General features: G+C 44.4%; 2 protein-coding genes across 4 annotated transcripts in view; one reads left to right on the top strand and one right to left on the bottom strand.

Moving 5' to 3' along the window:
* Positions 1-10,319, top strand: part of AFTPH (aftiphilin) — a 47,471-nt gene extending 37,152 nt beyond the window's left edge. For both annotated transcript variants that reach the window (XM_074923491.1, XM_074923401.1), the window contains 2 exons: positions 3,125-3,248; positions 9,099-10,319. In XM_074923491.1, coding sequence (XP_074779592.1) covers positions 3,125-3,248; positions 9,099-9,243 — 269 coding nt within the window. In that variant the 3' untranslated portion in view covers positions 9,244-10,319. The remainder of the gene's footprint in view (positions 1-3,124; positions 3,249-9,098) is intronic.
* A 19,170-nt stretch (positions 10,320-29,489) lies between these two features.
* SERTAD2 (SERTA domain containing 2) lies at positions 29,490-113,671 on the bottom strand. 2 transcript variants are annotated; one of them, XM_074923195.1, is made up of 2 exons: positions 113,227-113,671; positions 29,490-35,075 (listed from the first exon to the last, which is right to left on the bottom strand). In XM_074923195.1, the coding sequence occupies exon 2, from the start codon at positions 35,069-35,071 to the stop codon at positions 34,127-34,129; it is 945 nt and encodes a 314-aa protein (XP_074779296.1). In that variant the 5' UTR covers positions 35,072-35,075; positions 113,227-113,671; the 3' UTR covers positions 29,490-34,126. The 2 variants fall into 2 exon arrangements, with proteins under 2 accessions (XP_074779296.1, XP_074779380.1); XM_074923279.1 differs by lacking the exon at positions 113,227-113,671 and adding an exon at positions 52,018-52,295.
* Between the last annotated feature and the right edge of the window lie 30,508 nt (positions 113,672-144,179).

The following is a 144,179-nucleotide window of genomic DNA, read 5'->3' as shown; positions in this document are numbered from 1 at the left end:
GGCAAATGCTCTTTCAGTACAATGCCTGAAGCCATGATAATCACTCTCTTCATAGGACGGGTTTTTTTCCTCTTAGGGATTTTAATTTAAAAAAAACAATTTTTAAGGGGCTTGGAGTTTTCCTGCATTTTAAATAAGTGCTTATAATTATTATTGTCTTTTTTGTTTTTAAAAACCTGCTTTTTTAGTTTTGCAATCTGATCATTGAAGGCCATTTTACAGTATTGCATTCCAAAAGCCTTTTTATTCCCCCCTTGAGAGATGTCATTATAAGATGAAAGATAGCATGTTTGTTGCAAAAGTGATAGGTAGCAAATTCAAGATGCTTGAGTCTTGCAGATTCTTTTGTAAGTGTGTGCAAGTCTATGGACATAAAAGTTGTCAGTACCCAGTACATGTACTGCTTGTACAGTCGGGTACAATGTTGTGTCCTGATGGTGTGCGCATTTGAAGTGATTGCTGGAGGGATACCCTGTTAGCCTTTTCCTGCATATTTGTTGCTGTTCCATCAAGTTACAGGTATTACCACCTTCCCTGGTATGCCATGTAGTGCCTATTTCTGAGGTTTTTTTGGTTTTGGCTTTTCTTTCCTCCTGACTTGTTTCTGGGAAAGTCATTTGTTTCTTGGCTTGCAGCTCGTGTGTTTGTGTGTGTGTTTAAGAGCTTTGTGTGGGGTTTGGTTGGCTAACCTTCCTTCAATATCTCATTAAGGTTTTGCAGTGCTTTCCTGAAATATTCTCTCATCATTTAAGTAAAATGGAGAATATGCAACTCTTAAAAAGAAATAAAATAATTGAAAGACAAATTGTTAGGTCTTCTGGCTTAAAGAAGAAACTTTTATCCGTAGTAGAAGTTTGTTCTTTTTCTGAAGACCTTAATTTTACTTACTGTAGATCTGCGCTGTATTCTTTTCAGTTGGATTTCATCAGTAGCCATAATAACTTTTTTATAAAAATTTGCATTCTGCATCACAAACAGGGAGTCACTCATTTCTAGGATGTTCCCACAGATGTGGTGTGTTGTTTTATTTTTCCTGTTAATAGTTTAACATAAATGTTACTGAGTAAGAGGTGACTAAGAACAGTAAATTGAGCAGTGACATCACACTACAATGAAAATTAATTCAGGACCATAAATGTGAATACTGAAATGATGTAACTTACAAGGTTGCATTTAACATTTGTTGCAGAGTTGCATGTCAAAGGACTCCTCGTTTCAATTAGTTTTACAATTTGTACCTTAATGGGATTTCGCAGGCTTCTGAGAGTCAAAGTGTATTTCTTCAAGTCTTCGTCTCCCTGACTGAAAGTCGATATTTTATGGAATAGTTGAGCTTTTTCCTATTTCCAAGTTCTGTAAACATCTGACAATACTTATTCTTGGTATACTGGTCTCAGGACAGTACATATTTTGATGTTTTACACAAAACTGGATGAAATTAACTTTGAGAATCCAGACTTTTAAAAAAGTGCATTGAAAGGAGAGTTGATTAATTTCTAATCAAATCATTAAATGGAGCAAATCTTCTTCCCGCTCCCTTCCCCCCCACCTCCTGCAGCTTAACCAGATGATTTTCTTAATTTTACTTTTTGGTTGGCTTAGTTTCCTGACAATGAAAGAGTATTTAACTTGTGCACAAATGACAAATCATCAAGACACTGGTTGAGAAGAGGTCGTGCAAAACAGGCATGAGGATTATTAATCTCATCTGTTTGCGCATGTAGTACTGCAGTTACTGAGTAGAAGAGGCAACAGACACAGGCATTTTTTTTTAAATTTAGTAATCTTTCGGTATTTCAGGAGTACTTCTAAAAGTATCTTGATTCAGGCAAGTAAACTGGGTAAAATAATCAGCACGTAAGTTTATAAATGCTGGTTTTACTAGGTAGCTACGTGGGACCATCGTGTCTGAGTATTTGCAACATTTGTTCTGCAGTAGTATGAAACCTGTATGAAATTTGTTGTCCAAACCAACTGGCACTAGTGTTACACTTGTTTATAACACAGGTGTCTATAAAACACAATACTTCTGTAAAAAAAAAGTATACTGTTTTTGAAAAATATTTATAATTGTGGATGGTGCATATGCACGCTCCATTTAAACCCATGAAGCATAAAATAGCTGCAATTATAACTAGAGGAATATCACTAACTGAAAATGCTTCTGAGCAACAAAATGTGTTGTAACAGTCTTACATGTTGATTTATTTTGATAATTCTAATTCCTAGAGACTTTTTAAAAGAAAACTTACTTAATATCTGAAAGTTCTGGAGCTGCTTCCTACTGAGATGTGACGCATTGATATTAAACAGGTAGAATTTCACCCATACGTGTGTATTTTTTTGGGTGCAGGTTTCCGTTGTTTGCATTGTTTTCAGAATGACCCATGCTGATAAAATTTGAAATCCATTCGCAACGTATGTGATGTGATGTCAAAATTCAGCATCTGACTTAAGATGAAAATCTTAAAATCTGGAACTACAGAATCAAGGCTGAAGCACCCAGATATGTGATGCTTTATAAATATCTGGAAGATGAAAAGGGAGCATAGACTAAAAGTTTTGGTAGCATTATCCATATTAATAGTATGTAACTTTTTTTAATGCTATTCCACTTGTATGTATCATAAAAGCTGCTTTTCCTCACTTAAATTTTTACACAACCTCTTGTGACAAGCAAGATACTAAATGCACTCTAATGCATGCCAGTGTTGTGTGTACTCTCTTGTTAAAGAGTTGGTCCCCGTTAACATGCAGCATTCTTTTAATACAAACAGTTGAGTTGAAGTAATTGAAACAATCCATTTTAACACAGCTGACATTTTACAGGTGTTTTACTCTAAAACGTAAATCAAATTTGTTTACTCTGACTGAGACCTTGTATGCCAGACTTGATCCAATATGCGTGTGTTTTGTAGTACAACTGTAAAAACTCCTGAAAAAGGGTGGGGAGAGAGGACAGTGTTTCAGAAATGCAGCCATGTTCTGTCATGTTCTTTTCATGTATCTTGAAATTATAAATGTTTCAGATGTTTACAGAAAACAGTCTCTAGCAAGTTGGTCAGTGGCTAATTATGGCTATACTTGCCTCCAACCATCACTGATTATCATTTTATACTATAAGGTGTGGATCCTGAGTTGTTTGAATTGACAACCTCAAAACTGGAAACTTCCAATGCAAGCAACAGAGTGACTGATGCATTTGCAAGACTCATGTCCACAGTGGAGAAGGCAAGCGCATCCACGAGGTAAATACTTTTTGGTGTATTTTTTTCTTCCTTTCCTAAGGGTGGCACGAAGGTGTGAGGAGTGAATGTATGTGCTATTTTAGGTCAGAAGTTATTGAATGATCAAAAGGCATAAATTTAATAATTAAATATAAATATGAAATTCATACTACTGTAGTTCATATTTCAAGTTACCATAGAACTCTAAAGTAAGATGGGAAAAGTTAATGAAGTGAAAGGAAAAGATCACCAGGACGTAAGTTGAGAAGCTAGAGCCAAAAACTGGACTCTCAGGAAGCGGCTTTCTGAAGAACAGAGCTGGTTCCTAAGAATGGAAGGGTAAACTGAACTATGCAGTTCAGCGACCTAGGACTTTGACAGAAGGCTCTCAGTCCTCTGTGTAATTCATAGGTACAGAATGTTCCACAAGTAAAATGTTAAAACTGACTAATAATTATGACAATATTTGTCCCTCTCCATATATTTCTAGCACCTGTCAAAATTTCAGTGATCGAACATCAGATTAATTTTGCTGTCGCAAGTTAAGGAATGAGCATGTAGTTGGTATAGGATGTCCTTTCTGCTTCATGGATCTCATGTGAAGTTCTTCTGTACCTTTCTTCATAGGTAGAATCTAGATAAAGGCTTTAGGTTTCAAATGTCTTCCCTGAAGTCTGGCCTGTTGAAAGGATACAGAATAGTCTCTCCATTTATAAGCTTCTATTCTTTGGGTTTATTTTTTGAATGTGTATCTTAGCAGTAGGATCCTGGACTATCTTAGCCCGTAATTAATATCTGCGGCCATTAAAAGAAATGCTGAGTGATTCTCACCAAATAAAATATTTCTGTTGTTGAAGAAGTACCATGCCTCAGCATTCAACAAAATACTAGTTGCGTTGCAACTAATAGGTAGTAACATAACCTCACTCATAAGTGAGCTTTAGGGTTTATTCAGCACTCTAAAACTAGATGTGTTTCCACACAGCATAGCACTTAGAGAGGAGGCATGGTTGAAGAGTTGTGTCAAATGTAATGATTTATAATGGTAGGAGATAGCTGGCTTTCTTAAAATGACTAAAACTATAATTTTCGAGAGCTCTTTTAAAACATGTTCTTTCATTGAGAAAACTATCTCGCTAGCTTTCCTGCAGTGAAAATGTTCGAAGCGAACACTGAATAAAGATCAACAAACCATGAAATTTCAAGGGAGAGCCGGTAGAGGGAACTCCACACTTCAGTGCTGATTTTTGTGTCTTGACTTTTGGATTGCCTATTTTTCCATCCATGGAGTGCATATACACTTTCTGAAGATACCCTAGTGGGAAAGTTTGACTTTCACTAATTAGAAAACATAGTTACAGTTGAAATATTTTTGTAACATGTTCTGAGTCTTATTTAAGTAACCACAAATTCATAGCAGGACATACAAACTCCAAATGTATCTTTATTAATTATTTTACCTCTACTCATAGACTTGTACCTGCTTGCTTGCTTTAAGAAGTCTGAGCTTAGTTTTTCTTTATAAAGGAACAGGGAAGTCAGCTTTCCTTAAAGGAATGCAGATCTTCATTTTTTGGTTTGTTGTTTTTTGATATGCCGGATTTGTTTTTTTTCCAGTGCTTCCATGGTGCATTTGGAAGTTCTTACTTGCACTGTTAAAGCTCTTTATCTAGGTGTCAGAATTCTTACCCCATTCTGGAGAGCATTGCTTATGATAGGAAGAGGTTCTAGATTGTGCTATAGCAGTATATCAGGCTATAGGGAGAGGCTGGGGACCTCAAACTTGGCAGTTAAGTTCAGACACACATGAGGTGTAGCTGTTTGATTTAAAGCAGCTGGTTTTAGTGTTCAATACATTTTTGTATGTTTGTGTCAGCTCTCAATTTTAATAATGTCAAGTGGTTTTTTGATTTTGATTTCACGCTCTCCAGAAGAAAAGCAGTCTGTGTTTGTTTTTAAGCTAGAAACCCTCAGAGAAATAAGAAGGTCTTATCTCAGCAGTATGCCAAACATTGCATTATGTTAGCTTTTTATAATTTTTTTTTTTTTTTTTTTTTTTTTTATTCTTTCTTAATGAACTGGAGACTTTAAAATTGGAATGGTTGGGTACAGCCAGCTCAACAAGGATGACATTCATGCAGCAATCTGGAAATAAGGACTATTAGCCATTCATGATAACTGATCAGTGGAAGATGTGACCAGTGGCTTAACATCACTTTGATGGCTACCTCAGTTGTGCTGAGGCTATCCCATATCTGTAACTTGTCTGAACTCAGGATCTTGGGGGTAAAGTTTAGAGTGAAAATACCATTGTTCAGCTGTAGGAAGCCATGTGAAGAGTTGTCATTGTCTGAAACAGCCCAGTCTTCTGCTTGCAAATCCATCTCTCAAAGCTGGTAAGTCAGTTTCTCAGAAGGGAAGTGTTGGGAGAGGAGGGGAAGCTTCCCCCTCTGATTGAGCATGAAATCTTGATGGCAGCAGTAAGTGTTGAAGGTCAGGGATCCAGTACAGCATTCCACAAAAACTCTGCAGCCTTGCCCGGTTCCATAGAATTGACAGAGATCAAAAGTTTATCCACTGTCTTTTTGAAGGAAAGCAGAGCACTGATACCTTTGCAAGAAATGTCTGAAAGCCTCATTTAAACTGGAAATACTCCTTGGGGGCAGTGTTGGATGGAGCAGGCTGACTCTTAATTACAGAGCAATTTTTAAAGTGTGTTTCTCTAATCAGCTCATTGCTATTAGAGCCTGGCATTGCTGGTGCTATCCGCAAAACCCTTTTCAAACCTGAGAGATGACTGAAGTCTTGAAAGACTGCAGGAGGGGGTTGGAATGCAAAACACAATGTGAGTGACACATTGGCAAAGCATTCCCTATTTCTTGCTAACTTTTCTTCCAACAACTTTCCTGCTCATCAGTTTGTCTTATATCTTGCAGCTTAATGTTAACATGCCTTTGAAAGGGAAACTTTATGCCAACAGGTAGAGGGACTGGCACAATTGCTTGGATGAGGGCATCCCTTCTTGTCCTTTCTCTCGGGAGGAAATGTAACCTAGTGTAAGAGAAGAGATGGATGGGGCAAAGTGTTCTGTGGAGGGTGGGTTTAAAGCCTGAATGACTTGGAGACCTTGTTTTGAGCCAGTGCTGGGTCCTTTCATGGTTTAGTAATCAAAATTTCTTTCCAAAGCAGGCAGAAGTAGTACAGCTGCCATGGACAATCCATTTACTTGAATGTCCATTCTTTATGCCATGGTACCCAGAAATTAAGAGTGCATGAGCAGGAGAAGCTCCGCAACACCCCACCCCACCCCCCAGACCAGGCTTTAGCAAAAGAAGCTCTTGACATTGGGAGCATCTTCAGCAAAAGTGGTGACTGAAATTAATGTACCCGACATAGTTATATCTCTTGCCTCTATAAAAAGACACAGCAGTATTAGTTTGGCAAGTTTTAAGGGTAAAAACCAATCTGCTACTTTGTCTTTTAAATTTAGAGAGTTAGTGAGTAATTCTTTATGGTTCCCGTGGTGATTATTTGCTACCAAAGGTGTTCACTGTTACCCAGAAAAGGGTAGTTGCAGTGTCCAGTTTTATTGTCTTCCAGAGGAACCTGGTGCTCTCCATCAAGGAATGGGAGACTTTGGGCTATCTCGTCCCTCTCTGCACTGAGATGATAAAAACAGGTTCTGAGCCTCATTACCCAGGGATTGTATCCATAGCTGTAACTTGTTCATAGTTAGGTAATGTTTTCTGTGTTAGTGTGTTAGTTTGTCCTTCTTTATAGATACTTTTTATAGACACATTAAGTAGATGAATTATGGCAAAGGGCCTCCAGCAAGGAGAAGAGCATTCAGTAATCAGGTGAGATTCACATCTGACTGCTCACTGGTGCGCATGTTTTGTAGTGGTATTGCAGAGACCAGCTAGTACAGTGAGAGAAATAGCATCATCCTGTGATAAAGTTCCTGCATATGACCACCAAATAAAAGCCATGCTGCCTCTGGGACACAGCAGTGCCATTTCTTGGCATGCCACAATTGAGCAGAGGAGCAAGAGGCATATAAATAGCAAGGAGCTCCATCTCCGTGCCTGGTTAACAATTACAGGAACTCCTTTTAGTGCAGATCTCTGAGTCAGCCCTCTTCCTTTGGCTTCCTCTGTCAAACACTCCTTTGTTAGCTGCAAGTCCTCGATCACCAGGAGTTTGTACCTTTAAGAGGCTTGTGGTAAGTGATTACTGATAGTGGCACCAGATACTGATAACACAGTGGTGGCTGAGAACCACATTTCAACAGCTCAAGAGATAGTCCTTCGAGTGCAAACAGAGCTGACTGAAGTTGTTAAAGAAGGAGCCACATATTGGCTCTCTGCTTCTTCCTTCAGTAAATCCAGCACACAGCTTTGTTTATCCTCCAGAATTTGGTAATCTGCCTAGTCAGTGGCTCATGAAATTCCACTGCAGCAGAGAAAAGAAAATATTGCTATTCTAGTGAAGGAAAGTCAGATTTAGTATCTAGGCTGCCTCATCTAGAGGTCTTTCATCAAGTGGAGATTTCAAGTAGCAAACAGAAGTGATAGTTCAGTGTCAGCACAATGATCAGTGATGTCAAGGATGAGTTTGACTCCAGCTCTTTTTATCTTCTCCTCCTAGCTAAAAAATTCTGAGACTGCTGCTGAAGCAAACACCTAGCCCCTTGCTTTTCCCTGATCTCTGATCAGCTCAGGAAACAATCTTGATGGGTTCTGACAGAAGAAAATAAAGTACATGCTGCTTCATGATCGGAGTGGTCATTGCCCTCTTATGGGCTCAGTTTAAAGATATTAGAAAGGAAATTTCTGAAGTGTTCTAGGGAAAGGCAGTTTATTTGGTTCAAGCCAAGTCTGAGCTTTTTGCCCCAGAGATGGGAGAGCTTATTTACCTAGAATTTCTAATGTCGTTACAGGGTGTAGCAGATGCCTTTTTGGAGCTGGAATAACGTTTGATGGAAAACTGAACATCTCTAGTAATAGGCAGCGTTCTTCAAAAATAAGCCAGGTGTCTGTAAAGTGTGGATGTTTGGGCAGGGGAGGGGTGTCTTCTGTAGGGTCTGAGCCAGGCTTCATTTCACTTAGGAAATGTGAACTTTTTACATAATAGTGAGAACCAAGCGATGTGGGATTCAGACCTCTTTATTCATTTGTGCTCAGTAATTCTTGTGAATAATGCAAAAGGCAAAGTAGACACCAAGTGATTCCAAAAGTGCTGTGTGTATTGTTACGGCTACACATACTACTGCACTTCAAAGCAAGTAGCTACAAGTTGTGAGCCACCTTTTGCTGCTGCTGAGCCCTGGAGGGAAAAAAGGGTTTGTGGATCACGATGTAGAGCAGTATGATGTATAATCTGAGAACAGCTGTGTTGGAAACGCACCATAAGTACCTTTCTATTTTAAAAGTATTAAGTAGTAAGTTAGGAACTTCTTAATGTCCTTTCAAGATTTTTCCACTTTATTTTGAAAGATTGTATTGGATTTAGGTAGTTAAGAACTAATGTTTCTACTGTCTTATCCCTAGAATATGAGCATGGTTGTTTCTTCAAGTGAGTCTGGAACCTGACAGAAAAAAAGAAAAATACATAAAAATTAGCATCTGAATAGGAAATCTTCTTCTTTCCTTATTGCAACAATATACAGGAACATTTTGCTGACTTTCTATGTTAACATTTTGTTAGTAGGCAGGTAGGTATTATAACGTTAGACTACCTTCAAGTAGCTTACAGAAGTGCCTGTCAGTGGGAGACAAACTGACAGAACATTGCTTCAATCAGTGGTTCTTTCAGTGATCCCAGGGATATCAGATAGTGGATTAATGCACTTTGTTCTTTTCTTCTCAACAGGAAGCCTAAAAAGGAAGAACATCTTAGTGAAGAGGCTGCCAAGGTGATTTCTAGCCTTCCTGACTTAACTTTCATGCATGCCAAGGTGTTGATGTTCCCAGCCACATTAACACCTTCAACAAGCTGCCAAGAAAAGGTAGACTAAAGTGATGTGAATTGGACGTTTTCTACTGATTTTTTTTTTTTTCTTCCCTCTGTGGGTCGTGAAAAGCAATCTTGCTTTAATTTAAAAAAAAAAATCAAGTTCAGATGATTTGTTGGTAAGCAGCACTAGAAAGGTATACATAGTAATGTATATTTATTTACATACTGGAGTCCTAAATTTATATTAGAGAAAAATGTAAATAATTGGGGGTAAATCTTTTTGAAGATCTATTCTTTTTGTTGTGCTGGGGTGTATACATTTATGTCTTTGTGAAATACACTGGTGGTGTCCTTCTTACAAAACGTTAAAAAGTTTAAAAAAAAAAGTCCTAGAAACACATAATGAAAACTTCAGTCTTCACAATCTGTGAAGTCCCCCTTAAAGTTTTTCAGATTGCATTGAGCATCTTTCCTGCATATAGTAAGATACTTACTGCTGGGAAAAAAAAAAAAAAAAAAAGGTTACATTGTCCCTTTGTGGGTTTTCAGTTGTTGTTTCTTTAAACCCCAATAATTTCTTTTGTGTTTTAACAAGCTTAAGATGTGTTTTTTCCTTTTCTTCTCCCCCATCCCCTCCCCCTGTTTGATTGGTTGGCTGATCAATTTTTATGTTCTTAAACTTCAGTAGTATGGCTCTGTCACTATATAGCCTTTTGAAAGGTATGCTGTCAGTAACTTCCTGTTCCAGTTATGGATCACTGTCTAAATACTTGATTTTTTTGGGGTCATTAGAAGGTTATCTGCTTTTAATCAGTTTGATTTGGAAAAGAAGGACCAAAACTATATGAATGTCTTACAATGAAATTTACCTGTTTAAAAATTTTTATGTTCTGTTGTACCACTATTCCTGTTTGATTTTGCACAGTGTAAAATGACATAATCATAGATTGCTATGGTTTTAGGCTGTACATACAGTAAAAAACTATGGGTTGTAAATGTCTGGGGAAATTCCTATGGAAAAAAGAGAGCTATGTAGAAGAACCTCTAAAAAGGTCAATGTGCATGCCCAAGGTCTTTTGAGATTTAAGTGTGTAAATTTCCTTTTAGCTTACACAAAATAAAATAATTTAAAAGATACATATGTATGTAGTCTGCTGGTTTTTTATACAGAATGTATAGATGATTCACATTTATGTTGATGGTAAAATCAATGCAGTGCATTAACATTAGAACCTTCTAATTTGTGTTGCGCAGTCCCACAAAACACACCTGTCAGGGGCCTGCAGAAGGAGAAGCAGATTTTTCTTTAATTGTCCTGTCTCTGTGAACATGTTGTGGTGTAGTCTTTTATTTCTATCTCAAAGTTGCCTTCCAGTGTGTAGGATAACGTGGCTCAAGACATGTTGGTATTTTGGGTTAGAGACTTCTTCAAAGTAATTGGCAGTACTCAGCTGTAAGGAACATTAAGTTATGGTGAGGTGAGAAGGACAACTGTTTTTACCTATTCCTTAGCTAGAAATAAAAATGTAGCATTCACTTCAGTTTCTTAACATGTTAGCTTACGCTGTAGCTCTTTCAGCAACACCTCTTTAGAGGGTACCAGTGGACTGTCTGCAGGTAAAGCATGATCTGGGTGCTAATATTTCTTGAGAGTGATTTACATGGGCATAGACTCTCCCATGTCTAACCTTTACTATGTGCACAGCTCTTTTTTATCACTGGTTCTGAGAAATCTTCAATGCATTTTCTTACCCTTTCGCTGAATTCTTTATTGTCTGACAGCACTTGGGTCAGAAAAGTTAAAGTTGGATGTTATTATCTGGTAAGCTGAAATGTTGTCCTTTCAAAAGGAAGATTTTTCCTTCTTGAAATGTCCTGAAGAGATGGAGCATTGGAGTTCCACCTTTGTGAACACAGGAGTTTCAGTGAGTGGTGGCTACTCAGAATTGAGAGAGCAGCTCCTATGGCTGTGATAAAGTTAATTTGTAAAGTCTAAATTGGCTCCTTTGCACTCTAATTAGTACTGCAGCGTACAGTTCTGTGGTATCGAACTGCACCCCATCATAGCTGAAAAGGTTTATGCGAAAGCCATCTGCTTTACCTTGTAGCCCCCAAAACACTTCCATGTTCTGTTTCTGCAGATTGTCATCGCAGACTTCACTGTTACATGTCAAAATTAGCTTTGCTAATCTCACAGGTTTAGCACAGTATTCTTTAGTTCATCTTATGTTATCATTCGGTTCTGGTGTTGGGCTGCTGTAGGTTAAAATCTGTCCTTTTGTTTCCATAACTGTGGTATGTCCCTTGGAGCCAGAGTAGTGGTATAGCTGCAACAGAGAGCTATAGCTATTGTTTCAAGGAGAGTATGTTTAGGAGCTGACTCATGATCCTTGTCTGGCAGCAAGCGGACTGAAGTATTAAGGAGAGGTGGGGGTGGAAGTGCCAGCTGCAAGTTGATCTTTAGTCTCCTCACAATTGCCTCTAGAGGCAGCTGCCCATTTGTCTTCCAGTCCCGAAGTGCAGTACTTGGTGGCCCGCTGTCAATGAGGGAGGGGGAAGAAATGGCAGGGGGAAAAAGAGATTTCTATTGTGACTGATGTACCAATCTGAAACTTTGTGAAACCTGGTGCTGCCTAGTGTGTTTATGGGGTTTTTATGTTCTTGCCACCCCACCCCCACCCCCACCCCCCCCAAAAAAAAAATTATTGCATCCCACAGACCTTCGCACTGCTGAAAGACATAAATCTTCTATCTAAATTCAACCTTTTGAGGTGCATGTTGCTTACCTTAAAACGTAGCATTGCTTTTTGTCTGCTGGCTTCATCCCCCTTCTTTCTTGTCGATTGTGGGATGGACAGACAGTCTTCTCTACCTCTCTCCTCCTGTCTTGTACAGGCAGCTTTCTTCTTATGCAGAAAGTTTTGTCTAGCGGATCTGTCTGTGTCAGGATTGTCCTTCCATGCTGTTCCCATTGACATGGCGTGCTTTATCTAGTTTAATCTTGCCAGTAGGTTTATGGGCAGGATGGTGATTGATACTTACCGCACATACGTGTTGCTGTGCATTGTCATCAGACATGTCAGCGTGTAGTGCGTTCACTCAAAGTAGTGTCATTTAATAGCAAGGTGTTTATGTGCCCATCCAACAGAAGCAGCAGAGGACACTCGGTTCAGATGCGATTGCCTGAGTTGGAACGTGGCCATGAAGCAAAGTCCAAAACTCCTGCTGTGAAGCGAGCTGCAGGCCACTGAGTGACTGTGAAGAAGAGCTGGACTCTGCTTGTCTTATCCAAAAGACTGCACTCTGATGCTCAGTGGTTCAGCACTGACTTACCAGGAGCATTACCACCTGCTGCAGGTGTTAGCAGTCCTGTACTTCCTACAGCACTGGAAACGTTAAGACCTTCTCAGAATATCATTAGCTTGACAGACTCATTTTGAGATGCCAAAAAAATAAAGCTTACAAATAATGTATGTAGATGCCCTCAAATGCAATTAGTGTGTACTGAAGTTAACCCTTCATCCCCTTGGATAGTTGTACAGAATTTTACCTGGTAAGGAAATCGGCATGTGGAAAGTTATTGTTGGACTTCAGGACTACTGCACTTGGGCTGAGTATCTAATAGTCTTTATAGGATGCAAGGGACTCTTAGCTCAGAGCACATATGATGGATCAGCCTTGGCCCAACCACTTACATCTAGGTGCAACTCTTCTGTGCCAGTTCTGCACCTCTGTATAATTGTCTTTTAAATTTCAGAGAAGTTTGAAGACACAGGATAGTTGCAAAATACACTTGAATATAATTTGTAAAAGCATATGAAATCTAATAATTGTGTAGCACCTGCTAGGAATGTCTGCTACAAATGCAGAGGAGTTTTTCATAATCTGACCTCTGTGGAAGAGCACAGCCCCTAAAGGCAGCAAGCAGCCTGGTCTGCTCCCTTAGGTGAACCTGAAACGTGAAAGGAGATGGGGAGAAGCAACACATTGAAATTCAGAGGGCTAAAAACAAGGTGAGCAGGAGCTTAGGAGAAGCTCTGAGCAGAGGAAGAAAGAAGGTGAAGCAGGACTCGGAGTGTAGGCAGCTGGGATAACTATAGGAAGAGCAGGTGGTGGAGAAAGTGGCATACAAGTGTGAGGAGCGGGGGCATTTGGAGAGAAGAGAAAGCCTGGGATGGATTATAGGCACACACACTGTGCCCACTGGCTGCTCTTCTCCAAAATCTGGAACTGCGCCTCAGAGACCCAAGGCTCTGTGTTACTATACTGCAGAGAAAATGTGTCAAACCCGTCGGGTGAGTGTAAGTTGCGTGCGTTGCAACAGCCCGCTATTGCTATCAATTATTTTTGGTAGAGAGCTGGACTGCAGACATAAGGAGTTTCAATGCAGCTGCTGATGCCTGTTTTAGCATTGATACAAGTCCAGATGTTAGAAGACCTTTTTGAAAAATTATCTTTAAATAAGGAGGTACGTTATAAATCCAGACTGTAGCTATAAAATCAAATCCTCAAAAGCTAAGCTTGGCTGCTGTGATTTGGAGCTGCAGCTTCAGTCCTGTCATGCATCTGCAATGTGACAGTCGTTACTTACGTATCATCCTGTCTTCACCCAATCCTTGCCTCATGCCCTGCACAGATTTATTCTCTGAATCAGCAGAGTGCAGTGAAACTCTTTTCTGCAGGGCCCCTGCTTCATAGAGCTTAAGAGGAAGGATGGCCTTGTCGAAACTACAGAGAAGACACAGTGGAGTGTGATGCTCTCCTGGACTGAAGCAGCTGGCCATGCCAGCTTTTTTTGCAGATCACTTGTGCGTTTCTGTCATTTGGCACCCAGCATGAGTTGCCTGATTGGGATATGCAGAAATGCTAATTTCTCTGGAAGGTAGCTTAAGCAGTTAGGAGCTTTTCTAGTTTGATACACAACCGGGGCTCTGTGACACTGGGGATCAGGTGCATGTGCTAAGCGCCCAAAACTGCCAGGGTTCTTGTTTTCATCTTGTCAACCTGTTCTTTAAACCTGTAATATATGTTGTTATCCCCGTGTTACAGCAGGGTTGCAAAGATCAACTCTTTGAAACACCATGCTCCTTTGTAGTTTGTCAGCTGTACCTGAGAAGGACTCAGCTGATACCGGTACCACACACATCTCAAAGGCATAGGGCGGTGCTCACTGTCTTACATCTGGGTTTGCTGTGTGGTCACCGAAGAAAAGTATGTTCCTAGTTTAGGGGCTCTGAATCTTCCCCTGCAGATCCACTGATTTTGCCAGGACTGTACTCACCTAACATACAGGGCCTATATCTGCAGAAGTTCCTAATACTATGCTCCATACAGGAGTTGGATTGTGTGCCTTAAATAAGGCTTGGGGCTACTTGTAGAATGTGAAGGGGCAAAAAAATACTTCTCATTGAACTAAAAGACACTGTGGTCCTGTGGAAAACAAAATAACAAGACTCTTAACTAAAGACTAATTCAAAGGAAGTGTCAAATTAAGGTGGTATAGATATTTTTTTAATATTTGCCTAGGCAGACTTAATGATCCTTCTGACATGGTTTTCCACATCCTTAATGATCGTTTTGGCATAGTTTTGAGTGTTTAGAATGTGTACCCATGTGTGCAATAAACTGAACCAAGGCATTAAAATGAAGCTGACCCTCTCGGGCTCTATGCCCTAAGGTTCTCTGCTGGGCTTCCACCTGTGTCCTCGCCGTTTGTGCGACCAAGGTGGCATTTGCTGCTGACCTGCTATGCCTGTGCCACTGCTGGCAGTTCAGCCATTGTGACTGATCCTCACTCGTTAGGGCTGAACAGTCGAGGGGTTTATTAGTACACATGCATGTGCAGTCCTATGCTGCAAGCATTTGCATGGCTAGTGCCAGGTCCAGCAAGCAAATCCCATCAGAATAGAATATAAGTAGGTTTCCTACTGGGATTGTTATTGTGTGAGCCTTGCCTCCCATATTTAACACAATAAAGTTATTAAATGGACTGGGAGGGAAAGCAGAGGGGCAGTTGCAGCTCAGTTTAGCAGCCCTGTCTGTGTCTTTGTCTCTGCTTTTCCAGTGAATTGTGTCTCAATTGTTTTTAAATCTTCAAAGCGATAAATCACTTGGTGTTTGTTTCCCTCAGACACCGAAGAACTACTGAGGGCAGCTTACTGTAGCCAGGTGTGGTTTTCAAGACAGCCTTAATCTTATAAATGGCGGGAAGTGTTGATTTGCCTGAGCTGGTCTTTAGAAGCCATTACACAAGGAGAGAAAAGCAAGTTCTTTGGATCAAACCTTAATCTGCTGACTGGCCTCCAGGTGCTCAGGGGAATGCCTTGTAGGAAAAGGAGTTGTCCAGCATAACCTCAGGTAGTTGTGGCCTTGCGCCATGATACAGAGAGCGCTGCAAACCTTGCTGCGATACAAACCCTAAAGCTCACTGTGGCGTTCAGCTCCGTCCTGATGAGCCACGCCATGTCAGAGCTGGCCTGGCTTTGCAGAGGGGTAAGCCTTTTGGACTCCTGTGTTGTATCTTGGGGACAACAAGCACTCCCATCCCACCCCAACCACTTTTGGTGGCATTGTTACAGAACCTTGTGCCTCTTTGGGGAATTTCTCTGTAGCAGAGTCCAGCTCTAGTAGTAAAAGAAACAAAATGGCTTCTCCAGTGCTAGTCCCGTTGATATTTCTAATTGTTAACTGAAGCCTGATCACATAAATATCCAAAAGAACATGCCAGTCAGGATCTGCTATATTGCTTGGGATGGCAACAAACCTTGGCCACAGTGACATGGGGAAAGGGAGGGCAGTCCTGCTGCTTCTGCCACACAGCTTTATTCCAGTGTGCTTTTCCAAAGCCAGTGGACAGCTATATGGTCAGAGGAGCAGGCTGGTGTGTGGCAGGATGTGCAGAAGACACACGTGTGGTCATGGCAGAACTGGCTCTGTCTAGTGTCTATTCTCGTGTCCCCTTGGGCTGTCACTTGAGTCTGCAGAGCTGTGATACTGACTGAATTGTAATTTTTGCTGTGGTTGGAGCTGTTTTTTCTTAAGTTGGGGAAAAGAAGGGTGTGAGGAGACTGCCTGGAAAGAACAGGTGAACTCTGGCAGCTGTGTGCAGATACTCCACAAGTAGTTGGACTGCTGATTTTCTTACTCCATGCTCACCAGCCCAAGGAGTTTACAGAAGTCAAGGCAACAAGTTTTGCTGGATCTCTTCCCAAGGACCTTCAGCTCCTCACAGCAGCCTTGGAGAAGAGTCTGGGAGCAGCTTCCACAGTAGTTCACAGCAGAGTGGGAAGTATCTGACAGGCTCTTTCAAAAATGCAAAGGCTGGCTCAGGGTCCACAAGATCTGTTCTAATCACATTTTGGCTTTTAAACTACAGGGAGCCTTAGCACAAATACAAAAGTGTGGCTGTTTTGGAAACAGATCAAAAGCAGACATGAAGGGTCCCAAACACACCTTCAAACCCTCTCTTTCTTTTCCCTCCCTAGCTCCATATCTCATCAAATGTTTTGTCCCAGTCTCAGCAACTCGGACCTGAAACCTGTTTGCACGTGAATTCTACTACCAAAAAGGGTTTTTTTTCATGGCTCTGTTATTTTACTGAGTATAGAGACTGTGTTTTCATTAGGAGCATGAAAGCCTTTTGTCACTTAGTTAAGGCTGAAGCGAGTTAAGAATCAACATGCAGCTGGCAATGGGTGTTTTGCAGCTGTTAGGACTATTGCAGGTTACTCCACTTTGTCTTGGACTGAACTGCATCCCTCTTGACAATGGCAAAATGAGCAGTTGTATGACTGCTTTGTGCTCTTAAGGGTACAATTTTCCCTCCTCCTCCATTTTGAAGGGGTGCCCTCTCCCTTTCTCTCCATCCTTGTCCACCTAGATAAAGTCTGTTCCGGCAGCTTTCCTCCTCCTTTGACCAGGGAGGAAGCAGGGTGGAAAGGGAGGAACAAACAGCTGTCCTTTAGGTTTCAGATCAATGCAGCTCCTTAGCAGGCTTGGCAGTGTGAGCTCAGTCATTAGGAAAGCTGCTCTTTCATTCAGGAGGTGGCCTGAGCCAATTCTCCCCCAGTCCAGGACTAAAGAGGTAGGGAGTTTGGTCCTTTCCAGCTTGTAGGACCATTGCAGTTGGCACAGGCTCCTATTCCCAGAGTTTCATTCATGCAGTACACTAGAGGACTGTTTTGGCACTTCGGAGGTTAGCCTGTCTCAGAAAACCAGTGAAATACTGTGCTAGGCCTGCTTGAATTCTCTCCTCTTCATGAAAGCCACCTTCCCCTGAGATTGGGAGTGGGTGTAGGAAGGGGATCAGGATTTTCTAATTGAGTCCTGTTCAGGTTAAACCTCTGAGCTGAGCAGGTTTTAAGAAAATGAGGTGGATGGGGTCAGCCCTTCAAGAGCTGTTAGTACCATAGTTCCCCTGATGGGCACAGGCAGTGCAGCAGAGGGCCCTGAATATAAGGGGTATGAATACCTGAAGCTCCGAGTGATTTCTGCAGGACTTGCAGACCTTACCTCAGTCCTGATAAGAAAGATGGTGTTTGTCTTCACCTTCCACATGTATGCTGCTCCCCTTGCAGTTTTTCCTGTAAGCTGCATGTGGATCATGGCTCTGCTAAGCTGATGTGTTGCATGTTGGGTTGTATTGTGTCATTTATACGTGTTCGAAAATATACTGAACCCCCAGGGAAAAACAGACCAGAGCTGGACTGATGCACATTTAGACTAGACCCAGACTAGCACTGGTGAGGTGTGGCACTGCCCAGGCCAGCCTAATGGCACCACAGCATGAGGGTAGATAGTTCAGGACTTGCTGTCAACCTGTTTCTGAGCGTTCTGATCTCTGAAGTGTGATTTGATCTCGGGGATGTGAGTGGGGAGGATAGCAGCTGAAACCTCATTAGCGAATAATAGACCTTGTGTGCAGAAATCTGCCTCACTGACATCTTGATCTTACTCCGCCACTTCTGATCAGTGGGGTTGAAAATTCATTCTTGCTTTGCAAGTGTGAACAAAATGTCACTGCCCTGGTTTACAAGTGACAGTGGAAAGAGCTATGCAATGCAGTGGCAAGGGGGATTTTAACATGTTTACAGGAGGAATTTTACAGATTTCCTGGTGTTGCTGCTGAGAAGATAATTTTTTGAGGGATACAGAAAATGCTGTTTACAACTATGGGATATGAAAGATAAATATGCATGTAATAAGGCAGCAGGTCTCAGGTGATCTGTTGTTTTCTCCATGAATTGGAGAGTTTTAATACCCTTCTGCCACCTGGCATACTGCTAAGTGGTCCCTAAATCAGTAATGGTCCTCAAATCTGGGAGCTTGCAGGGTGATGACATCACTACTGGCAACAGATGAAAAATGAAGTAATGCAGTGGTATGCTACGCTGCCCCAATTTAAAGATTTCTGCCTTCAAAAGAATAGCCCTACTCTCTGAATTGTAAAGAAACCTGTCAGGATGCTGTTGTGCTGCAGGCAGAGGGACATATTTGCAGTGTGTTCCAACAGCATGAGGCAGGTGAGGAACTCTAGACCATACCTAGCCGTGGGGCTGCATCCCCTTATATACGGGCATGTGATTTTTCTGGCCTTGCAAGCCTCCTGGTTCTCTACACTTGGGAAAGTTACACTGCTGGAAGATGGGTATCGGTAGCACCATTAGCTCCAGGTAGGCTTGTAAGTGATGGTGGAAGTGCAGGGTTGGAAGTGAAGGTGGGCTCTGCAGATGTTGCGATTACCAGGGTGGTTCTGATGGCAAGCAACTCCTGTGAGCAGCTCTCCAGCAGTTTTTATAAAAGAAAGGAAAATGGACAAAAAAAAGACAAGTCAGGGGGAAAGCCTGTTTTTTCCTCTGTAAGGGCTGAGTTGGTTCTGCAGTGACAGCAGTGTGACAGGCAGAATACAGTAGAGATGCACTAAGGGTCTCTCAAGCCTGCTTCCCTGCAGCGAGCTTGGTGCTTACTTCCTTGGCGCAGAAGCATTAGAGTAAAACTAAAGCATTGGGAGGCGGGGGAAGACTTTGATTTATGTACTAGTAGGGTCTGTTCAATCTTTGGTTGCCTTGTTCTCTTATTTTCTGTCTGCGTTGCTTATTTTTGTCTCCCTGGGTACTTCTCCCAAGACTTTTTAGCTCATTTGTGTTTAATCTTCCCGATTTGTCTACAGCCTCGGTTGCTCTAATCTCTGCAGGTCATTCTGCAGTTTGCATGTTTGTTACTCTTTGGCTGTTTGCTGCGATCAGCACATTTGATCATGGTTGAATTTACATCAAAGAAACACCTGACAAAGAAGAAGGCCTGATAATAGGCTCTAGTTTCTTCTCAGCAACCCAAACGGGTAGAGGCAGACGAGGGAACGCTGGCAGGATCACAAGGGAGTTCATGCTCTACTTGCAACGCAGCGTGCTTTTCTCTCTTGCTTGACAAAGCACTACAAACCCCGCTGCTCCTGTAGGTTCCTCCAGAACAGAGTTGCCACTGGAAAAGAGGAAAACAAGGCTTAGGCCTTGCTCTTCTCCTGCAAAACAAACCTGCAGAACGTTTCCCCGTGGGAAATTCTAATTAACTAGAGAGGGGGAGGAAAAGTCTCTCTTACAGCTGCCGTTGTAGCTGCAGAAGTGCAGCTCACAAATTACAGGTGCCCTTTCCCTGCAAGGAGAGTTGGCCCAAATGCCAGGAGATGCTACAGTCACAGTGTGATTGTTTCCTGATTTTTCAGAGTTGGTCGAAAAGGAGGCTGATAAACTCAAGACCGGCTTCTCTAGCAGAACACTTGAACTTCAGTCTCTAAATAGGGATTTTGCATTTACTTTTGTTTGTATAATTTTTGCTTCTCAGACTGCTTTCCCTGTCCAGAGTTTGCTCCTTGGAGCTGATTTTATATCATGATCATACATAGTTAGATATGGTTATACACACACACAGAGTGATAGATACATAGAGATAGATGTATGTGACATTTGGTGCAGTTGGGATTATTCTGCTCTTTAGGCTGGTGCTGGGGTCCAGAGGCGTCTCATGAGCACACTGCTTGGGGTTTTGCAGCAGATGGGAGATGCTCATCTTCAGTGTTTGGGGTGCTTACAGAACCCTTTGTCCTCTGCTGAAAGGAAAACCAGTGGCACCACATCATGTCTCCTCTGGGCTTCACCTGGCAGCGTTCAACAGGTGGTACTCCCAAGAGTATTCTCCAAGAAATAAGTGAGTGTCCAGGCTCTGATCGATCCTGGGACGCTGCATGTGCTCGCCCTGGGCTAGAGACCTCTGATGAGGGGCAAGCTCAGCTTCCAAAGGCTGTGTGGGGAGATTGAGAGCAAGAGGATGTCTTTCTTCCTTCCACACCACGTGCAGCAGCACCTTTAGGATAGGAGGTGTGAAACCAGGAGTAAATGCGAGCCTATCTGTCCAAAGGGACCCAAGTGTGTGTGCTGTGAGCTCCTGCTGCCTGGCTCTCCTCCTGGGACATGGCCAAGGACTTGCAGAGGTCCTGGTGGGCAGGAACTCCAGCTCTCTGTACCCTTCTGCACAGAACTAAGCTTGCTTATTCTTTCATTTAACTCAGGCTAGCAAGCCACTGTGTAAAACCTGGGTGTTTTGGGTGGTGCTGCAAACTGGAGAGGGAAGGGATGAGATCCTGTCATCTTTGGCTGAAGGACAGAAGTGGTAGCTGGAGCTATCTGTGCCAGAGCTCCCTGGGCTTCCACTCTGAGTGCACAGGGTTAAAAGCAACATCCCCCTCTGAGGGATTTCCAGCTCCTTTCATTCAGAGCAGGGTTGAAGATGGCTGTTTCCTCCCTGGTGTAAGTGGTATTTCCTGGGAGAGCTGAGGATGGCCAAGCAGGACTGCCCTTCACACCTCACCTGCTGGAAACACCATTGCTGAATGGACCAGGGGTAATGTTTTGGGGTTAAAGGTGCTATTAAAAAAAAAAAAAAAAAAAAAAATCAAACCTGCCAGTAGTGTTATGTAGGGACTCCAGTATTCAAATGAACTCATGATACATGGCAGTATTGGCTCATTAAGTACTGCTTTGGAGTTTGCCCTTGGGAAGGCTGTGATTTCATAGCGTAGCTGTGATTTGAGATACTCCCAACTTCTGCTCTGTGGGTTTTGGTTTTTTTTTTTTTTTTGTCCAAGGATTTCTCTGGGTTCAAAGCTGCTTTCAGTCATGAGCTGTAAAAACAATTTCCAGCAAACTGTCACTGCCCATCCTTCTGTGTTTATGAAACAGGGAAACCACTTTTATTCTGTTTTCTGCTGTTTTAAAACCAAGCTTGGGTGTGACATTTGGAATATCTGTTTGTTGCTTTCTGCCGCTTCAGCCGAGGAGTGTGGTGGCATGTCTGGAAGCTGTGAATTACAAAGGCAAACTGTGCTAAAGCCTGGCTTAATTTAAAAATACAGCAGTTAGAAAAACACATCACCTTGCTCCCACTTCTTCCCTGGCACGTGAAATAATCATGTTCTGAAAGAAAACATGGATAAATCTGGAGAAATCCCATCTATTTCTCTGGGCCCACTTGTAGGGCACTGTTCCTGTCCCAGCTGGCCACCTTGTGTCCCCCAAGGCATCAGAGCCATCGAGCAGCCATTAAACTCAAGTATTAAACTCCAGCAAAAGGCAAAACAGGAGGGGGGTGAGGCCATCCCACTTTTTTTCTGGATGCTGTTTTTACCTCTGTATTCCAAGGGTTTAACTCCTGGCTGCTCTGGGTCTTACGTTTGCCTGCTATGTAGGTAGGTGCAACTACAGAGCACAAATAAGCAGAGTCTTCAAGTGAAATAAATGGGGAAATGAAATGAGAGTTTCACTGTGGTGTGGCATTAAATCCTTGAATTGCATTAGTCTGAGTGGAAAGTCTGACTTAGCTGCATCCTGAGATTAAAAATAACACCGCCTTTATGAGAGCAGCTAGAATGCCCGCTAATTGTTGGTTTACAGGAGAAAAACAGAAACACGCTGAAAAATTGACTCACAATAGCAGTTGCTGTATCCTAATCTCCTGGTTCCTTTCTTGCCTTGCTAATAAGAAGTAAGACTAATTTGATTTTTACAACGTCCCAAATCTGTGGCTATACGATTCAGACTTAATAAGATTCTCCTGCTGAGCCAAGAAAACCGTATTGGTTTTTAGCTTACTTTCTTTTTCTGAGTTTCAGTTTCAGGACATTTGTGCAGGGGCTGAGACTTTTTTTTTTTTTTTAAAGCCTGTATTTCATCAAGATTACTAATGTCTCTGTTTAAGTTGTTATAGGTGTAAATTGGTTGTGCTGGAGCCGGGTAAAAACTTGAGCAAAAAAAAGGCAATCTTTGGCAAAACAAAAACATTTTATGAGTTATTTTGATTTGCCAGACTTTTTTTTTTTTTTTTTCTGGAGAGAAAAAAACCACACTATTTTGTTTCAGCATTTTCCAAACTAAAGGCTTTGAGATTATTCTCTTTGAAGAAACTTTTCATTTTGAATGATCTTTGGTGCTAACTTTTGTAAAGGGCTGAAGAGTCAGAGCGAAACATTTGTTTCAGTCGACCCCAAATGAATTTTCTTTTTTAAACTTTTTTCAGGATTGCCAGCGAACCGAAAAATCAGTTATTCACCCAGCTTTTATATAACATATACTGATAGAAACTTCAGAGCACCCCAGTGACTGTTTATGTAGTGCAGCTGCTGCTAAGCCCTCCATTTATATGTGGGTAAATTATTATGCTTCTCAGGGTTGCGTGAGATAGTAAACCATCAGTAAGCGCCTGGTTTTTCTCCCTTGGGTTAACAAGGAGGCAATGTTTTACAAAATATGTTTCTAACTTTATTCTCGTTGCATGGCAGGTATTAACTTTGCTGGCCAGTGTACAGCTGCAGGACCTGTTTTATGCAAAAAGCACACATTAACCCCTTCTGTGTTAGGAGAAGGTGTCGCCTGAGGGGCTGTTTTAAAGCAACAGAGTTGAGCACAGCTTTGGGGATAAGCTGTACTTTGGAAAAAATCAAGAAAAGTCCCTAATTTCGGGGTTAACCACAGTCAAAAACTGCCTTTAAAATATGCTTTTCCTATGGTTACTCAGAGTGATACATTATCTATAACATAAAGTTATTTATTTAGAACTGTTTGTTTTAACCCTTTTTGGCAGGTGCGTTTTCCCTGTATAAAGAGTTATCTGCAGGTGACACAGGGCATTCTGGAACAACAGCGCCACATTGCCTGTTTTCCTTAAGATGATGGGAAAAAGTTTAGATTAATTCCTGTAGAACAGATACTGTAACCAAAATTATTGGTCCTGCTTGCCTGGTACGGACTGCAAGTCTGCTGGAGAGAAAGGAGTCACATTAAATAGGTTTGTTCCTGCTGTTCTTCTTAAATCTTCATTTAAGCTTAAATCTTGATGCCTCTGGTGTAGGCCATTTAGAACAGCACGAGAAAATGGGCTTGGTGTGTTAAGTGCTTCTGAGGTTGCAGTTTGTCCCACCGAGAGCTTCCCAGACAGCCAGGGTGTGTTTCAGCACTCAGCCATAACACATAAAGTCGGGTTTGCCTGTGCGCAGGTGCGAGGCAGGTTGCAGCCTCTGTGCCTGCTCTGAACCTGAGGAGCAGGGCCTGGAAAGCACTGGCTAGGCTGGGATTAGCTGGAGAGGGGTATTCTTTATTTTTAAATTATTGGGGTTTTATCCTCACCTCTGGAGAGCACCGACCCTGGCTCAGGTCAAGCCATGAAATGAAGTTAGTTGGAGCCAAGTGGATTCACTTCCCACCCCAGGAGCAGCCCCTGAACTGTGGAAAGGTCAGTTTTACTCCCATCCCTGCCGAGGACACATCAGTTCAAGCAAGTCCCGTGCCCTTGGGGCCCTTCTCCTTCCCCAGTCTCATTCACTTCATCCCCTGCACCTCCACTATCCAGGGGGAAGAGTTTTCTAGGCTCCTGTTTGATCTCGAGGTGCCAGCCCCTGCCTGGGGGGAGCCCGTGCCAGGAGGAAGGTCGAGGCAGGAGCACGGGCTGTGGGAGGGGAGGCAGGAATAAGTTACTGGCAGGAGGGAGCAAGCTGGGACTCGCTGCCTTTCCGAGCTCATCCCCAGGGCCACATCAGAGAGCCATCCCTCCTGCCCAGCACGTTTCTCTCCCTTTCTCCCCCACTCCTTTGCCTGGGATTGCACAGTCCTGGGGTGTCTTTGCTTTCGGGTGTGGGACTTCAAACTGGTTGAACCGATTCATAGCAGATGATTCACTGGATGCGTTTTGGCCCTCGCTTTGTTCCCCCAGCGTCTGTCAGCAGCCTGCAATTTTGTCAGACGTGCTAGCTGTTGCTCTGTATCGCTGCTGTCCCGGGAGCTGCCGTCCTGCAATGGGGATGTACAAATCATAATCATACTTCTTTCTGCAAGTAATTCTGGGTGTCCTGGTGATCCCTGACCCATTAAGTCAAGGCTTTTCAATCACCCAATTTAAGTGGCAGAGGTGATTAGGTGTGGGTTGTTGTTTTTTTTTGGGGGGGAGGGGGGTGGTTATTGTATTAGGATTATTCACTTAGATTGGACAAATGTAACCATCCAGAATTCACTTTATAGTAATAAGCAGTGAGACTGACGAGGCCACGCAGTGTCAGGGGAGTAATCTGTAGCACTGGAGGGATGGAGGTGGTGTTTTGAATTCTGCTTAGAGCTACTCCTGCTCTCTGTAATTGAGACTGTTGCCAACTGGCGGGGATGATCATCTAAACAAAGGGTGGCCTTCCTGCCACCATCGCTTCTGCCAGAGCCATCGCCTGCATCAGAGATGTGAAAAAGAGCAAACTGTGAGCTCAGCTCTTCCCCAGCTCCCCTACCCTACTACTTCCTTGAACCCTTTTCCTTTGCAAAGGAGGAGCAACCTGGCTCCCCAAGCAGCAAAAGCCAGTTTTCCTTCCCCAGCTAAGGCAGCTGTGAGTCAGTGTGCTCGTGAGGTTCATCAGCGGGAAGAACTGGTCTGAGGAACCATGACTGTGACACCGTTGGAGCGCAGCCAGCTCAGCTCTGCGCTGATGGTGTGCCCTGGGCTTTGCTTTCTCCCTGTTTGACAGCGTCAGAGGGCAGGAGACAGAGCAGCTGCTGCTTGTGGAGGCCCCTCAGATCCACAGGTAACCCCCAAAGACTTTTGACATCCTGGAGTTGGGCTGCTCCTGTCCTGACTGCCAAGCCCCTCCTTGAACAAAAGCTCCACAGCTGAGATCAAGTCTTGCTGCTGGAGCTGGATTATCTCTGGGCTGCATTGGCCCACCCCTGTGTGGTTTTTGGGTATGGCTGCTGCTTCCATTTGTACATGTTTCCTCCCAGGAGATGTGATCTGGGGCCAGACCCTGCTCTTGCTTTCATCCAGTGAAAGCTGAGGTCTGTCAGCTGAGCTCACCAGACCTTCCTCAAACCCTGGTGTAGCCTAAAGCTGTGTCCTCACAGCCCTTTTCTGAGGTCCCTGCCTGTAGCCTGGAGGGAAGATGTCCTGGTGCACCTGCACCAAGTGGTCTGCTGCTTTAAAAATGGAGTTACATACAGGACAGATATTCTCCAAATGGAGAATAGGTACTCCTCAGCCCTGAAACTAGAGCATTACCTTGTCTGTGTTTTCTGGCTGGGGGCAGCCATCAGTGGCTGAAGTGACCCTCAGTCCCATTCAGGGCGGCAGAAGCAGTTTCTTTTAAGTTTGCTGGAGGTGAGAGGTGTGAAAGCAGAGGGCTGTGCTTAAAAATGGCTGTCTTGAAATCGATAGCCCCTTGCACTCATGTTCTGAGCCGGCTGCCTGGCCTCACTTGAAAATGCTGCTGTCTACTCAAACAGTCAGGACTCAAAGTCCCCCTCATCCAGGGCTCCCGGATTCATGGTCCTTAATGCTGAAGTTCCCCTCTGGATTTTTCCTGGTGGGGTCTCCTGCTTTTTCCCCCCCCTCCCTTAATTTAAGGTTATGTTAGGCAGATCTGCTTCACCAAACTCTCCCACCAAACCAGAGCAGGCAGGGGAAGAGATGCAGACCACTTAGAGTGTCAATGCTGAAGGATTTAGGAGGAAACCTTTGATTAAAGTAAGGTGCCACCTTGGCTGCAATGATGTTGACCCCTGGCAGGCCTGATGCAGGAAAAAGGCAGGGGCAGGTGATGACATTAGAGAGTAGGGAAGGGAGTTTTGTCCTTCCATGCCTCCCACCCCAGTGTGGCCCCCCATGGCAGTCAAGAGCAAGCCAGCAATACAGTAAACTCTGTTCGGAGAAGCCCGAATAATCCCTTCCCTGTGTAAGCTGTAAGGCAGGGAAAGCAAGACTGATGTTACCCTGCACAAGTTTTGTCTTCTAGCAAACTTCCAGGATTTCGTGGCTGCCTTTTTTTTTTTTTTTTTTTTTCCCTCCCCCCTCTCTAATAAATGCAGAGCTTGGCACAAGCACAAAATCCATGTCATCCCCACTTGTACCAGGAAGGGAGACATAAAGGCAGCAAGTAATGAAGGCTGTAGGCCAAACTGCACAAGGGAGAGAAAGCAAGGGGAGTAACAGGGGGAGGGGGAGGAAACCCAGTGAATAAGGGGAAAAGGAGAGGAAATAGTCCAGGGAGAGTAGTGTGAGGTGGATAAGGCAGGGCCAGAAGAATGGAAGGAAATCCTTGCAGAAATGGACAGTTTGAAGCCTGTTCCTTCTGCACCCCGTGATGTGCCTTCCTCTGGTAGATACTCTAGACCTGGAGATGTTTGGGGAGGAATCAGCTGGCTTTTGGGGACATGTGGGTTGGAAAAGGGAGAGGGAAGGAGGCCCAGAAAGAAACCTCCCTGCCCCTGCCCCCAAAGCACTTGGCTTACCTGGAATGTCAGTCCCAGAGGATGAGTTTTGGAAGCTGGTAGGTGTGCCCAGCCCAGTGCCAGGCACAGAGCTCCCACGGCCTTACAGCTCCTTCCCCCTCCCTGGCCATCTCGTTATTTGGAGAAGCCGGGGTGAGAGGAAAAACCCATGATCTTGCTGGCCTACTGCCAGTTGCTAAGGCAGTTTCTTCAAAAGGGAGAGGAGCTGTGGAAGGAGGGAGCTGTCTGGAGGGGAGGCAGATGATGCATGCAGGGACCGGGCGGAGCAAGGGGCCTGCAACCACCAACGATGGAGGCCAGTGGGACCGTGGGTTCAGTGGGGAGCGGAGGCAAAGGAGCCCAGAGGAAGGGGGTGAAGTGGAAAGGGGCAGGGGTGGGGAGATGACCAGGGAGAAACAGCTCTGTGCACGGCTCCACTCTGGAGCCAGCATCCCCAAGGACCTGTCTCAGCTGTGGTTCAGAGCAGCTCTATGAAGCGTTGCCTGTGGCTGGAGTTTTTTTTTTTTCCCCAAAGGCTTTTCCCCCCACTGTGGTTTCTCTGAGTACAAGATGCTCGTGGTCCAGGGAAGCCGGTTTTGCTGCGCAGGCAGGGCTGGGAGTGGGGCTTGCTCCTGTTGCCAACAAGGGGAGGAACATGCATCCCTCCAGGCCTGGGTTGGACGTGTGCAGGGAGTGTTATCCCTCCTGAGCAAGGGCACCAGGAGCACGGTGGGACAAGAGTGCCTCTTCTTGTCCCCTCTGTGCCTCAGTGCTGCATTTGGGCATGTGTCTGCCCGCATGGCATCTACCTGAGCGAGGTTTGTGAAAGCTGGTGACTGCCTGGCTGCAACACCCTGATGTCCCAATTATTTGGGCCCAGAGGGGAGCTTGGTGGCTGTTGTCAGCTGTGGAGCCGCTGCACAGGCTCATGGTGATACTGAGCAGCAGCAGAGCTGTCCTGAGGGCACCCTGGATTTCTGGCACCCCAAGAAACAAGGTAAGCACCTTAGTCCTCTGGTAGGGTGTCAGTGTGAGGTACCACAGACCCAAACCTCATCCACTGCAGGTCTGTGCCTGCGCTGAACCGCAAACCTGCTGCCCACCACACAGGTGAGCTCAGAGAAGGGACTGGTTGTGGAGAAACACGCAGCAGCTGCCGGGGAGCCCTCCAGTCGGGGCACACGCTAGAGGGAGATGCAGCTCACCGGCTCCCCACACAGGTACCCCATTTTAAAAGCCCAGAGTGATGGTTTGCCCATGCTGAGCTGGAAAGCTCAAAGGTTGGAGCGGGTGGGAAACCACTTACTTAAGAAAGGGGTAAGTAGGGCTCTGCACATAGCCTGGGCTGGATGTGTCTCACTACCAACACACAAATGAGAAAGTAAGCTCTTAAAAAGTAGGTGGCAGCAAAACCAGAGCGGCTTCAGGAGCGCAAGAGCAGCATCTCCACATGTCCTGCATCAAGTCGATGCACTGACAACTGGAAACATCTGACCAGGACCAGCAACCTGCTGGTGCAGTGGACGGGAGCGGAGCCCCTGAGCAAAGTGTTCACACCGTCATCTCGGGTGCGTTTCACCCCTTTGAGCATGGCACTTGCTGAACAGACAGAAATTCAATCCCTGGGCTGGCTTTAATTCTTCCACTTCTCCTTTCTCTGTGTTTCCCGTGTCCCCGCAGCCATTTGTCCCCGAGTGGCAGCTGGTGCGCAGAGCCCCACGCTGCCGCTGCTGGCGGCCGCTCCGGTAACACGAGCCGCCTCACCACAGCTGAGATGCTACGTGCGGCATGTTGGGACGGGGAAAACTCGCTGCTTTTCTGTCTGGTTTTTGGTTTGCTGTAAATCCAAAATGGAGCAGTCGTGTTTCTGTGGGTGTAGGAGGCCGGGCAAAGCGGAAAGGGGGTGTGTGTGTGTGTGAGACTCATTTGCTGTGCACTGCAGCCGGGCTCAATCCAAATGCCACTCGGGGCTGTGCTCGGGGCTTTATTGCCACAAACAGGCTTGAGCCGAAGGCAGGGGTGAGATCTCCCTCCTGGCTGGCCCTGAAAGCAAACACCAGTCACCTGAGGGGGGGTGGTGAGGGCACTGATAAATGAAGCAGTGGATTAAGTTATCAGATATTTCCTGCTGGGATTTAATGCCCTAAAGGACAGTGCATTATATGTATTAAAACTGGCCAGATTCCGCTCTCGAGTAGCCCAGCGGTGCAGCCGCAAGCTGCACGCCCCACGGGGCCCAGCTCAGAGCTGCTGGCACTTGTAGTCCAAAAGCAGCCACAGAAGGACACTGTCACCCAGGGTACCTCTCTGTGTCGGGGATGAAAGCCTCGTGCCAGGAACGGGCCTTGCACAAGGTGTCACTTCTCTTGTTCCGCAGGGTAGCGCAGGGCGAGACTGGGCTGTCCCTCCCTCATCCCCCACTGCCTCCCACAGCCCTTGCATGCTGCTGAGCCGTGGGGTCTGTCCCCCCCTTTAGCATCGTCTTTTGTGGAGGGAGAGAACGAAGCCAGAACTTATTTTAATTGTTTATTGTATAATATAAAACTACAAAAGTAAGACTGCTCATTTCCATGTACATTTGTCCAATTGTTTTTTTGATTACAGCCCATACCTACATGTGAATACAGTAATCTGGTTTCAGATGTATATGTCTGTAATATTGCATAGAAAAGGCACAGCTCTAAGGTCTGTGGGAGGGGAAGGGGAAATACAGCCTTTTTTCTTTTTTTTTGTCTTTTTTTTTTTGACAATAACAAGCCCTGTTCAAACAACCATGCACTGAACATGTCACACTATTTACACCTTTTCCAGAATCTTGGCCTTTAGAGGCAGTAGTATGGATTATGCTCAGAACTAGATAGGACTCAAAGTTGGGATTTTATCTGCAATTTGTGTTTTTAAAGAGGTTCCAGAACTTGCATTAGGCTTATTTTCAGAAAAAGTGCTTAAAGAATTAATTTCTTTTAAAATGTTCAGTCTTGCTAATTAATAGAAGCACTGAAAGCAACTTGCACAGAAGCAGGATACTGAAACCTGATGGGGGAAGAAAAAAACCCAACAAAACAATAAAACCCCAAAACAAACCCTGTAACAAGAACAAAAAGTTCACAATATGCTGGAGTGAATTAAACCGTTTGTCAGACAGGATCCATTACAATTTACTCAATTTAACAGTGATAAAAGTATACACTCTGGATTCAAAACACTGGTTTTAAACAATCCAGGCTATTACCACACAGCATTGAGGGAAAACCAAATCACAACCTTTCACAAGGTCCAAATTTATTCTTAGTGATCGCTTATGACAGTGGCTTTACTGTCTTGCTGTTCTAGCTGGCTGCAAGGAAGGTGCCAGATTGATGCATTTATGACGCCATTCGACGCCATTCTTGTGAAGAGGGAAGTTCCCCTTCCTCTGCATGCAGGGCTGTGGGGTGCTGTCAGGCTCGAGGGGACCCGTGGTGTCCAAGGAGCAGCTGGTCAGACACACAGAGCAACGCGGGTGGTTTGAACTCGAGCAAGCAAACCCTCTGCCGCACATGTGACGCGCAGTTGTCACTTCTCGCCCGGTCTTACCTTCTGGTGAGGAGGTGGTGTCAGCTCTGGCACCACTTCTGGGGCTGGAGGGAACATCCTGCAACCTCCTTCAGCCCCAGGGAATCCAGCTGGGCTTCCTGCATGTGTTAAAAAACCCACATTTTTTTTCAAACATATACCAGGCCAGCACGATGGAGACGATAGTATTTGCTCCTGTCTCCTGTTGCAGATTCCAGCAGAGTGCCGAGGGAGGCCCATCTCAAGAAGCTGATGGGGTAGGAGCCTGACTAGGACTAAGTTTGAACATAAACTTGTCCCTCATCCATACCTTTTTTTTTGCATATTTCAAACAACCAGACCCATATTAGAAAGGGGGGGGGGGGGGGGAAGTCATGTGAACCATGCATATCCTGACTGGAACTCAATTCATTTTGTCTAAATCTGGCTCCCATACCCTTTTTCATACAGATTTACATTCCTACAAGAGAATACATTCCTACCATACATTCTGTACATGTTACAATCCAGATGTTGTTAGCTTCACAATAAAATAAATATATTTACAGAAGGAAAAAAAAGAATAAATAATTTATGAAAAACAAACAAAAAAATCACTTCAAATCCAAAGCTCTTTTATTCTGCTCCCATCTTGTCACTTCATTGCACATTAATGTCAATCTCCAACCCTGGTGTAGGTCTCAGAGCCATTCCACGTGTGGCTGCTGTTAGGGCCACGCCATGGCCAGGAGAAAGCCGCAGCAGAGCCCTTTCTTTCCCGCCGCAGCCTGCTGCGGTGACAGAGCAGCACCAGCCTTGCCAACCTTTTGCCTAGTCCCATAAATCAGGTACATTTATGTCCTATGGGATTCCCATAAGGACTCTGCCACAGGACATGCGCTTCAGCACCAAGGGTACACAGACATTGTCTTCCGAGGGGTGCTCAGAGCTCATCGCTTCGGCTGTGGATACAAAAACTTCGACTAACCCCACTTAACAGCACATCTCTCAAAAAAATGGCATCGATGTGAACTTTTGCCTAGCATATGGTATTTGTTTAAATGTGTAAGTAATCCCCCCAAAATGGGCAGCTCCAGCATACTGTTTTTAACCGTGGTTAGGCAAGTGCTTACCACGTTACTGTGTGAAACTGTTGCGTTACCCCCTGCCTCCAGGTTTGTGCAGACAGGCACACAACCCTTGTGTGGCTAACGTTTTCCCAGTTACTCCAGTTACAAGAGGTGCAGAATCCAGCAGGGCTGTTGGTTCTCCTACAAGGGCCAGTTGCTGCCGTGTTTGAGACAGAGCCATCCCCCCCTCCTTCCCCACCCCCTCACTTCCGATGGTCCCTAAAGCTACACTTGGTCAATGGTTTTCTGTATGAAGCAATAAAGTTTTGGTTTTGTTTTTTTTTTCTTGTTTTTTGGGTTTTTTTAGTCTGTGTAAGGAGACAACAGCAAATCCATCAGCATCCCATTGCTTCACTGAGTTCAGCCTGGAAAAAAGAAGAAAGCAATCCCCCCCCACTTCAGCCAGTCTCCTGCCTCCTCCCCCCGCCCCATGTCTCACCCTGGCAGATGAAGTAGGAGCCAGAAGCATGTTTTTGTAATTGTACACAACGCATTTCATTTTGATTAGGAGTTCCTTCATTGAAAAATGTATTTGCTTCTATACTGTGTCTGTGTGCATATCTATGTTACCTCTCTCTATCTATATACTAATAAATATACATGGCCTGTTTTAAAGTGCCAATTTATAAAAAGCTGCCTCCTTAAAAGGCAGACAAGACCCAATTTCATCCATGACAAGAAGGGAGCAGAATTGACTGAATATTGCCAAATGACATAAAACATAATTTAAAATTTCTTAAATAAATATAAAAGTTATTCCTAAAGAAGCCATAGGCATGTCAACAATATAGGTTGTAACCGGCGCTCAACAGCTAAAGTACCATTGAAAAAACTAAAATGCCATAGCAACTTCAGCAATAGGCATGATACATTGCAAACTTTTTTTTTTTTTTAAATTAAATGTACACCACAATGAACTTAAAAAATGCTATTGGTGCCGTAATGAGAATATTTCTCAGGTGTTAGAGGGAACGGGACCATGCATAGAAAGCTGTGTCTGTATATTCATTGTAAAACGGGTCTATAAAGTGTAAAGCAGGTAACACAGTTGATACAAGAAACCAACCCTATATGCGATGCCAAGTGATGTAACATGACTGGCTCCAGTTTCAACAGCAATGGATATTAAAGCAAGTCCATCCAGTGCAGGTAAGAGATGAGCTTCACTGCAGTAATACTGAAGTTGCCTTTTTCAGCACTTAGCACAGTGAGGTGGGGAGAGGGAAGAGAAATAAATGCTCCAAGAAAGGGCAAGTGGAGGCTGTCAGCGCCAGTCTTCTGCCCGCTCTGCCCATATGCACGTCGGTCAGGAAGATTGCCGTGAGAGGTCAGCTCTCAGTGGGTGACGGGCACGTTCCCCCTCCAAACCATTCCCTGGAGCTCTGGGTGAGGAAGTGCTGATCTGCCGCTGTCTTAAGGCGCTCCGCGTCCCGCGAGGACGCCCGCCGTGGCAGGGGGCCGCGGGTGGGCCTGGGGGCACTGGCCCGGTGCCGGGGGGGAGGCTGAAGCCACGGTGCCGCCCGGGACATCTTCGGGTGAAGTTCCACAACTGTTTCCTGCCAACTGCTTCACATACATGTTGGAAAAGGACATGGCTCTAAGTTTCAGGAATCACAGTAGTGCGCAGTGGGTACAGCAGGGAGCAAACACTTGTGAAACTCCTACAGAAGCAGCTTCCAGCCCTTTCTTAAAGCACTTTTTTGTTTGCATTCAGGGAAACCGACTGCAGGCTTATTTGATCCAATTTTCTCTTTGCACCATACACATATAAAACATTACAACTCTGTATAAAAGTACAAGTGGTTCTTGTACATCTGAATTATGCAGGAACTATGTGAGCAAATCCTATCAAAATAGCTATTTTTTTGTGTGTATAAACAGCATTTGTTTTTAGAAAAAACAATATCATAAACTGCAGAATCTGTACAAAAATATAAAATAAATTTGGGCAGCAGTTTCTAAACAGCCACGTAAATGCAACACTTAAAGAGGAGCAGGTTAATGCCTCCAAAAGGCTGAATTGCTAAGTCAACCTATACAGGGCTAAAATGGTATTGAGATTATCTAAATAATAAAATTTTTTACCTCTGGCAATAAAACTTATAGAAAAAATAGACAAATATGCACATGCAATTTACAGCTTTCCCCAACATAATCCTTGTGCTTAGCTTTTACAGGTTTTTTTTCTTGTTTTTTTTTCTTTTTTTGTAATAACATAACATTGTCTACAATACATATTCTTTCCTATACCAGGATATTCGGTCTTCCTTGAGGAACCACTTTAAAAAAAATACATTAGAAGTGGTCATACATGGATGAAGGCACTCCAACTCTGCTTGAAGCAAAAACTAGTGTGATCCTTTTCTTTTCAAAAAAGGCAAGCAAGGACGCATGCACAGTGCTGTGAATCAGGGGTGGAAGGGACTATGGAAATACTACCAAGTGTATATACTGGTACTTAAAAAAAAAAAAAAAATTGCTATATTTCTATATTTTAAGACCCAACAAGCACCTCCATGATGTGATCCAGTTCTGTGAGGTCCATTTTGAAAGGCTGATTTGGAGTTACTGGTTGACTGCTGTATGGAGCGAGAGTTTTTAGGAGCTCATCTGCTGAGACAGGAGCCATTTTTGAGGCGGCCCCCGTGGCAGATGTGCAGGGGTCAAAATCATACATGGACGTATCAATGTCAGCGAACAGAATATCATCCAGGGTCAAGTCTGTGAGGAAACCTGTAGAAGTTGTTATCTCAAAGTTGCCAGGTAGTGAGTCCATGAGTTTGGATTCAGCCGTTCTGCTCTCCGGGAGGCCCTCGGGCTTTTGAACGCTGGACTCGCTAGGGTGGTCTTTAGAGTCATCGGCTGCTGTTTCGGCTGCTACTGCCTCTGCGGAGGTAGGTGCTGGACAAAGCTCCTCGATTTCATCCAAGGCTGAGGAGAAGCTGTCCTTTACTGGTTGGAGAGCAGGAGGTGGTGGTTTTGTCGGACCATCGTGCTGGACAGTCGGGGAAGTGCAAAAAGTGTCGTCCTCGAGCAAAGAGGCTGGGGTGAGGCAAGACTCCAGGGGCGTAGTGCTTACGAAGTCAGTAGGGAGAAGGGGCTGGGAGGCGAGATGGCTGAACGCCGGCTGGGCCTCGCGGAAGTTGTCACTGAGAGGGTCGGCGGGCTGCGAAGCGGTCACGAACACGGGCCTCAAGCTGCCTTCTTGTTTGAGTTCTTCCTGGATTCGCCTCAACATGTTGTTAATTAAAACTGTCTTTTGCAAGCTGGGCTCGGTTAATGGCCTGTGGTTATAAAGTTTCATAAGGGAAATGTTGAAGATAGTCTGACGCTGTAAGGTGTAAGACACCTTAGAGGGACCGTCAGTAGGAGACACCACTTTGCCTTCCAACCCATCTTCATGCTCATCAAACTTCCGCTTTCCTCCTTTCCCCAACATATATCTGAAAGGAAAGAAAAGAGACTGATAAAGTCAGCAAAGCTCAAAGCCTGTTCTTCCCACCTGAATCGCTACCCCAGTCCCCCCCTGCACATGCGGTGTGGACCCAGTGGCCGCCCTGTCCCCTTCTTACTTACCCCTAACAGTCAGAAGTGGGAATCTGTCCACATAACTCACTCTTGGCAGCGTGACGAGGAAGCAGAAGCTGCCTTAACACAGTGCTCTGGTCCATGTTTAAGCACAGCTACGCTGGTAAATTCCAAGCAGGAATTCAACCAGCATCTATAAAACTCAAGCCCTTATGCGCTTGGCAACAAATTTCACTCTTTGCATAACGTTAGGCCTATGGTCCCCAAATATCTGTACATAGGTGCACAAGCTACAGGTACTGTACTGAACATTCCCTTAGATCCCCTGACTGATGCAAGTATTATGCCTGGGAATACAAACGTAGTACACCAAGGTTCTTACAGTAAATGTTCCTTTTTATGCAAAAAGCCATTCACGGGGGGAAGGGGAGGGAAGTTCAAGTGGTTGTATACTGAAGAAACCTTCTCAGTGATGCTGGGAGATGCAACCCTTTAGCACACCAGAATATATGCATATCTGACCTCATGGGTTTATTTAACTGGTCGCCTAAGGACTAAATTACTAGAGCAGGGACTACAGTTATTACACTCAGAAGCAGATAAATTACAGATGAATAAGGAGATCCGTGAGGTCTGTAAGTCTAATCTCCAAGACCATTCTCTGCATTACGCTCTGCTGCTGCAGCCAGGGCCTTCGATCCTGACAGTGCCTGGGTCCCAGGCTGAGGACAGGGGCATCTACCTCAGCAAGCTTCAGAGGAGTTTGGTGTCTCCTGAAGCATTGAGCATCCCCCTCCAGGAGCCAGGGCCCCAGGAGCACCCCCAGTCCCGCACTCCAAATCCACGTGGGAGCACGGGCCCCACCTGCCCCTTGCACTGGGTGGGGGGTGCTGCATCCCCAACCTGCACATGAAGCAAGAGCAGCTCTGACAGAGGGCTGGGGGAGGCTGTGCTCTCATCCGGGAAGCATTTCACACAGCAAGATTTGAAATCCTTTCCTAGGCCTCTGCCTGGCTAAGGCAGGCAACGCCAGCAGCCTCTGCTTCCTCCGGTAAGACTTTGAGGAGCTTGCTAGCCACATACAGAATAGCTTTTGCACCAGAGCAAAGATGCAGCATCACTCCAGATGTACCATTTGTCTTCAATTCCCCCCCATCAAAGCGTGTTTCTCACTCAGGACTGTATCTATGTCAGGTTTCACTTGAGAACAAAAGAATGCTGTAGGGCCTTCTAAAGAACAAAAATCAGCATAAATGCATGTAGTTTTCTCCTGGTCAGATGGCAGATTTTGAAGGAAGAAACAAAGGGAATTTTACCAAACTTGCCCTGCATTGTAAATCACTTCTGAGCTAAGAGTAAGTAGGGCAGTTCAATCCCCAGTGCCGTTTCTTCCAGGATGTTTCAGAGTGCCTGGAAATGCTTCTCTACACAGCACAGTCACAGCCTCATTTTGTCACCATTATTTCTGCAACATGAAGATCCCCTCAAAAGCAGAGAAATGAAATAATCGCTGTGCTGTGACAGAAGCACGACCTGATGCCATGCATCTGAACGGGGAAGGCGTTAGGGCCAGAAACCCTCTGCTCCACACCACCACCCATCTTTGTTGAGTAGCCAGGGCTTGGTTTGCTGGAATACCCACGATTACTTGGGTGAAACAGCACAGTTGCTATGACAGGCACTGCTTTCAATGCTTGAAAATAGGGTCCCTCTGACTCTCTCCTCCACTACCTGCCCAAACTCAGTTTCCCAGACAAACTGTTTTATCACCACTAAATCAAAATTAGAAGGAGGTGAGGCTGTTACCACACTTCACTTGCCTGTCCCATGGGCTGCATCAAACCAGCCGAGGAAAAGTCCTGCAGAGACTGGGGTAGAATCACAGGCACTGCAGAGCAGCACCTTGCACTTAGCCTGCTTCCACCTCTTAGGGCAAACGTTTGGTTTTCCTCTCACCTTCCCAGGTCAAGTGGTGAGGTGCTGGAGCACTAACACAGCTGCCCTTTTAATAGGATCACAGACAGCCCCCTGTTCATTCCTGCATCCCGCCCGCCATTTAACAAAACACTAATAAAACGGCATGTAGATTTCTGCCCTGTATTTTTAAAACAAAAAAGTGGAAGATGCTTTCTAGCCCCAGCTACCCAGAGAGAAGCTGCAATAGGCATACAGATTTTTAACCCCATGCCTGACTCCCCTCATACAAGCTTTATTACAAAGCTATCGTCTAGGAGACAAAACCTGCCTGCCTTATTTGAGTACAATTCCCAGTTTCCCTAACAGGATCCGTGCAGGTCTAATAGCAATTTGATCATCATACACCAGTTCTGCAGACAGACAAGGTAGCTAGAGGACTTGCAAACATCCCCAAGAATGGCTGACAAACATTGGAAAGCAAAGAGCCCTTGCAAAGTGGGAGAGGGGACAAAAGTAGTGAGGGTTTTAATGCAAAAAATAGCTCAGAAAGCATTTGCTGGGTGTTAAATCCAAAATCAGATTGGGTGAAGTGAGCCTCTTCTAGTTAAAAATAAGTCCAAAATCCAGATCATTTTCTAGCATATTATGCAATTAAAAAAAGAAAGGTGGGGGGGAGGGAGCAAGCTGAGCAGAGCTGAGGAACGGGTAGGCTGCCATCCAAGCTCCTTGGCCAGCTACCAGCGATCCCCGCGCCTGGAATCTCGGGTGAACAAAGCCTCTGAAATTTAGCACTACTGCCTAAGCCTGGTTTTTCTCTGCTCCCTAGTGTCACTTCCATGGACTACTCCAGAGATGTGCACGTGGGTTTGGGGAGCGAGGGGGGGCTTTGCTGTTCAAATGTTCACAAGGGACACACTTCCTTCAACTTCAGACAGATAGAGCAAGAAAGGGAGGGCTGGGCTAGCAAGAATTGAAACCCCTGCCCAAGTCCAGCACATTTTCAAAGCAGAAATGGGTTAGGAGGAGAGTGAGCAGCCTTCTGTCCCTTCCTACTCTCTCCTCCACCTGAAAAAAGACAGACTGTCCTAAAGACATACCAACGCTCCTTCCACAATGCTCTGTTTAACGGAGAAATTTTTAAATGGCTTGGGGACTATGAGAGTTTTGAAGTTTGTCAGGCTCTGCCAGGAATGTGTAAAAATACTCACTGTACAAAGCAAACCTTTTTCCCCATGATAAAGAAAACAGACCAATCGTGTGGCCACATTCCGTCCCCTGCACTCAATTATTATTGTCAGGGGATGTTGACAAGCATTTCAAATGAACCCATTTGAGCCCACTTGCATCCATGATTGAGGTGCTGGTAGTTAAGACATATTTTAAGCTGATCAGAAAGAGCTATGGGCTCGTCATTAGTAAACACAACATTAACCTCTACATCATTTTCCAGGAAGCTTAGAAATGATTCAAGGTTTCCTGTATGTAGGACTGTCAGTCTCTCACATATCACTCGATCTTCATGTAGCTTGGTTCACAGTTTGTCCTTTTAAAAGATAAAAGCCAGTTTCACCTACTGGCTTTTCAGCACAGCTTTCAGTTTCCTTTTCCCCAGAAATGCTCTCTGAAGTGGGTTTAACCATTAATGCAGCAAAGCAGGATGCCAGGCCAAGCAAGGCAGGGTTTATTCCCCCAAACAGGGGGCTCAGGTGAGCACTGCCAGACTCTCAACTTTCTAAGTTTTATTTTATTCCCTTCTCCTCTGGCATGCAAACAGGAATTGTAAAAACCTTTTCCTTCAGTTTCCATAATCATTTTATTCATTCTAAGTGAAGCAAGGAGACATAGGTATCTTTTTAGGCCAGCGGATAAGAGTTGGTCAAAACAGACACACTTCCAGGCTTGCAAGCTGTTCTCTGGATCTCCATAAAGGAATTCTGTAGTTTCTGACCACCAGAGCTTAAGACTACGTCGCCTGTTTGTTCTTTACAGTTCAAACCATCTCTTCCCTCCTTCAACCAACACTTTCATGCCTACATTAGAGATCAACGTTGTACGTCGTATGATACTGAACAACATTAGGAAAAAAGCAAGCTGTACAGTGCCAACATTTGATCTGTTTCAGTTCTGTTCATCTCAGAAACTTAGGGTCACATCCATGGAGGGTCTTTTATGCATCTATTTTGTCTGGGCAAAAATCCCAGCCAGATGTATTTCTGCTGCATCTCCACCCATCTGCCAGCAAATGTCACTTTGGGGCCAAGCGTTAAAGAGTTGAGATGGCATGTCGCTTTCTTGTTGTTTTAATAAAGAATGTTGCAGGGTTTTGGTATGCAAGTTAATTTTCAGTGCTACTTAGGTATGTGGAACCAGAAAGCTGAAGAAAAGCAATGGAAAAACTGCATTTATCCCAGGGTTGGGGCAGGGGGAGTTGCTTGGAGATCTTCCCCAATATTATCCACCAGTTGGCCCCAGGTCTGGAAGACCCAGACCCAAAAGCTGAACCATTGTTACCAAAAAAGATTCTACTTGCTTTTTTGCCCATTTAGGGTGATTGCACGCGCCTCAGAGCCAGAGAAACCCTAGCATTGTTTGGGAATTGGCTTTTCTTAATTGAAAAACAAAAGTAATATATATTTTTTTTCATTTGCATGTCGTTTAGCTTCCTTTTATTGGCTCTGCATGCTCTTCAGACAGAGCTGGAAAAAATGCAGTTGGGGCTCAGCAGAAGAGATAATCAGTCTGGAACGGGTGGTTCTCTGGAGTCAACCATCATCGATTAAACACAAAAAAACTTGTGCAATGACTGACTGTGTCTCTGAGCCCACTTAGTGACAAATCCTTTGCTCTCCAGAGGACAGAGGTAAGCACACATCATGAGGGAAGTATTGTATTTATCAATTGTACTTAGGATGTTCCTTTGTCACTGCTGGACTATTTCTGAAGTCTTTAATAATTGGAATTTTGTCACAGGGAAGCACTAAATATGTAAAAACAGAGGGGAAAAGTGATTTGATTATCTCACCAATAATAAAAATAGCCTTTAATATTAATTCTCAAAGGTTTTTATCAGTTTAGTTTAAAATGTCTCTCAAGACTGAGCGCTTTTCTTGGAAATCAATTCCACAACTCACTAGTCCCTCCCTGCTCATCAAGGAAGATAGGAAGGAAAAAAAGAAAGAGGAACCAAACACCAAGAGGGACAGCGGAAAAGGATTTTTAAGTAGTCACATTTCCACTCCTATCAGTCGGTCTAGAGGATGAACAGCTTAATACAGCAAGGTTCACTTTTAGAACAAACACCACGTTGCTCAGAAAGGTAGAATCATCAAACCCCAGAGTTCACAGGCAGGCATTCATCTCCACACAGCTGAATCCCAAAAGACAGACATGAACAGCAGGGGCTCATGCAAAAAATGGAGCTTGAAGTAGGACCAGTTACTTTCTGAAATCTTGAGTAATGAAAACCACAGGAGAGAGAAAGAAAAAAAAGGTAACTTGGGGGAATTAAAACACTACTTAACAGACACATGCACTCAAAAAAAGCCACACAAAAGTCCCCCAAACCCCAAAGAGAGTACCTAATTTGCACATTTCATTCCCAAAACAAAGTTTCCCAAAGCTCAGGTGTAAATGAACCTCACCAGGGTTTCTTGGAGACTCTATCCAGTAAATTACGCAAGCACTTTCTGTGTCACTTCTGGCACATGAAATATTATTTTCCTCTCCTCCATCCCTCAGTACTCATCCTTGAGGGCTGCACTGGCTGCATCCTAGCCCAACGGTAGTGAATGAGTGTTTTGTTACTGACTTCAGCAGGATCAGGATTTGGCATACATAGCTGCAGGACCAAAATAAAAAGGCCTTTTGTGCCAACTGGGTTCAACTGGCAAGATGAGAACTAGATCCAGTAAGCTAGCCAATGCAGGCTGGGCTGCCATGAGGCATTTCAGTGTCGCCAGATCCAGCCTGAGGGACCACCTGAACTTGTGACCAGTGCCCACTACTTCAAAACATCTGTCCTCTATAGCTAAGGAGGCAAACATGTAAATCTCTCTCTCCCCATCCCTGTTTACACATCCCCAAGGTCATGTCAGAGAGACCAAGAGTGGCCAGTCTCAGAAATTTCCCTCAGGGCAGGACCATGGGCTCACCCACCACAGAACGATGCTCTGTGGCCTGCAGGATACTGGCAAAGCAGAGCAAACCTTCCCCAGCAGCTGGGAGACGGCCTTGCCTCCAAGAGCACAGGCATCCTCCTCCTATTCAGAGCTGGAAAGGAGGAGAAGCAGCGGAGGGGAATGCCAACATAAATCTGGCACCCTCTCCCAGCCTCGCTAAACACAAGGAAGAGAGCTGAACAGCCCAGGTGTCGAGCTTTAGCTCCAGGACTGAAGTGAATAAGCAACGTGGACTTTCGGAGGCGACAGCCACAGTGTGATCAAAATCACCCCTCCTTTAAGATTTCATCTGTTGACACCAGGGTCTTTAAATCCTGGCACGGCAGCATCCCTGGGAGCTAGTACAGCGTGTACCACACAGTAACACACAGCTACGTTCAATATGCTGCAGCTGGCTTGCAATTTATACACTGACTGGTGGTGTGGGTTTTTCTTTTTTTTTTTTTTTTTAGGGTTGCTTCTCAGGATCTGATGCAGACTTTACTTGTTCAAGTGTAATGTGTCCATGTTGCCTGGCTAGAGAGGACTCCTGACAACTGCTGCCTGGTATGAATTGGGTCTCCTGTCACACGAGTTAGAGAACAAAACCCCCAACCCTAGACAAGAGGTACAGGGAACAGAGCTGTGCTGGAGTTTGTCCTCTCCAAACAGAGTGCTCAGACATTCTCCATTTATAAGGTTTGTTTACCCTGATACTTACATTTTACATTAATTCTGTCTGCACTTTTTTTTTTTTTAAACTGAGTGAAGTTTAATAAGCACTTACAAAACTCTGCTTTAGAGCTATTATCAAAAAATTGGCCTCCTGGGTAGCTCTGTGCTTCCAGAGAGCACAGGGAATTGTTTTTGTTTGCAAGCCTTCACTACAAGGCTGTTGGTGCCAGCAGTAACTGTAAGTGGCAGGTATTTCTCACATATATTTTATAGAGACCTAACCCTTCCCATCTCCTGTGGTGGACAAGTAACCTCAGCTCTTCCAGAAGAAGCAGAGAGGCAAGCAAAGCTGCTCAGCACCCTAGTCCTGCATTTAGCAAGAAAGGCAGCTTCCCTCTCCCTACAGTATTGCAGCCTTAGCCCTCTGCTTTAGGCACCCATGAGTGAAGACTAGGGGAGAGCAGTTAGCAAGCTAAGAGTGACAGGGGTCTTTTCTAATCTCAAATTAAAGTCGAAATAAAATGGGAAATCGTAATGGGTGACTTTCAGAGACTAATCTAAGGAGGAATTAGTTAGGGACTGTGCAAGCAAACCTCCCTGCAAACATGAGACAAGACATCAGAGGGAAGCTCAGACTCTCATTTGAGGATCATCTGAAGTCATGCAGCTCTCGTGGGGGTTGACTTTGGTACTCAGAGCCTGGAGTCCCCAGGTCCCTGAAGGAATGTCCATGTTAATCAGAAAGTAAGGTGAAGCCTTCCCTAGCAAATAAGCAACGCAATTATAAAGCCAGTCAATAGTGTAACACCAGCCAACGTGTTCCAGCGATATTTTGAAACTGTAATCTGATCCTACTGTTTCCATCCTCGTGCCTTGCCTGCTCTCCCTTGTTGCATACTGTACTATTTGAGGCCCAGAGGGCAAAGCAAGCTCTTGCTGTTTGTTAATGATCAGAAACTGCATTTTGAGCGAGAGCTCTACATGCGCCGCCCACGCGACTTTCTTGGTAGTTTCTTAAACTTGCAGCCCATCGAAGCCCTGCTAGAAGGCTCTCTGAAAAACAAAAGCAAGCAAAACAACCAAAACCACGACTACAAACTTCACTTCTGCCTTCATTTTCCAGCTCCACGCTAAAAAAAAAGGCAAAGCCTCAGTCTAAGGCAATCTCCAACTCTGTAGTGTTTTAAGTCTTGCAGGAAGCATATGCCTCTATTAAATTGGAAACAGTTTCTAATGCTGTCAGTTTGCTAAATGTAACATGTTCCCCTGGAAGAAGTGGAGCAGTTTTAATGTTTTTGACTAACTGCACACACCAAACAGAGTATGTCTGATAAAGCTGGAATGGACTCCAATAAATATAGCTTAGAATAAATTACTGCCTCATTAAGTAATTGTTTGGAAAAAGGAGAGCTGGTTTTCTAGATTATAGTCATGTTATTACCGGTGTTTATAATGTACGGAATTCTATCAGGGTAGCAGAACGTAATGCAAGTTTAAATCAGATGAGCACTTGTTAGCTCATTAAACCATTAAAGACTACCCTGGCAGAATTAGAAGGTGAACAAGACTGCACAGGTTCTGTGCGTGGAAAGCTAGCTAGGCATATTTCAAACCAGCTGCGAGGCTGAAGTCAAGAGCAAAAGCTGTGAGTAGCTCTGGCAACTTCTTTTCAGTACAAAGCAAAAGCAGGGATATAGCTTTGTTACAATAGCAGGGCTAGAAAACATTTATTCAAAGTAGGTTTTATTCATGTACAGGAAGGCAGTTGTCTTTACTAAAAAAAGGAACAGGTTTGGATTGCCCAGCAGAAGTAATTTCTATCTCAAAGGTCTCACACAGCCAAAATGTCAATTCTCACAGGTTCTGCTTCAGACAGGACTTCCCATCAGCATCCTTACAACAGTGCCCAGCAGATGCAAACAAGACCCCAGCCTGCCTTTTGTGGTCTTGTCCTTAACTGGCAGTTTTGAGAAACAAGCTTTCTACAACTGCTAACGCCTTCCTCAGCCCTGCGAAGCCTTGGTGAAGACGTGGCCCTGCTGACCACCAACCCCAGCTATACCTGCTTTGAGCCAGATGGAGGATTCCCCCCTTCCCACGATTGGGAGCTGTTTTGTTAGGGTTAGTCATTGGGAGGAGAGAGGTTTTCAGGCAAGCTGCCCTCGCCTTGGGTCATACCTCCATGCCAAATCCTCTTTACATCCTTCCCAGATGGCTGCACGCACTGTCCACTCACAACAGCACCCGTGCTGCCGCACAGGAGCCTCCTCACTGGGGAGCAGCTTGGCTCAGACTCTGTGATTCAAAGAGCCACCCAAAAGATCCAGGCCAGGGTTATTCTGATATTCGGATCTCCACGTGGCAGCATTAAGGAAGCAGCCAGGCCTGCCAAGAACGAATCAAATTATACTGTGCTGTGTACACACGGGCTGAGCAACTCTGCTGCCAGTATCAAAAGCTCAAGGACTAGGAGCTGCGTTACACACCTGGGCATCAGTAGTAGGAAATCAGAGCTGCAGTAAATAAAACCAGACACAGCACTAGGCCAGATCCTCTGACTTTACTACGTGATTAGCTGATTATTCAGCAGACTCTGCTTGTTGTCACCCAAAAAATATGTGAGGGCTTCTACACACAAGCCTCGACACGATCAACCAAGAAGCTCCCCCTGCTCCACATTATGGTTTTGGGTTTTTTTTCCACAAGTCCAGCACTCTGGGCTTCCTTGCACAGGCGATGCCAGTCCTGCAAGCAGGACCAGAGCACGATGAAACCTCCCCGCCAGTGGGAAAGGAGCCACACCAGAGCCGGTGGGCTCAGCTCTGTGCTGGGAGAACCAGAGCCATAATCTCTTCAAGTAGTGAAGCAGCAGCAATTAAGACGGCTGTGTACCGCTTCAGGGCCCAATTCAGCCCAGGGCTGACTGCCTTCCATTTCTTCCCATTGCAGAGCCGGCAGGCATCAGCACAGTGAAAGCACTGGCTAAAAAGAAGCATCTTACTTGTAAATTAAATTCAAAACAATCTGAAAGAGGGAGCACGGCCACCAGAAAGTGACACAGGCTAGCAAACACTCCCTTTTCACTGCTAAAATTACACGCCTGTAACGACAAGATGCTACTGGTCAGACTGTAAGGGGGAATGATGAAATAGCAAGACTGGTTATACATCCCTCCTCCCCTGCAACGTCGTTCCAAACAATAGATTACAGCAACATTGTGTTATATTGTAGAAGATGTCTCTATTGGCACACACATATCACGGTCTAGCTGATATTTTTAGCATATGTAGGGATTGAGTATTGCAGACCCGTCTTCACTGGATGTGTATAATTCCCACAAAGGTTAATGAGAATTGTGTGTGCATCCAAGAGAGACGAGACCCCTCTGTATATAATGAGAGAGTTTTTCTTGTGTATGTATAATTATTTGAATTGAATCCTTGCTTCCAAGCTTATTGTAGCATCTTTTCCCTAAAGATACTTCGTTTATCCCCCTTGTCGTAGACCCTTAATAAACACACAGGGGGGAAAAATACCCATGCTACTGTGGAAAGAACTGAATGGTTTGCCAAGAAGTAGGTTATTGCTCTGAAAACAGTGTTGAATAAATTATCACAGTGAAACTGAAAAGCAGCGAATGGCAGAGGGGAAGAAGAGGAGAGGAAAAAAAAAACCTCTGAAGAAATGTATACTGCAAAATGCAACATATATCCCACCAATGACAAGTCATTTTAGTTTCTGGCCTGCAGATTTTATTTGTTAACTAATTTCTCACTACTGAGAGTTAAAAGAGGAGAAAAGAAAGGTGTTTCCCTGACATTTTTTAAAGCAGCTAAAGGGCATATGAGACATTTTCAACATTTCTGCTTTAATTAACATAGCCCTGCAAACAAGTATATTCTGTGAAAAAGCACCCACTCACCCCCGAGTTTCTCTTCAAGAGGTTGAAAAGCTGTTGGACATTTCTCCACTACCAGTGAAAACAAACAAACAAAAAGAGGTAGTTAAAGTTTGACATTAAAGTTTGCTAAGATGGTGTTAAGTGATGTTAGACAAGATGATAACTGTTGGCCTTTCAGTCCAGTGTACTAAAGCTCTTGTGTTTGTTGAAATACAGCATGTGTTTCCCATCCTACGAAGGAGCCTTTTGAAAACTGATAAAGGGAACTCTGGCCAGCCTTGAACTATTCTCAACCTGCAACAGCTATGAGTTAGAGATGAAAGAGATCCCCTTTTTTGAGGCACCTGCTTGATTTCACAATAAAAACTACTGCACCAAATTGATATCCTTTAAAACAGTCACCATGGGATCCACGTAACTTTTATGTGTAGTAATTTAAACATTCTCAAATAAATCATTTAAATGTATATGGGACACCCTCTTAATAGCATATTTTAACAACGTGTATTAAATCTGTGTTTCAAAGTAGGCTTAGTACAGGTCAATTAACATAGAACAAACAAACTTAACCACAAACTAAGTCTTTGGAAATTGGGAGTGGAACATACATAAGGAGATCAGGAAACTGAAACTAAATGTCCTAAACTTCATTTCATATGCAGTCAGGCACAACCCATTCACCTCACCCAAGATTGTATTACACTGATTTTTTTCCCCCACAATTAAAAAAAACCCTCATCACAGCACATATGTATCATGCATGTTCCTCTGCCAGCAAGCGGAAGCACAGCAGCAACAGGAAGCTTCACACTGTATATTACACACACAGAAAATATTCTCCCTCCTATTCATTCCCAAGTTATTTGTGGAATACTTTAGTTAGGAGAAAAAGGGGGAAGGGCTATTTAGAAGAGCCGATTTTGACAAACAGATGGAGTAGGAGTGTAAGGGAGACCGTGAGCTATATCACAGGAGGCTAACCTAAGCAGGTTATTGTACCCCTGGGACAGCCAGCACAGACAAACCCTGGTCAAAATCCCTCTGACCACAGCACAGACATAAAATGTAAGTCACTCCTCCTACACAGGGACAGGCAAAGGCACAAGAACCAACCAGCTACAAATCATGCTATGCCAAAAATACATAAGGAGTGGCTTCTTTCTCACATGAACAACACACAACGCGCACACAGAGTGGTAAGAAAGCAAAATGCTACTACTGTTTAAAAAAACACTGTGGTTTGCGCATGAACGCCAGTCTCCTATCTTGATGAAATACGTATTTTAAAAACATGCAAATGATATACATGCACATGTATGTGTATCTATAAATGCTTCTTCCAGGGGTGAAAGAGTGCCTGTAAAAACACATGAAAAGTAAAGAGTTTGTGGAGGCACTGGATGATGATGTATTTCTGAATTAGGTTTTAAAACTTCATTTTGCAGCTACCTGAAGTTAAGACAAAGCTGCCTTTAGGCATCTCAAACTAGTCAGACCTGCTGTAGCAGTTGCACAGTCTGCTTCAAATATGCCCTCCACGCTCCTTTCAACCTCCACCCCAATGTATATCCGCATAGTTTACCTCCAATCATGGGTGGTTCTTTCTATAGCGCAGTTCACTCAACCTTGCTGCCTGCCTGGCACGACAGAGGTTTTTAAAGACTACAGGCTACTATAAGAAACTCTAAGAAAACAGCTGATAATTGTCACATTTCCATTAAAGGTGAGTGTGGCTCAAATAGCACAAGGGTTTCCCAGGGGGATGAAAAATCTGGGATCAAGGAAACAGTTTTATTTGTTGCACATCATCCAAGCAAGTTTTAGGGCGAGTTTAGATCTTTTCACCAACCCAGGGTTCCTTTGAAAACGGAACTTCTTTCTCCTGCTACTTCCACATACTGCCTAGTTTTAAAAATAATATTAAAAGAAAACAAAACGCATTTTCACTTTTCTCTTTGTATTCTACTATATTAAGAAAACCATTTTTTATTCTAACTTCACTGGAAGCAGAAACTGTCAGATGAAATTCAATACATCTTACTTGTGTGAAAGCAAACTAAACAGGCTTTGGCTCCTAATAATTACACAGACTGAGACTCACTTTATTCAATGCCACTTAAAACTCAATTCTGGAGCGATATTAATGAGAAATTCCTCTCTGAGTCCACTGCTCCTCAAAATACTGACCATATTACATAGGTTGGGAACTTCAGGCGTTATATGGCAACACCTATGGTTTTATGTATCAACCAAAGCAGAGTACTGAGCCAGGCCCCTTATTTGGAAGAGTAACGGCTTGAACTAGCCTAATACAGGACTCTGAGCATGGTTTTAATATCATTGCAGCAGCCTGAACTCTGATGTGGTGGTGGCTGCTGTCTCACTTGAGCTAGCTGAACCTCCACCCTCAAAGAAGGGACAAGTGAAAACCAGAAATTCGCTGTCTGGTCACCTGACAGCTTCTTTGGTCCTTTCAAGCTGTCTTGCTCTTCATCACGACTTAAAGCCATTTTTAAAGACCAATAAGGCTGTACTGCCAGTTGCTCAATGCCCCTGGAGACTGCCCCAGCTCTCCCTTGAAAATGCCCCCCAGACCAGCTCTTCCCCAGCCTGGAATTCCCCTTTGCACAGGAGGAATCTCCCAGCTGCAGGTCTACCGGTGTGTCTTCACAGCTCCTCCCGGCCACTTTGAAATGACACGAGCATCTGACAGTCATCGGGAGCCTTCAGTGAAGCAAATGTCAGTGTGTAGTTTCTATTCTGCACGATGACACACTGTTTGATACCTGTACAGCCATGACTCGGAGGGTAGGGACCCTGCTGTGATTGGTCCTGTACAGCTGCAGGATATACAGGCCTATTTCTTCAACAAAACCTCTGCTGTCTCCCAGCCACGTTTGCCTTGGACTTTGTTTTTGCTCTACTTCAGTGCACCCAATGGCAAAGTTAGCACTGCATTTACAGGGCTTTCTTTCCCCACTTGTGTTGAACAGTCAGTATTGTTATCTTATTTTCTGTTATAGTGTTTGCATTGGTAATGCTGAACAAACCTGAAGCCTCCACTAACAGCAAACACAAAAATTGACTCTGTTTATAAAAGAATTAAAGAACAAACACATGTTGAGGGTCTCTCTCCATTTACAGAAAAAGGCACTTCTTCATGACAGCACAGTTTCTCTGACTGATGGAAGTTTAGAAATAAAACAAGGGCAGAAAACATGCAGTTATGTTATATACCCCTGAAGAAAATGATCAGTGTTCTCAGATTGGCAAATTCCACTTTCTACAAACTATTAATTAGCAAAAGATTCATCTACACTAAAGATCTGTGCTTACTGCCAACATGCTTACATTTAAGCTGGACCTTGCTCTCTCCTTTGGAACACTCCTGATCTTTGGACTTGGTAACTGAAAGCTGCTGCCTTTTCTGGCACTGATTGGTGTGTGTGTGCATGTTAAGGAACCATTGCAACTGGAGCTGTCTCCTCATGAGCCGGTTACACATATAAAGCTAAGTTAAAAGAAGGTGTCTCTTGCTACCCAGCCCTTATAAAAAGCAGATCACCAGAAGACTACTTACACTTTCAAAGTACTGCATCCTCCTTGCTTGACAGATTACACTTTAACATGTTGCATAAAAACACAAATAGTCACAAGTATTTTGGATCACTTGTCTAGTGTTAGCACTGCTGGAGATGAACTGTGCTAGGAGTGGTTTATATCAGCATAAAAAAAAGTCAGAGTTCCTAAAAAAAAAAAATTTTCACTATGAATTATTTATTGGAAAAATAAAAGCAGCCTGTGCAATTGATGGCAAAATTCTTCAAACTAGATATTGCATAAGATCTGCTGTACTTCATGGAAGCTAAAAAAAAAAAGAATACAAAATCTGAGGTTTTCTTTGATATTAGGACATTATCTCAAACTCCTTGATGCCTCTCAGGCAGACAATTTGATTGCTTGGATTATTTATATTATTATTTCCACCAAAACACTGAGAAACTGTCACTATTTCATCTTTCACATTAAAAAGAACAGGTGTATAAAGGAACACAATTACTATTCTTAATAAATCAGCACCTACAGACGTTTTTAATGCTCTTTAAGACTGCTTCATCTACAGATAAAACCTGAAGTACCTTCGGCTAGCAAGTTTCTTTTTGTTTGTTTTTAATCAGCTTCAGGGAAAAAGAAATCAGCTTGACACAAAAATCAAAGTGGTGTTTTAATATGCACAAAGTCTAGTTTCGTTTGTTAGCAGTCCAATCCAGTTCCTGCAGAAAAGGAGTAGGTGGGTCTTGCTACCAACTTAAACGGATGTAGAATCCGTCACAAAAGGAAGAAGATCTACAGCTGTTACGTTAGATGCTGCAATACTTGCCTGGACAATGGAAGTATTCCCTAGGACACGCTCCCAGATACCTGTCTGGTAGCACAACTGCTAATCCTCCTCCTATCTCTACCACCACCACTAGCTCATTATGTTAAATCAGATTCCAAAGATACCATCCTACTATGTAAAAATGTATGCATTTTAACTTCAAGCAGAAAGGGCTACTTTCAATTTACCCTGCTTGATCCACTGCTTAATGTCTACAACAATGTAAGTACAAGCAAGAGCAACTTTTAAGAAAACATAATTTATTGCTACAATCCGTTTTACCACGTGAAAACTTTCCGTGCACTTAGATGGAAACTGAGGTGCCTCTGTCAATTTTGTACCCTGTGAGAAGCCTGTAAGAAAGACCTTCATTTGTGCAGGTGAATTCCCCCCCAAAAAATAAGAATAAGAAGGTAGGAAGTGTCTTTTCAACTCCCACGAACAGAAACTGTTTACTCCATTAGAGAGACAAGCATAAAACTGATGTTAGGGGGCGGCCAAGCCCTCTACCACCATTGTTTGAGCAATAGCATATTCTACGGTGGCCAAATCCAGCACCTACTGACGGCAGCGAGAGCCACCCTGCTGACTTCACCGGGCACCAGCTGAAAAAGCTCGGGCTTTCCTGATCCCGAGAGCTTTGGACTTGTCTGAACACAGACCGCCACACGCAACAGCTCTGGTGTGCTGTGCTGAAGTTTGGGTAAAGGGGCTGACAGCCCCCCCCCAGATCGATATGAAATGGGCAGATTCGCTTGATTTTACACCGGCAGCTGACCCGGAGCTGTAAATCAGCCAGTCAGGGTCCCTAGGGGACAGCACACAAACCCTTCCATAGATTTGCAACAGAAGCGGCCCTGGATTTTCCAGCTGTGCTTCACAAAACGCAAGAAATGACAGCAGGTAACTGCACTCCTATTTTCACGCTTCATGAGCACTTCTCTTCCTAGATCCTGACACACCGACTTGGGTAAAGCAGCAAACGCTCTAAATGAAAGCCGCATGGCATAAAAAAGAATTTTTTTCAAGCGTCGTTGTCCGTCCGCACCCCCCCCCCCCCCGAGGGAAATCCCCATAAACATTTTTTTCGCCATCGCTTCCAAAAGATAACCCACCCTGCTCAGAGAATGCGCCCCCCCAAACGCCTGTTCCTCCGTGCTGGCGGTGCTCCCACGGAAGACCCAAGTGCACTATTGCTCAGGGTAAAGCCACGATAATCCCCCGCCCGGCTGCCGCCCTAACACCCACCCCTGGAAAGGTCCAGCCAGCGGGGCCAAGCGGGTCCTGCCCAGCCATATGTCAGCTTTGCTCGAGCGGAGTCCAAGTCTCCCCCAGGCCCTTTCAGCTCTCCTGGCGCTACGACACGCACTTTTGGGGGTATCCTCAAGTCCCCGCTCTTGCTGGGAAAAGGGAGCGAGGCTGTAGCTTCCCGGCTCAAGGGGCTTCCCGGCGCACACCTTAACTCACCGGGGTAAAGCCGGTTTCTCCAAGTCGGATGGAGCGCGGTTCTTGAGAACACAACCGCCCGCACTATAAAAAGTCTATTCCGACTGCACGCACGCACCTGCTTCGGCCCGGGATCCCCGTGCATGGGGGGGGGCGGGGGGGGGGTTGTATTTTAAGGGTAATCTCCCTCCTCTGCTCATCTCAACACGATCCGCCCCGGAGGAGAGGGGGAGGACACCCGCCCCGAGATCCCTCTGCCCGGGCACAAATTTCAAGGTAGAGATAAAACAAGCCGCGATGACTCGCAAAGCCGGGGGTGGGGTGTCGCGGCCCCCCCGCTCCCCCCGAGCCGCACGCCGCTGCCCCCCAGCCCCACTCACCACATGCAGCTCCACCTGAGAACTAACGCATGGAGCGGGAGGGGGGGGGAGGTCGCAAACTCTCGCCCTAGAGCAGCTCCATATGTCGCTCCCTCGCCGCGCCGCTCCGGGGAGGGGCCGGTGGGATGCGGAGGAGGAGGAGGAAGAGGAGGAGGAGGCAGGCGCAGGCGGCGTGAGGATTTAAGCCTTCGCTCTGCCCCAGCGGCTGCGATCACGCAGCATTATACAATGGAGGAGGAGGAGGAGAGGGAGGAGGCACCAGCCCCGGCTCCCAGCACTTGCCGCCAGCACTGACGACAGGGGCGGCTCCGGCGAGCTCCTCGCCCTCCGGCCCCGCGTCAAAGCTCCGCCTCGGCCCCGGCCTTCCTCTCCCCCCCTCCCCGTGGCTGCTGCTGCTCCTCCTCCTCTCTCTCTCCCCCCCCGCCCTTTCCCCAGCTCCGCGGCCGCCGGCGCGGCTGCCCACGCGTGCCTCTGCCCCGGGCGGGCGGCGCGACCCCCGCAGCGCGGCCGCCGCCGCCACCGGTGCTTCCCTGGGGAGCTCCGGGCCTCGGGCCGGGACAAAGGCGGGTGCCAACGCGCCCCGACCGCAAATATGCCAAGTATCCCTGCTATCCGGCGGCGAGGAGCCGGCCGGGGGACGGAGCTCGGCTGCCCCGGTCAGCCCCGCTGCTCCCCCGCATCGGGGCTGTCCCCCCAGGCCGCCCCGGCCAGCCCCCCGTCCCCGGAGCTCACCTGGGAGCCGAGGGAGGCGGCAGCCCCCCTCCCTGGGATCCTCGCTGCTAATTTGGGCTGTGCAGATCCCACCGAAGCACAAAAATGAGGCCAAACGGAGACGTTCGAGAGCACGAAGACTTGGGGGAAGCGGGGGGGATGGGGGGGAGCTCGGCACCAGGCGCTATCTGGAAAGACGACGATTATTTTAAGTTACCTCAATGACTGTGTTTCGAAAGGAACTGTAATCCCAGCCGGCGCTGTAAAAGGCGATTCAAACACCTAGTTTTGGCTGCAGCCCCAGCCGCATCTCGGATCATTCCGGCCTTTCATGTTCCACTCAACCGGTTGTACTTTGGGACAATAAAGCTTTAAGACCTAACATAAAGGCGATTATTAGTCATTAATATCATGACTCGTTTACGTATTATGCTCAAAATGGTCTGTAATGATTTGTGATCAATCAAGCTGATGGTCTTGTTAAAAATTAAGTTCCATTTTCAGCTAGAAAACCAAAAACTAAAAGAAGTATACTTTAAGAGGGAAGATCTCTTTAACCTGGAAATTGTATCTGTATAAAATCCACAAAGGATAAAACCCACACAATTAAAATAGTGAATCTGCCAAAACAGAAGGAAATTAAGTGATGATTTTATGGATTCTTGACATTATAAATGAAAAGACCCCATCTAACTGAGGTTTAAACACTAAGACTGGTATTTCAGATAATACTCTGCTGAAGTCACTAAAATGGGAGGAAAGGGCATCAGATCTGAAAACTGCCGTTTGACTTCACCAGTTCTGGAGGCCTCAGCACACCTCTCCCCTTCCACCCCTGCTATCAGCCATTCCTTTGAGGAGACCCAAGCTCTCTCATCCTCTCTCTGCGGTACAAAGGTAGACCTGAATCAGATCTGCAAAGCAGTTCGTGAACCGTTTACTGAATTTTGACAAGTGACTTGCAAATTGCTCAGGAGCTGGCAAAAATGAAACCCAGAATTGCCCCTGGCTGAATACTTTCCAGCAGTAAGGCGCTGAAATTTGGGGAATCCTTCTACTTGGGGAAACAAGTCTCTTCTTGAAATTACAAGAGTTAGAACAAAAAAAAAAAATCAGTAAGTAAAAGGAAAAGATTGGTTTTCTTAAGGGCCTCAGTGGTACCTCGTCAGTGAGCTTCAGCCTACTCAAAAGCCAGCCAGAATATTTTTTAATACTTGTACATTTTCGATTTTTTGGGGGTTTTTTAACATGCCAGATCCACTGAATTTCAGGGCCACATTCTGCCCTCCTTTACACCAGATTTGTAACACAGCATGATCTGGCCTTGCGTAATTGTGCTGTGGATGCACGCAGCCGAGCAGTGCCTGCCTTCTGGAGCTCAAAGTCCGCAGCAGGTTCACAGTCCCTGCACCTTGGGTGTGTGCACGCTATCATCGGCACCATAGGCATAACCACAAACATTTGCTAAATAAGCAGCTGGGCTCCGGTCCGATATCCACAGCCCCGATCTTGCCATGTTATACTCGGCAGTAAAAGGCCTGAGTCTGTATCATTCGAGTTCTAAATGCGTCTGACTTCGTTAGGTTACTCCAATTTTACACTAGCATAAGAAGAAACTCACCGCCCCTTCTGTTTCCTACTGTAACTCCCCTGGGCCTTTCTTGGCAGGAGTTTAGAGTCACACTAACTCAGACCGTTGCTCCAAACACAAGTAGTACAACCTGCATCCATACTCAGAAGCACTCTCAACCGAGCAGAGGTCAGGATACAAATCGATACGAGTAGAGTTGCTTCCTACGCTTTGTGCACAGCAGAGGTTCCACTGTGGCGGGATGAGGTTAGACTACACAAGGCGAATAATCCTACCACCGACTGCTCCTCACATTGCCTCACGCCTGATTTAACGAGACCTTTCTGGCCAAGAAACTCCCCTCTGCAGCTCCAGAGCAATCTGACCAGAAGGTGTCTGCAAGACTCAAATGCAGTTTTCCTGAACATGTTAGTAAGCGTGGAGAAACAGCCTGCAACTGAGCCACAAAATGCTGTACAAGGAAGTGTATCTCGGCCAGAGGCTTCCAGAGCCTGCAGGAGCAGAGGGAAAAGTCTGCATGTCTACAAGGAGGAGCCACCCAAAACGCATCCCATTTTGGATCGGTGCACACAAGAGCTTCCCAAGGAGCAGCAGCAGAGGTCTAATTGTGCAGTCGTAGTTTTCCAACAGGCCCCTGAACTGCTCACACATGAAGACAACACGCTAACAGAGAAGGAACTAAACTACGTTTTTCTACAGTGGTACTGACCTGACGTGGGCCCCAGGCATAAGCACAGCCCTGACTGAGCAAGGGTGGTCAAAGCTTGCCTGACTGCGGCCAGGTCTCCTGTTGATCATTCAAAAATCCTCCTCTGTGTTAGAGATAAATAAATGAACAAACAGAAATCAAAGATTGGGAAGACTGGGAAGGGGGAAACAGACACCAGACTTCACAGCACAATTTATTAGAAATACTACAGACTGCCAGGTAATCTCTGCCTATCAACACGTGCTAATTAGGAAAGAGCAGCAATGTTTGGTGTGCTGGAACATCAGCATCCCTCAGGTTTTTCAAAAAAAGAGGCACTGAACTGCTTCCTATGTTTCTAATTGCATCTTTGGCCTTTTTCTTTGTAATTGCAGTACACATTAATACTGTGAGATTTCCTCAGCTAACTGTACAACACGTTTTCATTTTCTCCCTGGATGTTTTTGCTTCCATGCGTGCAGGAGCTGGTGGGCAAATACCCAACACTGCCCCCAAAGCAGACAAAATTTTGCAAATAAAGACCCAGTCAGGACCAGTAACTTGGGAAAGGCTAAACAAAGGGCCTGCCTGTGGCCCAGGATGCTCATTCCACTAGAGCAGCGCTCCCCACCGAGCCACGCAAGTCTCATGGGTAAGAAACAAGCACGCTACAAGCACAGGCATGATTAAACATCATGAAGACCTCATACCGTCTCCATTCAAGCTAGCCCAGGCAGGAGTCAGCACTGACCTACTGGAGGTGGGCCCTTCTCATGCAAGGCTCAGGCAAAACCAAAAGCAAGACCCTCAAACCCAAAAAAACTGGGGTGCTGCATTACTGCAGTCTGCACCTGTACATTAACAGGGAGGGAGCTGCACCTGTGAGCTGAGCTGCTTTCCTTGAGATTTCCATTGCTTTCCTTTTTTTTTTTTTTTTTCTGGTGCAACTCTTCCACGGTAGTAAGGCTGCTCCACATGTCCCAAGGCACAGAAGAATTGGTTAAAACCAAAGGAAGGAATGCGCCTCCTCTTTTCACTCCGATATTAGCTCTTTTTTTCCCTTCATTTTCTGCTTTAGTTCATGTTTTTCTCCTTTAATGTTTTTGTGGCAGTAGGAGAAACACCGTTCCCTAGAATGCATAATATGCTTAATTATCATTCTCAGTTAGTTCTCTAGGAAAAAAAAAAAAAAACTACAGGAGAAATCAGTTTAATTAATGAGTATGACCAAATGCAGCCTTAGTTCTAATGCAGTATCATATATTATACGTCCAGTTGGGCAGTTGATCTTACTTGGGTAAAATGAACAGAGATGAAAAAAACCATGGAGCTCATGAATCAATATTCTGAGTGCAACTAAGCCCTTTTGTATAGTTACTCTAAGCCTTCCTACAGATTTCGATGCCAACGTCTGTTCCCAAATACAGCTTTTGGCTTCAGTAACACAGGATCGGGCCCGTAGAGTCTAGTAATAGAAAGCTGTTGCTTGGCAGTACCAAGGGTTGTGCCACATGGTAAATTCATTAAGTAATTAAGAAAAAAACCCCTTAACTCCAAGATAGCTCTCAAATAGTCATACCCAGTAAAAATCCCCAGTGCATGTCAAGGACAAGGGTGGCAAGGTTTAATCTGAAAGTAACACTCGGCGATCTAGATGCTTTTCAAAAGGGCTGCTCTTCACATACTAAATTATTAAGGAAATACTATGGAACAGGATTATCAGGAAAGAAAAAAAACCACAGCGTGCATTAGCTGGCTTAGTCAGAGGAGGTTTTGCTGCATTCCTCATGCACGGAGATGACTCCCTTTCTCTGTAATTCCCTCTGCACTCCTAGTCCTCTGGAGACTGCTGGTGTGCATCATCCTAGCTCCAGCTGAAACACGCTGTCCTCTGACAGAGGTTCAGGCTGCCTACCACTGCTGTGTATTTTCTCACATCTTTTTGCCTTTTTGTAAACATCCCTGTTCTTTCTCAAATCCCATTCAGGCTGTATCACCTGCAAGATGTGCTTCATTTTTGACCCAGGCCAGACTGTTCACACCAACACCATCTGTACCACACACAGGCTCCCAAAACAGTCTTTCCTTTCCAGTCTTGGTTCTTGAGATACTGTGGATTGTACTTTGCAGTGAGCCTAGTTCTAAACAATTTCAGGCTGCTTTTCTTTCCTTTTCAGCGCTCGCTCTGCAGTCTCTATCAAAAAGCACAAGTCATTCTTTTCTGGAACACTTGGTTACTTTTTTGAAGAGAGGCTACACTGATGGCCTGATATCATCTCATACTGAGGCCAGTTAATTAAGAGTTAAAAAAAAAATCTGCAGATAAAACCAAAGGCTCTGTTTTACAGTCGAGGAGGGAATACTTTTAATAAAGAAAAAACACAGAGACAGTGGAGAAAAATACAGAGAGATGGCCAGTCTTCAGGCCTAATTAACCACTGGTGTAAACAGATGTCACTTCAATCAAGCCAGAAGACTTCGGCCACCCACTCGTCTTGAGCACAAACCCAACATGAGCCTGAAAATGTTAACAACATGGGGTTGCCAAACATGCAAGCCACACACACGCTTCAATACAGAGGTCGTCACCTTCTCCCTCATGCTGATGGACTACCTGCTCCTTGTTCACCAGGGGAGAGCAGCAATACTGATCTGGCCTACCATGTGCACTGTACATATTACAGCCCTTTTCTGAAGCAAAGCTACTCCAACAGATGTCAACGTGGAGCCATACATTTCTAGAGCACAGATGCCCCACACACTCTTCTTAAACACTCCTGAAACCCAGAAGAGTCCTGGCTGCATACAGAAGTTGGAATATGTTTAGCACTGCTCAACCCTGCTGAGATACCAAAGGCTTGATAGAGCAAACAGGGCCACCAGCAGGGTGACTAGAGGCTTCTAGAAGTGGCTGATCTTGCTCAGATTTGTCACATTAAAGCACTGTACAACAATAGAAATGTGCTTGAGGCTGCAAGGGCAAAACCAAAATGGTGTCATGGCTATGGTGTTGATGTGTTAAATAGCATTGTGATATGTTATATAGGACTTAGAACCATGTCACTGGAGTTTAATGTGTTCATGCTCAGATGCATTACCGGGGGAAAAACATCCAACTATTTCAATCCTTATTTACATGAAAACATGAGTTAATAAATACACTGACATCCAAATGAATGCATCCACTTTCAGGTGTTTCTGCTGGCTGGAATACAACCTGTAGAGCATATTAAAGCTCCTACACCATTTTGGGGGCTTGGGCATTTTGTTTAAAACTAGTTTCTGCAACTTCAAGCCACTAGATTCAAGGAATGCTTACCAAGTAAGATAGAGGCATTTTTGAGGTAATTCGAATTTGCAGTGATAAATCCTCCCTCTGACCATCCCAGGTGCAAAATTCTTTACAGACAATGTTTATCTGTACTCTTTTCAGTCAGAGGTTTCTGAGGGTCTAATTTTAAGTAAACAGTGAGTGACCTAAACCACTTCTTTAAAAAAAAAAAACAAAAAACAAAAAACAAAAAACAAAACAACCAAACCCCAATAAAACAGAAGTTGAATCTGCAGGGCCAAATTTAGAAGAGGGAAAAAAAAAAAAAAAGGCTGGCAAAAAAACCTAGCACAAGAACATCAAATGTAGCATAAACTCCCACTGCCATTCTGCTCCACTACAAATAAATGAAGATCATATAGAACTGAACTCATTGAGTCAATGCAGTGAATGCAAAGTCTCCATTTTAACCCTTCACAAAATGTGTGATTTCTTAGATTATGTGCAAAAATGAAATTAAAAAAAAAAAAAAAAATAGTGAATGAGCACATCGGATGCTTTTACTGACTATGTCTGTGGTAATGATTCATTTTGCCTCTCTACATTCCCTCGTGCTAGCATGGCTAAGAGTCAGCAAAAGCTTGAATTGTATATGCAGGTAAACAGACTGTGTGTGAAGTATGTATTTCTTAACTCTACCTAAACCCACCCTTGTAACGGTCAGAAATCCGTTTTAGCTTTCTGAAGAAAAAGGGAACTGGCACAAATTAATTTAGGTTCTCGCCTAACCTTTTTTATGCTCTCTCACTTTAAAGAAAGCTGTTCATTTATAGTGACCATTACCCAAAGGCTAAAAGAGGTTTACACCTAATTAGTATTCTCAAGCAAAGATAAAATACTACATCACTGCAAACCCACCCAGTATTTAGGATCTACCACCAGGACAAAGAAAAAAAGCAGAGAATCACCATTTATCATCACGGTCCATCCTTTCACACCTTTTACACCCTCTTTCTTCCTCCTACAGTGGCTTTGGGGTGCTAATGTTCTTGCCATGGGCAGTCTGGAAGAGGGGAGAGGCAGCTCGCCTGCCTGGTCACTCCCATCTCACATGGCATGCATCAGCATTTGCAAGGTGGGGAACAGGGGAAGAGGTTATGTTGTGGGCAGAATAGCATGGAGTCAGGGAAGCAGATGCTGCATGTGGCATACTGCACCCAAAAGCCAGTGGTGTCTTTCCGAGAGAGCCATAAGCAGCTCTCTAAAACAGTAATAATTCTCCCTTCTTTTAATTTTAGCGTTGGAGGGGGAGCAAAGCAGAGACATGATGGGGGTACAGAGGGGAACAAGCCAAGGGAAAGGAGTAAATCAAGAAACAAGAAGGAAGAGCTGCATCCCCATCAACGGTGCTGCTACTGAGTCCAGGGCATCCTCTGGTTTGACCTCTGGAGAGCAGCAGGAGAAGAAATTACTACGAGAAATATCACTGAGGCTGTCCCTGCTTCTGCTCCCAACCATGAACTTTCTCAGCACAAAGGGATGGGCAGAAGGCTCCCAAACTCCTCTCTTTTTCAGAGAGATCCACTTTTCTGCAGAGGTTCAGCTTAGAAAAATCAGCTTCTATCAGTTTTATCTGTAGAAGGAAAGATGTGAACGGCTATCTTGAGCCATAACTTGTTCCACAACACGCCTGCAAGAGCAGCCATTTACTTCAGAGAAAGGCACAGCCCATTCGCAACAGCTGGGCAGAAATAGGCACCCTCAGTGAGAAGCTCACAGCCAGAGGCCAGCCAAGTCAAGGAGGGATGATTGTCCATACCTCATGCCCCAGGGCATTTTCTAATCATGTGCACCCAGGGGACATTCCTAGTGGGATTCCTGCTACGCAAAACAGTCATAATAAACCCCTGTTACTTTGCTTGCTTACCTACACCTACAGTCCAGTAGTGTTAACCTTCAGGTTAAATATTTTTTCCTCCCCCCCCCCCCCTTCTCCTAATTTTCCTTTGCTCTTAACTGAATGAATGTTCAGCCCCTGCCGTAAGAGCAAAAGAAGTTAAGCAGATGTCAAAGTGCTGGTAATTTGAGTGCACGCACATACCTAAACACTATTCCCATGCACGTCAGCAGACAGAAACCTCTTTTTGCTGGCAGTACTCTTCAAAGGAAACTCTCATCTGAGCAGCTGGGAAAACTCAAGTGCCCACTCCTACTCCAGTTTGTGGGGTTCATAGAAAGAGCTGCCCCCCAAGAACACCAACCTGTGCATTACTCTTACCAGCAAGAAGGTAGACCTAGCATTTCAGGGGTTTATTTTGGTTTTAAAACCAGAACAACCTAAAACAAACCACCTCTATTAGAGAAACATTGTCTTCCAAGAGATGTTCAGGTGAAAGTCCTCAGACTCCCAACATATTTTTGCTAGCTGTCACAGCTGATGTGGGCGAAATCATGAGAAGGAAATGCATTTCTTGTTTTGAACTTATTTCTTTCATTTAGCAAAGATTCCCCTTAAATAAATGGAAGCGGGGAGATCTTGAAATAAGCCCTAGCAAGTTTTAATCACACTTTTTCTTCTTGTGAGCGAGCCGTCATTCAGTAGCTAGGTGGTTCTAAATAAAGAACTCTAGTCAACAACAGGAAATAACTCCCACAGAAAAAAAAAGGCAGAATACAAACTCTCAGCAACTCTCGTACATAGCTCACAACAGCCTTTTGTTCCATGCACATTAAGTCTAAAATCTTTACTTTTCTGAACATGTTCTTGCTCTAAGTAATTAAAACTTTTTTTCTTGTTGAAAGTAAAGATCCCTTCCTTGCCCTTCTCCCTAAACAGTCACAGTTAAGATTCGGAAAATCACAAGCTCTTCCCATTTCATTTAGTAAGTAAGGACATTGTAGGAACACCACATGATGACCAGGATTTTAAAAAGTTACTGATGGTGGTTTTTTCCTTTTTTTCCCTCTTTTTTCCTTTGTAATTTTTTTTTTTTTTTTTTTTTTTTTTGGTGGGAGGAGGTGCACCATTGTGTCCTCAGCTGTGAACAGTTTACATGCTTCTTAACGTTCAGAAACCACTTTGTGTTCAGAAAGTACAGAGCACCTGGTCTGTAGGGAGGGGGATAAAGGAGAAACCACACATCTCTAGCCGCTTTTTAAAAACTCAGGCTAGTGTCTAGAATCATCAGCTTTTAAATTATACAAGCTGTCATAAGCCAGTACCTGCAAACATTACCAGCAAAGACCACCTGTCTTCTTCACAGTCTTCCCAAATTCAACACCAGGATCTGACCCAGCCGTAACACAAGTGCTACACACAGGAAGCACAGGCTGCGCTTTGAGGAGGAAACATTTCTGGAGTTTTGATAGTTCAGATTAACCCATCTGGATTGATGGGCTATTCCCACCGTCACTGCAGAGGTCAGGCGGATAGGACTACAGCATCCCTGCTGATCCCACTCCTCAGTTTTCTTTCACCTCCCTGCCTGTGGTTCATCCTCTTGGTAGGAAAACAGCAATAGTGCCTGGAAGACAGCTGTGTTCAGCCTCTTGAGGCAGGAGAACACAAGATGCACCTTGCTCTGCTCAAGACAAGGTGCTCTGACATGCTCTTGGAGGAAATCCTCCCTAGTATGGACTCAGGCAGAAGAGCGACTAGAATAAAAGCCTTTAAGAGATATCGGAAGGCAGGCCCAGAACAGAAGCAGCACAGACCAACCAGGAAATGAACGTAAAACTCCAATTAACAAGAAACTTAGCCATACCAGCACTCAATGGGTGAGAAACCAATGGAATATAAACAGGAGGAGAGGAAAAGAAACCTCAAAACAAACACAAGAGATTGTTCTGGTTAAACTTTAGGCTGTGAAAGTAGCATCTAAAGCTGCTTCCACAGGAGCCTGTCTAGCCTACAGTGCTCACAATAGCTACACAAACAGCTCTGTATTCTTGTAACGGGGCTTTCAGTAAGAACATCATTAACAATCTGTTGGGTTTGTTGGCTTCTTTCTTTGTTTTTGTTTTTTTAATTCCTTAAAGTTTTTACTTGTAGTCTGGTGCTGTCAACAACCAAGCTCTTCCCTTAGGTGTCATCTGGCAACACACCTCAGTCCTACCATAGCTTCCAGTTTATGCTGAGCAAAGATGATCGCAGGTTTCAGGAAAGGGGATAAATTCCCCTTTTCACCCTTGAAGAAATTTAATCTTCAATCCCTCTCAGACAGGTAAGATTGCCCCCTTAGTGGAGAAGTACAACTCCAAAACAGGCATATTGCAGACTCAGGCCGTATTCTCTCATCTCTTTAGAACTCAGCAGACATACCTTAGTTTATAAGAAACAGGAGACTATCTCCATACTAAACTGGCAGTATCAGACCAGAAGACAGAAATGTCTGGCAATCTGATCAATAGTCCACAAATGGGTCCCTTTGCTTTGCTAGAGAAGTAACACGGTTAGAGCCATCTTTAAAAGAAAACAAAAAACAAAAAACCACAGATTGCAGGACTGAGCACATTTAAAAATGCACAACCAAAATCCCTGAAAGAATACACTGGTTGACTTCATCTGGCTTTGAAAAAGTATGGGTTTTGTATGCTGAGGGGGAATTTTAAGATTGCTGCTTTGTGTTAGCTGCCATGTATAGGTCTCTGCAGGAGGTGGGGGAACTCCTTTAGAAATGTTATTTGTGGCAAGTATCTTCTGGAGTACAAACATGCATATAGCAGATTTTAGCGGTCAGCTGATTTCAGCATCTCTCCATCAAATCACCTGATATGGCTCTGTCACATTAAAACCTAACTGTAAAACTAATTTCCATTTTAGAAATCTAGAAAGTCCTGGTTGAATTATATAGCTGCAAGAATCAAGGTTATAGATCCGGACTGGATTTTTGTAGCTGGAATATGTGAACAAGCTGTGTGCATGTGTGTACCTCTGTGTTTATGTGCATGTGCACCATCAAAAGTTCATAGGAAGAGCAAATCAAATTTGCTTCCTAATGCAGAATGAACACACAGGCTGAACCAATTCCACATTCAGATCTATCCCAGAATAAGTCTTGGTGGTTGTATTATAAGATCCTCGAAAGTGAGTTCATACTTGAAATTGCAATTATAGCCTTTTCTGGTTTAGAAAATAGATGTCACTCCTGAGAGGTCCATACTTCTCTCGAACTTTCAGAAAGGAAGAAAAATCAACGTAGCAAAGTATACTGGAGTAGCTGTCCCATCATTTCCCAGCTCTCACCCATTAGGTTAAATACTACAATGATTTCAGTGGGACCAGCACACTTTAAAAGATGTAGTCTCTCTTGTCTTTTTCTCTCTCTCACTGAATGATATTTCTGCCCACATGCACTGACACATACAGTGTCTAACAAGGCTGTGATTCATTTTCAGTTCTAGTCATGCTCACAAGTGATGTAGCACACTTGCTGTGCCTTCAGGATCTGCGTAATTTAGCTTCATTTTCTCTGCCCCCACCCTGCATTAAGTGAAGTTCCAACAAAGCCAAGTCATCTCCCACCAACTCACCCTCCCACCTGCTTGGGGGATGTGTACAGCAGGAGTCTGAATAATAATAATAAAATTAAATTAATTTTTTTAAAAAGAGAGAGAAGAGGATTAAAGCCTGAGAGATACCGTGAATTGTTAGAAAGCTTTCTAACATCTACAGGGAGTGAATAATAATAATAATAATGGGATGTATACTACCAGATCACTGAAGCAGCTGTATCAATCCTGAATCATCTCCCCTAACGTGTTAAAAGCAGCAATGTGTCTTGCATTGTGAAAATCATGCATGTTCATCCTAAAACAACGATGGACATTAAATCTGAATCCCTGATTTATAAAGGCAAGCACCTCCTCAGCCTCTCCTGCAGTAACCTGGTAGTGACCATTCACTTGTCCTCTGTCCTGTTGCAGTGACTTTGACCAAGCTCAAATGTCAGTGAAAGCCATCAGCACGTCCCAACTGCAAACCTCTCGTATCCAGTGGCTACCATCCATCATGAATTACACGCGGTGGTTTTGCGATACAAATTACAAGCTGCTTCTGAGCTAAACTCCGTGTATTTGAGGCACGAGGCCAAGCCTGAACAAAGTGAAAGACGGGCTTTTTATTTGATAAATCTCATTATCTTGCTGGCATTCAAAATTCATCTCAGACACAGAAATGCATCACAAAGTAGTTCTCTAGTTACTTGGAAGAGCCAAGATGCTTTAACATGCAAGTTAAAAGGTGTTCACACCCCCATCGCACTAATGTTTCTAGCTCTCTGCCACCTTCAACCTGGAACTATGTTTTGATGGAACAGAAATCTCAGTTTTCAAAAGAAAAACAAGTCAATGCATTTCTTCAGTAAACGTCCCCAGACAGAAGTGAGTCATTGCAGACTCCTTCAAGCAGACCTTAGTGATCTGCATGATTTCCTTAATCCTTAACTGTTGACACAGGGAAAGAAGAGTTAGCACCAAAAGCTAGAAGGTACTTCATCATTACACATATAATACTGAGAGGGTTGCTGTCACCACAGAGCTACCGCAAACTAAAAGGACACATACTATCTTTCTTCCCCTACATGATACATGTACGCAAGGCTCCCCACGACATAAACCACACCCCACCAGCTAAGCAGCATCTCCTGTTGCTGACCTCCACTCACAACCAACACAAGCAAGTCAGAGGAGAGATTAAACTCCCTACTTGCTGTAGGGGCCCATCTCCTTTTCCTCACTCACTAAATGCTCACTCAGCTTGGCCATGCAGCTCGCCAGCCCACTTACTAGCACGTCCCCAGTTAGGGTACACTTAACCATCCTGCAAAGGCAGAGCCCAAGAGGACACCAGCATTTTGGGCCACCCCAGGCTTGTCCAAGCCTAATGACTGGGGGAGATGGAGTTCCTCTCTCTGCCTTCCTACCAATATCCTCTTTTCTACCAGGACAAGCCTGGGCTGATCAGGAGCTGAAGAAATACATTTCCTCATGGTCATTTGTTCCTGATCCCTTCTCCTTCTCAGAAGCTCTCAAGTCTATCAAAGAAATAAGGACTGCCACAGCCAGGGAAGGGTTAAATTTCTGATGTATACCACACATGACTGGGAAGGAACTGGATCATCCCATGAAGCTGATATCACCAAGGGCTCTAGGAGCTCTGAAACATTCAGAGGAGGATAGCTCCTGGGGCTGGATACTTGCTGGGAGTAACGGGTCAGGCAAAGAAAGCAGCAGACTCATTTCAGCAGATGGGCTACTGCCTCATTTTCCAAATTGAAGAAATGAAGCACAGGAAAACTACGGGATGGTTTATTGTGGAAATGAAAGTCAAGGCCATGTGTTGTGATTTCCAGAGCACTCAACAGAAGTCCAGCCTTCCTCATCCACAAAGTCACATTGTAAACATCCTCAGGGCAGGGCCTGCACCTCTCATTTACTTTAAGTCTGTGGCTTCCAATCTTTCCTGGTTTGCAGATCCTTCCACGCTTTCCAATAGGGCTGTGCATTTAAATCTGCTGACAACAGGCTTGCTTTCCCTGGCTTTCCTGCACATCTTGCACGTAAGTCTGTGGATCCTTGCGAGCTGAAAACCACGGTCTGTTCTCCAGGGCCCTAGCTGCAGATTCCCATGTGTCCCTCTCTTCCTACTGATCCCTACACAGCACAAGAGACAGCAGCAGGCATTTTCAAAGTACCTCTAACTCAGTCTAGTTGCCCTAATTCAAGACAAAAGCACAGAGCTTCCCTGTCATTTCAGCGTTTCCCATCTCAAGGTATGGGAGCTGTTGATCTCCCACATGAAAATGCATTATGCTGTCAGCCCAGCCTAAGGGCTGTTATTTAATTTACTTGAGGAGGTAAGTGAAAGCCCCTTCATGCAAATGCTTAGAATGTGATCTGGAAAACAGCAGGCGTAATTAGATAAAATGGCAGCAAAGCCCACCAGGGAAATAATGTTAATTCATGAGGATTTTCCTCTCCACCTCCCTCTCAGCAAGGTTTGAAGCCAAGGAAGGGGGAAAAAAAAATAGCATGTACCTCAGTGATCTACATCTTGGTGAAGTAGAAAACCAGGACAGCAACCAGTGGGGTCATCTAAAACATGCCTCAGCACAGCACCTCTGGCAGGATTGGCAGCCCACACTGCCATGAAGCGATGAAGCATTGAAAGCAAAAATTGCTCTGTCACTGTCATAAATTACTGCGAGTGGAGACGTAATGAGCCAACATCCCTAAACTTCACACCATCTCCTGACAAAGGCCTAACCAGGCCAATGGAGAAGATTAGTCCTATGATAATGTCATCACTACAATCCCCTAGCCCCTGTAATAATAATAAAACCAGAGCTCTTCTGCATGTCTTGAGAGCAGATCTTGCACTTCCAACCCACTCACAAATTCCTTCCCTCAAAAACATCTAGGAAAGGATTTTGACCAAACCATGTCACAGCATCATCATCAAAGAAGAGCGCTAGGGCACCACACTCTCAGTGCATGGGCACCAACAGAACAGCAGCGAAGCTCTCGAATGGCAGCAATCCTCTTGCAGCGGCCTTGGGAAGCCGTAGCTCTGTGTTTCTGCTTCTGCCGGCTTCTCCCTCCCACCTAGAAGCCAGCCAGCAAAGTCACCTCCTGATTGCTGACCTGCCACTACCAAAATGGATTCCAATTAGCCAACTCACTCACAGCTATTAGGAAAGAGAGACCTTTTTTGTTGTTGAGTAATTACTCCTCATGAAATGGCTTACATCCCTAGTTGATTAGGTCACAACACACTGTGAACAAACTGATGTAACAGAGATATCTTTAACCTGATAAATTAAGGCATACTTTCTCGATATAGAAAGCTTAATTGAAGCCACGCATGGGGTACTTACCAAAGGCAACTAGACACAAAATTGTAACGTTCACAAACAAAGGTTGAGATTGAAACCAACCCATACACATCCAACTTGCATATTAATTGGGGAAAAAAAAGCAAGCTAGTTTGTTTGCTTACTGTGAGGACAGTAAATGACTCAAAGTGAACAGAGTAGTTTGACAGCAGCAGTTAAATATGTAATGGCAATATTCAGGTGGCACCTACAGAAGAAAAGAGTTTGTTTACTTATTTCCCTATATGCTTTCCCTCAACTAACAGAGTGAAAACCTCTTCTTTTAGTCAGGGATTCACTTGTTAAACCAATCAGGAATACAAAAAGTTTATACAAAACCCAAATAACCTCATAGTAAGCGTGCCACAGGGAGAGTTCCCAAAATACAGCCCATGAAGCTCCCCTAGAAGAATCTTTAACCACAGTCAGCCTATGTTGCATTGTAAATAAGTTCGATTACATTTTCTCTCCCTTCACAAAATCCCAACCTTTAGTGTCCCCCCACAAAAAAACCCTTCAGCTGCCTGGAGAACAGCAGCTCTGCCACCATTTCTGTCAAGTCATCCATCGTAGTACACTGGTTTACTTGAAACCAAACCCAATTCCCCAAGCCCGTAAATACACATGACTTCCTGATTTTGGGACTTGCCCATCTATTAAAAAGGAAGCTGTTCACTTTACAGACTGTGGCCCTAATCTTTCAAACAGTTATGCCTGTGCTTAGCAGGAGCACGTGAGCTCTTCAGTCCAATGTAAGCATTTGTCGAAGCGAGGCCAGTATTTCCTGTTGCAGTTAAAAACACATTATACAGTTAGGATGGAAAAATATGACTGTGACACAAAATCAACCCTTCTCTTCCCATTTCAGGGTGGGTAGGTCGGGGGAGATCTTGCAATGTAAATACATGTGACAAGGGCCTGGGCAGAGTGAGTGCCATGAACAGCTTTATACTGTGTTGGCTTTCTAAGTCAGGAAACCGACTGGGTGTCATTTAATCTCCTAGATTAAAATCACTTAGCGAATATTGTATTGTTTCACTGTTCTCACTGTCATTTCAGCATTTGGGGCCTCGCTAGAGCTCTGCTGCTGGCTAACTCACTGCTAATGAAACCTCACGCAGGAGCAGCTGCCGGAATCTGTGTCAAACTGCATCTGGCACCCATCTATCTTCCAGCCATCTAAATTCACCTCTGAAATCATACAAAAGCAGCCGCAGAGCTCCCTGCAGCCACTCCAACACACCAGTCTTTGTCTCATCAAGCCTGTTAAGCAATTTAAAGCAATTTATTTTTTTAATTCGCCTTCTATTTTACAGCAGCAGCTTTTTCAAAAGAAGCAAAGAAGTTAAGAAAAAATTGGGGGTGAGGGGAGAAGGGAAAAAAGTGCCTTTTTTTTTTTTTTTTTAAAGCCTGTCAAGCTCTCGGTAGACTATCATTAAACCAGTTTTGGCTGAAACTATATGTTTAGGGGTTTTCCAATGGAGACACTCTGGTGCCTACAAAGCTCAGACAGGGAGGGGAGGCTGCTATACAATTGTTGAATTGTTGTCATGGCTATTAAATATGCTGTAGCACAAATACCCAACAGGGCTGAAGGTTTGCAGTGTATTGGCTCTGGAGAGGTATCAAAAATACTGGTAAAAACTAGCAGATAACTGAGTTATACAAACACTGAATAAAAGATTAAGTCAAAGTTTTAAAAGGTTTATTAACTTCACTCCAATCCCTTCCCCCTCGCCCCCTACTTGAGGCTTAAAAGTACCCTGTAAATTCAAAATATTTGACATTTACTGTAGTGTTAATTTGACTGAGTCTCCTCTAACATTTGGGGTAAAACTGCCTCTTCTCTTTTTCTGCACAGGATAGGAGTTTTGCTCCACCATCTCGCTAGGCTTATGAGCAGCAGTTTGAAAGCGTGGCACAGTAAAGCCATGACTTGCTGACTAAAACAGGTTAATGAAAAACAGGCTAGTGACTGAAATTGAAACTTCTCATTTCTCTCAAGAAAAGGGTGTATTGTCAAGATAAAGTAAGGCCTAGTCTGTCTATTAAGCAACTTTCAGAGAAGACCTGCTTAAAACAGCAGCACAGCAAGCTCCACAGCACAAGAGGAGGGGATGTGCCCCACCGGGAGAGAGGCCATCCTCTCTACACCAAAAACCAGCCCGCTGCTGGGAATAAGCATTCAACAACATGGTGTGCAGAGGGCGTGGGATGTGCTGGGCTCCCCTCTCAGGCTGAAGTTGTCCATTCAGCCGAACAGGTCAAGAGCCGGGTCTTGGTGACATCCAGCCATATGGCATGAAGGTCTCTAGGTGAGCGTGCCAGGCCTAGTGTACAGGCAACGGTGGGCGAACTCGGGAGGCGTTTCCTAGACTGAACGTGGCAAACTGTGGAAGGAGCAGGAGAAACAGGATCTGTCAACCCATCTAATTAAGGTGCATTTTCCCCACGCAGACTCACGTCTCTGCAGGCTATAGGGCCCTCATTTCTTGCTTTAACCCAAAACAGACAATGTATTTTGCATTTCTGTAACAATTTGTTCTCAGCACTTCTCAGGAAGGAGAAGCACAACATACTAGTCCCTAAGAAAATGTTCACACGTTCGCAGATACCTGTCTCTGATGCTAATTACATTGTGTTCATCCCCTTTGCACCTAATCTGTTGCAGCAACTGGCCTTGTTACTCCATGCTAACCCCATTTGAAAAAAATATGAAAGGGTGCTCCGCTCCTGAGAACTTCCCCAAGTAACCATGTAGATAAGAAATTGCATTCTTGACAAAGGCTACAAAAAAGCGGCAGCTGGCATTTGCTGTCTTCTACCCACTAAGCAAGAAGGAGATTTGTTTATGCCCTGCGTAGGGTCATGTCATAAGAATGCTTAAAATAAAATCACCAGTGCTGAGAGACTAAGTGAATATCCCAGGCAGCCCCCTCCAACCCCCAGTTGAGCTCTGCAGTAGGACTGACGACAGCCCCAATACCGTGGCCACTAGGAAAAGCAGCATAGATCAACAACTCATTTTTTACAGGCCAACGGGCTGACCTCTGGGCAGCAATGGAATGAGTCAGCATAAAGGTGATAAAGTTCTGTATACCATTATAAATCATCCAAACTAACCAGCAGAAAATCTGTGCACTGATGGAGTTAGCTTACACCTTTTCTGTTTGTTTTTTTGTTGTGGGTTTTTTTTTGTTTTCATTTGTAAACAGAGTTCTCTCCCTTGTCATCTCGTATGAACACCCATATGGCAGGTATCACGAGGGGCATTCTCACATCCCGCTCTGAGAAAGCTAGCCCTGCTAACCGAGCGCTCTCTCGGCACGCACTCTGCGTCACGCCAGACGTCACACCAACAGATGACGCAAGCGATGCCTGTTGTCCAGGTGGTGGTGTGTGACTTATTTCTGGGCTACAGAAGTTTAGTTTGGGAGGAATGTGCAATGTCTAGTGACTGAGGGGGAAAGGAAGAGCAAATCATTGTAAGAAAGTCAGGAATGAATCCTAAATCCTGTGTATTGGCTCTGTGTTTTCAGGGTGAAGTAAGAGGCCAGAAAGAAAGCACTGTGTCACAGCCTCAGGACCTCACCATCAATCTGGAGGGGAAGTAAGGAGAAAGCATCCTTGCTGTGGGAAGTAGAAACTTTTCTGCTTCCAGAACTAATGCCCCCAAATCTGGTTTCCTTAACAGCATATGGCATCAAGAAGGAGAAATACTTTAAAGACAGACAGACAATTTCCTCCTCCCCTGCCGTCCAACGAACCCATTCATTCAAAAACTATCTGCTTCCCCACCTGACCATTAACAGATAGTATCTGCCCAGCACCGCTGCCAGGTGTCTTAGATTTTATGCATGTATAAGCTGTTCTGTAACTGAGGCAAATGTATTCTCTGCTGATCTACCAGGTGGAATATTGCTTCAATCATTCCTCTCTCACATGATATATGCAACCAAATGTGCTCTGTAGCAACAGGGTAAATTTTCACAGCTAACTCTCCCTCTTGCAGGATTTTCTTTGGCATGAGCTGAAGCATTCTTGGCTTTCTTGTCATTTAACGATTTTGCCATACTTTAGAGCAGTTCCTCTGACCCAAAAGGATGCCTACGCATACAAACAGTATTTAAAAATTTACACTATTACCCTCAAGTCACAACCCAGAGGCATCCCACAGAGGTGGTGTAGAAAAGGGAAGCAAAAGCTGTTGATTTGCACAATACGTAGCACTCCTTTAATTAAAGGAGACTTTCAGTTGGTCTGTACAAGTTTCTTGAAATCTTTGGGGCCTTCCAACCCTCCCAACCTGCTGATCTCTTCGGCCATAGGGGAAGTCTCTGCAGATCCCTATAGATAAGCTGTCCAAGCACTTCAAGGTTGGTTTGTACTATGTTGCATGTGCACACTGCCTACCCAGAAAAAAATAATACAAAAAAAAAAAACCCTCTCCAAAATACACCATTCCCTCTATTGATTATGGAAATCTCCCCATTTCCAATTTTGAGGAACTCCTGAAAAAGCAGGCAAGCCTTTGTGCCTACAATCCTTACAATAACATTTTAGGGAAATTATGTAGTAAAGGAAAGGGTTTTTTTGATGGGGAAAACCAGAAAACTGAATAGAGCAGGGTTTATATCAGGTGCTGTGTTCATTAAATGAGTTCTTCCATAGTGTAATAATTTTCAGAACAGGGCAGCCAAGAATTCCCTTCTCCAGTTATCTATAAATCAGGGCTGGAGAGAGAAGAAACAGTCCTAGAGTGTGGTATGCATCAGTCTGAGCAATCACTCCAGCAAGTCATGCAGGTAAACAGCTACACAGCCTCAATTAGCAAAAAAAAGGGTCATCTACAAACCGAGTACAGAAAGAAGCTTACAACTCCGACAGCGAGCCACACTTATCTGTTTAAAGAAGGGGAAAAGGCAGCTACCTACCCCACAGCAGACGTTGCCCAAGACAAGCAGAGAGACCAGGTTCCACTTTCAGGAGTTTCAATCACAGAAAGAGCACCAGACACAAGGACAAAACCATTTAGCAAGGCAGTCATCATGTCCTGACCGCACTCCTCTGCAAGCTGTGCGAACAAGCTGTGTAAATTCTCTGTCTGACAGGCAGTAAGCAGAGGGGCAGTCGCAGGGCTGGTACACTTAATGGTATGCTTGAGCCATACCTCAAACTGTAGGGGTCACCAGAAAAAGGTACAGAGATCAGAGCACAGAGCAGTATGATCCACAAGCAAGGGATGAAAGCACCTGAATTGAGAGTGAAATAAGGGCTAGAAATTGGGCAGGGGTCTTGCAGGCAAATACGAGATAAAATAAAAATATATATAGACAACTGCACACTGGCTCAGGAAGAGCTTCAAAGCAAGAAGGTGGGGACAGAAAGGAGGAGGGGGATCTAGTCCCAACTATGGCAGCAAGAAAGTTTTGACACTCCCCCCCCCCCCCCCATTCATTTGGATAAAAATAATGACTGAGTTGCAAGTCCAAGAGGCCCAAGGACAGGAAAATTTGCAAAACTAGAAGCAAAAGATGACCCATTTGGACAAAAGGTTTAAGCAGAGGAGAATCAAGAGAAGAGAAGGAAGTTTAGAAACTTGTGTAGAGAAGATAACAGCAGGATTTAGCAACCATAAGGAATGGGAAGGGGGATGGGTAAAGGGAGTTAAAAACAACGGGGTTGCAAGCTATGTTTCATGGCACTAATTCAGCAAAGAAACAGCTTCAAATGGATGTAAACAATGGACTATTCATTAGGGTTTCATTCCCTGCAACCCAGCAAACTATTGTCTACAATTTTTAAATACTCCCTTCACACACACTAAATTACAGAAAATGTGAAACATCAGATAATCTCAACAACTTGCCTCAAAATCACTGCCCTCAAGCATGGACCGTGCTCGGCTGGCTCTTCTTCCAACCATCTGCCAGCACGTGTAGGAAAATAAATGATTAGGACCCCAACTCAGCAGTTCTGTAGGGGTCTCAAAGTAAAAACCACTCTGCAAACATCTGAACAATGCACACCATGTTTGTGAAGCTTAAAATGCAGTTCTGCTCTTGCCTGCTCCCATCCATCTCTCCCTCATGTTTAAAGTAGGAGGTGGCTGTTCCATGTGTCCTACCACACCACCGCCAGTGATCTTTGCAGGGCCAGAGCTGGGCAGTGTCCCACAGCTGGGTCCTACCTGCCCTCATGCCCTCTCTAGCACAGCTGATCAGTCTAAGTGCCATACTTTGCTTTCATGCTGCCTGAGACACCGGGAGCCAACAGGGAGCAAAACCTGGCCTGCGGAGCCTGCAAGCCAGGCTCAGGGCTAGGGCAAGATGCTGCTGTGCTTAGGCAGCTGATGGTTGCTTATAGGGGCTGACACTTCGTAAGCAGTTAGGATCAGGGTTTTAAGCTTGTAAGCCAAGTACAGTTGGTTCAGAAATCATCAAGAGGTAGCACAGAGGAAATCTGATGGTGTTGTTTCCATTTGGCTGTGACAAGGCAAGCCTTGCACATCTGGGGTCAGACTACAAGGTACAGCAGCCAGCCTGAAACTCATGCACAGCTTTGCATGTGTAAAGGATGGGCAGTGACTGACAGCACAGGTAGATGAGCTCTGTGGAGCCTTTTTAAGCAGTCTCACCCCAAGCATCCTTTCCACCTTGCCACAGGAGCCTCCCACACTGACAGAAGACCTATCTCACACCACCCATCTGACACAGCAGCTAAACCAGGAATTCAGAGTTTGGGACTACAATTTCAGTTGCAAAAGGTGCAGATGCACATTTCCTTCTGATACCTTTATTATGGTAAGGGGCAGCTTGGATAGCTAGAAAACATGTCTGGCATCTCTATTTGCTCATCTGAGCTTTGTTAGATCTCTCTAGCAATATCCCTTCCTGAGCACCAGGTTGCACAACAGGGCACGCCAGTATCATCCATATATCCTCCTCTCATTCTCAAAGGTGACTTGGCTCTTCAAGCTGCCTTAGCACAAGCACTTACCGCCTCCAATTCACAGTCCCTTGGAGGAAAGGGTCTTGCTTCCCAGTAAAGGGCTAGCAACCATGGGAGGCATTTGTAGAGCAAGATGGAAGAGGTGGCTTCCTTTTTTCTCACCTATATGAAGGCACCTGCATAAAGGACCTTTCATAGTGTGTCCTTCCTGTATTCATGGGCAAGGGCTCAAAGGACCTATCAGACCTGCAGAGCACAGGCTGTACAGCCTCAATCAGTGTGTCTCATGTCTGGCAGGATATGACCTGTCTTTCAGGAATACAGCCAGCCTGTCTGGAGGACTGCAGGGAAAAGCTCCTGACAAGAGGCTGTCTCACAGCATTTCTTCCTCTTGCCCAGGTCCGAAGTTACATGAGCACAGGGCCTCCGGCTCACTGTTACATCACATCACTCCCACCATGAATTACACAGACGTGAGAACCACCCGGACTCCTTTGAGGTTTTCACTCAACTTCCTCAAACTCTGACTCCTTGTGCTGAAGGTCTGTGGAAAAGAAGGAGGGAAGAGACAACAGGTCTTTTCTTATCCTTAGTCCTGGACATATGGGTAGCAACGAAGCACCTAATTCTGTTTTGTCTGTTATCCAGAAGTGCTGCATGTTTCATTGAGTCCTGGAAGTGCGCAAGCAACACACAGCCCACACAGGAAAAAAATGGTTTAGAAAAGTGGCAGGAAGAGGGGAAGAGCTCAACAGTTTTAATTCAATTTGCGTCTTTCATATTGCATGGACGCTCTTTGTTCATGTTACACAGTGCACAAGTGGCACAGATCACTGCTGCTACACTGGGAAACATAAAGACACATAAGCTGCAAATATGCAGATTCATTTACGTCTCCCCTCTCATCTCAGCATGCGTTTACAATATTTGGTTTACATTTAGGGTTCACGTATTTCACGGAGTATTTCAATATAGCCATCACACCTTGACAGCTACTACAGTTTAGGGACACCTTCACAACTGCCACATAAGCAGCAGGAAGCAAAATGCTTATGCACAACACTGAAATTCCCCTTTTCAGCTCTCCGAAAAGCCCCTGAGCTGGGCACAAGCTACCCTTTGGGGCTGTAAGAGTTGAGTCCAAGAGACTCTGCAGCTCTGTTCATGTTTTAATTTTAACCTAAGCCTTCAGTGTGAGAGGGAACACAATTTCTACCTCTTTTCATGGTGAAGATAGCCACCAAAATGTGAACTGAAGGTTGGGCAGAAAAACTGAGGAAGCACAGAGGGCGGGTGTTGTAAGTCACATGTGGTCTCTAGCATATGGGTAACAGTCACACTTAAATAAGGAAATCAGATGTCAGTCCACTACTACCCTTTCCAAAATGAATCTCTCTACTGACTCCCAAGAATATCCAGCTTCAAAGGCTGAATGTCTGCTCACAGGAACAGGCAGACAGTAGAAAATACACACAGGGAAATAACTTGAGTTTGCTCTTCTCCTCTCCTGGTCAAAGTCCCTTTCATTAAGTGTTTTTCACTGAGTTATGCAAGAAAGAAACAGTAGAGGAAAGGGGTGGTGGGAGGAGGGAAGGGGGAAATACGGCATTTCCCATCGGCTCTACTGGAGGAAAGGCATGGTGGGGAAATGGTAGAGGAGCTGGCTACAGATCTCTTCCAGTCAGACAAAGTGCAACTGAGGAAAGGGAGTAACACATGGAGATCAGGGAAAGGAAGACTAGCATGCAGGGGAAAGACCAAGAGAACACATAGGAAAGGAAAAGAGGGCAAGGAGGCCCTTCTTTGGGTGGGACAAACTACTGAGGAAACAGTCAAACACGTATGCCAGTTTAAGAATCAAAGAGAAGCAGCTGAAGGTTTGAAGAATGCATCTGAACAAAGAAGAGTACAGGCTCTGAGGAAAAAACATGGTCTGGAAAACACCAACAAGAAAATAAATGCTAGCAAGGAGGTGGAAGGGGGAAAAAACCCAGAATACAGGAGTTTGGATTTCTTGTATGCATTGAAATTTTCACTCAAGTTCATGTCTAACTTCAAGAAGAGAGTCTCAAATATCAATTTCAGCAGAAAAGATGCAAGTTTGCATTAGTCAGCCCATAAAGAATATTTAGCCACCACCTGTAATCAGCCTCCTATCACAACTCACAACCAAGCACATGCCAAATATCTTAAGTAGACTCGGTTTAAAACCTAAAACAGTACCAGTAATAGTAACAATTCCTGGCTGAGTCACATTTTCATTTTAAGCTACACACATTACCCATTCAAAGGATTTAATTTGAAAATTGTTATTGTTGAAACTTGTTGTTTTGTTTTGGTTTTTTTTGTGGGGTGGGGGGGGGGGTAGTAGCTCAGATGAGTAGGAACGTTTCCTGTACTATGGATGAGATGATTTTTTGAACATTACAGGGATTTTCCTTCCTCCTCTTCCCAGCCCTCACACACCTCTATTGGTGGGAACTTTCCTTGCAGACACTGTCCTTCCCAAGGACAGACCTAGAGAAAAGATGATTTCCCTTACATAGTTTTAACATTGACTTGGGGGCTGATGAAAATGGTCGCTTGGGTGTACTGTGTGAGCAGATGAAGCTGCAACCAAATGTCTTCACTCTTTCTCTTGTAATTTGATACCTGGGTTTAGCGATCCCTCTGGCTCTTGAATTAGGAATGGAAAATATGAGAGCTCTGTTTCACAGCAAAGGTTTAGAGACAGGGGGAAGAAAAAAAAAAGTACATCTCAGGGCTACTTGCAAATGGTATTTGTTTTACACTGGACTTTAACACCTGACAAGAACAACACATGTAGGCTCTTGTGCCCACACACACATACCTTTCCCTGTGCTATAAAGCACTACTCAGCCCTGTCAGAGCTGGTGGTTCGAAGCCTGAACCTGAATCAAGGCCTGAAGCCTGATTTCTAAAGCCATTCCCTTAACTTTGTACCTCTCAGCTCCAACTGCTGTGGGTGCAAATAATGACATTTAAAAGCAAGCAGCTACCGCTAGCTGCTGAGGGAATGAGACATTAAAAATGCCAGTAGCTGCTTTCTGCCTAACTGCAGTTTGTCACAAGAGTAAAACAGGATGCTGGGCTGAAGGCTCTATAAAAACGTTGTCCCTAATCATCATGCTCATCTTCCAAGTCCTTTGAAAAATATTTTTAAAGCAGCTCTCTAGTTACGTCTTGTTACATGCTCTCAGCCACATAACTGGCAAATTTCAAATCCCGAAACAGAGTACAAGAAACCCCACCACACAAATGCAGCACTCCCAGCAGTCTGCAGCATAACCAGCGTTCCCAGACTGCCCTCCTGCACCAAGGAAGGGTATAATGCATTCCCAGGCTCACAAGGCAAAATCTTCTCCCTGAGCATTGTGGCTCAGCCATTTCAGTGACACAATTACAGCATTTGCCAAGTAGCTTGCATCATGTAACATGCTGTGAGGCTTTTCACGGCAACATGACTCGCAAGCTTCCCTTCAGGGGCCCATCCCCAAAAGCCCTGCTGCAAAGTGCTGTAACTCCCGACACCCACGAGCTTCCCCCACCTCCGCGTGAACAGTAGCAGGAATCCTGGACCTCTTTCACTCCTTTTTGTAGGAGGGCCTGCCCTGCCAAGTTCAGTTTAACACTGGCTCCCAAGTGTTTACAGGGAAAGATAACTGTCACCTTTCAGAACATCACCGGGGTCATCTTCACAAGAAAATTTTGATGTAAATCAGGTGAGAAAGTGACAGAGAACCAGTATAAATACTTTTGCTGCGTTCTCAGGAAAATGTATTTGTGTTACCATTGCCTCTTTGACAGAGGTCAAATTTTAGTTAATGCAGGATTAAATCCTGTCCTTAGAGCCATGTGATGATACTGACAGGTAATGTTGAAGATCCAGGTGGAAACAAAGCTTAACTTTGCCTTCTTCCACTACAGCATAAGAGCGCTCAATTTTACAGACTGGATACAAGACTTCTAAAAAAACATGCTATAGCTGTGAGATGACATATATCAGTAAAGCTATTGCTTTATTAGGATGGTGAGAAACAAGCAGTGTGCAGTGCAAATTAAATAGTACAAAAACACAGTGAATTAAGCAGTTGGTTCCTGAGCTGAGGTTTGTAGAGATCTGGTGAGCTGCAGGATATTGGCTCTCCATCTTGCTTCCAGCTGCTTCTACAGATGTCCGGGCTCCTCATTGCCAAGAAGAGCTAGGAGGCTAGTGAAAGCAGCTGGAAGAGAAGGAGGTGGAGGAGGAGTCAGGCTTGCTGCGTCTGGGGAGGGCATGAAGAGGAGGAGAGGGCACTACCCACACGTGCTCCACAACTTTGGCTAAAAGTGCTGACCACTAGGAAAAGGCATAATGTCTAGGCAGAGGGCAGTGAGGCACTGGCCATTTTGGAGTATTTTTTCCTTTCTTCCTTCTTTTTTTTTTTTCTTTTTTTAAGGGAGCTAGGGGAGAGAATCAGGTCATTGAGGTAGCATCTCTGCAAAAAGCTAGGAGCAAGGAGGGCAGACTCAAAGATCTATCAAGGAGAGGGAGAGGAACAGAGAGAGTAATAAAGTGATCAAATATTAGTGGTGTATGCAAGAGTGAGAGAATCACTGAGCAGATGGGAGGCGGGAAGAAGAAATGATTAACAGAGAATGTGAGGCCCTTCCCCCTCCCTCAAGCAGGACTAATCACGTGGAAGACAGCTAAAATGTTACTTCCTAATACTGCTTTGCTGCAGGAGTTGCCACATGATGGAGGAGAGTGAGCCTGTCCCCAAGACAAAAATCTCCCTAAAAGATGGGCACAGACCCCTCACAACACCACAACCACCATTTCTGACTGCTGGTGCTAAAGCGTCATCTGTCAGGATGAGCCTGTCATATCCTGAGAGCTTCTATCTGTGTGCTCTTACCACAAAGTCCTGCAGCAAGTCTAAAGCAGCATTCTTGCTTTCACCCTGGTCACCTCCCCTGCTTTCGGGCTCCCAGAGAAAAATGACTGGCCTTCTTGTGTGAGTCAAATGTGAATGTTCAACTTCCCCACACCAGGAGCCAAAAATCTCATTGCCTGATGTCAGAGCATACCTCTGACCAAGCATTTGTGGAGCTGCACCTGGATACTAATCCACTGCCTTCTCAGCATGAAAGCATGGGGCGAACTTTGCCATTACACACGTATTGATCAGAGGCGCAGGTCAGCTTTGCAGCTGGCCTGTTCTCCTCGGTTTACAGGACAACAGACAGCCCTCCTGCAACGGGAAGCACCCGCTCCCTTTGCACCACACATTTTTTCAGACTGGTCATCATGAAATGAGATAGAAGGGACATCGCCACAGAAACACACAGACCCAGATAAATATATTTGCTAAAAAGAGAAAGAGGTTCGCATGGATTTCTGACAACAGTCTGTCACTGGGACTGCTCTGCACAATGCTCCCATGAAACGCAAGTATACAGTCCTGTCCCTGAGGTATGTGCTACACTGTTCATTCCTTCCTACATTTTACAGGTACTACTATGTCCATCCATCCCCTAAGTTTTTTCTTTCATTGACTGAACAACCCCAATACCTTAATTTTCTCCTCATAGGTCATGACTGCTAAATCATGCTACTTTCCTCTAGATTATTCTTTTTGCCCTATTTTTGAGTTGTTTTGCTGGTTTTGAAGGCTGTGAGCAGAAAACTGGTTCAAGACTCCAGCTGAGACCTCACCAAGCCAAGTTGAGCGGAAGGATTACTGCACCCTCTTGCTTATAACCCCCAGCTTGCCTTTTTCACAACTGTAAGAGACTGGTGACTCACTGTCATCCTGGAATCCACCATTGACTCCAGCCCCTTTCTGCAGAACTGCTGCTCAAACAGCCATCTCCCAGTTTGTATTTAGCAGTCTGTTATTCTCACCAAGTTTACAACTTTGTGCTCACCCTTTTCTGAATCATCTCTTATTTTTTCCATCTGATTTCTCCACTTGGTCAACATTTTGAATCCTAACCCTGTTCTCCAGAAAGCTCGGAGGTCCTCCCATGTCAGTATCATTTGCAAGTGTAACTAGCATTCACACCAGAAAAATCCCCACTGTGTGTCACTTCTGGTGAGGACACACAGGAATTGACCACTGTGGGTACAGACTGGTCCTAGTATATTCATGACATTGCACCCCACAACAGCCAGTCCCTGGAATTACCCCTGGAAGTAACCTGAAAGCCACGATAAAACGTGGAAGATGAGGGTGTCAAGGGTATCATGCAAACATGCTCTGCTCACGATGGATCACTGTGCTCTGCCTCAGGATGTAATAAAAGTAATTCATATAAAGTGCCATGCTGCAATTCAACCCAGTGTGAGGGAGATAACGACAGCTGATTTAAAAAAAAATAATATTGAAGTGGTGCAAAAGCCTCAGCAAGACAAAAAACTGAAAAGGAGCATTTGCCTGATCATGATGTTGGAACACCCAGAAGAACTGTGATGTCCCCTGCCAAGAAGCAGTCATGGTCCCCTAAAAACTTTCATGAGCAAGCATCACTCCTGCAGTATTCATCAAAGCCAGTAAAATACACACACGCAAGACATTGTTTCCTCCAGGACTGGGATTTAATGTTACACTGTGACAGCAAGTATCTTTAGACTGATAGAAAGTGAGCAAAAATTCAACTGTGGCTAAAGGCAAGGAGGCAGAGGTAGGCAGAAAGGGTGTCTATGTCTGCATTAGACAACTGATTTGGAAGAAGGGACCTGAGGGCATTTCACACACAGCCTTCTCTCCTCCCTGTGAAAGAGCAGTAATGTCCTGAGCTTCAAGAGCCTCTGGTCACCATCCATAGCTCATGGGCAATAAGGCAGAAGGGCACTTTGATCCCAAGCTGTGTTTCAGGGCAGCAAATTGCAGGTGTCCTACAGGACGCTGCTTATTAAACCTCTAGCACATAGTACTGGGCTATAAATTCCATCAATTGCCCACTGTTTAAATAAATTAGTTTTCTTAAGAACAGGAGCATGCTGGGACCAGTTACAAACATATCTGACTCAAATCCATCTGATCCCTCCCCCAGTTATGCAGCTGGAAAGACTGTGACTTTACACTGGGAAAAACGGTGCTCAAAATTTGACATGTCTTTTTACTTCCAGTGTCCATGCTTAACAGAAGAGCAAAGAACAAAATCCAGCCTGTGTCTACTTTTATGATGTGAATCAGCAGGCACATGGGACAAGCCCAAATGCCAGGAAAGTAAGGAAATCTTGGATATTAGGGACCTCCAGCAGAAAAGTAGCCAGTCATAATGTCAGTGGGAGCTCTAACATTTTCCTTATGAATAAAAAGCCTACTTAGCATGGAATATGCAGTAAGACTGCCAAGAGATTATCATAATCACTGGCACTGTAAACCTTTGCTTTGGACAGTTTTAGCCCTAGAATGACCAACTCCTACCTCTGAGGCTGGACGGCGTAACCACTGGCAAATTAATCCGTGTCCACGGCACTTCATAAGATGATGATGACAGTCTAGAAAGGCACCACAAGCTGACCTCTTAAAGCAATGAGAATGCATTTTATTTATTCCTTTATGCTAGATCATTTAAAAACAGCTGCAGGAGATTACAGTAGAGACAAACTAAGATTTTTGCTTGTTTGTTTCTACTTAAGGTAGAGCAGCCTCACCTAATGAAGTTTACACTGTATAGGAAGGCAGACAAAAAAAAAAGAAAATAGTTCAGTACTCTTCATCATTTTATTAGGATTCTTTCCTAAGTTCAACAAAGCTTTGTAGTTTTTCTAGCTCGACAGACTGTATGAGTCCCCCCGTCAGCCAGATTTACTGCATTCGGAAGTCCTGGGTGGAGTGCTCCAGCAGAACTGGACCACTGCTACAGAAGGATTTAAAGTGATGTCAGGAAATGGGTGGGGGCAGGGAAGGGGAGCACAGCAAATGACACAGCCCATGATCAGGAAACTCACTTGGCAAGATTTGTGGAAAACCAAAGGTATACAGGAGTAAAGACCCACAAAGCAGTGCTTCGGCTGCTCCCACTGCTAATTTGTTCCCATTATCGGAGCTCAAAGAAAAGAGGACAGTTGCCAGCTCTGGAGAATTGGGAACAGTGCCAGCTGACGACAGGCTGTGATAGGCAGCCGCTTGGGTCTGGGTGAGGCCTGCTATCATGTGATGTGCGCTTGATAGCAAGGAAACAGGAGGAAAGCACCAACTACAGAAAGCACCTACTCTAGTTATTGAATAAAGGTAAGAAGGATGCAGCAGAAAAGAAAAAAAATAAGCAACACCACCCTGAGCCAGATGCAGCTGCACTTCTACATCGCTTTCAGGGGGAAATCTGTTGAGACAGAAGTGAAACAGCAAAGTCTTTTAACACCTGTAGACAGGTCAGCAAACCCCCTAAACCTCACCAGAAAAAGAGTGACAGCAAAGTCACCCTGATGGATCTGGTCAACAGAGTTTGAGGCTCCTGGATAACCAGCACTGCACCTCCTCAGGCTGTGTGTGTAATATGGGCTGAAGCAATCATGGAGCCTATGGGAAGGAGACAACTGGATGCAGCAGGATGCTCCTGGGAGGTTATATGTGCTGCAGCAACTTGCAGAAGTGTGGTTTTTCTTGTTCCTACACTGCGGAGTTACCTTGAGACAAGCAACCTCAAATACAGGAGTTCCCAAGGTAGGAATATAATCACGGCAGCTGCAGGATGGTAACACTGTCCCTCCTGTCCTCTCCTGTAGCTGGGAGATTCACTGGAGTCCTGCTCAGCATATATATCCATGGCTGGACACAATTCTGTGCCACACAGAAGCTAAGCAGATATGTCAGAGGGATGGGAAAAAGAAATATAATCATCAGGAACTAAACAGAGCAAAGGGAATAGCAAACGTAATACAGCAAAGGGAATGCTGAAGGGCTGGGCGCTCAACTCAGGTCTCCTGAGTTGCCCTCCCATTCTGGACACCCCCTGCTCTCCTCTCCTATATTCCAGTCCACTGGAAGTCACCTGTTTTGGGGGATTTAAAAAAAATTATTCTGGAAAGCTTCTACGTTGTCAGGTAGGTTAAGTACTATGCGAAAAATTTTTGCCTCTAAAGAAACCAGTAAACCCAAAATAAAAAGCAACACAAGCCAGCTTTGAAAGCCAAAAAAAAGGTATTAGTGTAGCACAATCATAAGTTTGGAGCAGCAGAGAAAAGATAGAAGTACATATAACATAGACAAGAGTTAAGGCAAACACATCCAAAAAGAGGGTAATTCAAAGAGACAAAAGTCTCTGAAGTCATTGATATTCTCACAACAGTTTATAGTCATAAAACATTAGGTACCAAACAATAAAAATTAGGTGTTTCATTTAAGAGTACCTTGGCCTGGAAAGATACTTCAGTGGGTACCAACTGGTTTTTGATGAACGAACAGGAGTGCAAGATGCACAAACAGCTCTGCACCACAGGCAGACTCAAAGCTATGGGACAGATAGCAGGTCTAAGAGCACAGCCAGGTTAGAAGCAAGAGGATCACTGATGGAAATTTTATCTATAGTAGATCTGGCTTTTCACCAAGGACCATATTTTTTTTTAAAAAAAGGGCACCAATACTGTGCATCCCTTGGAGAATCCTACTCAGTATGCCAAATTGTTGTATTTCACATGCACAGTACCCCTCAAAACGGAATGCTTTTCATTAGTTCATTTCATTACCAAGTAGTTATTCACTGAAAACACAGGGCTGAGCCTCCTCACATTATTCTGCTAAGCAAAATACATTTTGCTACTTCCTTCCTCCATTATACTCGCACAGAGAACTGGAAGCTTTACTTTCCATAGCTTTTTTTTTTTTCTCATACACTTACACAGACGTGTACATCGAAGAAGTGAGGGCCCAATTGACACTTAGGTGTGGGTACTTGTTGATAAGCCATAGAAATTTCCCCTTTCAAACCAGCCATCCTAGGCAGTCATCCAGCATGCTCACAGGACAACCCAGCCCTGCACGTTCACAACAGATATCACTTATGGTTTGCCAATCTGATGTCAGGCAGGCAGATGATTTCTCACCACATATCTGACTTTCCAAGAGACAGAAAATACTTGGACAGGCTTAGCAGAAACACAGGTAACGCCGAGATTGTATTCTTTTTGAGACTGTTTAATTAGGCCATGAGTCACACACTGACACAACAACTCGCAATGAAGTTCGTAGAGAACCACGCTTTACTCGCAACTGCAAGATAGTGGGGGTTTGGTCCCTGGCCTAGAGGAATCTGTTTTTCTCACTGATCAAAAGAAGCCAAAATTAGAGGCCCAAAATCAATCAATTGTGGCTGTCTGAGCGGTACTTGGAAAGCTATTGCTGGTATTATAACCTAACACTCCTTGCATATACTGTCTCTGCCACGGGAAACCAGTACAGTCACTACCTGAAACTAGAATCACCAGTTTGCTTTAATTTTGTATGTCTAGTTATTGGTAATTCTCTCTCTCTTTACGTGTCTGTGCTCCTGCTTTATTACCCCAAGTCTCTGCCTCTGGGCAGTGGCAACTCTTATAGTCACACACCCATGTCTCTAGTTATGTGAAGGGAAGTTTCTACCCCCTTTACACACTGAGTCTAAACTCTTTCAAAAAAGGGTCAGCAGGTAACACTGACTCCATTACAGTCAGTAGCAGCTGACTTTCCAGAGCCCAAGTTTCATACCAACTGTTCATCTGACTTCCAAAAACATTATAATCTCCTTGGAATAATTAGCATGTTTTAATGGCTGGTGGCTTCGAAAGCTGCACTAACTTCAGCAGCATTAGAAGTACCAGACTTCCTTTTTGCTTTCCATTGCAATTTGAGTTGTCTTCAGATCTGAAAACAAAACTTCTGATTTTTTCTTAGTTTAGTTTTGAAATTATGCACAAATACCGAGTTTTGTGACATTTATGTCTAACTTCAATCCCAGGCTCATTTAAAACACCGCTGAAATTTGCCCAATTCACCCCAGGAAATGTTAAGGTAATGGAAAAATTATAAAAAAGAAAACCTGAACTCAAACAGATTTTTGACTTGTTAGTTTCTGGAACAGAAAGAGGAAAACAGAAGAGAAAGCGGTTTTGCTACATACAACCAAACAAAACCAATGCTATAAAGGTATGCATGCACTTCAAGTGGGAACACGACACTGAAAATGTTTCTGTGCTAATGTATACCTAAACACTAAGGACTACATTATACCTTGAGTTATACCCCAAAACCAGCTCTATTAAACCCATCAGCACTGTCTGTTCATAACTAAGGAAAAAATTTGACCCGTTATGCAAAAATCAAATCAACTGAAAAAAAGCTGAAATGTGAACTCACTATCAGAGAGTGGCAGCTCAAAGGACCAGACTGAAACTACACACCAAAGCCCAAGCTGAAATAACCAAATCCAAAGACATCCTCTTCTCCTTAGAACCTACATACACAAAGCTTCTATTTGGTGAATTCATAGGTAATTTTTGTCCTTGCAAGCTTTTTGGTACATCACCCACCAAAAGTCTTGCTAACAGTAGAAAGATCACCAACAACCATGGTAAGAAAAAATTCAGAGCTTGAGCTCCTTGCATCCCTCCAGAATGAGATCACTTCAATTTAAGGCTGAATGATCCTGTCAGAAAACCATGAGGGTATTCTGCCCATGTTTATGCCCATCCAGAATAAAAAGAATGCTTTGTAAATGGTTTAATTAAGGGCTTTTGGCATTTGGTGGGGGGTTTTTTTTGTGTGGTTTTTTTTTTTTTGGTGTTTTTTTTTTTTTTTTTTAAATCATGTAGTTTTCAAGCAACTGTTAAATATGCTGTACTGATAATAGATGAAAAGAGAAATGCATGAATGTTTTGGCTTCAACATTCATTAAGAACACATAAAGCAGTATAAGGCTTCCTGCTCATTGGTACAATCAGTGTCAGACCTTACACTTTCATGCCTACAGCCATACCACCTTTAGCTGTGATCTAGGCAGTTCCTGCAAGGCAAGCAGGGTCAGGTTGGGTCAACACGCAGAGGAGAGGCCCCCAGGGAAAGATCCAAGTGCTGTAGATACTAGAACTGGTAGCGATGTAGCAGCACTGCTCTGCTCTCTCATGGACTGCCCACCCCCAAGGAAGCTGCTGTACAGTCACTCCGGCTGCCTATCTGCAGCACGGTATCTTACAGCCTAACAACTCACTGTGTAGATATCGAAGGAGACATATGATGCCCTTATGCAACACAGATAACTCCACTTTCAAAGCAGATACCACATTATCCATATAGTAGGGGATAAGGCAGAGCACCTTGTACACTGCCTTGCATTACCCCCCCATGCCTCAGCTCACTAACTGTCCTGGAGTAAGTAAAGTTGAACCAAAGAACGAGCAGGCTTTCATACCTCAGGGAAAAAAAAACCAAAACCAACCAACAAACGAACAGTCCACACTTTGCAGAGAAATGAAACTTCTCAATCAGCCAACAGTTAAACCCTCATGTCCTGATCAGCTTCCATTTTGGGTTACCTTAAATTCTTCAGTTTCTACAGCACACAGTGAACTTCTACTTCTCATCCCAATGCCGCATGTGCTGTCAAGCTGTCAAACAGCTGCTGCGTTTCACCCCACACCAGGCTGTGTCGGGAGACAGGAACAGTTTCCATGGTCAAGTGTACACCGTTTGCAAAGTGTGTTAGGAGCTTCTGTGATTAAATCCAGGAGAAGCATGCAGTGATGAGGTTTTTTTGTTAGCATTATTAATGTCAACATGAGGACAAAGGTGTCTGAAAAGCACCAAAAGTCTTCTTCAGCATTTATTTATGAACAAGCTTTAAAACCCTTTGGAAAAAGTTCATGGGAACCTTTAGTATCAGTAACATGATTGGGTTTATATGCCTAGAGTACATGTGCTAACTCCTGCCACCCCTGTCAATTTGACTGGCCTGGAGATGATATAAACTCTGAGGGGCATGTCTTGCAAAGAACTTTGTAATCACTGCAATGAAAGGAGTCAGATGAGGAAAATCCCCAGAACTCTCAAGTATCTAGAGTCAAGGTGATTTCATAGTCACGCAGCTTTAATAATGTGACTTCCTCAGGGACACAGTATTAAACATTTAGAGGAAGTATTTGAAGGAAAACTGCATTATCAACTTGATTTCTAATCTTTTAACTTTCAGCTACTTAAAGGTACTTCAGGGTTACTCCTAAATGATGCAAAGTGACTACACTTGGCATTCTGCAGGGGGCAAGGTTGCGGGGGAAAACAGACTCAGCTTCTCTTTCATTAATATTACCTACAGATGAAGTTCAGATTTTCATTTTTATCAATTGACATTTTTAATTTCTCAGCCCACTGGTTTGTTTTTATTAAGAACAGTGCTCTATATGAAAACCAAAAGAATTAACAAAACAAGCCCCAAAACACAGTTTCACTTTCCACTGATCTTGCAATATGTAGTCCATCAGAAACTCAATCTTCTAAAAAACATACATGAAAATGGAGGGGACAGGAAGAGAAAGCAAAAGCAAACTATGAAAGTCCTTTTCTGTTGCAGCTGCCTGCAGACTCCAGGATCATTGCTGCACACACTCTGTGTACTTAGAAGGAAGAAACAACTGGATTATTGTATGAGGCTGATTAGAGTGCAGTATAGGACAGTACAACTTCAGGCTGCCTCCTGATGTTAGAAGAAATATCTCCGAATAAATCATTACAAGAGTCTTTAAAACTTCTCGCATCAGGAAATTGCACATAAAATAACCTCAGGAACTCCCCACCCTCCCCCCCCAAATGGATCTGAGGGACAGCACCAGATTACTGGCTATTTTTCCTCTATATATCACAGGCACTGTACAACCTACGAGTCAGCTGTAAGATCACTACTTAGAGTTGACAAGTCTGAGATAAATTTTACTCTTAGATGCATATATTTTTTTTTTCCATTGACTTCACGTGTGACATGAAGTAGACCAAATCTCCACATATTCCTTTAGTTGTTTTTTTTTTTTTTTTAAATTTGATTAAAAAACGAAAAGTAAACAACCAACCAGTCTTAGGACACAGCAAAGAAACCTTTGCATTACTTTAAAAAGCAAAACAAAATACTTTTTGTCCCTTCTATCCAAAGGGAAACTTGGCCAATTCTGGAGCAAACAGCTACAAAATAAATAAAGCAGGGACTGCATCTGTCTTTACAGTCTGTTCATTTTCTTGCGACTTTGTAGATGCTATGTCCCTGTTAAAATATATACAGATAGACTTTCCCTCCCAGTTGCTCTGAAAAATACTGCCACCATCAAGGAAACCTGACAGAGCAGATTAAAACCCCCAAAAATAGCGATTCACAAAACACTGCTGAAAGGCTGGAACAAGTTAAAGAATGGATTGTGAAAGAAAAGTGTTCTCTGTAGTATCTGTCATTTATAGTAACTCTCTAAGTCAAAAGTAGTAGAATTGTTTTCAGATTCACATGTTGATCTGTTTATCCCCCTTGGCTATTTTGCTTAAAATAAAATTCATTATTCAAAAAGAAAAAAACCCTGCCGCTTGTGAGAGTTAGAGCCTAAGAAACTCCCACAAGATAAGCAGAGCCCTGCCAGTTGTGTCAAGCTGGTGCTGCTGTTGCTATCACAGACACAGTTCTGCTGAAGGCTTTTGGTTGGTGAAGCCACGCTGGGTGCTTGGCACAGGGCACCCATGGCTCCTGGCTCTTCTGTGCAGCCCTGCCAGAGACCAGTGCTGCAGGAGGAAGCAAGCCTGGGCCAGCAGATGTTACCAACACTTACACCAGTCACCCACAAAAAGGACAAGAAAAATCTTGAAGAGGCAGCAACTTGTTTTCTTTGTTAATAATTAGGAGATGGGGCTGGGGGGGTGCGGGGGGGATGGCATCCCTCAGGACTGCTGCTCATTCAAAGCTGCCTTTGTCACCATGCCATTGCTTGACTATTATTGCTACCAAAAAGAAAAATAAAATCAGTATTATAATTAAAGAAGGTCTTCAGCCATTTTAATTCAACACATTATTGTAATAATGAGAAAATTGAGGTTTTAGTGGTAGAAACAAGCATTTCAGTTGCAAGACATTTTTTGGAGTTGTTTTTTGTTTGGGTTGGTTTTTGGTTTGGTTTTAACCATAATATTTTATTCAGGGTGAAAAAAAAATCCACAAGGCATTTGTACAGCTAAAACTGGGGGTCCTCAGCAGGGAGCAGCAGTACCATGGAGCTGAACTTGAGTACTTTACCTGGCTGTCCAAACAAGCACACAAATCCCTGTTCTGCTCTGCATAGATGCATAAAAGTCTGATTCCTCCTGCTCATCAGTTTACCCCACCGTCTGCTCTGGTTTTCTTGATTTCTTCCTCCCTGTTTGGCTTTTGTGGCATTGCCGATAAGAAGAAATCATTAAGTTTTATGTGCTTGATACTACCCTTAAAAAGATCAAAGAAGAAGGAGAACCATTCCAGTCTGAAAAAAGGGCTGCGGGGAACTTTGGGATCCCTCTGGATGGGACTGGTCTTCTGTTCAAGTGAAACATGAGCAAGTGAGGGGATGTGAAGGCATCACAAGCTCCACAAGACCCTGTGTGCACTGGGGGGGAAAAAATAATAGTAAAGAGAAAAAAAAAAAAAGAAGGAGCAGGCCGTGGTGGCTATCTCTAAGCTATGAAACAGGATCACTGTGGCTCCCTTCCCTTTTGCTCTTGCTGGTCTCCTTCGGTTGGAAACCCAGACTTTATGCCAATATGCTGTGAGGACCTGGCCAAGGTATGAAACCAAGCCTGGGAATTGTTCTTGGATTTCTGTGTTTAGATTAAGCCAATTCAAGTTGCAGAGTTATTCTGCTCCTTCACTTTGTAGGACTGTCTTAAAACAAACAAGAAAACTCCACATCCCCAACATCTACTGGGGTCTGTCCTCCCCTTCATTAAACTTGCTGGTGTGAGTGCTGTAGCAGACACAGAACAGGTCATGGAGCATCTCTGGCCTTACAAAGCAGCAAAGCTCCAGTGGTAAATGCTGGTAGGATTTCTCCCTCCCTCAGTCATGCCCAGAGCTGTTTGTGTAGTCTGCTCCCATCTCACATTGCGATCAAGTATTGGGAGAGGCCATCCTTATGATTCTTTACTATTCAGAAAAGTTGTAACCATTAAGAAGCACACAGAAGGGGCAAAGGCAGGAGCATGCAGTGTTGTCAAGTACTGAGAAGTGATTACATAAGGACTTCAGCTTCAATCTTTTTTCTTTTGGTTTTTAGCCCTTTATGTTACAAGGAAATCCTGAAAATATCAACCTGCAAGGATCAAAGAAATAATCGGAGAACAAAAACAAGTACTCAGCATCATTTCTTTAGAAGTCTTGCGATATTACTTTGAAGGGGCTGACCACAAGATTTTTCTGAATCTTTGAGGAAGGATAATCCCTTTCAAGATGCATGACAAAATAGTACCAGGATTACACCTTGATAGTAGACCAGTCTATTTGGAAGCCTTTTTAGGACTATCTCCATAAAACCAAAAGCAAATTCAAGATTTTTTGCAACTGGTTAAACTCCATATTACTGGATCCCTGGCCACATTAAAGGTAAACTGAATGTTTTGCTCAATACAAAGTGAACCATAACCTCAACAGCCATCCAGTAAACTTTGTTACATGAAGAGCCAAGCAGGGCTGGCTATCCAAAAGACCATTCTGCAGGTTCTCACCAAGAGGAAACAAGCTGCAACGTGTTTCTGACTTGTGGTTTAGGTCAAGGCTAGTGTGAGCAGTTCTGGCTAACTCTTAACACTGGCAGCAAATGCAAGTGTTACCTACTTAGAGGTAAAGTGCACAGGTCTTTCCCACCAACTCATATCCCTGCTTAGAGCAGTAGCAGGCTGGTTGGACAAGATGACAGACAGTGAAGGAAGAGAAAAAAACAAACCAAAAAAACCCCAAACAAAAGAACATAAAGGAACTTTCCTACTGCACATCTCCTCCCATTCATGGCATAGCAGATCTTCAGTGAGGCTGCAGCTGAGAGATTAACTGTCTTTGGTAGATGCCGGTACGGTTTTTGGAAGGGGAAGTTCTGCTGGGGGTTGTGACCAGCCCTGTGCAGAGTACTGCTGCTAAAGTGACCTAGGCTCAGTTAAGTCTGCTGTAAGAGTTTCATAGTCCTACACAATTTCACCCTCCTCAGGCCCAAGCCAGACCCCAGAAAAGGAAGCAGGCTGTAGGGAAGGCACTGACAATGTAGTAGCCTGCCACCAGACCACAGAGAAGAAAAGAGATAATAAACAGACCTAAGGCAACCTGTGCCAAACTTTGTACACAGGTGACATTGCCCAGCCTGTGTCACACCTGCTTGAAAAGGACAACTGAAGAGGCCTGCTTTTCTCCTACATGCTGGCAAGTTCACATTTGCATGGGGCCAAAGTTGTGATGGTGGAGTTGCCCGTGGGTCCTGAAGTGTGTAAGAAGTCTGCAGCTGCGGAAAAGTCACCTCACCACACCAAAGCAGCTCCAGGGCCCTCACCACTCACCTCACATGCTCCTGCACTGCAATAGCGCTCCGATTCTGCCCACAGCCAGTCATCAGCTCACCTATGGTCAGCCTGGCTATTTAGCCTGAGATTTTGAAAAGTTTTGCACCAAACAATTCCTCTTGAACAAATTCCTTACCTGAGCTGTCAGCTCTTGTGCTACTGCAATCTCTCAGACACAGGCTTTCCAATGGCTTGGCCTGTGGTCTCTTCTAAAACAGTCCTGCACTTTTCTCATAAATCAAATCCAGTCAGGCCTTGCCACATGCCAGCCCCTCTGGGGAGCAGGATGTCAAGCAGCCACATGAGTCTCCAAGGACTGTCAGACTGCAGAAAGTCAGGACTTTCCTGGTTTTGAAAGAGCTGCTGTTCACCCTTTCCTTCCCCTCTGCAAGATCAGCAGTCCCAGTTGTATCATTCTCTTAACAAGAAGCACAGATCTATCCCGCTCGTTCTTTTGATCTCTATGAATTCATTGAGCAGTATGGGCTCAGACAGATCCTCACATTCTTGCCCACTTTCACAGAAGTTGTGATTCTTTGAGACTTGTGCATCTCCACCAGATTTGGTCAAAAGGCTCAAAAGCTACAAATAGGACAGACACCATCCTAGAAGAAGTCCAATTTTTCCTTCTCTCTCGCATTCTTGTCCCTCCCTTCTAAGACAGATTTTATGATTAAGCTAGACTGAATATATCCTAAAAGCAGATGTAAAAATTTGTACATTAGAAAATGTTAATATTGGCAGTTATTCACATTCCCTTCCAGGATTTCACAAAACTAAATCCCTTGTGACAGGACCTAAATGGAATATGAACTTCTTGCTGTCTTTGCAGCCGTACAAGAAACAAAGCAGAAGTCGATGCACTATTCTTTACAGCCTTTAAATATTTGCTTGGAAGTGTCATTGATTCAAGAATAGCCCATCAAATAGTTGTCCTTGTAGGTTTATCAACTTCTTTTACTTTAACATTCTGATTTTCTGTCACACAACACAATGATTTTTATGTTTGTTTTGTCCTGTTACCAGAGCAAACCATTCATTTTTAACTGTTGGTTTTGGCATAAGAGTACGGTAAGTTCATAATGGAAATGTGTTTTCAGTGGTAGTACTGAACAATAGAAAAGTTTCTTTCAACTGTTGGGTTATGAGGAGAACCATCTGTTATTAAATTTAAGTCACAGTGGCTCTGTTTCAGAAATGCAATGGAGGCTTCACTAACTTTGCAGTCAAGGCATTTGTAGCATTGCAGGAAAACAGCTACTTTTTTAAAGGCCTTATCTGAAACCAGCACGACAAAACAGTACCTTTATTCTTGCCTAATTTGATAATGATGACTAACCAAGTGTCTTTCAAGTAAAACTTTTATGGGCGTTGCGGTCATAATTTGAGGCCTCAACAACTTATATATACTCCAGTAATAGAAATCAAATATAGAGGAACTAGTAAAAATCCTAGCATCGCCAGGCTTAGTTGTTTGAACTGTATCTACAACCGAATAAAGCAAACATCAGGAATTAAAATCATAATGAAAGTTCTTAACTCAAAAGTCAAATTTCATCATCTGCTTGATTGACTGTTATACGGCACTTTAGTTGTTCTCTGACTTCCAACATGGAACGAATGTGAATTCTACAGGGCAGCCAGGATTTCAGAACCTGGAATAACACTGGAGAGGGCAACTGCAGCTGACGAGGTGGGAATCAAAATACCCTTTGGTGTAAGACGTACATATCACCTCTCTACCCCATACAAAGTTATCAGAAATTGTTCTATTATTTCTGTCATTAACCAACCATTCCTCCCCCCCACCTTTGCACCCATTCCTCTCAAGTGCAGCCAGAGATTATCAAACCCAGAGATAGCCTTTCAACAGCTTGGCCAGTTGAAACATCTCTCAAGTTCTACTGCTATCACTGCTGCGTGAGCTGACGTCAGGCTGTTGTTTACTGGAGGTGGGACTGTGCCAATTTCCACTGAGCTGAAGACAGCCATGTCCAGCCTCTTTTGGCTGTTCACAAGCAAGAACAAACTCCTTGTGTGTGTCTGCATGCATGAGCACATGTGGGAGAGAAAGAGCATGCCTGTGTGTCTCCTTGTGGGCACACACAAATATCGGGGAAAAGCAACTTGCTTTTATTTTCCACTGCGATACCAGAAGTAAGAACAGCAAAAAAATCAATGCATCATCTTCTCTGAGAAACTGCAATGGAGAGAGAGGGAAACACTGGCAGTTTTCTTGCAAGAACTATCACAATATAGATTAAAATACTTACGAAAACATAATGGATTAAAAGAAAGCTTGGGATACCCCTAAAATCCCTACAAAGAAGCTGACACAAATAATTAAAAAAACAATGCCTGTCCATCAATAAAAGGACTGAGGTAAAAATCTGGATACTTGACAGCATAGAAAAAATACCTAAGTTTTACTAGGATGGCATTGCCTTCCTCTTCTAAGACTAGAAAAGCCCCAGGTCAGTATTAAATAAAATTACTTAATTAAAATTAGCTATATGACAATATGCTAAAACCTATTAACAGTCCAGGGACCAAAAAAAAATTCATCCAAGTCTGACCTTACCATTTATCCCTGTAAAGGGGAATACTCTTTGTGATTGAATATGTGCAGATGGGACAGGACAGAATATATATGACAGCATCAAGTCCTGTTTTCAAGCACAACTTTTATACATTTCAAATATAATTATCACAATGGCTGTAAGGATCCATTTGAAGTTTTAAGTTACATTCTCTTTTCTGCCTGGAAAACCGCTCCAGCATATTTGAATTTGTGGAATACAAAATGCAATTATTTGCACCTCAAGTGAAGTTTCCAGTATTTGCATCCAAGCATGCACCCCCACTGTCATCTGAGTGAAAGAAGTAACTGTACTGAAGATTTTTGGTTCCACTTAATGGCTTCTTCCCCTCAGCACCTAAATACACACTCCTCTGCCTCCTTACTTCCCATGAATGCATCACAAGAGGACCTTCATACACACACCGACTCACTCTCGTGATGATTTTAACTCCATCTTATCCCATCTTCTCATGGAGCTTTTCTTTCAAGTTTAAATAGTTTCTCAAAAGTTTCTATTGAGTCAGCTATCTGAAGAGGTTTTACAGACCATTAATACTGATCTGTAGGTTAACCACAAACAACATAAATAATTGTTTTCCTCCTTGTTTAGGGAACTACAGAGTTTGAGATCCCCCTTCTCAGCATCAGTGACACAGTACACACAGAAAATATGCAAAACCAGGGGAACTTAATTTGAACTACTGGAAATAGTGAACTTAACTCCTTAGGTCCAGTGTTCTACATTTACGTTTATCAAGCCACTTATAATAAAAAGCTGGGAATCACACATCTATCTCAGCCCCCAAGCCAGCTAAAACATGAAAGAAGCCAAAGTATTTAACCTTTAACATAAAACACGTGAAGATGGCGCATTGGCTACAGCATGCAAGTTAGTCAAGACCTTGCAGACCACCTTCACAAGAACGCTTTCCACCACTGCTGGTCAGTAGTATTAAATTGATACACTATCAGACAATAAAATACACTCTGCCTTTCTAGTCTGTGACAAATTTTGAGGGCTGAAATATGAAAGTTTGTGAACTTTTACTCTGAAATGATACATGGCATCTCCTTATGTTACTGTTTCCTTCTCTCAGTCAATTATTTCTCCTCCATAGAGGCTCAAAGATACCAGACAGGATATCACCACCTAAAACAAAACTGAGAACTGGCATTTTGAAGTCTAGACATGATTTCCTCTTTTGGAAGTCTTCTCATCTCTGTACCTTCCTCATATAACCACACAGGGGTAAAGTGTTCTCAAGGTGGCCTCATTTAGACTTTCTGTATACAGACAACAGTTCAAAATAGCATTTATTTCTTTAAACCAGAACCATACACTAAATAACTTGGTCGATAAGTACACTGAATCAGCAACTTCTAACACTTTCACCTTTTGCTTCACGTCTCAGGGACAAGGGGGATGCAGCATGGATCATACACACTGTTGATATGCAAGGACTGGTATCAGTATCTCACACAACTTCCTTAATCCACTCTTCCTTGAAATGCCTCCCGTATTCTTTAAAAATGCTGCTCAGCACATAACATTTGTAAAACTGCATATGCAGAGTATTTCCAGTCAGGCTCATGAGACTTTCTGTTCCATAGCAAAGCACTACTGAACAGTATCTAACTTTATACAGACATGCCGATATGAGCTTTGCCACATGGGCTGATCTTATGCGCAGCAAATAAATCTGAAGGGGCTTATTTTTTCGCTTTTATAAGGCTAGCACCAATCCTTTCTTTATTCGTGCGCTTGAAATTTCACTGTACCTAGCTCCAGCACCTACCTGGAAATTCACTTTCTGTGAATTTGCTTGACAGTGAATTGTAGAGGCTTAAAGGATTGCTTTAAACAAAGTGACCCCCAAGGAATATTGTTCCTGTGGTGATCTTGGTATTATGTTCTCCAGCTACGTCTTTTTGAACTCCTGTGCACATTCTGTGCTTTGGAATTTGTTCTGATGACAGGCTTTCAGAACGTATGATTGCGTATATTATCTATATGTGCATTATCTATGCATGGTAATATTCCTTGGACTGGCCACCTTCATTTTATACTGCACTCTCTGTATGTATTACAAAGGTTTAGCCTTGCCTGAATTCAGCCTACATGGTTTTACCTTTGTTTAGCTGTGCTCTTCAGCTCCTTTACTGCTTTTTCATTAGGGAATCATTTTCATTTGCCTTCCACACGCACGCTGCTCTTTGGGGGGGGGGGGGGGGGGGGAGCTCTATTTCTCACTGTGATTAACTTTCAGTTTTATCTGTCTATTATAGATGCTGGGAAGTTTTTTTTGTCTGGAGAACTATTTCAAGGGTGTGCATAGCACTGCTCTGAAAAATGGATACAGTTGATACAAGATACAGAAGAGTTTCTAGCTGCTAGTGTAAGTCTAGCAGCTGGGGGGCCTACAGCTCCCTTTCCCCCTGCAGGTGAATCTGTCCAGTGTTACATTCAGAAAAATGTGTATTCAGAAGGACTGAAATAAATTTTTAATTTAATGAACAGCCCAAGAGATTCCTGTGTCTCTAAAACTAGAAAACTGTTTTCCATCACTTACTCTTTAACCCAAAGGAGCTTAGACAATCCAAAATACTTGGTTTCAGGATTACCAAAAATCTTAATTTTTCAAATTGGCAGAAGAAATTTTTCATCTTTCAATTCAAACCAACCCACATTTTTGGTTCAGCCACAAAAATCAAAAACAACACAGTTAATCATGGCTCTAATCACTTCTATCACTACTCCACAATTTGCTAACTATTCAAAAATAAAGATCCCATGACTGAGTTTTACTCTGCTGTGTAAGGCTAAAGCAAATGGTCTCAGCTGATGTCTAGTGCCTTCTAAAGAAGAAGGAATACCCCTTTCCTAGGTGATATTCCTCACACAAGTACACAGCATTCAAATGACCTTCTGGGAGTTTGCAATCCTCTCCATTTCTCTCACTGGAGCCTATGGTAAATCTTGATTAACACATATACCAGATTCAGAACCAACACAGAGGATTTCAGCCTCTACAATTCCCCGACACAACATCACCCATCCCAGGAAGACGTGCAGTGCTGCAGCCAGCACCTCCTCTGCCAGGCTCTGTTCTGCACACTAAACTACACTAGCTGCTTCATTTACTGGGCTTATTTTTTCCTGGTCTAAGACATGGTTTACTTCCAACTCCAGTCATTGAGCGTCAGTCCCTTAGATGCACATGTAGGAGATCGTTTCCTGCTTCTCGTCACCTGACATGCTATTCCCTCCTCTTCATGCAACACAAGACTAAAAGACAAGCCAGCAGCAAACAAAAAACCCACCCCAGTACAGCGTGTGAACATTATAGTAGATCACAGCCAATTACTGCAAGAGTTTCGATCATAAGCTCAAGTCAATTCCATTACAGGTTTTCAGCATATCCCTTTTTCTTCTAATTAAACAAACTTGATTTTTTTCTCTCCTCTTTCTTTTGGTCAGAGGTTGGTGACCTTCAGTATAAGAAGAGAAATCCAGCCCCTGATCTCCAAGGCTCAAGAGACATGGATCACCACTGTGATCTTTTGTGTCAGAGGGCCTTGGTGCTGACAAAGATACAGTTTCCCTTCTTCATCATCTTCAAGATTCCAAGTTTGAGATTCACAGGTTTCATTTTATTTTGCCTGGCAGAACATACTTGAGAATGGCTTCTAGCAGTATCAAGGAAACAAAAGAAACACTTCTGGTAGTTGAGCATGCCAGCTGTATCCAGTGATACACAGGCAACATACAAAAGCATGGAGCCCCTAGTCATGACTGAGAATACAGTACATCAAAGTCTATACTAGTGCCCCGTATAAAAATTGATAGAGAAGCGAGCCTGAGGAGGCAGACCTCAGATCTCAGCTACCAGGAGATTCCAGGGAAGGTTAGGATCTACTTTGATACCAAAGAAATCTCTTTCAAAAGACCCAAGGCATGAGGGAAAGATCACTGCCTACATTCTCCAGCCTCCACACAATCTCAGCACCATTCCAGGTCAAGAAAGCTGACTATTTTTTTTGTCATGGTCAGCAACACAAGCCAGAAAATTACTCCCACTGCCAACTTCTCTTTCCACAGGCATCAAAGCACCAAAGGGACTCCGTGGACTTGTTGGCTGTTTAGCCAGAAGCTTGTCAGGACCTTCCTGGAACATGGAGGACATGGAGGAGCTTTGCACCTTCAGTGGTTCCTGGTTAAGTCAGAAACACACGTCATAAGCATGCTGCGGTGGAGTTACACAATAAAATTAAATGCACCGAGTACCCAGTCTCCTTCTCCCTACCATGCCTTGTCTCACACACACACACAGTGGGAAAACCTGTTCCAACTGGTCCCAGAGATCCCTCAGTAACCCAAGTGTTTGGTTCTCCACTAAAAAGGAAAGGCTGTTATTCATGCTACTCCCTAGTATCTTCAGGGACAAAAGGCTTAAGATCATGGCAGGCCTGAAGACTTCAAGTCAGAAGAACAACGCAACTTGTCTTCCCATGGGCCAGCCCACCTCGTGCGCTATGGCCATGCTGGAAGGAGACACAGGCAGAGCACAGCTGTGAGAAGCAGCTCGCTCAGCACAGACAGGACACTGGCCCCACATGCACCTTCTGCTGCCTGTGCTTGTAAAGGTGCCAGGGCTGGATACAGTTAAATGCCCCAGGGTGAAGAGAAAGCCCCAGTGATTTTGAAGCGCAGCTGCTACACCATTTGTACAGTGGAGAAAAGCCATAGTAGGTAGAGAGGTGCAGAAAAAGCTGGCAAAGGATTGCAAGTTTTCCTTTGCTGTCCCTTTTCTAGGCAGCAGCAGATGATTTTGCTGTGGAGTCTCAGGTGTCCTGAACAATAGCTGTGGAGCCAGTCCCTATTTTGGTGATAGAAAAGAAACTGGCTTTCTGGGGAGAGATGGAGACAAGTCAAGCCAGTTCCAGACTGTCATTTCTCCTACTGGCTCATTCTACTCAAATCACAAGCCGGAAAAACTGGAAAGGTAAGCAGTCCAAATTAATGGGAACATCAAGTGAACTGGTTTGTTTATGTATTGGTTTAACTAGAACAGGGAGCACAATTCCAGCTTTGGGCTCTAGCTTTGTAGACATTCCCTTAGCTTACCTTCTACCTGAGAGAGCCATGTGCAGGCCTGAATTATTCCCGGTCTATCCTCAAAACACATCATAATCTTTTGAAGCTTCATACTTGCATGGCAACCATGACCACAACTCTTATTATGGGATAGCAACATTCATATCCTACCAGCTCGTTCTTCCAACTCCACGTAATTAGGAAGGGAAAAAAAAAAAATCAGAAACAACACAGAGCAGGAAGCTGTCTTTTTCCTCACACCACTCCTCATGCATTATTGTTGCCACATCTTACCCACAGCATAGCATTTGCCCACCAAACTGATGTTTTTCTTATGAAAAGAGAAAAAGCAATTTTTAGGAGTCCTACAACTGGTAGGAAATAATCAATTTAAGCCTAATGATTAAAAAAACCCCAGGTATATATTTATAGTTAATTTCTACCATAGAACAGCCTTCACCAGATGCTCAATTGCATTTCATCCTTAAGAGCAAACAAGGGCTCCTGCAGATTAGACCTTTCCAGCAGAGCTGTTGCAGATGGGCAGATCGTGGTGTCCTGCTAACTATCACGGAGACCACAGTGGTACAATGATTCTACTTACTAAAAGCAATAAGTTAAAGTAAGCACCACAAAGGGAAGAAGAGTGGCATGGTTCTTGCACATCATTCCTCTCAGAATTTTTTATAAACTGCAGGATGGACCCATGTTCTGCAGACAGGGAAATTCAAGCGTAGTGGCTGTGTTACAAAACTCAGTGAAAGAGCGAATGCCTAATAACCCTGTACACCAGGGCTGGTCAACCCCACCTCCAATCCATATGATCAGCAATCCCAGAAACCAGCTGCTTCTGCGTGCACATTAAAGATCTGAATGAGAATATAAACAATTCAAACCACCTTCCACAGTTTAGAACTACAGCATGATATAACTGCAAGTCACCGCCATTAGAAGTTTGGGGTTTTTTTAAAAAAGTCCATACGTGCCAAATACAGCTCCACTGTCCACTGCTGAGTTTTAATGACAACGGCTGCATCTTGCAAAGCTGTTCAATAATAAGGTATTACACTTTCCCTCCAGGACCAGAAATCAGATGCTGTCACTTATCTACATAAAAGGCATATGTAGGAAAATATTCCACAGCCATGTGGCTCACACAGCAATCGATCTCAGACACCCTCTGCACACAGATATTTGCTCTTATTACAATATATTCCAGTTGGTCAGCATGCTAAAAATCTCCAGTCAAGATTTCTGGCTTTTCCAATTAAGCTTATAGACAAAAAAAGTCTTTTTTCCTTTAATGACATTGCCATTTATTGCAAAGCTATGATGAGTTCTTATCTCATTGTGGTGCCCATGATAACTCATTATTCGCTGAACTTCACTTTTTGATGTATGAGGAACAGCAACATATACTTAAATAGCTCTATTTAAACTGGCCCTATAGTTGAAACAAATCATTCCAAGAACAGCACTGCATTACAGTCAGGACTGCTCAAGTTTAGGATATGATATTCTTCAGTATTCACAGAGCTTAATATCTTCAAACAGAAATTACTCAAGCTGATGTATCTCTCATTAAGTCAAAGTTCTTCCAAATGAGAAGAGGATGATTGATAGTCCAAGATTACCAGGGCCAATACAGTGAGAGATCACACTCTTTATGGCCACAAGCAAAGCCCAGGAGAGCTCAGCTGCCCCACAGCCAAGTGTGCTGAGAATCCTGCAAAGCACCCTCAGCACCTCTTGTCCAACAGCCCACATGTTGGACAAGAGGTGCTCCCTCATTCAACACCAGATCTGTCTGGTGCTGATGGGTAACAGAGCACTGCCTAGTCCTTCCAGGCCACAGATACAACGCAAGCTTTGAAACTTCGTAAGAAGGAAAAACAAAAGAACCCACAAAAAAAAACCACATGCAGCAGCATAGCTCCAGGCCTCTCCCCTACCCCTCCAGTTACTCTCCAGAAGATAAATGCTGTGAGATGTCAGGACCTTTTCAGCAATAAGCAGCACTGCTTGGATCAGGTTCTTTGCTCTGCTTAACACTGATGGGATTGGCTTAAAAATTCACATTGGAGCTGGATTAGAGGTGGGGAGTGCAGTTCTGTACATCTAGAAACACTTTGGGAAGTGAAAACACAGTTATTGGCCTGGCCTGTTCACTACTAGTTTCCTACATTAGATGCTTATGGCACACTGGTGTCACAGGAGAGAAGCAGCCAGATTCACATGCCCTAAATCGCATCTAAGTCCCTGTATCTTTTATTTCCTTTCAGCTGACCCCTGGCCTTCAAGCACAGAGCCTTAGGTGGAATTTAGGCCACGAGAACCTGGTCTTCAGCCTCTCAGCAAGGGGAAATACCCACAGCTGACTCCTGCTGGAAGATACAGAAAATGTTATAGGAGAAAATACACCTGCTGAGTGTACACATACAAACACACAGAGCAATGCAATTCTTCTGCCTCAGGGGTCCCAAGACTTTGACCTGACAGCCAAAGAAAAGCAGACCTGAATTTATATACATGGAGCACACTGCAACTGGATACTGCAGATGAAGTGTGCAATGTGAACAACCTCCACCTGCTGACCACACTCTGCAGGATCCAGAAGCCAGTTTGCAAAGCAAGACACTGTATGTATCACCCCCTCATCCCTATTACCACTGTACAGCTTACCAAAGTCAAGTTACCAAAATGTTTCCAGGAGCATGGGGAGTGTTTCCTTTCCATAGCTGTTATGTATCAGAAAAGACTGTAAGCAGGTAACATCTCAGGCACAAGTAAGAAAGATGGCAGAGTTAACATATCCAAATCTTTTTCACTCGCAAGTACATGCCCTGAAATAAGCCAGAAATGTTTATTACACTATATTATAAACATCAGTCAGGAAGCTAGAGAAAGTAACAGAGCATCGCTGCCTGAAGGGTCTTCTCCAGGCTATTGTGTATCAGAGGAAAGATAAAAGCAGAAGCTTGAGACACAAAAAAGAAAAGCTCTTCCCAGATACAAAGCCAGCACTGGGCCCTAATATGCAGGAGTATTTCACTCTCCAGGGCAGAGAGGCTTTCTATGACACCATTTCACATCCCAGCGACAGAGCATCCTCTCAAAAGCACTTTGGGAGAGAGGAGACAGATACAGTCTCTCTCATGCAGTGTTCAGCTTCAGCAACACAGGAGGGTTTCACAATCCCTGCCTGCAGTCACAACAGTTCCGAAGGAAAGAGGCACAGCTGTTCTCACCTCAGAACAGGAATGCCACTGCAGAAAGCCTACAGATCATCTCCCTCCTCCCAAACCCAAAGTACAATAGGAAATAGGCCAGTACTTCACACCCCTGAGCTCAGCATGTCCTTGTCTAGAGTCAGCTAATAAGAGATGTTAAGAACAGGGCTGCATCTTAAACCCACCCATCACAAAGAAGCAGAAAGGAGGTTTCCCCATCCATGTGCTAAGATAGGAACCTGTCCTTCAAAAAGTTAAAGTTCCTCACTTCATATACAAGGCACTAGCAGTGGCCACAAGTCCATATCCTCCATGCTTAGCTCCCTCAGGTGAGGCAGATGGATGATTTCATCCCTGCCATTCCCACCCCAACCCAAGTTGGCTGAGGCCTTGCAGAAGCAGTGCCCTAAACCTCCAGACTACCCTGAGCAAGACAGAGAGATGACTTTCAGCTCCTGCAGCAGAAATGAGCCTGTCCTGCAGAACAGACGATGGTTAAAATGCAGAGCAGGAACAGGGAGCAGAGAGGTTCTTCCTGTTCCCACAGCACTCCCCAGGGAGAAAGAGCCACTGGTCCCAGCTCGCAGAACAATGGGTCCAAACACCAGCTCATTCAATGCACCAAAGCGCTGGGGGCAGGCAGTGTATCCTGAACTCTCCTCTACCTCATCTCCAACTGTCCTTCAAAAGACAGAAACAGCAAAGGCATGTCCAACCCCACGGGCATGTGTTTGGTGAGTTTCAAGAGTGCCTCAAGGAGCTTCACCAGAAGAACATCCAAGCTTCTACATTTAGGTTTGAATTGCATATTGAACTGGTCACTGCTGCAAGATGAGGACATTTCCAGTCATGCTCAGCAACAGATAAAGATAACAATAGATTTCTTAAGGCAGAGTACTGAGATTAATGGGCCCTTCTTTATACTGTCCATTCTGACACCACATTAAAAGCCCCTCTACAAAACGATGGGCAATGAAATTCTTTCTTGACATCACAAGAATGTTTGAGACTAAGTTAATTGAGTCAGGGCCTTGGTCTTCTTGCAAATCAAGTGAAGGACAGAATATATATGAGGTAGTCAGTTTACAGGAAGAATGACTGACATTTTTTTAAAATCAGACTTTTTTCCGTATGCACTCAATACTACTAAATTTTGCCTTGTGCTGTGCAAAGCATAGAAGGTTAGAAGCAAAACGTCTTCTCCCACACTTGATGTTACACCAGCAGTGCTAGATGCCCTGCTGCTCATCTTCTCCAGGGAACTACCCCACTGCTCCCACTGCATCCACTCCATGTCACACTCAAAGAAAACCAGTTCATTGCTGTTACTTCCAATTGCCAGTTCTTGGGACACTGAGGAAGCACCACAAGCAAAAGCGAACAACATGCAACTGCTCTTCTGTTTGCATGTCCCAAGGACTGGCTCTGCACGCTGGTGCCTGAAGAACAAGCACATTGCAAAAGCATTATGTCTCCAGTGGCAAGATGGATGGGAAAAGTGCCAGCCACTAGCTGTAACCCTTTTGTCATGCCAATTGCTGACTGCTATGAGGATGTACGTTAGATACCTCCTTAGAAGAGAGCTCTGCATCTCATCCTTCCAGATGGAGGAGGAATGATTCATACGCACATAAGCAATGTTAGAATGATGGCTGAAAACATTTTCTTTCTATTTTCTGTTTTGTGTTGCAGACATGCTCAGGGGCCTTAATCGCAGCAAAAATTGAACCGAAGACGATGACACTGCCCCAAGGAATGCACGTGCAAAACCCCAATGCTGCTTCTGACTGTTGCACACACACACACCTCACATGCCTCATTCCCCTGCTTTCTCATTTTCACAGCATTTCTCTGCACAGAACATGACAGAATAAGTCCACTTACACAGCCTTCACATCGTGCAATGACAAATACAGGGGAAAGCGTCCAACAGACAGATCAGGTGTCAGCAGCTCTAAACTGACCAAGGACTGACTTGTAATGCAGAAGCAAAGCAAAGGATCTCTTTTCTTTCCAGACACACCAGGGACCAAAATGTACACATTTACTAGGCCTAGATGGCTGATAAATGCAGAACAGACAGAAGGCTCAGCAGTCAGAGCACTTGTCTGCACAGTGCCTGTTTCTTTCATGGAGGCCACTGTGTGTATCCTCCTCCCCACCTGACCTGCACAGCACCTTTGACACACACTCCTGCTCCTCTCAAGGGCCCCGCATCCTGTGAATCCCACTGTTACTCAGTACTAACCCGTAAATTCCCACCTACTTACTTTCCTCTGGCCTTTCTCAGATTTGTGAAGTCCTTGGAACAGAGATTATCTGTAAGCACCTGGAAAGCACCTGGAATATCCTGAATCCTACTGCAAGTAAATAAACAAACGGCAACACATAAGCACGCAAGATGTATATTAAGCCAAGTATATAGCAGTCATCTCTGACAACAAAAGCGAGGGCTATAGCTTCTTCCTACAGTAGTAAAAAATTTACACTTTGGGGTACATCCACTGACCAGGAAAACCTTCAGATTTTCCTTCCCTGCCATCCACTTCCCTCCTTCCCCCATCACATTATCCATTTCTGAAATCCATGCCCCACTTTTTATTATAAATTATTCTAATCAGTTTTGTGGCATGGCAGAAATCCAGCATAACCTTCAGAAATACGCATGCACACACTGGCTATATAGCTTCTTCATTTCATAGCAGCCTTTCACAACAGCCTGGTGCAAGTCTGGCAGGATTTGGCAACCTTTCTAAGCAGCACCCCTATGGTGGTGACCCTTTCCTAAAGGCTGCTAGATACATTCACCTACACAACTTCCTTTCTTTGTAAACGAAAGACTTTTCCTTAATCTCTCATTAAAGCTAGGAAAAAGTGTTCAAGCAGGAATTTTTCCTCTATTGTTTTTCAGGCTGAAGAAGTGTGACTTGGGGGTGGTGAAGGGGCTAGAGAAAACATCTGCAGTCCAACACAGACCTTTCCCACCCCACCCTCTTCTGACTGGAAAGATGTAAATAAGGCTGGGTTTGGTAATCCTTCCAGCTCCTTCAGAATCAGGGTTGAAGTGGGGAAGAAAGGGAAGGGAAAAAACCAAAAAATAAGACAAAAAGCCACAGAAAAGCCCCAGAGATAATAAGGAATCTTAATTTTTCTTGGGTAAGGAGCACAGGCTACTTTCATAGCTCTTAAAAGAAGCCCTACACAGTTTGTTCACTCATGCTGCAGCAGCTCCAGAAGGAATCTGGATCTGTGGCTTTCCCATAAAACTAGTAAGGAGGGCTGAACCCTACATTGGGAAGGGAGAATAAAAACACACAACAAGCAATTTGAACACAGAGCACTACTGTCTTGTTAAATAACATGTTAAGAACTCATCTGCAAGTCTGTCTTGACCAATAAGGGACATAACTCAGGAAGATACAGTAATACTAACATGCAATTAGTCACTGCTGTAAGCACTTTAACTCTGGATTTCTTGGATTATAACATTTTAAACACTGTTGTTTTATAGGAGTATGATAGCTGTCCAAGCACCATAATCAAATTATGCTACCAGGACATTCAGGCAATGGATTATCACAGCAAAGGAAATGGATTATCACAGTTTTTATTCTGAACAAGGGATGACTATCTCTTTTTGAACATGGCAGGGGGGAGAGCAGAAGACTATACCTGAGGGGTTTTTTTCCCCCCTTTTGGGCTTTCCAAGGTAGGAATGCCACAAAAATCTGCCAATCTGAAGAGACAGAAACTGCATTTCCCTAGACTTTGCACTGAATTATCTGAAAACAGGGAATAAATGAAAAATATTCCAAATCAAACCAGCCTCCCTGTGTTGGCCAAATGCTGAAACGATGCCTTATTCCTGGGCATGTTCCCACTGCATTCCTGGCTCCTACCTCTTCCACTTGGTATCAGGCAAAGACCATCATCACCACCAGGCCTAGAGATTTCAGCTGTTTCAAAACTTTACAATCAGATATGTTCCCTCTTGCAGGAAGGAAGGCTGCTTACCTTCCAAAACCCTTCAGATTAGCAGGTTCAGCAAAGGACTGGTGTGTTCCTTTAAAAAGGTTTAATAGTTTAACTGTTCTCTTAAAAAGGCTGCACCTTTTACCTTTACATCTCCACAGAAAAACTATCTCATTTCATACCTTAGTTCTCACATTGCATCACAAACCGAACACTAGCTTTTTTAACTTCACGTCTTGTTTGTTTGTTTTTAAACAGTATTTTTGTACCTTCAACACATACATACATACTTTTTGGTGCATGGTATTCAAGAGGCCCTGTTTCTGACCTCAATTTCTTTGGCAATGGCCAAATATTCCTGCACAGGATAAGGGAAAACCCACTAAGTCTTAATAACATCCCTGTGATGCAGTCTGAGATGTCACAAGTAGCCATGACACGTTAAAGATGAGAAAAGACTAAAACAGAGAAAACAGCCAAATAAACAGAAGCAGAAGAAATAAATAAAAAGCAAAAATAGAAGTGATCTCCATAAAGCATAGAAGCAGCAAAAAACCTGCTTTGCTACAGCACAGGGCATGTGCCTGAAGCTGATGACACCTGGGTATTATTCCTGGCTGTGGTTCTGACTCCTCCTGGATGACTGCACCAACTCATGTCATACCTCCAACAGGCTCTCCCTTCACGTTTTCCTTTTGGAGTATGGGTCAGAGGTGCTGAACCTTTTCTTTGCCAAGGGCAGAGGACACTAAATATTACTGGCACTGCATACCTCAACATGTGCCTTGGAACTGCATGACAGCAGCATAACCACTCTTCATACCAAAACCAAGAAGTGTGGGCCACAAAAAACAGAGGCTGGATGCCAGTCCCCCAGATTTCACATTCCCACTGTAAGCTTTTTAAGGAAGGATCAGTTGCTATTTATTTGTACCCTGCATAGAGCTGTTAATGTGATTCTGTAAGCAAGCAGCAACACTGGTAGTTGATTAAGACTAGAAAGAACAACAACAAATGGAAAAAAAAAATTGGCTGGAAAGAAGCAGAGACAGAAAAGGAATTCAGCAGGACAGAAAGAAGGAAAGCAGATGATGAAAAGATACCTAGAAGAAAGAAAAAAAAAAAAAACAGAAGTGAAAAAGGCATCCACAGGAACATCTGACTTCATTTCAACAAAAAGCAGAGTGTGTAGTTTTGTTGTGGTTCTTTTGGTTTTTTTGTTTTGTTTTTTTAATGAGAACGTTGATTTTGGATAATCAAACAGGCAGTATTTTATTTTGCCCCACAGCAAATATATGAACATAGACTTCTAAATTTTAAAGAAGAAAAATCCAAGCTCTCAACGTACTTGTTCTCAGAACTAATGGTTTAATCACATCAGTAACAGCTTATGAAAAGACAGCAAAGTGATTACAATTCCTTCTCTTATCTAGGAGCTACTTTTTCAGGCTCACCATCACTACTGTAATTTTAGTTACGAAAAACTTTATCCTCATTATTTCTGGGGACGTTCCTCCCTATTTCACACAGTAGGAGCTAAAAATATTTTATTCAGGTTCTGCTGAGATCTCTTCACCCCTGGGTTGGGTTTTTTTTTTTTCATTTCAGTGTTCTTAAACTGTCCTTAACTGGACACCCATGGCAATGCCAGAGATATGAAGTACCGTATATCACTACGACTACAGGCAAATATTTTAGAGAATCAGGAATTTACTTGCCTACTACGTTAGTCCAACTCTCCCGCCCTTCCTGTGACTTCACGGGCTCATAATCAATAGAAAGCGGAGTGTCATTTCTACACCGTAGTTGAGCACTGAAAGCACCACGCTGGCTCTCACTGGCTCTATTTAATTAGAGATTAGCAGAAACAATAAAGCATAGGGAGAATATAAACATAATTTTGCCGGTTTCTCAGTAAAAAGGTTTGGGTTACCAAAGAGATAAGAGAAGGGCTGCCTATTTTATCTGTACGGCCGGGCTGGCAAGTTTACATTCACTGGAACCACGCCCCCATCAGAATTCCCTCTGAAATGTCAACACAAACCATATTATTAATTTTCCAAGTTGCTGACCTTTACTGTTGCCTGCATCATAAATTCGGCATTTTGAACTGTTTCTATACATACAAGAACATGCTCTGCACACCTCACGATATCTGAACTCTGTACATACGCCACTCACATGTCACAAAACAGATGCTCGCTGCAGTGTCCCTGAAGAAACTGCTGAGTTGGACCTTCCTATGAAGTCCACCTTCCATAAAATCTACTGGATTACCATCAGTTATGCTGTCCACCACTATGGCAGACAGGTTTGGAGGTTCCCCCAAAGCCCTTAGTGTACCTTAGCTTGAATAAAATGGTTTAGAGTATTTTATTGAGGGCCACAGCATACAGACATTTAAAAATAAAATAATTTGATTATGAACTTCAGTTTAATTTCAATCAGGAAGAAGAAAAAAAAGCATAAAGTCCTTGGATTAGACAACAGCCATTCCCATTTACTGCTCCTCCCAATTAAAATGTTTTATATGGATCATCAGAACTTAATGCATCATATATGTTACATAGTACTCAACATAAGGCTGTCGATATGTCATTTCTCCAAGCGCTTAACATGATGAATGATCTGGTTACTTTCTAGTATGAAAGCAGGAGAAGCTTTGAGACAAAGAAATAAAGGCCGATGCCTATTACGGATCTTGCAGTGATTAATATCAGCCCTCCTGACTCACGTCTCTGAAAACAGTTGAGGTCACTACTTCTCTTTTATTTTTACCATGGATTTCAGCACATCTCATCAGAACCCTCCAAACACTCGAGATAATTTAATTTGAAACAGGGATGTCAGGAACACACAGCATTTGAGTTACAACAAACAATGCCACACCAGCATGTCATAAGAAAAATAAGTGACCTTCACTTTTGCCTCTGCTGACAAACAGACACACTTGAAGCCACTTACAGGCCAGGATGTTAGTGTGATTTCTGGAAGACAATCTAATAAATAAAGATTTAAGAGAGTTTTTTTTAAAAAATAAATCTGACTACTTATTGTCTGAACTGAAGAACCTGCCTTTCCAAATCAACTAATGGTTTGGCAAGCCTATGTGGAAGGCAGAAAAACAAATAGCATCTTTAACATGGAATTTGCAATAAGAAAAAGAAATCAGCATTTTATTGATTTCCATAATACCATCTCTACAGCTTAACAAACTCACTCAGCTGCTAATGCTAGTTCAGTGATGCTATGGAGCCTTCCCATATAATTATACACCCTCCACTTTGCCGAGCCCCAGGGCACTGTTTCTAACTTTCCAGAGGACCACTGTACCAAAAGTAGAAACAAAAAAACCTCTCTTTCATTACCCAAAGCAAACTGCAAACCAAATTTTGCTTATTTAAATGGGAAATTAGAGAGACTTAATTTTTAAGACAGGGAGTAATCTACCAGTCTGCATGTGTTTTCAGATTTGATATCGTGACAACAAATTCTCATTTAAACTCTTCTCCCCACACTTATTTTTTTTCTTCCTGAGAGTACACAGCAATACAACGTATAAATACTGCAACAACTGTGATTTCTAGGGAGAGATTCTAAAGTCCTCCTCAGCTCGGAAGTGTTTCAAGGGAGAGATTCAGAATCAGACATAGAGACTTTTGTGAATGTCACTATAATTAACATTATAAAAAAATTGTAAAACGTTACCATTGCTATAGGGAATTTTTTATAAGCGAACACACATTTGCAAAGATATTTTTAGTAAGTTTTTTCTCTTTTAAAAACACCTTCTAAACCAAATTAAAGGAAAATATCTTCGCCGAGTCTAAAATCCAAAATGTGCTAAAAAATTAATGAAGTAAACTCTGCCATTTTTTCTCCATTTCTCTGAAACAAATTCAACAGTCCACAACCAAGCAGACAGCTCCAGTATACTTCTGTGAGAGTTTTGCTCAATTAGAGACTACAGAATTTGGCCCAATTAATCTAGTACTGTCTATGTGTAAAGAATATGGTGGAACTGTGCAGTGTAAACACCCTCCCCAAATGGCTGTATCTAGTCCGCTTTCTTGCTCCCCCCCATTCACCCTGCCTTGATGTTTCAGATCCAACCGTTCTGTATTCACCATCTCTGTCAAGATTCAATGTGCCGTTTGAGCTAAAATAGATTAATTTTGCTATGGTTTCCTACGCATATATTAATTTGGAACCGGTTAATCTATTTTCTGAGAATGGTGAAATGTGTGGATTTTCGTTCAACAAACAAACAAGTTGACAATATCAATACAGAGTTGGAGAGCCTCTAAAAACAATCTAGTTTGCATAATTAATGTTAATTACAATAACATCTCAATCAGTGACACAAAAGCTTCGCAATGAACACAGTCATAGGAGGAAGTGAAAACATGAAACAAACATGAAAGAATTGTGTCTTGTTCTGAAAGAGTATCAAGCAAACTTTCAAGAGATTTATAAATAAGAACATAAAGGCAGAAGACAGTTCTGCTTTGTTAGACATATTTTCTTTACAGGCTGCTTAGTACGGCGCTTTCTTCTGAGATTGTAAGAAAGACAGTGGATCTGAGCTATGGACACACCAGATAATATTATCTTTCTACAACATCACACCCAAGCCATTATCAACTGCTTTAAAGAAAAACAACTGAGGGCCTGATGCTGCTGCCAGTGATTTCAATAGCAAACATTTAAACAATGCATGTGAATGTTTGGGGGGGTTCTGGAAAAGGAAGGGAAAGGGAAAAAAAACAACTCCCAACTTGAACACCGCATGTAGGTATGGATTCCCTCAGGCACAGAGGAACTTCAGGACAAGATAATGAATTTTTCAACCATCTTTTTCCTACTTTCCATAGCAACAAGGAAAAGCTAAACACACAGGAAACTTACCTGCCTGTTTCACTGGTAGCACTGGTGGTCTTAAACAGGGGCTTTTTGGTACGGTCACACAGCAGCTTTACATTTAATCCTCAGAAGTTTTCTTCAAACCCAAGAAAAAATAGTTATCCAATATATTCTTATTTCAAGGGAAGGTCAAAAAAAGTGGTTACAAAAAAATAAGCGCCACTCTACCTCACTCGGATTGGTACTGTAGTACACAAGTAGTCATACAAGCATCGAAGGGAGTACTTGCGCAGTAAAGTACCATTCAGCGTGAGTAAGGGTGGCGTAATTGGGTCTGATGAGAGAAGGAATCAGAGCTTGTCACGTCACACTACTACAGGGGCCCTTCTGAAAATACGGGTTTCTTGATTACTTTTCACATTAATGCAAATCTGCTCCATTAAAGTTAATGAAGTTACACTGGTGCTAAACTAGTATCAGAGGAGAAGTAGGCCCACTTCATACTGATTTAAGAGACCACAGCTCAAGGACTCCCCATAAAAGCAAAATAACAGACATTTAGGAAGTTTTTGGGTTATGTTGGGCAAGTTACTTCTTAGGACTGATTTGGCATCAACCTCAGAGCTGATTGGTTTTTGTTTCCCTCCCTCTCCTTACAGATAGAAGAAAGACAAGATTTGTTAAAGACTTCATTTCCTCTAGAAATTTACTGATCGTCAGCATACTTAAGACTACACTTAAGCAGCCACTGACTAAAGCCATACTTTACTACTTCTCATTTACAAGAGTGCTTGCCTTAAAAAAAGCTTCATGTAGAGGATTCTCAGAATGGTGCTGGCCTTTCCTCTTAACAAAAGTTCAGTAGATTTATTTTTCAGATGTCTGAGAAAGATGATTTTGGAGTGCTGTGACATTTGGTAAACCTTCAATTCAGCAATTAGTTTCCATGCAATATGAATTACAAAAATCGAGCAATTAATAACTAAACCCAGCAAAGTACTAAGGCTTCAGACGTCCTGTGTATGGAAACGTTGCTGTACTTTCTGGGGTTCTCCACGTATCTGTTTTATTTTAGCTACTCTGAACGTACAGCACACGAGAACATACACCACATTCACGTTTCTAAAAATACATTAAGGAGGGAAAAAACATGAAAATCAATAGCAATGAAATAGACACACAACCATTTTACATTAAGTGCTCCTACTATCAATCCAAGCCACCAAAACTCCCCACTGCGGACCACGGCTTCACCCTACGACACACGCATTTTCCTGACACGCCAAGTCAAGCCCAGGTAACACCGAAACATCCAGGCACGACAGGGTGGGGAGGAGGATGGTGCATCTGGAAATAAAAAAAGGTGGGTTTCCCTGGTTTCCCGAGAAGGACAGTGACCGGAGCCCGGTCCGGAGGGGTCTGACCCGTCACTCGACCCGGGTGGCTTTCGGGAGCCCCTCGCCCCTGACATCCACCTTCGCCACCGCCTCAACGGCCGTCTCGACCAAAGGAAGGGGGGACCAAAGAAAAAAAAATTACAATCAAATGTGTCATCAGCAGCATGACACGCATTTGTAATTGGCAACGACGTCGGGGTTTTGATTTTTGGGGTTTTTTAATGTTTTTTTCCTCCCCTTCTTTTCCAGTCCGAGGGGGAAAGTACCTCCCCGGCCGGTGCCCGGCTGCGCCGAGGCAAATGCCCCCAACTTTCAAACAGTTGGCAGCCAGCGGAGCCACCCGGCCCGCCGCCCCGCCGGACAACCGGGGGCTACCCCGACCCGCCGCCCCCCACCGCCCCTCGCACACCGCCCCCCCTCCCCTCCCCGGCGAGCCCGGGAAGGCCGTGCCCGGCACTCACCCGCTCCGGGGGGCTCCGCGGCGAGGGCCGTTGAGGACCGTTGAGGGAGGCGCCGAGGGGAGCGAGGGGCGGCCAGTCGGGGTCAACGGGAAGAGGGAACGCGGAGGGGGGTGTGAAGAGGCAGCGGGACACACGCACACAGACACGGGCGAGGAATTTAAACCGGAGAGAGAAATTTAAAAGGAGCGTGCGGCGAGGCGCCGGGCTGCGCGACGGAGGCGGCGGCCAGGCGCTGAGGCGGCTGTGCTCTATCCCATGCCGCTGCGGTGGCCCCGGGCGGCGGCGGCAGCCGAGCTGGGGGGGAAGTTGGGGCCGCAGCCGGCAGGGAGGATGTGACACCGTGACAAGTACGGCCCGCCAGCCATGTACCGGGGGAGGAGGCGGGGGAGGCGGCCGCCCGCGCGCAGGGGGCCGGGGCAGCCCAGGCAGCGCCGCCCGCCCGCACACGGCATTTAACGGCGCTGACGGGCCGCGCCGTGACTCACACACGGGAGTTAGTCACAGGGCGGGACCGAGGAGAGGCGGCGGGTGGAGGGCGGGGGGGGAGGAGGCCATCCCGTCCCGCCCCGCCCCCCGGGCGCCCCGCCAGCCTACGGGGCGCCACGGCCCGGAGGATTGACGCGGCGGCCGGCCAATGGGCGCGCGGATCCGCCGGTAGCGCTGGAGCGGCCCCCTTCGGCCCAATGAGTCTTCTGAGGACACCGCCGCGAAGTGTGGGGGCGGGCCAGAGGGACCTCCGCCAGGCGGGAGCTGCGCCCTGGCCTGTCGCCGCGGCCAACCAGGATTGAGGGTTGGGTTGATGGGCGGCACGGCACGGCCCAATCAAAGCGGTGCGGGGGAAGGGGAGGGAGGGGGCAAGAAGCGCCTGTTCCCGCCCCCTCCCCAGGAGATGGGCACGCAGGGAGCTGAGGGCGGGGGAGGGAGCCTGACTGGAGCCGCCGGGCGGCCCGGCCCGGCCCGGCCCGGCCCGGGGGAGGGGCGCGGGCATCCGGCCGGCCCCGAGGGCGGCGGGAGGGGGCGCCGAGCCGGCACCGGGGTGAGGGTGTGGGTGGGAGTTACCTCAGCGGGCGGTGGGGGCACCGGGCCGGCCGAGGCGGGGGTTACCTCCGCGGGCGGTGGGGGCACCGGGCTGGCCGAGGCGGGGGTTACCTCAGCGAGCGAGGCGGGGTCGGGCAGGGCGGCGGGAGCGGGCCCGGCGCTCCTGAGACCCCGGGGCGGGGAAGGGCTCGCCCCGGGCCTGCCTGCGGAGCTGGGAGATGTCCGGGGCGGAGAGGGGCTCGCCCCGGGCCAGCGCGGCGCAGCCAAGACCGTTTCCCGCGGGAGGCAGGAGACCGGAGCTGGGGCCTGCTTCAGGGGAAGCCGGGGCGGCCCTGCTGGCACCGGGCGGGGAAGGGCTAGCCGGGCGCCGGGAGGGAGGTAAAAAACCTGAAGGGGGGGGGGGCGCTGACTGCATCCAGCTCGGCTGTGAAAGCCTCGGCTTCCCGCAGCCCCAGAGGACCCCGGGGTTTGGAAGTGGGAAGTTTACTTGTGTTTGATAGGTGTCACGGCTCAAGGTCTGAATTATTTCCACCTCCCTCCCCCACCTTTTCCTCCTTTTTTTTTTTTTTTTTTTTCCCTGACATTTTTAGAGAATAAACCGCGTCTCAGGTTCCGGTGTGATGTCAAAATTTGACAAGATGAATGAAAAAAGTAATAGCATTGACAGCTCTGTTACAAAGCACAATTCCTCCTGTGCTGCTGAGGGGAATTGGCAGATAGGAGCAGTATCAGTGGACTAATGTTGTTTTCACGAATGATTAATATTGGAGAAATTTATTTTAGAGTGGGGAAGTAATGCCCACTAGGAGGTTCTAACAAATACCAGAGCCTTACTAAAAATTTAATCCTGGTGAAGGAAGTAAGATACTCAAATTGTGTTTCACCTCTTCATCTCTACACACAAACTCTTGAAACTAAGACCTGCTTTTTTCACAGTAAAAGCATAAAATAACTGATAGAGTTTTGTAAGATAAGGAGATAATGCTATCAGAATAAGGGACTACATTGGCATTTTCCCAGGCTGCAAATATACAGTTTTATTTGTTTTAAAAACTTGTTCCCTCGACAGAGTGCTATAAATACAGATTTTTTTTTTTTCTTATTTTGGCATCCACAGGAATTGAAGAGCTGAAAAACTATAACTTGCAAAAATTTGTTCTTGGTTTTCACTTTAGAAATAGTGGGACTAATTACAATTTTCTCCTGCTTGCTTTTATCAAGATCCAGGAAGCTGGAGCGAAGATTTCACAGTTCCTCATTTGAAGCAGGAGTGTTAAATCATATACCCAAAAAATGGCCTTCAGAGTCATGCCTTTGACATCATCTAAGGCATCATCCTGCTAGCTGTCCTATAGTCCATAGCATCTTGCAAGAAATCAGGGATGGACAGTACTCAAATTGCTCTAATATGAAAGACAAATAAAACCAGTAAGGCCATCCTGTCAGGAAAAAAAGAAAGAAATGTAAAAAGTAGTGGCGTAAGAGTTAGTAGGCTTTGAGTGGGATTTTTCTTTCACTGAAGAGCAGAAGTGAGGTCTTATGCCTTCCTGCATGTCTAATGCTGGCACACAGTGAATGTTAAATTAGCCATAATATTTTGTTAGAATTTTATCCCCGAACGCTATGGAACATACCTGGCTTGATGCCTTTGGGCTTTCTCCTAACACCTTCTTCATTGTACCGAGGGTCTAGGGACTTTCTTACATGCAGAATTCCTTGGGCAGCTCTGCTCGTCAGCTGTATAAAGCCATAAATCTTTCAATTCTAAGATAATATTGGGAAAATAACGTTTAATAACTACCCTGTTTCTTCAGTCTGGTTTGAAATCGTCTGAAGGCTTACCCACCCCAATGTGTTCATAAAACTGTGAGGATTTGTTGACTAATATTTCCTTTCCTGTTGGAATCTGCTGAGCTCTGCTAGTGTATATGCTCTTGCTTTAACTGCTCTTGGATTAGAATAAACTGAATCCACTCTATTGTTCTTTTATTGCATTTTATTTTACGCACACTGCGTTTTGCTTTCCTTTTGAGTGACTGGCTGTTTGCATTAAAATTTATGAATACAGATGTGCATTTTGTTTGGCGCAGACCTGTCCATTGAAACCCAAGACTGTTACTTTGATGCAAGGGATTAATTTCAGCTAATCATTGGAAATAACAGAGGATTTTTATGAGGGATCCCTGTATTTGAATTGATAGCAAGAGCAGACAATTTAAGATGGGTAGGTGTTTTTTTTTTCTTGACATAGTAAGAGGTTAAAATACTTGCAAGGTTTTGCAGCCTTCAGCAGTGCTCATGCACTGATTGGTGCTTGGCGACTTCTGAGCGCTGCACAGAAGAGGGCTTTGCATCAGATTCTGTGCAATCTGGCAAATAAAATGAAGAACAGAGTAATTACCATTCAATGGTAGATAAATATATATATACAGAGAGAGAGGGAGAGAGAGAGAGACACCCCCTTCAAAGAACTGAAAGGAGTGGAGATTTCAGGGTAGATTGTAATTTTGTAATTGTGTCTTCTTTAAGAGCAATATTCTGACAGAATTGAGACAGAAATTGAGCTCGTGATTTCGGGCACGATTGCTTCTGGAGGGTGAAAGTCTGTAAGCAATCATCCTGCTCTGCTGCTACAACCTTCTGTGGGGGCTCTGTGTGCGCGCTCCCAGAGACAGCAACCCAGGTAGTATTTCATATCATTGCAGTGCTGCAGCTTTCCCAATAAACAGCAGTTTTTCTTCAGGGCCACCGCTGGTGAGGAAGCAATTATATTAAGATCTTGGCTTTTACTTTTAAAATCTCAATTTCAGAGTTACAGAGAAAAGTTTGAAAACATGTCCAGCTGCCGAAGGTGATTTCTGTTTGAGGTGGTTTATTTTGGGTTTTGTGAGTTTGGTTGTTTAGGGTCAGGCGTTCAGGAGCGTGTTTGCTTCAGCTGAACTGAACCAAGCTACTCTTCAGACTGTTTAGCAATTACAGCATTTCTACCAAACTGCTTCAACTCTGCAATTAACTCGTGCTCCTTAGACGAGAATCAGCTCAGTGGGGATAGTTGTTGTCCCTGGCTTGGAAATTCAGTAGCTCGTGCTCTGTAATTCGTGTGTGGTGCAGAACTCCGGAGGAAGGTCGTGCGTCTTGGGTTTGGCTCTGGCTTTACCTGAAGGTTTCCACAGCTGCTTGTACTGGGTTTGTGTGTCAAGGATTTGGTAGCAGGAGGCTTTGGGGATGGCTTCTGTCAGAGGCTGCCAGAAGCTTCCCCTGTGTCTGACAGAGCCAGTGCCAGCCAGCGCTGAGACGGACCCGCTACTGCCGGTGGTAGCGCCTCTGCGATAACATGTTTAAGAATGAGGAAAAAACAAACAAACTGTAAAGCTCAGCAGAGAGAGGAGTGAGAATATGTGAGAAGCAACTCTGCAGCCATCAAGGTCAGTGCAGAAGGAGGAGGCTTTTGCCTGAAGGGCTGCACCTCGTGGGAGGGAGGGACCCACACTGCAGCAGTTCGTGGAGGACTGTAGCCTGTGGGAAGGACATGTTAGAGAAGTTCATAGAGGACTGTCTCCCATGAGAAAGGACCCCCACACTGGAGCAGGGGAAGAGTGTGAGGAGTCCTCCCTCTGAGGAGGAAGGAGCGGCAGGAACAACGGGTGATGAACTGACCACAACCCTCATTCCCTGCCCCCCTGTGCTGCTGGAGGAGCAGAGGGAGAGAAGTTGAGTGTAAAGTTAAGCCCAGGAAGAAGGGAGGAATGGGGGAAAGGTTTTATTTCTCATTGGTTTTATTTCTCATTATCTTACTCTGATTTTGATTGGTAATAAATTGAACTAATTTCCCCAAGTCGAGCCTGTTTTGCTAAAATGGTAATCCCTGAGTGGTCTCCCTGTCCTTATCTCAGACCACGAGCCTTTTGTTATATTTTCCCTCCCCTGTCCAGTTGAGGAGGGGAGTGATAGAGCGGCCTTTGGTGGACACTTGGCATCCAGCCAGGGTCAACCCACCACGCTGCCACAGAAGTCACTAGAGAGAAAGAAACAAAGCAAAAAGTAAAAGGAGCTCAGACAACCAGGTCTGCTCGAGGTAAGCAGTGGGCCTGTAGCCGGCGGAGGTCCCAGGAGCTTGATGCAGCTCTCCCACCCTTGTAAAGGGGGAGGAATTCCCCTGCAGCCCATGAATTTGAGATTTCAAAGCCCAAATCCCATCAGGGTCTGGCAAGAAGGCCTGACGCCTCCCCACTTGCATCCATATGTGTCTCAAGCTGTCAGAAATCTCTGGTCCCGGTGCCCTGGTGACATAAACTTCACTTTCAACTATGTTTTCCAGGGAGCATCAGAAAGTGTGTGTCAGGTGTGTGTAGTCTTCAAGGGAACACTTGCTAAAAATATTCTTTCTTTTGAGCGTAATGGAGATGATTTGGTAGATAGTTTCACAGAAAGACCTCAGAGCCTGGCTTTTTTACTGTCATAGTTGTTTACAAAATACGGTTGTTTAGTTAGTTGTTGGCCTCAGGGAATACCTTTAAAAACCTGCAAATGTTCACTTATATGTGAATAAAAGCAGCTAATTTCTTTCAGCTATGTTTACTTTTTGAAAACATTCCGGTCAATTAGATTAGTGGCTAGAAATGTTTATGGAAATGGAAAGAATTCAAGTCCATTTTAGAGGGTATTCAGGGAAAGCAAAATTTTATCTCAAACACAGTCATCTTACCAGGTGTTAATTTATGTTCATCAACTCAGGGATCGCAACCCAGTATTATATGTCTGATTTGTTCAGGTCGTGTATCTCTCCTGTTTATCCAGACTCTTCTCTTTTTCTGCTGTGCTGCTTCCTATTCCTCTGCTATGCCAGGGATGGAAAATGTAACATTTTATTTGTTCACTTCACACCTTCTGCATTTCCCTCTGAACAGAGGGCTCCTTTCTTGAGCAACAGTGAAAATAAACCACTATCACAAAGCAAACTTGGGGCCCTGGAATATAAAACCACTCCCTGCAATATTTAAATTCCTTTGAAAACCATCTTCTGCCATATGTCTATAAACACTGTCCAGCTGCAACGAGCTTACAGATTCTTGGAGACCATCTGAATTTAGCAAAGAAATAACAATACCGTGTGCTGAGATACAGTCAATTGACATTTTAAACGTTTCTCTTGGATCTTCAGATACTTCTTATTCTTTTTCTGTTGGCGATTGTTAGGTAGAACTGAGAGCAAAGGTATACTTGTGTGTAGTGTAATATACTTGTTTTTCTTAAATGAGCTTCATCTTTCTAAATAGTTACATGAAAATTATCGGGTTTATTACAGGACATACAATATAATGCTGCAGTTTAAAAAACCTGAGATTTAACTTTAATGTCATTACTGCCATCACGTAAACAGGCTAACATGCTTGCTCCAGCAGTTTAGCATCACGTTCCTGATCCCTTCTCTTAGCAAATGACCAAAAGAGAAGATCCAGAGCTCTTGTTTCAAGGAAACAGACCCTTCTTTACCTAAACGAAATAAAATCTCTAATGATTTTTATTCCTAAAGCATGATATTTAAACATGTGTTTGTAAGCTTGCACCATGCTGCTTCTGTTGGTTAATGCTTTCAGCTGTCTGGTGTCACTGTGTCCCCACACAGCACAGTCGAACACCAACTTTTAATGTCATTTTAAATCTCATATTAGTTCACTAATGTCTTGTAAGTACTTCTGCTCAAACAGCTTTATTGCCTGGTTTACAAACATTTCCGATCTAATACATGAATGTATAATGCGCCAAGTTGCTTGTATTATTCCATTATCAAAAACCATACGGCATTTATTATATTAAAATACAGTACTGAACACTTCACTCTTATGTCCAAAGTCCAAACCACAGTTAAAATAGGTGGGTTTTTTTTTCCCCCCGTATTTATCATAGAAACTAGCAGAAATTTTACACTGGCCTTTTAAATGCCTAATGAGTGTTTATTTGCAAGCTTTCACAGCCAAGTGTGCCAGAAACATTAAAACTACCAGCACCACCAGTTGTCATCTGACTGCAGCCCATTTGGGGCAGAGGCCTTATGGTATTTCATGCTTAGGAATGGAGTGGCAGAACTGGAATGCTGACAAAAATACAATAAATAATAGCAATGAACCAAGCACAATTACTCTGTCAAATGCCAGGTGTCAAGTACTCATAGCAGGGATGCTTTCATGTGGTCCATGAAAACAAGACTGAGTTGTAGGAAATACCCAGTGAGAACATTTCAAACAAGAAAACTGTAAGGTGCATGTGGACAAGCATAAATTCAAGCATAAATTATATCCTATGAGCTGTTTGTCCAGCTGGAGTTGCAAGTCCCTCAAAATCAGGATTTCATCATAGGAGAACTACCAGTTCTCCAGCAGTCCTTACACATTGGTGCTGGCAGAAAGTGGGGTATAAATGAAAGGAACAATTTTAAACATATGGCAATCTGACAAAGCGGTTTTATGCTGCAGAAAGGTCAGGGCTGGATCTGTGTCGGTGGAGGGATAATTTGCTTTTATGGTTTATGAATGTGCTTCTCCAAAACTGAAGAATCGAGAACTGGAGAAGAAAACATAATTTTCCTGTGGTGGCTGTCATGATCTGCTTTTAAAAAAGCCTTCCAGAGGCATTCTGAAATTTTACTGGTTTATCCCACATTTCCAGGGTGACCATGCAGTTCTCAAGGCACGGCTGGAGCATCTCCAAATTGAGAAGGATGGAAAAACCCAGAGTTCTGGCTGCCAGTTGCAGCAGAGCGTTTGGTGTGCCCAGGGCAATCCCTACATGCAAGGAGGCAATCCAAGGGGAATCCGGACATGCTGATCCGCCTTTGAAAAAAAGGGTCTGTAGGCTTTCATCTCTACAGAGGGGTGGTGTGAGGAGGGAGGACGGTGGGTTACGTGGCTTTTCAGTGTCACAGCATGCACCCTCCAGCATGATCAGGTGAGAAGGGGTACTTTTCCTGTGCCAGCACACTTCCCATCCCCTTTCCATCAACTTTTTTTAAACTGGTGGCAGGCTGCTCACCTTAGCAGGGATAGCAAATGTCATTTTGTGAGACCTCTAAAGGAGCTGCATAATGATAATAAGAATTTTCTTTCTCTTACCCAATTTTCAGACCCTGTCCCACATAGCCCATAAGACCAGGTCATGACACAGCTCACAGTAAGATGTCTTTAGCAAGAGCCTCATGCACACTGAGGTTTAAAAGTGTGATCAGAAAGTTGTGAAGGGACGAGCTTGTCAAGAGAAGGTAACATGCTCTTGTTTTGAGGCCAAATGTTAAGCAGCATCCCCAAGTTCAAATATAGCTCTTGAATTATCTGTATCCTTTTTTAATAAGCTATTTTCTAAAAATAAAAGTAATGATCTAAAAAAGCACAATACATTAGCTTTGGGACTAGCTGTCTGCAGCTGGGTATGTGATTCCTCTCCAGGGAGAAAGACCCAGGCCCTGTTATTTCTTTCCCCAGTATTGCTGCAAGACTCAAACCCCCAGGGGCTAGGGCTGGCATCGGTGCTGTAAATCCCTCCCCAGCAGCAGGACACAGCCCTGGAGCCTGCAAGTCCGAATAGATAAGCGTGGAGCAAGGTATCACACAAAAACAGAGAGGTAAAATGATTTACTTAAGGATAAGACTCATGTCTCCAGAGAAGACACGCCCAACCTTTGATTGCTTTATCTCTGGTGCTGATGGAGGTGCAAGGAACGGAGGCTCTCAGGTAGTGCAATGGTTAATTCAATATGAAAGCAGAAGGAAAATATCTTGCTACAGATTTAATTCCCAGAGTTATCCTCTCTTACCTCTGTTGTAAACCCGAGGGCCTGCATGCAGGCAGGAGTGTTTCTGACAATAAATATTCTGAAAATCAGCATTGTTTTGTTAAAAAAAGAGTGGATGTGCACCTCCAATGACCTCTATTTTTCACTTCACTGAAGTGATTATAAATGGCTTTAACTCTCCATCAGTGCCTTTGCTGTGGACACTATTTGTTGTTTTTACCTCGCTGGCCATATTTAGGTGTACCGCATTTTTTACTCACATTTCCAAATGCTGCCTTTGACCCGAGATGGGGTGAACTGTGCTCCTGCAAGAGCGATTCAAAACTTATTGCTGTGGTTATTCACGCTGAAGGAGCACCCAGGATTGACACACAGGTACCATTTCCATCTGCGTCTCAGCTTGGTCCTCATTGACTCACCCACCAGCACAGGAGCAGGGCAGGAGCTGGAGAGACACAAATGTGTGGGTGACAAGGGTGCTGGACTCTGTCCTTCGGAGAGTGAGTGTGGGAGCTGTAGCCTGGCCCTGTGGTCAGGGAAGCATCAGAAGATGTCATGGGCCAAAACAACAGTCAGGGCTCAGCCCAGGGATGGGAAGAGACACACAGGGAAGTGCTTGGCAGGAACTGGGGACATTTGCCAAGCTCAACAGAGAGGTTTCCCCCTCTCTGGACTTTATCCAGCCCTGCTGAGGAATAGCCAAGCCAATGCCAGGAACTGGAAAATGAAACTGTGCAAAGACAGAGAGAGGGGGAAAAAAAAAAAAAAAAAAAAAAAAGGCAAAAAAAGAAAGAAATCCAAGCTGAAAAACTGGGAGGAAAGAACACCAGAGTGAAAAGCTGGTGTTCTGGAAATAATTTGTTCAGACTGAATCCGTCGGGTGATTTCGATAGCAGAGGGGCAGAAACTTTGCCATGCTCGGGAATGTTGCAGTTGGACCTACCGTTTTATTTACAACCTTTGTTTTGCTTCCCTTCCTGCACTGAGCTGAAGCCAGTGAGCAAGGCAGGGAGAGGGAGGGAGAAAAAGAGAGGCCGAGAGCCTTCTGCGGTCGGCGGGGCCTATAAATAGCCGGTGAAGTCTTCTAATACCAATGGGGTGCGTCATTATGGCCCTCCCCACTCTGCTCAGCAGCAGTCGTGCCAGCAGGAGCGGGAGCTGCAGCAGCACCCAGAGCCGAGCCGCTGGGCTTGGCAGAGACAGGGCTGGGAGAGGGAGGCCAGGAGGTGCAAAGGGGGCAGAACGCTATCAGCTGCAGTCTGCCTCGGGGAGAAAGGTGGGGGGGAATGAGCCACACGTCCTTACAAGCCGCCTCGCCTCGCCCAGGCCTTGCAAAGCATATTCTAGTTCTCGCTCTTGTGGCTGCCCAGTTGGCACTGGGGAAATGCCTCTTTCCAGAATAAATGGGAGTCAGAGGCCTGCGTCTCTGATGCTGGGGGGATTTCTGAAGTCCTGCTGTGCTGTTCACTCCCCCACCTTGCTCCTCCTCACCCCATAGTAAGGGTCAGAGGAGGAAGAAGAGGCGATGGAGTAAATTCAGTGCCACCAGCCAGTGGCACCATCCCTTCCCCTCAGGGTAAAATGTTGCTCTCAAAGGTGACTAAAGGCAAAAGCCTAAGGGGTGCTAGAGGGGATTTCTAGCCCAAATTTCCCATCACTGTCACCACCACTAGAGATAACACTCTTGCAAATAAAGCTGCTGCTCCTGCCTGGTCTTTTTAAACCGCTGCTGTTTAATCCAGATTTCAGGGCTGGGGTGTTAGAGGACCTGGCGTTTTCTTTTCTGAGCTCCCACTATTACCCCCATAGCAGCAAGCTATGGCAAAGCATTTGTTGCAAAGAACCCCTACCTAAGACAGTATAAAATTCTTGCATAAATATGAGGAGGACTTTTTGTACTAATTACACTAATTTTTTTTTTTTTTTTGCAATACTGCTATATTTTTTGATATAGCTTCATATCAGTCATTTCTCTTCTCCATCTGCTTCATATTCCTTCATTTCTCCTTGGAAGGGTTTGCAAGCTCGGATGCAATTTGATGTATATTTGTAGAAGCACATTTAATGGAGATCTCCTTATCAGATACCAGTTTCAGTGACTTATGATGTCACTGATAAAAGGGTGAGGATGGACTGGCCAAATTACCACTGGTTTCAACCATCTCACAAAAGAAATTTTTCATTACGGAGCATTGTGGAAATTGCTCATGTCAATCTAATGGAAAGAAGTGAAGTAACCTGCTGGCAAATACTTCCTATCTGGGCCTATTTGCTCAAAAATTGACCTGTTAAACAAGAAGTCAGGCTGACACAGGCAGGTCTCTGCTGAGCCAATGCCATGAGATATGCTCCCTTTCAAGGAAGATAGTAATTTCTCCCAGATTTGGGGCTCTCTGTGGAGTCGATCAGCACTGCATCAAAGTCCAGCGGAGGAATCATCTCTCCGTGAAATCGTTTCACATCCAGCAACTGGAGAGCCCTTCAGGCATCCTAATTTCCTAAATTTCCTGAATATGTTGAAGATCTGAAGGAGTATGGAGTTGGCTAAGAGGAGGCACATCACTCTGTGGACATTTGAACACCCGTCAGGTTTATCAGTACAAAACTCAGCACAGAGAGGCGGGGATGAGGATCTGTTTGGGTATTGACAGAGATCACTGGCACTTAAGGACCAGCATGTGGTGGGATTTGCTGTCAGGGGAGACTAGAGTGCTTGCAGAAAGTGGTAAAATGTCACCGGGAGAGAGTGGGATCATCCCTGTGCAGCATCAGCTTGCTCCCAAGCTGAGTGTTTGACTCCAAGCATCACTGGCTTCTCAGTGTGCAGAAAGTTTATGCTTCAAAATACTTGGTTTTGTGAGCATTTTGGAAGGATGGGTGCAAACGAACTAGGGATGCTGCCTCCCCTCCACCCAAAACCACTCTAAAATTCAGTGAAATAAAATTCCTGATGTGAAACTTCTGCCTGGACTGACTTTTAAGAGGAGGCAGTGGATTTGGGAATAATCAATAAATTATTATAATAATATTATGTTATCTAAAATACAATTATTATAAATTGAGCTCTGAATGAAAGAGCCAGGCTCACCCTCGGATATGCTCTTCTGCATCCCTTCACACCCAAGCCAAGCTCCATACAGGTTGCAAGAGCCTGGTATAGAGGTGGCTGTGCTCTGCACTGGGCAAATCCCATTCCTGTGGATGTGATGTCTTGGGTGCCCATGTCCCACTCGCTGCTTGCATTTTTCCATCCTTCTGGAAATGTCTCTATCACACTGATTTGGTTGCCAGCTCTGCTCTCAGCAAAACACAATGGGAGCAAGAGCAGCCTCCCCAGGCAGACCTGTCTCAGTCCTGAGGAAGTCTTGAGGAACCCTGTTGCCCCATCTCACAGCACACTCCTCCATGTCCTTGTTAATTCGAATAAATTTGGGTATATAAGTCTTTTCACTGAGAAAAATAAAACATGAGGCTTAAAAGAGGTTCAAAACATTTATTTTTTTTTTTCTAACAGTGAAGTCCATGCTGGCAACAGGCTTGATACGAGCTGGGATCTACCTTTCTGAACTGAAAACATGAGGATTACTGACATGTTTAAAAATAAGCCCGTGTTGAAATTCCCTTGTTGGATTAAGACCTAAGCCCTGCAATTGTCACTCTTCCCACCAGAGGAAAGTGCCAGTGGCTTAACTAAATATACTGTCCGCATCACAGCCTGCTATTTCCAGGTTGTTTCTCTTTCCCCTTTTACTGGAACTCCTCCACATTTCTGTAAGTTTATTCTACTTTTTGGTTGGTTTGCTTTTTTTTCATCAATTCATCACCTTTCCTGCTACGTCCCTTTCCCTGAGCCATATGTGATCTCTCATCCTGTCCTTTCCATGTCTTCCTCATCTTTCTCTGCCTGTTCACCACCCATTGCTTCAAACTTGGGAGAAACTACCCAGACTATAAATGGTGGACAAAATAAAGCTGAATTTACCCTGGGTTTGTGTCTCTTCTGTATCTAATGATATGCAAGTGCTGATAGAAGTTTTTTGGGGCAATTTGCTGTTAGGAATTCTCTCATGTCTAATAAGAATTGTGCTGACACCAAGCCATTTCCAGGACACCCAGCATTTGGGATGAGTCTGATGAAAAAAGTGGACTCGTGGCTTTGCTAAGAGCAAGAATGAGGAAAAGGCAAGGATTTAATCTAGTCCAGTGTTTTATTCTGTGCTTATTTTGCTTTGAAATGAAAAATATCCATGAACAGCTTTTTAAGCATTTTGGTTTCTGTTTATTCACCTGGTCTGGCTTCTCTCTACTTCTGCAGTTTTCCTTGCTGGAAAAGAAAAGAAGATGCTAAATAAAAATTTTAAAAAGGAAGCAAAATGGATTATGTTTGAGAAAAGCTTCACAGAAAACCAAAATGCTTCCATTAAACTGAAAGTGTAGCACGGGACCGCACCACTGCTTCCAGTATACTGCTTAGATACCAGCTGAATGCCCGCATGGTGTCATCTGCCCGTGGGCTTGCTCAGGGACTTGGCCAGACCTGTCTACTTAGCTCTGGCACTCTCCAGCCATGGAAAGTGCTCAGTCAGGAGCAGCACTGAAGGTAGCTTTTGCCCTGGTTGCCAGCCAGCCCTCAGCTTGCCAGCCTGATTTCAAGGGGCTTGAAGAGATCACGGGCTGCCTGGGTCCTGGGGAGCTCCCTCGAATGCCACATCTACCGGCTGAGTGGAGGCTGCCCACGCACCCGCAGCTGCTGCTTGGCACTTGCTTAGGCCGTGATCGTGCTAAAACTGCAGCAATAGAAACTGTGTGGTGTTTTACTGGTCACCCAAACCACTGCCACAGGAAAAAGTCCAGTCGTACCCAAGACGCTCCCAGTGCAGGGAGTACTGGGACTCCTTGGGACTCTCCTAGGAGATAGGAAGATGTTGGCTCATCAGCTTTTCCCTCAGTGGGACTCTTCTATCCAAAGCCTTGGGGAAAATCCTTTTCTGTGCATTCATCTTGCATATTTCTAAATAAGACGGCCAGGGAGCAGCCTCTGGCCCCAAAGCTAAACATCAGGTTGGCTGTGTGTGCTCCCTGTGCACCACCCCATATACTGCAAAAGATTCTTACTCTATTTTGTGGGGGTTTTTTTCAGTATTTAAAATAGCGTCATCTCTCTGTTGCAGCTTGCCAGCAAAAGGTTTTCATGGCATGACCAGGAAAGGGATTTTACACGCCCTGGGGAGTGGCATGAGGGTGTTTGGGCACAAAACCTCATTGGGATAACGTGAGAGGATGGGGGCCAGTGGTGCCAGACCTGAGCCTGACCACGTCTCAGAAGAGCATCTGGAGCCAGGGAACCAGCTACCAGCCAGGCAGTGCTGCCAGGCCGAGGCCTCACTGCTGGTTCTCTTCCATTTCACAGCATAGACACAATCTTGGGTACTTGTTCCATCTGCTGAATTTGGTTTCTGCTGGGAGGATGGGACTGAAGGGGGGGAGAGGGGGGTGTCAGGAGAGAGACATACACTCAAGGACTGAGTAAGGTCTTTTGTGTAGGAAAACTTCCTGAAAGCTCAACTGGTTTTAAAAATAAGGTGAGAGGATACCTCTATGGCTGACCCCAAAGGTGACTTGCAGTGTTTCAGCTGAATTCACCACCTGATTTTAAAAGGCATATCCTTCCTCAACACACTCACCCAGTCCTATCTCTAAAGTAACCCCTTAGCAGTACTAAGACCAACCTCTGCTTACTTACTTACTGATACCATCTTGCTCATCACTAGCAATGTTATGCTGCTTCTCAACTCCCATTAATTGCCAGCAGCAGCTCCCCCAGCCCGTCCCCCCTCCACCAGCAGTATTTCAGCGTGGGATAGAGTAGGGTGCAGCCTGGGACTCACACACCAGTCAGATATAACCGATTATACAGGAACAGGCTCTGCCCTGCACCCTGAAGGGTTGATTTTACCCATGTCAGGTCATGATGCTAATTCCAAGACATCTCCCCTCTGCTGCTATTTATTTTTGCTGAAACCAAGAGGTTGTAGCCGTGCCTGCCAATTCCCTGAGAACCTGAACTCTCACTCCTGCCCCCCAAATCAGCTTTCTACAAAGCAAGGAAGTCTTTGCATTAATATCCCTTGTGTTTTGATAGCTCAGTCAATATTTTGGTAGCTTTAGGCAGTACCTATAAATTTTGACGGGTGTGCTGTTGTGATAGACCCTTCTCGTTAGCTGACGAGAGACGGCCAAGGTGGGGTTTCATTCTTCTTTTCTGACCATCTCTTTCCACAGCCCACTTGCAAGGGCTTAATTTTTCCATTATCACAGCCCAATCGGCTACTGAGACACTATAATGACAACTGTGGTTTAATTGCTTCTCCAGCTCTGTGATATCAGCTCCATTAGATGTCCAGAGTTTAACGGCATGTGGGATATTTACCCATGTGCCAGGAGGATGTTAAATGCTCTTGAAGCACGATTACTTCTACAGGCACCTTGTCTGGTTGCAAATCCACCAGCTATGGTCTTGGATAGGAAATGTTAAGACACAAACATCGTTTCTCATAATGCAGCAAAAGCTACCCCCATCCGTGTTTACAATAAATAACCCTCTCTTGCTGGGAGCAAATAATTTTCCTCCTCTGAGCTGCTTTTTTTTTTTTTTCTTTCTCCTGGCCTTCCTAGCTGCAGCATTGATCAGCGTCTCGAAGAGGTCTTAATTTGAGTAGTTTCCTAATGCATAATATGTGCAAGATTAAGCATTTTTCAAAAATTTGCTAGTACAAAAGAAAGTGTATTTCACAATGAGGAGAACGATTGCCATTATAAATATCAAAGCATGATGATACCCACTTTGTAGTTACATTCCAAAGGACATTTTTTATTCAAATTCCCTCTTTTCCGGAGCTTTCCCTTCTGAAAATTTTCACTGTTGTTAAGAAGCCCAAAGGGGAATTTTTTTTTGTGCGTGTATGTGCATGGGAAGTCTGGCATAATTCATTTGGGATATTGTGGTAATGGGGTTATTCTAAGCATAAAACAAGATAATTTTCAAGCCTTTTTTGAAAATGTTCTCTTCTTTGCCTGTACATTGGGGCTGATGTGATGCTGTGTGTTCCAGACACCAGGGCAGTGTGTCTGACCAGCCAGGACTGATCTTGACATGGGCACCAGGCTCTTCTCCATCACCTGGGATAAGTCCCATCAGTGTGAGCAGGAGCTGTGGATAAGGCCAAGGGGAAACTGAGGCGACCAGTCTCCTCACTCGCTCTTCCTACCAAGCCCACTCCATTGCCTGAAGGTCTGACAGTACCCCCTGAAATAGAGAGGGATATCCTGAAAATTTGGGAGGTGCTGGAAGTAATCTTTCTGGGCTTGCTCCCTCACTGGTCTGGACAAGCTGTGGTTTTAAAGAGTGCACTCAGATCCTAGTCTCCTCCCCAAAAGGAGGAGGCAAACAGCCAGTGTAAGGTCCCTCTTACAAGGGACACATCCTCCACTTCATCCCATCCTCTTCATGTTAGCCCCTGTTAACCACAGGTTAGGTGCTAGCATGTATTTAGGGGCCTGGAAGTGCAAATAGAGACCTAAAATCCCACTGACAGCACAGGGAGTCAGGTGCTGAACTGGCTTAGAGGCTTTTGGACCCTTCCATCCCACAGCAAACTTCTATCAAGCTCCTTGCTGTATTTTTAGAGATGAAATAGCCTTGGGAGTCTGATCCGTGAGCAAGCACACCATGCATATGTGCTTTGCTGCATTAGACCCTGGAGGTGTAAGCCTTTGAAATGCTTTCCTTCAATTTGAGAAGACAACAATTAGCTGTGCTGGGTTTGTTTGTATTGTGGGGTTTTTGGCAGCAGGGGAAGTGGCTGCAGCAGTAGCCTCTGTGAAAAGCTTCTTGAAGCTCCCCCAGCTCCACGTTGGACCCATCTCTGGCCAAGGTTGGGACAATTAGCAATGGTGGCTGCGCCTCTGAGATAACGTATTTAAGAAGGGGAATCTGGGAGTAAGAGTAGGAGTTGTGAGGAGGAGTTGTGAGGGAGACACCTCTGCAAACACTGAGGTCAGCGGAAGAAAGGAAGGCGGGGGGGAGGTCTCGCTGGAGGAGAGAGAGAAGAGAGAGAACCTCCCTTCAGGCTGTGCCCCTGCAACCGTGAAGATTACTGGTGGAGCAGATGCCCTCCTGCAGCCTGTGGAAGATTCCACGCCAGAGCAGGGGACTGAGCCTGAAGAATGCCAGGACACCGAGGGAAGCCCCCACTGTTGCAGTTTGGTGCTGGGAGGATTGCAACCCATGGGAAGAACCCACACTGCAGCAGTTCAGGAAGAGCTGCAGCCTGTGGGAGGTACTCATGTCAGAGAAAGTTCATAGAGGATTGTCTCCTGTGAGAGGGACCCCATGCTGGATCAAGGGAAGAGTGTGAGGAGTCCTCCCTCTGGGGGGGAAGGAGTGGCAGAAACAACGGGTCATGAACTGACCACAACCCCCATTCTCTGCTCCCCTGCACTGCTGGAGGTGCAGAGGGAGAAAAATCAGGAGCAAAGCTGAGCCTGGGAAGAAGGAAGGGGTGGGAGGAGGTTTTTATAAGATGTGGTTGTATTTCTCACTGTCCTGCTCTGTTTGATTTTTAATTTAGGTGGTGGTGGTGTTTAAATTAAGTTGTATTTCTTTTTCTTCATCTAACAAATCTGTCTTTTGCCTGTGACCATAATGGGTGGATCACCCCTCTCTGTCCTTATCTTGATCTCTGAGCCTTTTGTTTTATTTTTTTCTTCACATTCCTGAGGAGGAAGGAATGTGTGGTGCTCAGTTGCTCTCCAGACTCAAACCATTACAATAACTGACTTTTTCAATATCCCAATCCTTCTCACTATCCTCCTGAAAGTATAACAGAAGTATGCATGACTCTGATGATGATTTATAATACCTATAAACACTGCTACTATTGCAGCTAAACCCTGCATCCCCCCCAATACATATGATTCTGTTATAACGGATATATAAAATGCACTTGGCAAGCGAAACTCAGCGATTTCAGGAGCCCAGACCCCCCACACTTCAGAGTGACGGTGCTGCCCATTGTGCCAGGCGGAGGAGGGACGAAGGCTTGCCAGTGGAGGCTTTATATCATCTCGGTGCTGCCCCCGTGCTGCAACTGGCAGGGGACCAGGGCGGCTCCTGGCACCCTTTCTCGCTGTCTCAGGGCAGCTCTGATTTATGCCTGGCTCTGGTGGCCCTCCAAGGGCTGTCCCAGCCAGGGCACTGGGTGCTTCCCTTATTTCCTGGCTATCTCCCATGATTTCCACCCCAAGCCAGGTTTTGGGCAGAAAAGCAAGGATTGCTATGCTTATGTTTGATGTATCTTGAGATCCCAGCTATACAGGAGGCTATAATCTTTATGGCAGAGAAAATACTTGTTTGAAACGCAAATTAATCAATAAACCCGCTTTTTGGTTGTGGAACTGAGCACCTATTTCCCTGGTACACGAGAAAGGGGCATTCCCAGCTCCTGAAGCTTACAAAATAAAATAAAATACCACTGAAAATTGAACGCCGAACTGTGAAATGACAACCAGAAGAAAGGCTTTTGTTTTTCCTCTCCTTTTTTCTTGAACCGAACAGTACCTAACTGTTTAACTTGCGGCTAAGGATTATTTATGTAGGGCTCTTGTGTAGGTAAAGCGCCACGTCCTTGGCCCTCTGCCCATGTAGCACAGCGCGGGATCTCTCGTTACAAATTGCAGCTGTATAACATAACAGGAAACGTGGGGCTTTAAGTTATTCCACTGGAAAGATTAATTATTTGGAAAATAGTTATGCAGCAGCTTTGTGTATTTTTGGAGCAAAGGTGACCAGCACCATCTTAAATTTAAAGAAAGAAAGTCTCTGGGAAGGAAGAAAAAGAGGCACTTTAAAGAGTGGAAATGTTGTGGGATGATATTTATTTATTTTTTTTTAATAATGTTTGAAACGTCTCCTGTTGTGGAAGGAGCAAAATCAGGCTCCATGAAAAGAAGCCCCAGCAGGGGGTGAGGGTGGTGGAGGAACTGGAGCTGCTGGATTCAAGTGGACTTTGACCATCCCCATCCAAAATCCCATCCACCTGCTTGAGGGGAAGATGCAGGAGTCCTGGCAATGACGACGGGGGAGGCAGATGAGAAATGAGCTTGGAGGCACAGGCCTAGCATGACAGGTTGTGGCCTCCTCAAAGGATGCTGCAGACAGCCCATGGGAAGACACCAGGTCCTGGGGAGCCTCTTCCCTCCAGGCAAACACTCTTGAAAAGGCAAACACAGTGTCTGGAGGGGATCTTTTCCCACAGGGCAGAGGGTGGGGTGACAAGTGATACCTCCCACTCATGTCAGCCTTGTCCGCCTGGCTGTGAGCTTCTTTATATAGCTGAGTTCACAGGATTTTAATTTGCTCCTCTGCATGCAAGCAATCACCCCAATTAAAGGAAACCACTAAAACAGCAAACTCACTGCTGCAGTGCGTAGGCATGGGTGACAGCCAAGTTCTCCCATCGCCTCTGCGGATGCTTCCCAGTGACTTCAGAGAGGTCTGTGGCCAAAACGAAATGTCTCGCTGATTAGGATTCCTCTTAGCATCCAAATGTGCTTAAATACTGGAGCTCTCCAGAGGACTGTGGTTTGGATAAAGAAGTGGTAGTTATTTTTAGGCAGCACAATGTACCTCTCAGTGAAGTTTTTCCACTCAGACACTTAACCAGCAGCCATTTCACGAGAGCAGCTATCCCACACCTAACTTTGTGCTAACCTGGCCTCCCGGGGCTTTTGCCCACGGGTGTGGTAGGGACCTGGTGGTCCCTCCGTGTTTGCTCAGTCAGAGCTGCTGAAATGTAAGCCCTAGGTGAGAAATCCTCCTGCGTGAGCATCTTGGTGGGTTTTGGGAGGAACCTAGTGAAGACCGTGACTTCTGGCCTGGCAGTTGTGCTCCTGGACTTCTCTACCGCAGGCAGGAGAAACAGGCAAGAGGTGCCCCAGGAGCAACAAGATGTGGATCCCAAACCATGTCCATCATCCCTTCTTCAGTCAATGTGCAGGGGAAGCCTGTTTTCAAAGCATCCCAGTTTACCCAATCCATATTGGGCTACAAAAGGACAGTTAATAATAGATTAAGAATAGCAATAGGCTGCATTCAAGGTATAAATGTCTCATAATTGGTGCAGGATGTCCATTATTTTTAATTTTTATTTTCCAGGTCCTGGCAAAGAGCAACATCAGATTAAGGAGGGATGTAAAGAAAGTTTCTTATAAAATCAAGAATGTCTCCTACATAAGTAGCCAACTGAACAGAGAGCAGTCTCTTAACTTTCCAAGTTTTTTATTTCTGCCTCATTTGCTGCTACCTCAGACTAACCAAAACTCCATGTTTGTCTAATATAGAACAACTATTTTTGCAGAACTCTTCAAGCCACAGTAGTTTAGCTCTACCACAATAATTCTCTGCTCTAGTACAGTAAATGTTAATATATGAAAAAACCTGCTGGGTATTTAAAAAAAAAAAAAAAAAAAGGAGGAAATTATTTAATTTAATGCCTCTACATTTCAGTGTGTTTGATAGAAGACAGAAGACATAGTTTTCATCAGCCAAAAACCTAACATTAGTGGAAGGCTGCTTTCTTCACTGTGTTGCACCTCATGTGGCTGTTGGCTTTTTTATACCCATAATGCATCCCCAAAGCAGATATCCACAAAATCCTTCTGGTTTGGGACCTGGAGTCCACCCTGCCCCATAGCCCAGATTTTAGCCCAGATACCTGTGTGATGCCTGACTGAGGTCTGGATAAAGCACCTCTGGTATCGTCATAGCACAAGTGAATTAAAAGTTAGCTAAAGGCATATCACTAAGATTCCCAAGGTAAGACCATGGTCACTGAAGGCCTCATCTAGACTCAGTGGAAAGAGAGACCATATAGAAGACAATCTTGCCCAGCTATAACTCCTGTTCGGAGAAATACCTCTTGTGTCTTCTGGGCCATTGACTACAGGGGCAACCCAGGATGGCAAAACTCCTTATTTAGGTTTTTCAGAGAACTGCTTGAAGTTGGATGAGACAAACAGAAGGCAAAAGTGAGGAGTGTCGGGAAAAGTTCAGCAAATCTTGGTGTAGTACATTATATAAACCTTTTACAAGGAAAGAAGAGGCCACTGTAAATAGCAGAGATGTGGTTAAGTCTGAGGCTAGGAAAAAAGTTTGGCTGAGAAACAAGGACATCATAGATAAGCTGAGAAACATACAAGAAATCAGGTCTTTTGGGCAAAGCAACAAATCTACATTCAAAAGTCACCTGAAGACAGAAGGTGCCTGGAAGAACAATATTTTACTGCCAGATCACATATAACCCCATTGTGTAACCAAATGCAACACCAGAGAAGTTGGTTGGCACAATGGTCTTTTCAGATTACCAAAGAACCAGATGCTCCTTGCCATGAGGAAATTATCTTCCACATCTTGGCATCTGGTTCCTGTAGCTGCCAGTAAAAGAACAGGACAGGCACATTGCACGGAGAGGCAGGTGGCACATTGCAACGGCTTTTTCAAATAATTGCCAAGAAGTATTACGACAATTTTTGGCTGAAGTGACACAGATAAACGCTGTGAACAATCTCTGTCAACACGGCTTGGGGAATCGTTGAAATTAGCATTTATCTCTTGATATTTCAGAGTGCCTTCACGAATGAAGGATTATTTGCCAATAAACCCCTATTCCTGGTGCTGTGCACATCAGCAAGGAGCTCCTTAAGCAAACAGCCAGGCTGGCAGGTATCGTATGCCCACTCACATTAACTTGTACTCTAAGGGGTGAACACCAAGCCCTTGCTAACCTGCCTGCAGGGGTGGGTATTTTGGAAACTAATCTAAAAGAAAGCAAAGGTCTTGAAAAATAAGTCAGAAAAATAGCAATTCTCTTTATACTCCATTTGAGGAATGAACAAAATACTTCAGAGACTTTTGCAAACCTGGCATCTCAGCTATCTGCTGGGGCCAGACTAGTGCCTTCATAAAGCTCTGTGAGGTCCTTCCCTCAAAGAGGACATTTTCTGGGTGAGAAAAGCAGTATGAGCACAGGAACAACAGCTACGGGAGAAAATCCACTGCTCATGGAAGAGGATTATCCATTGCAGATTCCCACGGGGCAGAAGTTACGCCAGCCTCAGTGCTCCCCATCCTGGGTCAGAGGGCCTTCAGCCAGTCCCTCCTACCTTTCCCTGGCCCCCACTCCACCGCCACCCCACTTTGGCCCTTACTGATCTCTATGAGACTAAAAAAACGTAATGGGAAGGTCTTACGAAGAAGTCTGGAAAAATCGGGAATGCTTCCTAAAACCCTGGCTTGTGTGACACCCATCTGCTCGGAGCACACGTTAGCGGGTTGTTTCTTCTAAATTAAAAGCTGTAATAAACTCAGCTGCTGTCAGCTCCCTCACCATCTTTATCCTTGGGAGTTAATTTGCTGAGATGAAAGGGATTATTCCCACCTCCTAGATAACTACTGGACGGAGTTGCCTGCACGCTGGGACAGACTCTGCATCCCACCCTAACAGACTGTGGATCTTTTTGATTTTCGCAGACCTGCCAGTGGAGCGGGGCAGGGGCACAAGTGGCACTGGGCATCCTCGAAATGCAGCTTGGACCATGCGTGGTGGACCTGCTCAGCTCCCAAGCACTGTCATTGTAATCAGAGTGGAGCCTGGCGGACGTCTGAGACACCGACACTAGCAATTAAGTGTAATTATCTAAGGGGTGTGTATGTGTGTTATATGGAAACACAGCCCTGCAGTGAATGCTGATGTTCAGAGGTAAACATGGAGCTGAGTGGAGAAATAAAAGTCAACTCTGAATTTTTTTTTTTTTTTTTTTTTTTATGGACCTGCTCACTGTTACAGAGCTGAGCCTTAGATTGGTTTTTTTGTTACAGAGACCCAGTTCAGGCAGATGAGGGGCATCCCACTCCCCCACAAATGTCATAGAGGGATGAAGATCTGGCCACAACCTTGGTGCAGAATTACCCCAGCAAATCCTAGCCATGGTGGGATCGGGGAGACATCACCAAGAGGGAGTGAGTAATCTTGCAAGCTGTTGACGTGGTGGGGAACATGATGGAGAAGGTGAGGTGGACATCTAAAGGATGGGTGAAGATGGACCCTTCTGAGACCTCCTAGTCTTATGGTTTATACTTGATTTTGGATTACCTTCAGTGGGCCTGAACAGGAAAGGTAAAACAATGACCCAGATAACACTCCTGGGCAAAACAAAAGAGAAAATGTTTATTGGGGAGTAGCTCCTAGATGGCTCCAGCTGGGCAGTGAGCAGTCTACTCTTCTCAAGGCTAAATCTGAGATCAAAAGGAAGATCTCAAACATTAGAGGACCCCAGGGCCCAGCCAAGGCTTGGGGAGAAGGTGGATGGAAAGCTGTGCCCACTGCTGGCATCTGAGGAGAGCGGCCATGTCTTTGAAATAAAAATAAAAATGGCTTTACTTGGATGAAGCTGGCTTGATGTTGATCAAGCGACTGAAGGGGCTGCCAGGTGTGAAATACCGGACAGATGTGCCGTAACCACCTGTGAAGGCTAGCCCTCTGACTTGGAGGACCACTGGGCCACCTCATTTTGGCTCTCATGTGTTTGACAGCATGCAACATCTCAAAAAGATGGTAACACCTCCCTGCCCTAAAAAAGGAGCTCCTGAAAAAAGAAAAAAAAAAAGTATTGCAAGGAAAAAACAAATTTGCAAAACATCTTTCTTTGGGCCAAGGAACTTTGGGTGGTATCAGGCAAGATTTTCACAAGTGGCTTACAATTATAAAACAAGAAGCCATGGGTTTGTGTCAAAGTCTCCTGAAGCTTCCAGGTGGGTGACCTTGAATCTGGCCTGGTGGGAATTGAAGGGGATAGTACATTATATCCCCCCCAACTTTACATTACAAATGCCACAGGACAGCAAGGGTTTTTACATAGCAAGCAGAGTACTTGGTAAGAGGCTTTGAGTTGGGAATGGCAGCCCTTTATTTTTCTGAGCATCCCAGAAATGTATTGAGGCCATAGGGAATGTTAATATATTTTACTGGACAAGCCACTAGACCTGGAAACAGCTTGTCAGCTGTTGGGCACATGAACACTTCCAGAATAAAAGCAACAAAACCCCCCAAAACCTAAAAGCTTTTAAAAAGTGCCCAGAAATACTTTGCTTATGCCAACAACACCTTAAATAAACCATCAAAATTAGTCAGACAAAAACTAGAAATATCCCCAGAAACCAAAGACGTTTTGTGAGTGTGGATCAGCTTTGGGCAAACTGTAGCTGGTTTGCTTGACATGCAAAATTTTTCCCTACAAAATTTTCCTAGAGAGTGTACTCAATCCTCCTTTTCCATCAAAACTTGAAAATTTAATGAAAAGATTGATTGAAAACCAGCCAAGCTTGACACAGATGGAACGCTGGCCTAAGCGTTTTTTCTTTGATTCAAAATTCTACATTTTTTCTAAAAATAGCACTGTAGGAAATCCCTGTGGATTGGCAGGGTATTCTTGTGGTTGCTGGGAGAGCCTGAGCAACCCAGGCATATTGAATGAACAAGACCTGATGGCAGGAGAAATATTGATATTATGAATGAACCCAAATGAGAATTCCAGCTCTGGAGCCTCATCCCATTTTGTGTTTGATCCTATTCAGTGCCCAGAAACAGACAGCTCATGAGTCTGAAGCTCTCCCATTCGCTGGGGTAGTTCAAGATTTGGATTTCTAAAGAATTTGGTTGAAAAGACAAGGCAAAAGTCAAGGCAAAATAGAGTATTTCTCATTTTCTGTATTCTTTAGTGTTTCTTCTTTTCCTGCTTCCCTTGTTTTATGACTTGTAATAAGATTAGACAATTTGCCGTGAACCTGTACAGCTGAAGAGTTATTTAATCACTTATTACCCAGGCACTTGCTACCTGCTCTGCCTATCCAGAAGGCATTAAAAAATAAAACAGAAAATAAAATATTTTTGCTCAAGTAAGAGCCTGGATATTGGTTTGATATTACTATTCATATTCAAAATTTGTCATGTTGGGTCAAGCTGTGGAGTTTATCCCTGCATCCCCTCTCACTCCGAGCACTTCTCCATCCGAAGAAAGGGAGAATGTTACAAAGTCCACGGGGCGTGTTTCTTCTATTGCTATACAAAAGGCACTTCAAGCGAGGTTGACATCAAAGCACTACCTTAAGCACCAAGCATAATAAGTGCCAAGGAAGGACTGCCATGATTCATACATCAGGAGAGAAACAGAGACTGCAGAACAACGTTTCCCTCTCTTTGGGCTCCTTATTGTGGTGAGGTTCTTGTCAAAGGCACAAAAAACCCAGCCCCTTGCAATATCAGATATTTGTTTAAGTCCTGGTGACTGCCAGAAGATAATAGCTGTCAGTGTAAAATAACAAATCATTCTGAATAATGCTGTGCTGATTACCATGAAAGCAATTGCAGTGTTTGAATTTTACTCTTTTTTTTTTTTTTGCCTTTGTTGCCATGCTTAGCTGAAGAGCTCAACGTGGCAGCCTCACTAAGGCAGTGTTTTGAACTCAGATCTACACGGCTGGCCCAGTGTCACTTGTGCATCGCTCCTTTGCTGCTCAACAAAAAGGTTCAGCAGGTACCTTAGGGCAGGTGGGTGATCCTACCTCACAACACCCTTGTGGAAAGCCTCTGTAGGCTCCCCCTCGAGACCCCTTCAGCAGCAGCATCGTACAGCTCTCCTGTGGTGGGGGAAGTGCTTCTCACCTTCCTTTCAGGTTTGAAGAACAGAAGCACAAAAGCCTGAAGTCGCTTGCCTACATTCACAACGCAAGTGGCAAAAATGGGTTTTGCACCTGGATGTCTGGAGTCACAAAAAATGACATACCCAGGCACTTGCCCAGGCACCCTTCAAGTGCCTCAGCAGCACCATACCAGATACCATAATGCTGCCATAAAACAAAGCTCAGCTAAGATTTTTCCTCACCACCACCTTGAGTATTTACCCTGAGTACCTTGAGTATTTGCTCTGTAGTAATGGCTACACTACCCACAAAACCTAAGTTAGATTGTTTAAGAAGAGCTCAGGTTAAACCATGACATCAGTGTCATGGTGTTTTTGCAGTCAGAAGGTCCTGGAAATCTTGACTGGGAGGATAATTAAGGTGGGATGCTTGGAAAGGTACTATTTTGTGATAAGCAATTATCCAAAGGGAATCCTCTACTGAGAGAGGAGAATGTTTCGTAGCCATGACAAAAGCTGGCACTTAATTCTACTTGATGTGAAGAAAAAAAAGATAATCATCGACATTTCTCTGTGCTACAGGATGAGAGACTGCTTGAGTCAGAGACATTACTGTGGGGAGTCAACTGGATTTAAAAAATAATTAAATGAGATGTAGGAACAAAGTATGACAAGGGGATAATTATGAAACAAGGAGCAGAAGGGCTAGTATTTTCTTTCACCTTAGCAACCAGGAAACCCAGTCAGGACAGCTATTCGATCACCAAAAAAATGTATTTCAATACCTCTCCTTGTCTGGACAGGGAGGTCTCCTGCAATCACCCCACCTGCAAAGCATGCCTGTGGGGGCAAAAAGCAAGAGAGCAGCACATCTGGAGCATTGGGGTACCCTTTGGACAGCCAGCTTTGATGGCTTCGTGCTGTGCCCTGCCTTGGTCAGAAAGGGTCTGCCAATGAACATACTGATTTCATGCAGCTGGACTCTAACCCAAATGAATTATATATGTGCTCTGTTTAATAAACATACAGTGTCTCTTTTCTTCTGTCCTGTAGCAATTTGGCTGGTAAAACTGCAATTCATGTGGCCTGCCCTTGAGTATCTGGCTCTGCTGCACCCAGTGCTGCTCACATGGGGCTGTGTCTGAAGAGGGAGAATATAGATTGGGGTTTATAGTGATGCTCAGGTGCTTTCCTGATCCCCACTCCCACCACTTCTTCTCAGAGGAGTCTGTCGGGTTTCTGTAAAGAGCCTGAAGATGGGATTTTTGGACTCTGTGAGGAGTTCTGGGTCACAAAAGCATCTGCAAAACATGCCAGGCCCTGCAAAAAAAAGGCTTAAGCACTCAAGGGAGCTGACATGTCCCCTTCCCATGCAGGAGCCTGCTCCACATACTGGTGAATCCACTTTCAGTTCACAGTCAGGCTTTCCAAAGCCCGAGAATTCACTGTAAAGGAGGCTTTTTGCCTTTTAAGCCACCCGTGGAAACACTATTTCCCCTCTTCCTGGCATCACAAATTTGCCAACAGTGCTATTTCAGAGAGCAGAGTAAAGCTGTTCATCTTCTTTAACACCCTCAGTTTTTGCTTAGGTCAAGACGTACTCATCTACCATTTTCTGGTGATTCACAAGCCAGAAAAAGATCCTGGCTGCTTCAGAGAAGGGATGCACGAAGCCCTCAGTCACCGTGAGTCACTTCTCCGCCAAATGCTAATTTTGCATCAGAAGCATGTTTTACTTGTATTTTGAGAGGATTTTTTTTTTTTTTTTTTCCTTCTCAGTTCTGTCATTTGAGGACACACCCTGCCTGGAAGGTGGTGAACACCCAAAAATCCTGTGAAACTTGTGATTGCCAGAGACTCTTATGTGGGATTTGGGACTAGAGCTTTCTGGGGTGTTAATTAGTGTAGACCTCCTCATTTTGGAAGAGCAACTTAATCAAGTCCATAATCAGTACAGTGGTCTAAGCGGGATGTTCAAAAATAATCAGAAAGGTGAAGCTTCACATAGGCTCCTTCATGGAGAGGGATTTCTTCAGGGTGATTGAAAACACATCCTTTTTTCCTTCTTTAGTTTATTTGCTGCCATTGTACTTAAAAAAAATCTTCTTCCCTGGTGGCAGCAAAAAGGAAGTCTAGTAGGTTTTATGCCATTTTCAGGACTTTTGCTCTCTGGGAGTCTGTATACTTGATCTTTAGTTATGTCCTATTCCCTTTCTCTTCCTTAATTTTATCAAGCTAAACTGTGTAAGTATTCTCTGCCATAGTAAATACATGTCGATGATCCTCAGTTAAGAGGAAATAGAGCACTTGGTACCATTGCAAGCTTCCCGTCTTCTTGTAGGTAAAAGTTGATAGGTCCTGTTGGATCCACACATGCTGTCATCTTTAAATGATTAAGCATTGGCCATTAGTAGCCAAAGTCTTAGTATTATACAGTGAAGATGAAGCTTGCAGAAGACATCCCTCCTGTCAGGGAGGATGCCAGAGATTTAATTACCTGTTCCCCAGCAAACATGGTACATGCTGCACCACAAGCAACCACATAGAAATTTCTCTTTATTCTTCCTTTTCCATCTCATTGAAGGTTAGAGGTACCCATCTAATTGAATATTAGAATGAAGGCTACAGATAGATGACAACCTGCAGAGCCATACTGTGAGATGTCCTTTGGCAGGGTAACGTAGAGTAGCTCTGCTGGGAAACAGAATCTGGGGCTAGGGTGGGAAGGGAGAAAGACAAGAAAAGAAGAAAAAGAGGAAGTGGAGGCCTCTTTGACTCCTCTTCTACCAGGTCCATGATCACTGTACACGCACATGAACACTAAGTGCCAGTAAAACAGCCTGAAACAACAAATAAAACACAGGCTGTAGCCTTAGGGCCAGTAGAAAGAATGAAGAGAGCCAATCGTTCTTCCTCCTCCAGGATAAGTGGGACATAACCCAACACAGTGAAACTTGCTTTTCTCCTTGCATGAAATATGCCCAAACAACATCTTCAGTGCTTGGTACCTGAATGAGGGCTTCTAATTATTTATTTACCTCTGCAGTTGTCTCTGCTTGATGCTCATATATCTGTGTGTACGGTTGAAGCTCACTTAGCAAGGGATGGGAAAGCCCTGTTAAATCATTAAGCTTCTCCCTGAAGTGCAGGCTGCGTGCTCTTAATCTGATAGAAACCGATACTGCAGTTTATCTCAGCCAGAAGTGCTGTGAACACTTAGCATCTGTCTCTTAATCTCATTGTTTTCTTAAAATACCATGTCCTTGGGCTCTGTTATTTCAGCAGAAAAAGGGAAACACAAGGGGAGATTGTGCTCAACCAACCTGATTGCATTCTGCAATGAGGTGACTGGATGGATGCGGGGGGAGCAGTAGGTGTTTACCTCGACTTTAGTAAGGCTTTTGACACTGTTTCCCATCACATCCACATAGACCAGGTGATGAAGTACAGGTTAGATGGGTGAATGGTGGGATGGGCTGAAAACCATCTGAATGGCTGGGTCCAGAGGGTTGTGGCTGGTGGCACAAAGTCTGCTTGGGGGCAAGTAGTGAACCCCAGGGGTTGACATTGGGGTCAACGCTGTTCCACATCTTCATTAGTGACTTCAACAATGGAACAGAGTGCATCCACAGTGAATTCGCAGACAGTACAAAACTAGGAGGAGTGGCTGATACACCAGATGGTTGTGCTGCCGTCCAGAGCGACCTCAACAGGCTGGAGAACTGAGCTGTCATGAAGTTCAACAAGGGGAAGTGAAAAGTGCTGCCCCTGGGCAGGAATAACCCAAGGCACCAGCACACACAACTGACTGGAAAGCACCTCTGCAGAGAATAACCTGGGGGTCCTGGGGGACACCAAGATGCACATGAGCCAACAACATGCCTTTGTGCCAAAGAAGGTGAACAGATTGGGCTGGAGGAGGTGATCCTGCATCAGGAGGGGTGTTGCCAGTGGGTGGGGAGAGGTGATCCTTCCCTTCTGCTCAGCACTTGTGAGGCCATACTTGGAGTGCTGGGTCCTGTTCTGGGTTTCTCAGTACCAGAGAGACATGGACATACTGGAGAGAGTCTAGCAAAGGGCCAAAAAGATGGTGAAGGGGCTGGAGCATCTTTCACTTGAGTAAGGGCTGGGAGCTGGGACTGTGAAGCCTGGAGAAGAGAATGCTTGGGGGATCTCATCAGTATATAATACCTGTATCAATATAAATGCCTGAAGGGAGGGTATAAAGAAGACAGAGCCAGGCTCTTCTCAGTGGTGCCCTGTGACAGGACCAGAGACAGTGGGCACAATGTGAAACACAGGAGGTACCCTCTGAACATCAGGAAATGCTTTTTCGCTGTCAGAGTGACTGAGCACTGGCACAGGTTGCCCAGGGAGGTTGTGGGATCTCCATCCTTGGGGACATTCAAAAGCTGTCTGGACATGGTCCTGGTCAGCTGGTCTAGGTGGCCCTGCCTGAGCAGGGCAGCTGGACCAATTGACCTCCAGAGGTCCCATCCCACTTCAACCATTCCGTGACTCTCCGATTCCCATTCTGACTTTTTTTTTTTTTTTTTTTTTTTTTTCTCCCAAATGAGGAGGCCTTCTCTGCCTCACATTACCTAATTTTTTCTAGGCAACATCAGCCAAGATACTTGGCATCATCAGACAAGATTTCCAATATGGGGGAACAGAATCTTATTCCCAGGGCTTCAAAGACAGATATTCAGCAACAAGCACTACATTTCATCAGGTATTTCACCGCTCTTCTCCAAAGGGACAGTATAATATTCAGTAGAAATCAGAAACTATGGGATTTTTTAATCCGGTAAACCAGGGTTGTGTTATAGCACTGTGATATTAGCAGAGTTTTCCTCTGTTACATCTTGCCTGTAAGTTATATTTCAATAGAGGAAACCATCCATATCCTGCCATGTCCTGAGTTGGCCAAACATCCACAAGCCTATTGCTAATCTGCTTTCTCTAATGAAAGCATCAATTCCTAGCAGCAATAGTTGTCATTAAATCAATAAGACATGTAACCCATTCTTCTGGTGCCTCACACGAACACTTGAGCAGCTTGTTAACAAGATTTGCTAACGCAAATCCCACAGTCCAGCAATTTCCCACCAGTGCTGCAAAACATAACAGTATTTGGCTTATGGAAGAAATTTTCTGGTTTGCTTTGTTCTCCTAAATATCTTAACCCTGTTTTCCCTCTAATTTTTCAGTGTTTGAAACCTGTGGAGCAGCTTTGCTCGGGTGGGAGGAAGTTCAGGCTTGAATGAAGCACTGACAGTGAACGTCAGGCATTGTTTTCTGCAGGCAGTTAAACACTACCACAGAGACAGTCAGTTCTTCATTTGACCAGCAATTTATTTTTACCCCAGGGAAG

The sequence above is a fragment of the Athene noctua genome, chromosome 1, assembly GCF_965140245.1.
Source record: "Athene noctua chromosome 1, bAthNoc1.hap1.1, whole genome shotgun sequence".
Classification (NCBI taxonomy): domain Eukaryota; kingdom Metazoa; phylum Chordata; class Aves; order Strigiformes; family Strigidae; genus Athene; species Athene noctua.
Note: the sequence above shows the minus strand (reverse complement) of the source record. Positions and strands in the feature narration are given on the sequence as shown.

What these genes read in the sequence shown, in the direction of transcription:
- SERTAD2 (XM_074923195.1), bottom strand. Translation starts at nt 35,071, where the DNA reads ATGTTGGGGAAAGGAGGAAAGCGGAAGTTTGATGAGCATGAAGATGGG.